Below are 129,073 nucleotides of genomic sequence, written 5' to 3' on the forward strand. Positions count from 1 at the left end.
CCAGAGGCTGACTGTTGTTGGAAACAGATGGATCTTGATATAGTCCAGCATTGTTGATTGTCTTTGAAATTCACCAACAATACTTGCATTCTTGACATAGCATTGTTCTTCCTCCATATTTTGTAGTTATATCAGAATACAAATGTCTCCTATGAAGTGACCCATAGCTAGGGCTGAATCTTAATCAGAGCTTACTGCCAGGCTGTTTACACGTCAGGGTTCTACCTGGAGTCTTTGAGGTAGTAATAGGATAAGAGGAATAAAAGGAATCCCATGAAGACATGCAGAGTGAACTTCCCTCAACCCTAGGAACTGCTTTACTGTTTTCACACATGATTAGAAAGAACAAAACTGTACACCATTGTACATGAAGAGGCATTCCTTTCAAAATTTTACTGATTCAAATAGAGGCTTCCTTGGACACTTATACAACCACCATCCTCATGTCAAGGACCACTGGCTCATGAACCTTCTCTCCCTACACCCTCCCTTACACATTTCCATGCACTGTCTTTCTTTGTTTATCGTACCATACTCTTGTCTTGCATTAGCTTCTGAAGCAAATGTATTAAGGGACCAAACTTCACACTGTGTTGATCCTGACTCCCTTAACTTTTAGGTAGTAAAAAACAACTGTGTGTGTGGTGGTGGGAAGGAGCTGAGTGGGCTTGAGACTATAGCATGGAGGGAGGGTTTGTTTTTTTTAGCACTTTTCCCCAGCCATAACCTTGATCCAGACTGGGCTCTCCCACAAATGCTATTTACTATACAAAAATTAAGCATGCCAGGGTCAATAATGCATTCAGTCTAGTTTGATTAGGGTGAGCATCAAGTATTATACTTATTGTAGTTATCTTAATGTTTTGTTTTTATCTCATCTTGAGTTTCTCGCCAGGATTGGAAAAGTGAGACACACTGTACATGTTTTAAAATAAAATAAACAAATATTGGGGGGCTGTAATGTCCATAGCGGGAGGAGGCCCCTTCTCTGGGGTTGCCACCGAATGCAAGGGGCTTACCCAATTGATGACCAGAGGTCGGTGGTGGATTAAGGGATGGGAGGCAGATATAGGTGCTCGACACAGGCTGTTTAATCACATCAGCTGTTTTACATTCATGTGGACTGTTACATCACATCCCACCGTACATCATGCTGACACATGCTGTCGTCGTCTGTTAGGCTCCGGACCAGACCCTGCCCATTCCTTGGCATTCTCAGCCCGATCTTTTCACCCAGCTTGCTGGGCCAGGGGTCAGGGTTCTTGAGGGCTGCAACCCTGTTGGTCGGGATCAGGCTAGCTGGCCTTAAGGGCCCCCCCATACCTCCATGTTTGTCCTTCAGGCAGCTGGCCATCACGTGGTATAGTTGGCTGTGAGCCCCTGTCCTGATAACCCCATCTCTCCAGAGGCTGCCCTCTGGGTCCCAGCTAGTCTGGGGTCAGGGAGCTCTCCCCCCCAAGTGAACCTCAGTCCTCTCCCTCTGGAGGCCTCTCCTTCTCTCCTCAGGCAGGGGTGGTTTTCCCCCTCTGGTTTCCCTCTCTCTGGAGAGGAACCTCCCCTCTCCAGGCTTCTTATGAGGCCATCCCCCCCTTGGGCCAGCCCCACCCCTTCTGACCATGCTTCTGCTTGTTGTTCCCAGCTGGTCCTTGCCCCTACTCCCAGGTAGGTGTTTGGCCAGGGACCCCAGTCCTGATGGCACTTGGGTCTTACCCTTGAGGAGGCCTCTACCCTAGAGAAGATCCCTGCTCCTAGAGAGTGTTTGGCCACCCGGGCTGGGCCCAGGTGACAGGGGCCTTTGGGCAACTGACCTGGGCTAAGTCCTCCATTGCTATCCTGCTTCCTGCACCCCATGGGGCCTCATTAATAGCCCAATCCTACCCAACTTTCAGTGCTGATGCAGCCATACCAACAGAGTGTGTGCTGCATCCTGCAATGGATGACTGCCCCAGTCACAGAGGCCTCCTCAAGGCTGCATTGTGACTACATGAGCACTGGAAAGTTGGACAGGATTAGGTCCTAAGTTTCCTGGGTGCAATGGGGTGAGAGAGGGGAACAATGGTTGTGCCATGCACACCTGCTAGTTCCCCTTCTCCTCCTTTCCCCATGATACCTGGCACCAGGCAAGCGAACTAACCAGTGGATGTTTCTCATTCAGAAGCACACCTGCTGCTGGCCAGCTTGTCAGGTACTATGGGGGGGGGGGGAAGCACAGGGTGACCAGCTGTCATAAGCACCAAAGAGGACAAGGCAGCCCAAAATGAAGAATATGCAAGAAAAATGTAGGCCAGGACAAAATAAAAGCTAAAAACACTTGTATATTGATGTCATGTGGTTAATTTAAACACTATATTACTAATATTATATTACATATAATTTATTAATTACAAGAAGGCTATGCACGCCTGCAGGGGTCTGCTTACATGGAAAAGGAGAACCTTTAAGTTATTTTCCAGGACATGAGGCTGAAAAGGGCATATTGAGAAAAAAGAGGATATCTGGTCACCCTGGGGGAGCAGGGCCTCACCAGTCAGGACATCTGAACAATCAAAATTTCTCCACATGCTACAGAGGAAGACTTGTGCTGCTGCTTTTGTCATCACTTGGTAAGCCTGCCTAAGATACCAGTGGGGGCTGGCTTTCTGTAGTGGTTGGGTGGCAGACAGCAAGTCCCTCTGCTTCTTCAGGAATGGTTAGAGTGGACAGATGTGGGCTCATGCCTAGCAACAACCCCACCTGTGTATTGCCCTTAGTAAACCGATGCTTTGTTTAGGATGTGGGACTAAATATAGTCAAAGACTTTGTCAGGGTGGGTTTTGAGCGGAGGTTTGTAGGAATATTGAGGGGGCACCATGGCTGTGTGCTTTAGAAGGAAATCCAAGGCATAAGAAGCAGCAAGAGAATAGGATTATAGCAAGATTTCTCTTGCTGCTCTGAGGTTCCAAGCTCATGGTATAAAAGGAATGTGAAAACACCACTTAGGGCTCCGTCCTTGGGACTGAAGCCAGGGAAAGAAGTACTTATATACAGTTCCTTGGTCTAATGGACCGATACCTTGTTCTATTCTGTTTATTAGGGTATTCTTTGTTCAGTTGTACAGTATATGTTTATTCTATGCTGTACCTCTTTACTCCATTTAATAAATTCCTAGTGTTAGCTGCTGCCTTGTGTCACCTTGTTTTGCTTGCCAACCAAATGCAGTCCATACACCAACCATTCAAGGGCATTGACCCAATATTTGGGCAACAATTGTGTTTGAGGTGACATAAAGTGATCTGAAAGCACTGTCTGTGGTGCTATGAGATCGCTGATGGCCGAGTCCCATTTGTCAGTCAACACTTGATGTAGTGTTGATCAAGGACTATGATGCATATGTATGAACCAAGGGCCAAATCCTATCCAACTTTCCAGCTCTGGTGTAGCTTTGCCAATGGGGAGTACACTGCAGCCTGTGGTGGGTGGGTGGTTACTAGTTATGGAGGCCTCCACATGGCAAAGAAACATTTGTTCCCTCACCTAGGGTCTGCATTGCAGCTGCACCAGTGCTGGAGATTTGGATAGGATTGGGTCCCAAATCCCTAGGCATAGGCAACTGCTACTACCCTATCGGACTTACTTGAGAGTCAGTTCCACTGAACACAATGCGATTTAGGGCACAATCTGTTATATAGTGGGTCCATGCGAATAAAGGAAGGTATAGTGATAACAGCTCAATACGTTTAATTCCATCTTCAGAACCGAACCTGGCAAAATACAAGGCAAACCCCTGGCTTTTTATAGCCTTAACTCTGCCCAGACTTCCCATGATTGGTGCAATTGGAACCTTAACTAGAGGGCCAATCAGTTATGCAGGATTTTGATCCTGCATAACACAATCCTAACCAACTTTCCAGCACTGGCATAGCTGTACAAATGGGGCATGTGCTGCATCCTGCAGTTGGGGGGGGCGGGGGCAGTCACAGAGGCCTCCTCAAGGTAAAACAGTTACCTAGGAGCTGCAATGCCCTTACCTCAGTACTGGAAAGCTGGTTAGGATTGCAGCCTTACAGCCCAATCCTATGCATGTTTACTCAGAAGTGAGTCACATTAGAGTCAATGGGGCTTACTCCCAGGTAAGTATGGATAGGATTGCAGCCTTACTTCTAAATAAAAATGTTTATAATTGTGTTAACTGCCTATGCCACCATCACCCCCACAAACGGTGACAGTGCCTGGAGCAAGGATTTCCAAGTAGAAAACAGTCCTCAAAATGCAGATTTTTGAGCAGGGCCTTTAAGGTAGCAGCTCCCATATTCTGGAGCAGCCTTCCGGCTGAAGTCAGGCACAAGGTGGCTCTTGCTCTCAGCTTTCTGAACAGCAGTGTTTCTCAAACTGTGGGTCAGGACCCACTAGGTGGGTTGCAAGCCCATTTCAGGTGGATCCCATTCATTTCTGTATTTTATTTTTAATAGATTAGACCTGATGCTACCAAGGTATGTGACTGCATTTGGGGAAATGTTATGGACCTGCACTTGAACAATGCAAGTCAATAGGACTTGCTCCTGGGTCAGTGTGGGTAGGAGTGCAGCCCAGGATGGTTAAAAACGGTCCTGCTTGATGATGTCACTTCCAGTCATGACATCACTTCCAGTGGGTCCTGACAGATTTTCATTCTAAAAAGTGGGTCCTGGTGCTTAACATGTGAACCACTGCTGGAAAGAATGGAAGCCTGTTTCAAAAGTGGAATGTGCCTGGAGTGGCTATTAATGTGACTAGCCCTACTGGGCTGAGGTTTTGAGGCCTGGGGATGGCCACCATGAAGAAGCTGGGAGTGCTTGGAAACTGAGTGGACATGCTGGTTTCCTGCGGATTTGGGGCCTGCTTCCAGGATGCCTTGAAATGCAGGGAAAACGAGCTGAGGGCACAGCCCGTGCACGTCTACGCAGAAGTAAGTCCTCTTGTGTTCAGTGGGGCTTACTCCCAGGAAGGGGTGGGCAGGAGTGCAGCCTTACAGCCCACTCCTATGCATGCCTCCTCAGAAATAAGTCCCATTAGAGTCAATGGGGCTTACTCCCAGGAAACCGTGGACAGGAGTGGGCTGTTGATGTCACCTGTGAAGAAGCAACCTTTATTTCAAACAGCGGTGAGGGGAAGTCACGCGCTTTCCGTCCCCCTGCAAACCCCACGGGGAAGGGGCGGGGGCGGGAGAGCGCGAGAGCGCGAGCGGAGCGCGCCCTCCCAACGGTCGCAGGTAACGGCTACTCGGCGGCCGCGCGCGGGAGGGGGAGGAGCTGCGCTTCCTTCTCCTCCTCCTCCCTCCCCCCTTCTTCCTGAGGCGAGGTTGAGGGGCGGGTGACGCGCGCTCCACGGCGGCGGATCCGGAAGAGGCGGGCTCGTCCGTTTTGTGGCTGGACGAGGCTACCGGGCCCGGATGACTGACTGAGGGGACGAGCGATGTGGGGGTGAGTGCGGCTCCGTGGGGAGGGCAGGCAGGCTCGGGCGGGCGGGCCCCGTTCGGGAAGGGGGGCTGAGAGGGAAGGTCACGAAGGGTCCCGCCGGAGAAAGGGACGGCGGGCGGGCCTGCTCGCGGGTTGTGGCGCAGCGAGGCCGAGCCGGGTCAAGCGGGGCTGCGAGGGGAGGGGGCTGCGAGCGCGGCCGCGAGCTGGGGAGCCGGCCTCGCTGCGGGCGGGGATGGCGGTGGAGGAGGGACGGCCCGGCCGCCGCCGCCTCTAATTGGAAGGCGGGCTTCCATTGTAGGCCCCTCACGCAGCAGACCTGCTGCAAAGGATGATGGTGGCGGCTGCGAGAGCCGGGCCTCTTCTCCTGCCTGCGCCTCCTCTTTCCTTCCCGCCCGGCCCTTGTCATCGCCTCCCCCGCCTGGCAGGCCCGCTCCGCTCTCTCCAGTTCGGATGGCGGTTCCACTTTGTCCCGCCCTTCCCCTCCTGGCCCCCAGCGGCGCGCCTTGACCTCCCTCTCCGGGGCTTCTGGCGCGGGTGATGCGCGTGTTGTTCTGGCAGCGTCTCACTTGACACCTCCGTGCTCCCATTCCAGGGCTGGCCCGTTGTTGTCGTGTGCAGGAACGCGAGGAGGCAGCCAGTTCACGCTGGCCTCGTGGCTCCAGGCGCTCTCAGGGTGCTTGAATAACAGCAGCAGTGCCTTCTTTAAGTTCCACGTGTGTTTGGGGTACAGAACCTGGAGGGGGGGTGAGGAAGGAGCAGAGGACAAGTACCTGGGATGAGACAGTGCACCAGTGTACCCATTGGAGTGCCTCCTTCCTCCTCTCCATCCTCCACCCTTGCAGTGATCTCTCCTTAACTTGTTATCCCTCTAACACCCCCTCTTTATGGTGCTGTCAGCCCCACTTGCGCCTTTAGTGCCCTTCAGGTGACCAACTCGCCTACTAGCCATCATGTGTGCTCTTCCATTCCTTCTGCTGCTGCCAGCCCCAGGAAGTCTTTTCCTTTGTTTTCTGAGTCTGGTTCTAAAATACATCTCGCTTGTGACAGACCAATTTTCTCAATAATATTATTTGTCTATTGCTTATCAACAAAAAAGTTCTCAAAGCTGTTTATGAAACAAAAGGATAAGAAAATGCTTCTCTGACCCAAATGGGTCACAGTCCAAAGAGAAACACAGCAGCAGCCACTGAGGGAGATAGCCTTGAGATGAATGGCTGCAGTTGCTGTCCCCCTGCTAGATATGAGTGGCATTTAGAAGGTGCCTCTTGCTCAGTTAACAGATGTATTTTAGCCAAAACAGGCCACTCCTAAAAATATTTCAAGGAGAGCTTCCCTTTGCTCTTATTAGTAGCCTGGTCTACACAGTGCCAGCACCCCTGCTGCGAGTCCTCTTGCTGTCTGTCCCCACTTGTAATGGCAACCTGGTCTGTGTGAGGGAAGGGAGGAGAGGAAAACACTTCTTCAGGAGAAGTTTTATCTCTATGTGAAGAAGTATATCTCAAACACCATTATGTTTGCTAATAATCCACTTCACTTAATCCCTGCCTTATTTTAATCCCTTAATATTATTTAATATTTTAATCCCTTATATTTTGAGAGATAATGTTTGATTTTGATGTTTGTTTATTCTCCCAGAAACTTTAATCAAGATTTCTAGTTGAGAGGCTGGTGAGGTGAGAGGTGTGCTGTGTTAGAATTATATATACTTTCCTAAAACAGTTTGTTCATTTTTATAGCTTCATGGCAGAACTGTCCTTTAAAGTTTTTGATACATGGAAGAACCTAAGTGCATTAGAATATTGCATGAAAATTAGCTAGTAAATATCTGAATCTAGCAGTGTAGATATACTGTAGTACAGTGGTTCTCACACATTTAGCACCGGGACCCACTTTTTAGAAAGAGAATCTGTCAGAACCCACTGGAAGTGATGTCATGACCAGAAGTGACATCATCAAGCAGGAAAATTTTTAACAGTTCTAGGCTGCAATCCTACCCACACTTACCCAGGAGTGAGTTCCATTTACTATCATTGTTAAAAGCATATACAGAATAGCCTGTTAAATTTGCAGATGTCACATTTCCCCAAATGCAGTCACATACCATAGTAACATCTTCTAATATATTAAAGTTAGAATATTGAAATGAATGGGGACCCACCTGAAATTGGCTCACAACCCACCTAGTTTGAGAAACACTGCTCTAGTAGATTAAAATTGTTTATAATCAGTGCTTTTGTTTCCGTGGTACGAAAAACCAAAGGTATATTATTTTCCTGCACTTTAAGGGCATTTCATTACTTTTGTGAAGGGATTTGCTTGAACTGCTGAAACGCATTTTCTTGTGTTTCATTATTCTCTATATCCTAGGGTGACTATATTTGTATATTGGTGTTATCGGAAATCATACAAATATAAGAACATTTAGATATAAATTTTTCAAAACAACATTCTGTGTTGTACTGAATTGGAGATGCAGCACTCACAGTGTGAAGGGAAGGCAAGATATAAAGTAAATATGATGTGAATTGTATAGAAGGTGATAGGAATACCATAGTGTGCATGAATAATTTTTATATACAAGATATAGTCAGTGGAACCCATTACAGTGTAGTATTTGCTGTTATGCATATGCTTAAAGTCTTGTCTACTAATTTTAAATTAGTATGGTTTAATACAGTAAAAGTTTCATTATGGTAACCCAAGCATTGTATAAATTTATGCCTTTTTGTGATTATAGGGATATTTTTAACTTGCACTTCTGCACTAAGGCATGTGGATCTGGGTGAACCCATTGACACTGTGTATCTGGTCTTTTAGAAGATGTTTGACAGTCCCTTGCCAAAGGCTCCTGTGAAAACACCAGTCAGGAAATAGGAAGACAGGTTCTCTTATGGTTTAGGAACTGGTTAAAGACCAAGGAACAGAATGTGGGTGTAAATGGGCAGTTTTCACAATGGAGAGTGGTGAAAAGCATTTTATCCCAAGGATTGGTTTTGGGACTGGTATTTTTTAAATTTATTTATAAATTATAAGCAGTGATATGGCCAAGTTTGTAGATGGAACTAAACTGTTTCAGGTGGTTAAACCTAGAATGGATTGTGAGAAGCTCTAGAAGAATCTGAGTACACTGGAGGAATTGGCAGCAAATTGGCTGATGCTCTTCAGTGTAAGTGTAAAGAGATGCACATTGGGGCAAGTAATCAAAATTTCACATATATGCTTATGGGTTCTGAGCTGTCTGTGATGGATCAGGAAAGAGATGATCTTGGGCTGATTGTGGGCAGCTGAATGAAAGTGTCAACCCAGTGTTGACACTTGTATTAATCAGTTGTGAAGAAAGCCAATTCCATACTTGGGTTATTCCCAAGTAAGCCAATTCCATAATTGGGTTAATTAAAAAAAGGGGTTGAGATATTGAGAAACGACCAATATTATTATGGCATTGTACAAATTGCTAGTAAGGCCACATATGGAGTGTTACATCCAGTTCTGGTGGCCACATCTTTAGAACTTGAAAAAGTGCAGAAGAGAGTTACCAAAATGATTAGAGGCATGGGGTACCTCCATCACAATAAAAGGCTTATCACAGACTTTTTAGAACCAGGACCCACTTTTTAAGATAAGATAAACACAGACAAAAAGATGACTGTGGCAGTTTAAAAAATCAAACAAAACTAGCTAATATCAGTAAAATCACAATTGATGGAGAACCCATTACAGAAATAGATAGTTTTATCTACTTAGGAAGCACAGTTATATCTGATACATCATGAAGTCTGTAGTTAATTAAAAGAATGAGCTGGCAACAGCTATATGTGCAAATTTAACAAAATCAGTGTGGTATAATAATTCACCTCTGAAGAAGCATGAAAATTTAAAATTTTTAAAACCACATCCCTACTTTACCAGAACTGCAAGTTATGGACTCTAAAGAAACATGGTCAACAGAAAATAGACAGCTTTGCTACTATTTTTTGACAGAAAATAAGACAGCTATTCTGCTACGTAGAATAATGAAAGTTAGGTGGTGCAGTGATGGAGGAATAAAGAGTTATGGTTCTAAGCAGATGAGAAGTGGCCTTCGGTGCTGGTTTTAAAACCTGCTTTGTGCTGATTTGGCCATATACTGCTCATGAATAATTCTTGTCTTGTCAAGCATATAATGTCAGAAATACTTGAAAAAGACCAAGAGGATCACCAAAGAAAAGATGGCTTAGTAACATCCTAGAGCAGTGGTTTCCAAAGTGTAGGTTTGGGACCCACCAGTGGATAGCGATCCAGTTTTGGGTGGTTTGTGAAACTGACAGGGCAGATTAGGCTATGTGCATCAAAGGTTAGACAAGCTGCTACTTGTAGGGGGGAGCACTGCTGCCCAATCACCATTATAGCTGCACCCCTTGGCATTTATAAACCATGCAGCCTCTAAGGCAGGGTGAGACCCATGTGAGGCTCTTATGGTGGTCCCCGGTACTGTTTCTTCTCCGTGTCTACTGCTACTGTTTACATCTCTGCTTCTGTGTCTCCCTGCCAGCTGGTGCAGTTTCCTCCTTCACCCTTCTCTCTCAGGAGGCTGAGGTGGGTCATATATTTTCCATTTGGTGCCTTTTCTTCAATCCCACAGAGGAGGGAGGAAAGTTGTGGGTATGCAGGTGCTGCCAGATAATCTATTTGCTTGCCTTTTCAACTCAGTTCCTCTTCTTTGCCTCAGTTTTTTCTCCTGAAGATCCTTTTGTTGTCCCTTATATACCTTTTCACTCTTTTCTCTCTGTTTTTTGCAGTCCCAATCTGTTTCTAAACCAGGGTTTCTCAAACTGTGTATTGTGACCCGCTTGGTGTGTCATGACCTGATTGTTGGTAGGGTCATGAAACTGAAACTGATAGTTGAGAAGGAAAGTTCATTGAGCCCTATGGAAAGTTAAATGGAGTCACACTGTGTTTGCTCATGAGTAGTTAATCATGCCGTAGTCCATTGCAAAGGGCAGGCTAAGAAGAATGCAACATCACCAGAATGATCCCAATCCAATACTGCAGGCCCCAAAAAATACTCGAGAAGTGTTCCCTCAAGGTGAAAAATGTATTGAGCACTATGGAAAATGACACTGAGTTGCATGTTCAGGTTTACTTGTGAGTAAGGAAATGTGCCTTGGCTCCTATTGAAGGCCAGGCAAAGGGGAAGGCAAGGCCACCAGGATGGTCCTGATCCGATGAACGTGGAGCTCAACAAACACTCCAGAAGGGAGTCCCCCCACACTACAGGAAAAAGGATAAAAACAGAGGCGTGAACTGCTAAGGTGAAACTTTTTTTTGTATTGTAAAGGTAGGTGGGTCCCAATAGTGTGTCATTTTAAAAAGTGGATCCTAGTGCTAAAACATTTGGGAACCACCTCTCTATCTATTTCTCTTGTTCTTGGCTATTAAAATTCTTTGAAGGTTGAGCCTGTTTATCTGGATTTTATATCCATGGATCTGTCTCAGTGTGGGCCCCCCAGTTGCCTGTGCTCCTGTTGCCTCTGGCGGTCTTTCTCCGCCCGTGGCCTCTGCAGGCTTCAGAAAGGGCCTTATGGGCAAAAAAATTCACTTCCAATTTCCTGCACGCACAGGATTGTGCTCTAAGCTGGGGAGGACAGAGCAGCTGCACTCAATTGCTTGCTTTTGCCGTGATCATGGGGGGAAACGTGAAGGAATTGTGGCAGTGAGAGGTTGAATGAGCGATGGGGGGATGCTGAGTGGGGGGTTTGAAAGCTGTAATCCTGTGCACACTTTCCTGGGAGCAAGCACAATGGGATTTACTTACATAAACTGACTGAAGTTCCTCCCCTTACTAGGGTGAACGGGATCATAAAGTGACATGAAGATCCGCCCCTTACTAGGGTGGATGGGATCATAAAGTGACATGAAGATCCGCCCCTTACTAGGGTGAAGGGGATCATAAAGTGACATGAAGATCCGCCCCTTACTAGGGTGAAGGGGATCATAAAGTGACATGAAGATCCGCCCCTTACTAGGGTGGATGGGATCATAAAGTGACATGAAGATCCACCCCTTACTTGGGTGGATGTTATCTTCAGTCAAATGGAGGCTCAACCCTCTAGACCAGACCTCCTGCCCAAATCCCTTGCAGATATTGAGGTGCCACCTATATTTCATTTCCCAAACACATAAACACTTTCATTTTGCCTTTTGATCCTACTTCTCCTTAGTTTGGGGAGAAGGGTTGTGGATTCCTTGTATGTCACAGGGAGACAGTGGGCAGAGGGAGGGAAGATCTCACTCCAAAATTCAAAGCAAATTTATCGAGCCCTGATATAGGAGCAGGGCTACTTGTGCACATCTCTTTCCCTTCCTTGTTGTTGAGAGTAGATACGTATTAGTGACTGAAGAACTGTGCTGAGGTAGTCACTTATAGATCTGCATAGTATGCATCATATTTTGGATATATACTAATAGTGAACTCAGATGTGTGCCTATCAGCTGTGCGCCTATCAGATTGCCAGCAGAAGAGGGACACTCCAAACAAAAGTAGTTTCTGCCTGTTTGGGGGTCTCCCTGTGTATGCAGAAGTACCATAGATACTTGCCTATAAAGTGAGAAATTTCCACTAATCAAGTGTAGGTTGATACCTTGTCTTATCTGTGGTTAACTTTGAGGGGGGGGGGTCATCACTGTTTTAGGCGCATCTTGGCAGCCAGGAGACGTCTGAAGGAACTTTAATAGTGCCTGCAGAGGGTCTGTGAAGCATCTGAGGAATATTTTGAGTGATTGCAGACAGCTTCCAAACATGTAGCTTTGTTTACATTTTTTTGGAACTCTGTTTTATTCTGTGCATGCCCCTTAACTCCAAACCCAGGAGTGCCTCTTAAAACAACAGTGAACAGTATAAAAAGTTGTCTGCAGCAATTGAAGCAGGGTGTTGTGCTGAGGTAAGCTGGTTTATGTTGCTTTATATTGGTGCTGCATTTGTTTTGCATGGTTTTTAAAACTGCAAATGCTTTTCTGCAGTTTCAAACCTGGATTTTTTTCCTTAGCAATTCTATGCAATGTTCAATTCTGTTTCTTTGGGGAGGGGGATGGCACATAGTACTGTATAAGAACCTTGTTAATGTCTTCAAAAACAGTGGTGTGGCTCAGGTTCTTTCCCCCCTTTCAATCAGACTCCAGGGCAAACTGCAACTCCTCCTCACAAGTACCATTCCCCAAGTTTTACCCTGAGTTATCTGAGGGTCATTGAACATTCCATGATTTTTGGCTGAAAACCTGCCTTATCTGTGAGACTGTCTTATAGGCGAGGATCTACGGTACATTTTGCTTTGGCATAGGAAAGGCGGGTTATAAATCTTTTAAATAAATCTTTTAAATAAATATGCTTGTAAATTAAGAGAAAAATAAAGATAAAAATCTCTCAACAACCTGATGCAATCTGAGCATGCTCATTGACATCAGAAACCATGGGGTATTGGTGTGACAATTTATGTAAGGGAAATGTCTTGGTTGACCCTTTAATAACTGGAGGTGAGTTAATGAGATGCAACATTTTGTTATAGCATCTATGTGCTTCATCTATACGCTAATAGCAAACTTAGGTGGTTTGATCAATAGTTCATATGCAAAACAGGGCCACTTACAAATAGGGTTGTGGTCCTTACATACTTTGGGGATTTTCTAGATATGCAGAAGAAGGTACATTTTTTAATTGAAAGGAAGGGGTAAAACTAAGCCGACTGGGTGAAATAAGGAAGAAACCAACCTCTCAGAGGTATCTTTCCCAAACACGGTGGTAGAATGTGGTATTTGTAGCAGGCAGAGGCAGCCTTCAGGACTGGGGAAGACAGCAGAAATGAAATGAGGTGAATAATAGTGATGCAAAGTTTTGTAGTTTTGTTCTTCCTTGTAACAACCCTGTAAGTTAAGTTGCTGAAATGAGTCTGAGAAGTAGTGGCTTGTATAGCTAAAGGGCTGAGGCAGAGAATTAGTGGCTATTAACTCAAGAACATCCAGTAAATTCATTCATGAACAGGGTTTTACTGAACCCTCTTCTCTTGAGTCCTAATACAGCATTCTGTCCTTTATACTACATTAGAACTCAAGTTTCTGTTTGCATGTGTCTTATTCTGCAGTAGTTGAAAATCTAAGCTTTATTTAAATAACATTTGAGAATTCAGTGTATTTTTAACTTTATTTTTAGAAAGGATAATGTTAACCATACCATTCTGTAAAAGGAATTTGATATCTGGGAGTTAAGGGGTGTGTGTCATGTTGGATGTCTTGGGGCCAGCTTGGTGGAGTGGCTAGCATGTCAGGCTTGGGCACAAAAAACCAAGATTCAGATCCCATTCAGCTGTGGGTGCTCAGAGGGTGGCAGTCTACAAGTTCCTATCCCTGTCTAGCTTATTTTTACAGGACTGTTGGGCAGCTAAAATGCTACTCTCAGGATCTTGAAGTAAGAATAAGATACAAATGAAATAACTTAAACTATGCTGCCTTTTGTGTGAGTGGACATTGTATCTTGCAAATGATTTGTATGTCCAAGGATAATAAAGGAATTCAGCATTTGAGCATCTAAGACCTTCAAATTACCAGTCAATAACCAACTTGCTAGCCTCTGTTCATAGGATGATGTGGTAGGGCTGCGGTTTTCAAACTCTCTTGGAGTTTAAAACCCGCAGTAAGTCTTTGCGGGGTCGGGGGGAAGGCAGCAATGCGATCCTCAGGATCAAAAGCGGAAGCGGAGCACGATTGCCCCACTCTCCCTTTCCCTGACCTGGGGAGCCCTGCAGGTGCTCGCGCAGGGCTCCCGGCATACAGGGATGGCTGCTGCAGGGACTGGTGAGTGCATCCCAGTCCCTGCAGCCCCGTCAGAAGGGAAAGCAGAGCGATTGTGCTCTGCTTCTGGTTTTGCGGAGCAGGGCGCGATCGCTCCGCTTTAGCTTTTCCTGACCTGGGGAGCCCTGCCGAAGGTTGCGCAGGGCTCCCCGTACCCCCGGGAGGCTGCAGGAGGCTTGGGCAAGTGCACCCAAGCCCCTGCAGCCCCAGGATCGTGCTGCTGCCTTTCTCCTGGCTGCCCCTGCCCCTTAAGCCTGCCCCACAGGCTGGACGCCCTAGTTTGAATACCGCTGTGTTAGGGTCTTGATTGACCTGTGCCTTGATTACCTGAGTTAGGAGGATTTGGGCTCACAAATGTGATTAGTATTTTGATATTTTAAAATCTCTATCTTTTCTACAGCCAAGTATAAAATCAGCAGGTTGCTCTACTATACTGGGTTTCAAACTGACTTTCTAAAATGTAGATGACAATATCAGAACCTCAGAGGAACATTTTTCTAATATGTATCTAGTAGAGGGACTGTTTTTATCAACATTGCCCTAATTTGGAGAATGTTTGTTGCTCATATCCCATTGATAGCGATAGAATTGGAGCACGACTAACATTCTCTGGATTGGTGTCACCGTCTTGAACCTGGTCCTGTGAGTTGTTGAGTTGAAGCTGTGATCTAAGTTCAGCTACATTAATTCCTCATTTAATTTCCAGTGCTATGTTAATAATATGCTTTAAATAGTTAGATCAGCGGTTTTCAACCTCTGTGCCGCGGAACACTGGTGTGCCACGGGGCCAAGGAGTTGGGCGGCGGCTGTGCATGCGGGAGAAGCGGCTGCTTGGAGCCTGGCACAGCAGCAGGAGAAAAAGGGGCAGCTGCGCAGGGGCTTGGACGCTCCTGCTGTTGCTGGTGCCTGCCCCACATGCTGATTGGGCAGGCAACCAGAGGAAGAGCTCCCGGCGGGCGGGAACATGGAGGGAGTGAGGGCGAGAGCGAACCTGAAGGTGGAAGCGGGGACGGAGCCAGAAGCAGCTGGCTGGAAAGGATCCTGGAGAGACCCTTTTCCTTGCCAGCAATGCCCCAAAGTGACCCTGCCTGTGTTGCCTCCCTGGCAAGGTTTTGGCAGGAAGGGTGCTGGGCCACAATCCGATCCACACTTACCTAGTAGTAAACCCCATTGACTATAATGGGGCTTACTTCTGAGTAGACATACAGAGGCTTGGTTGTGCTCTTTCTTCAATACATAAGCAGGCAAGTGATGCTTTTCTTCCCCCCTACCCTACCTCCTCCCCTCCTGCACACACATCCCCCCATCATAACTGCAGTTAACCCCTCTCTTTCTGCCCCTCCCCTCTCTTCCCCACCTTCCAAAGTTCAAAAGCAGTTGTTTCCCATTCTCTTTCTCTCTCCCCCCCCACCCCAGTGAATCCTGCACTTGTTTCAGCCACATCTCCATACTGCTCCTCACCCCCCCTCCCCCGTTTCTCCAGTATGCTCAGTCTCATCTCTCTTTGCCAGCACCTTCTGGCGTATCGGAGCACATCAGTTGATAACAGTTTGAATAGACCTGCTTCAAAACATTGTTCTTCCTTTCCAGAAACCACATACACCTCCCTCTCCAAGGTTCTTGGGAATTTCTTTCATTTTCATGTAATGATCTAAGGCTGCAATCCTAACCACACTTTCCTGTGAGTAAGCCCCATTGAACAAAATAGGACTTACTTCTGAGTAGACCTGGTTAGGCTTGTGCCCTTAGTTATATTGTAACATAATAATGTAATTAAAAACTAGTAGTGTGCCTTGACAACTTTAGTGCCGTGAACTGAAAAAGGTTGAAAATGGCTGAGTTAGATCTATATTTGAAATTACAAGTAAATATAAAAATTAATAGATCATGTTTTTTATTGTCAGACATTTAAAGAATCTTGCCTTTGGTAGAGATTGGGTTAAAACATTGTGGATACTTCAGAGGAGGAAGTTGTATGAGGGTAGGGCATGTTTGTCCTTTGGACTGTTGAAGCAGAATTTACGTTATCACCTTCAGCCACAGTTCCATGTGCAAAATGGGTGTTGTGAAAGCTTTAGACCAGAGTTAATAGATTTGAGGCTCTGGTTGTAGCTGTAATGACTTTCTGCAGATTTTAGTTTTGCATTCTGACCAAGGGAGAGGAATTTGTTTTTGTACGAATGCTGTAAGACAGAGGTTCTCAAACATTTTTTGCACTGGAACCCACTTATTAAAATAACATTCTGTTGGGACCCACCTAGCTTTACTAGATCAAAGGAAAAGAGTTGCCTAGCCTAGCTAGGCAATATTTGCATCTGTTGACATACACATGGGCGGAAGGGCTATACATGTGCAATGTAAATATCCCTGTTTTAGGAAAGGAAGGTATGCACTGGCAATAACAATTTTGTTTGGCTGGAGCAAGTGCCTCTGGCCCCTTGTGAGAGATCCTTCTGTGCCTGCTAGACATAAAAAAGATAAATGGATTGGGGGGGGCAAATCCAGCCATTTTACCTACGCTTCTGTTATCCTCGGAAGGCAAGATCCCACTTCTCCGTCTTTGTGGGCTTGCTACAGGTGTAGAGCAGCAGTCAACCATTGTGCCACGAATGGGCTTCAGGTATGTGGTGGGACCAGAGGAGATGGCAGCAGCTGCTGGGGAGTAGCAGCGTGCTTTGAAGAAGCATCTGGAAGCAGTTTCTTTGAAGCTTCTGTAGGAGGCGGCTGTTGCCTGCCCTGCACACTGATTGGGTAGCCAGAGAAGCTCAAATGAATTCTGGGTGGGAACTGCTCTGTGGTTGAGAGCAAACAAATGAGACAAAGTGGGTAGCCAGGTAATAAGCAAGCAAGCAGTGGGAGTGCGCAGGGCCACCGACTGAAGGACTGACTGACTGAAAAGGGTCCTTGAGAGTCCCTTTTCCTTGCCATGGCTTGTCTGACTGCAGTGCCCCAAAAGTAACCTTCCTTGTGTTGCCTTCGCTGACAAGGCACTTTTTGTCCCTTACGTTAAGGGCATTATTTGCACTCTTTTTCTCACATACACAAGCAGGTAATTGGCACATCTGTCTCCTCTTCTCCCCCACCCTATTCCCTCACACACAACTCATTCCTTCCCCCATCCTAATATTTTCAGTTAACACCTCTTCCCATCCTCCCCACTTTCCAAAGGTCTGGAGTCCTTTGCTTTGCATTCTCTCTCTCCTCCCCCCTCCCCCGCTCCCAGTTGGATCCCAAACCTTGTTGTGATTGTGCCACCTCATTGCCTCACTCCACATTTCACCAATACACCATGTGCTCAGTTGGACCTCTTTGCCAACATGTCCTGGCATTTCTGATAAAAAATTTAACCATCCTGTTTCTAAACATGTTTCATCCTTTCCAGAAAACCCATACACTTCCCTCTTCCCTGGCCAATTATAAAGTTCCTCAAGGTAACTATGAGAATGATCTACTCAAGTTCAGAGAAGTTTGATTTCAGCTTGTTCTGAATTTAATGTAATGTAATGATTCAATCATATTTAATAATTTAATTATTATTTTAATTACTTGTTAACTGTAATGTAGTAATTTAATGTAATTTTTTTAAAAAACTGGTGTGTCTCCACAATTTTAGTGACTTGTCAGTGTCACTTTTTCAGTGAGCTGGAAAAGGTTGAGGATTGTTGGTGTAGATGTAGGATCTTAGTTCCAGGGTGTTTTTAAAGACATTGAGACACTACTTATTTCTTGCCTTCTCTGCAGCAACTTGCAAGCTAGCTTTAATTTTCCTTCCCTTCTATATGTGTGAGTCCGGGAGAGACAAAAATCTTCTCTGGCTTGCAAGATGCTGCAAAATACCAGCCAGCACTCTCTCCCTCCCTTTTTTGTCATTCCTGCACATGAGGGAACACCCCACCCCTCTCAGTTTTACAGTACTTTCTGGAGAGGTGAAGTGAGAAGGATCTCTGTTGCACACAGCTTTGGAGAACACAGGGAGATGTGGGAAGGGCAACTGCCTGTTTATTGCTTACCTTCTGCAGTAACTTGCAAATGAGAGACTTTTCCTCTTTAGTGAGCACAGAAAACTGGTGGGAGAGGCAAAGTCTTTCTTCTCTTGCATGGTGCTGATGAGAAGGCAAGAGAGCTGGGCGCCCCCCCCATAGTTTTTTTGTTTGCTGAAGTTGCCTGTGAGTGAATGAAGACCCTGCCCCTCCTTTCAGTCCATAGAGAGCACTGAAGGCTTTTAAAGAAAATGATTTTTTTTTCTTCGAGACGAGGCATTTATCCAGCTTTTTAAATGCTTCCGGCTTGGGGGCAAGGAGTCTGAGGCATGTAACTTGTTCAGCATTTATGGGGAAGGTTAAAAATGAAAGAAGCAGATAGCTTTCCAGCTTTCTCTCCAACATGCATGGGATTTACCACAGAAACTCATCTATAAGTTGACCCCACAGATAAGTCGAGGGTAGGTTTTGAGCCAACAAGCATGGAATTTTCTATGACCCTCGAATGAGTTGAGGGTTAAACTTAGGGGGATGTCTGACTATAGTTTTGTCTGATTTTACCCGAGGCCAGATCCTGAAAAATAACCAACCACTAATTGTTACCTAAGAACTGTAGTCTCTAATTTATTAAAAACATAGTAAAAGATCATAAGATACATTTTTATTCTTTTTTAAATTCTGGTCTTCACCACCTTTTTGTAAACACTATCAGAGTAAGTGCACTGTAAACTACATACCAGTAAAACAGTGGTTCCCAACCTGGTATTCATGTACTCCCAGGGACACTCAACAGGACCTTTAGGGGTACTTGAAAAAGAATGGAATAATGGCAGAAAAGGCAGGTCGTGCTCCAGAATGCTTTGCAGGGCCAGCAAGGCAAGAAGGAAGGTAGCTAGTAACAAAGTAAAGTTGAACAAAGTAAAGTTTGACCTTGCGTTGCAGATTTCCAAACTGGGAGTGACTTTGTTGAATACTGAAGTGAGACTTATCAAAAACTTATTTATTAGTACTTTGTTTTAGTGCAAAAGCTGTGTTCACTTTTGTTAATTGGATTACCACTGAAAAGACAGGATATAGATATTTTAAATTGCTTACTTGTATAGGTTAGGCTGGTATTGATCTCTCAATTCAAATTGCCTCTGGTAAACCACTGGTAAGACAGTGGTTATTGCCAAGACATGTTGGGGAAACATTCTGTTTGTGTAATAAGAAATTATTTAGATGAACTTTACATGGAGTTCACATTTGAAAATGAAGGTGTTTGATCCATGTATAGCTCGGCTATGAAATGCTTATATAATAAATCACTATTTTGAGTTACAGAGCATATGCACTATTAAGTGCATTGTAACTGTTACGTGATCATAGGCCTCGTGCAGTGTATATGATAGTTATTGATCTGATTTCATAAAAGATAACATGCTTATTACTGTGTATTTATATGTGGCTTTTTTATTTTTTAAAGGAAAAACCCTCTAATTTTTGTTAAACATTCAGCTAACCTGGTTTAAGGTGTTCATACAGCCTGTCTTGCTTGTGGCTTCTGTTTTTCCTTTAACCATTTAACACTTTTTTTCATTAGCCTCTCTAGCATGCTAGCAGGAGTGTTAATTTGTAGACCTGATTATCTTAGCAAGATGGTTTTGACTACAAAGGGAATGAAGATGCCAATGTTATGCTCCTATATTTCCCTTTGAATCCACAGTATGGTAATAAACTAGGTCCTTCCTAAATGACGATTAACCACAATTGAGTGTTTAATTTTATTGTAGTGGCAGCAAAGTAATTCTTGAGAAGTGAGTTGGTATAATAGCAGAGTACTAAATGACTGTATCACCCTTCTCATTCAATTCAAGATATTTCATATTTTAAATGATTTAAATTGGGTCAGGGTTTAAATAGGTTGCCTACATTAGGAATAAATCAACCGTAGATGAACAAACTGGGAAGCATTTGTTCATTGGAAAAAGTTGGTTTCTTACATGCTATCCATGAACTGACATTTGGGTACAATGTGCAGTATGAATAAATAATAGTGGTATACCAACCTGAAAGTTCATTCTTCCTTGTTTTTCACCTATTTGTTGCTGTCCTTTCTCTTTTTGTTTTATCTTTAAATACTTGTGATGCAAGCGCACTATCACAGCGGTTCCCCAACTCTTACAGGGTTGTTGGAAACCAGGTAAGTGTTTGTGTGGGTAGGGAAGGGGTCTGCGAGAGTGCTGCAGAGATTGCAGTGCTGCCGCTGCCAAGGGGCTTTTTTTTACTTACCTGGAGGGCAGTGCTGGCCTCTTGGAGGCTCTCAGACCCCTCTGATCTCCTCTGTGGCTGCTGTATACAGCCCTTACTTCCAATCTAAAGATACTTCCTGTTTTTCCCGAAAACTGGAAGTAGCTTTAGATAGGAGATAAGGGCTTTGTAAACAAGCTGCACTGGAGATCAGAGCAGACTGTGAGCCTCCAGGGCCCTGCAGGAGACCAGCACTGCCTCCCAAATAAGTAAAAAAGCCCGTTGGCAGTGGTAACACTGCGATCCCTGCAGCACTGTCAATGAGATCAGAGCAGGTATGCTCCCCTAAAGGGGAATGCCCTGCTTTCAGTTCCCCTGATGGGTTGGGATGGGTTTGCTTGGGAACCACTGCACTATCATGTAATTCTTAAAGGTACCTACTACTAAAATGTAGGTCTGTTGTACATCTCATTATGTTAACTGAGAAGTTAGTGATGTGGTTAGTGTGACTGGTTCATACAATGCAATGAGATATGTCAGTATTGAAATAGGAAATTCCAATCCACAAACTTTCAAATCAGATGAACTAGGTTGAAATTTAGCTGCTCAGTTTTCCCTGGCTTGAGCTGATAATGTGATTTGCACAGTGAGAACAAAAATGTTTCCAGAGTGGTGGAAAGTATTCTAAATTTTGTAGACAGTCACATTTGCAAATGTTCCATGACACTTTTCCATCTGATGTTGAAGCAAATCTTATAGCTTTGTGATAGTTTGCTTTATTTATTGGTGAAATGATAATCTTCCCTTTTCCCCTCTCCCCCCTTTTAGGGTTTATTGTGAGAAAGTATCAACAACCTTCATGCAGAAAGTATATCTTCTCTGAGTGATTGTAACAGAATTTGGAATGTTGGTTTATTTCTGCCTCTAATGGAGAAATAACCAGATCTCTCACTGCTGCTCTGGAAGACATCACAGGGAATACAAAATGTCATCAAATCGGAGTCAAAACCCACATGGACTTAAGCAGATTGGTCTTGACCAGATATGGGATGATCTCAGAGCTGGAATTCAACAAGTTTATACAAGGCAAAGTATGGCAAAGTCCAGATATATGGAACTCTACACGTATCCTAATACATGCTTTTAAGTAATCAACTATTAAGGTTTCTTTTGCTTTGGACTTAAACACATATATTAAGGTGGTAATTTTGTTTACAGACGTATGTGCATAAACTCAGTGTATTTAAAGGGAGTTTAAAACCAGACCATAAAATACAGGCTTGCTACTCATGGTTTTTAAAGTTAGATATTGCACTTTGAAGGAAAATTGTTAATTAATTACGGCTTCTATTGGCTTTGATAGAAGTTACTGTTTTCTAACACATCTTTTGAGCAGGAAAGCATTGACCTGAATGCTGTTGACTGAATTGAATCAAAAGAAAAATCTGAGGTTGCAGTGTTCAGTTATCAATTGATTGAGGAGGTAGCAGATCTTTTTTATTTACAGATGTGAATTATTCTTGGTATGAGTACTTACAAATCCATGGTGGTGAGTTGCCTTCAAAGAGTTGCATTCCTCTGTCTCTTTCACATAGGAAGAGCTAATTTTTCTGAAGTGGGGTTTGCTGGGATGCATGCCTCATTTAAAAACAGAATGTGTTTTCTTCAGAGCTAATTATTTGTAAGCAAGTGTATAAGAAGAGTCTTACTGGATCAGACCTAAGATCGGCTAGGTCAATACTCTGTTTCTCACAGTGGCTAGTAGGATGTGTTTGGGAAGCCCAAAAATGGAATACGTAAGCAAATAGTCCCGCAATTGCTTCCCAGTAACTGATACTCAAATACATACTACCTCTGAACCTGGCATAGAATATAACAGCATTTCTCAAACTGTACATCATGACCTGAGTTTCGGTGGATAATGTAATGCACTCCCCTTCCCTAACAAAATGTCTGGGTTGCTGAACTTTAGCTTTTTTTACTTGTGTGGCAAGTACTGAGCTTCATCATGTCATGTTCTTGCTGTTGAAAACATGTTTGACAGTGAGAACACAATGAGATGAGGCTCAGAATGAACTGAAGACTACCATGCAAAGGCTCTGTAGGCGGGCTTTTCACTTTTTTTAAAAAAAGGTGAAAGCTCAGCAACCTGGAAGTTTGGTGACATGATGATTCATGTCACTGCCAGCACTTCTGAGTTGCTGAGCTCTGGACTGAAGGTGGATTGCAAGGTGGGAAAGTTTGAGAACCACTCTATATAGTCATCATGACTAGCAGCCATTGTCCTTTATTAATTTTCTAACAGATGTTTAAAGGCATCTGTTTATGACCTATGCCACTTCCTGTGGTAGTGAATTTCTTGCTGTGTGGAGAAATACTTCTTTTTCTCTGTAGTCCTGGGACTCACTTACCAGGAGACAGTGCTGGAGTTCTGGGGAGTCCTTCGCAGGGCTCCTACAAACATCTTTTATAAAGGGGGGACATTTCTAGTTTCGCAACAAAAACCAGAAGTGCCTGTACTTTCCTAGATGTTTGGAGGTGCAGGGAGCCTTGTGGAGGGCTTCCCAGACCCCCCAGGACTCTTGTGCTGGCTTCTGGTAAGTTAAAAAAAAAGAAAAAAACTCTCCCGTCCCTGACAGTGGTATGATCCTGGGGAACTCATTGTTTTGCCACACACACTTCTGGTCTCACATTCCCAAGGAGTTTGAGAACCAAGGGTATAAGTGCATTAGAGTTGGCACTTCTATTTTTTATTCTGTTCTAGCTGAATGTATGTTGTGTGTACAGATTTCACTAGTTAATTGTTTCAAACTCATTAATCAAGTGATATCCCTATAGGAGAGAATTTTCTTGGCATTTGCATATTAGCATAATTTGTTGCTCTGTAAGAATCTCAGTATCTTGCTGTCTTGTGGTACACTTGGTCTGTATTGCTTAGGTTGTTCTGTAGGAGTTGCTGAGTAGCTAGTTCTGCCTCCAGCAGGTGAACTTCAAGTCTTCCAGTGATATTTCTGTGAATTTTTTGGGAGAGGGTATGTACAATGTGTTTACGAAACCAAGAAAGAACTGTAGCTTTCAAAAGTATTCTGTAGTTTGGATACTTGAAACTTGTTCAAGAATTGTAAACAGATGAAGCAATGGCCTGCTTTAGGGTATTCTTAGAAACTTACCCGGTTATTTTTAATCAGACCTCAAATGCGTAGAGTCCAAGGTCTGTGTGTATACAGGCATCCAGCATAACAACCCTTGAGCTATCTTCAACCGCCGATTTGTTTACGGGCTCAAGTGATTGAGTCAGAGGCTTGTGAGATGGTCAGAAACCCCTAACAACATCAGAAATTCTGACTTGCCTTGCTTGTATTTTAATTGATGTGTCATAATATATAATAATGGATCTTGGGCATCTATGCAATCTCATGTGGTTTCCCAGCCTGGAAGTAAACTAATATGGATACTGGTGGGTATCGCAGTTAGTAATCCCATCATGATAACTTTGTGACTAAACAAGCAAAGGTTTTTCATGAGAAATAGTACATGCTGTTTTTGGGAATGGTACTTCACAGTAAGAACTACTGCTCTGAAAACGTGAGTGGACGCATGCTGATTTCATTACCAGTGACTATTTCTTCCATTAAATTATCTTACAGCAGTTCTAGACAGTTTTCAAAATATGTAACATTAAATATAATCAACACTGTTTACATTTCTTCTTCCAAGGAACTTAGGAAAATGTATGTGACTCCCCCTCCTCCTTTTATCCTCACAACAGTTCTCTGAAATAGGTGGTGACTGCCCCAGGGTATGCTTTATGACTGAGTGGGAGTTGAACCTAGGTCGTCCTGGTCCAGGTTAAACACTCTAACCCACTGGTTCTCAAAGTTAGCATCAAGATGCACTTTTTTCTTGCACTTGTGAATTTGAGAGGCAATGTTGGTAGGATTTTAACAGCCCTGTCCTGAGTTGCCTGGGGTGCCCGGGCTCGGCGGCACTGAGAAGGGCTGCTGCCAGACCCTGCGCGCCCTGGGCTACCGGAGGAAGCACCTCCGGAGAAAGGGACTTTCGCCCCTCCTCCCGGGTAAGGGAAGCAGCCCCGCAATGCATTTGGCGGTAAAGTAAAGGCACTTGTGTAAGGCACGGCGTGGAGTCGTGCCGCCAGGCACAGGATTGGGCTCTAAATTGTCACTTCATAGATGGCTTTAGGAAGGCTGACTAATGGTACAAAGAAAAGAGTGTGTTTTGTGGTCTAAATTTGTATACCCCCTTTCACCCCAAAAAGAATTTCAGGGTGTAACAATAAAAAGTGACTGCTTTATAATCAGGTGTTTTCAGGAAGATCAGTTTTGAAGTCTGAACTACTTATTCAAATTTATAGTTTGGGGAGCAGTAGACTGTATTTGTGTGTAGTGTAACTGTATATATGCAAAATTGGTAAAATCTATATAGGGTCTTGCAACCCATTCCTGTGAATATTTAGTTGAAAGCAAGTTCCACCTCACTCAGTGCTATGCCCTCCCAGTTAAGCCTTGTAGGATTGAAGCTATAGAGCAGCCATTTTCAACCACTGTGCCATGACACACTAGTGTGCCATGAGTGGTCCACAGGTGTGCCACAGGAATTTGGGGGAAGATCATTTATCATAGGGCCAATGGGGATGTGAGCCCCCCCACTGGCAGCATGGTCAATTGTCAAAAACCTGATGGTGTGCCTTGACAATTTTAGTGCCTTGTCAGTATGCCACAAGATGAAGAAGGTTGAAAATTGCTGCTGTAGAGGGTTGTCAAGTAGGTATTGTAGTCTCTAGGTTGTAATTGGACAGTGCTAAATTTAGGTTGATTGGCCTTTTGCATCAGTTACTAGTTTGTGTGCTGCTTTTTTTGGCACAGAGTGTTGCTTACTGTAAAGTAGTAGCTTTTATAGAACTCTCCATGTGTGTGTGTGTGTGTGTTTGCTTCAGTGTGCTTAGTTGGAACACTACAGAGGTTACACGTGCAACATTTTGAGTGTTTTGAATGGATCTTTGTGACTTTAGCTGAGATGGAAGACTAAATCTTGGATGTAATACGAGGGTCGCCCAGAAAGTAATGCACCACATTTTTTTTCTCAGCCTACAGTAATGGTACGAATGCGAAACTTTAGATATACATTATTTGAATTTTCAGGAGTGCGCACACAAATTTTTGGTTTCTTCAGACAGATAGCGTAGCTGCAGCAGTGTTTCGAAATGGCGTCTGTAAGTGATGTACGTTACAAGCAGCGTGTCGTCATTGAATTTCTCACTGCGGAGAAAGAAACTGTTGGGAACATTCACAAACGTTTGTGTACAGTTTATGGAGAATCTGCAGTCGACAGAAGTACGGTTAGTCGCTGGGCACAGAGGGTGAGGCCATTAGAAGGCGGTTCGGCAGAACTCCAAGATTTGCAGCGTTCGGGGCGGCCATCCATGGCTGTCACACCTGACAAGACGCAGCTTGCTGATGTGCTCATTCGCGAGGACCGACGCATAACGACTAGGCAGTTGGCGCTGAAGCTGTCAATCAGCAAAGGAAGTATGGATGCAATTATCCGTGCTCTTGATTACTCAAAAGTGTGTGCACGATGGGTTCCGCGCTGTCTTGCGGTGGACCACAAATCTCTCAGAAAAAACATTTCTTCTGAGTTGCTGAAACATTTTGAAGATGAGGGGGAAGCGTTCTTGTCCAGGATTGTGACAGGTGATGAAACCTGGGTTCACCATTTTGAGCCCGAAACAAAACGACAGTCGATGGAATGGCGTCATCCTCAATCTCCACAGAAGAAAAAATTCAAAGCAACTGCTTCCGCCGGCAAGGTCATGATCACTGTGTTTTGGGACTGTGAGGTCGTCATACTCATTGATGTGATGCCAAGAGGCAGCACCATTAATTCTGAAGCTTATGTGAAGACATTAACCAAACTCAAGAAGCGCTTCCAGCAACTTCGGCGCCATAACAACCCAGGTGAATGTTTGATTCAACATGATAACGCTCGGCCTCACACAAGTTTGAGGACTTCGGAACACATCACTAAACAGGGTTGGACTGTGTTACCCCATCCACCCTACAGCCCTGACCTAGCTCCCTCAGACTTCCACTTGTTTGGGCCATTAAAGGATGCCATTCGCGGGAGACATTTTGAGGATGACGAAGAGGTGATTCGCACAGTGCAGAAATGGCTTTGTGACCAGAACAAGGAGTGGTACCGACAGGGCATACATGTCCTTGTGTCTCGCTGGAGGAAGGCCATAGAACTGGACAGAGATTACGTGGAAAAATAGGGAGTGTAGAAGAAACATCATTCTTTCTTGTGTGTAGGTTTCATTGAGTTCAATAAATAATTGTTGAAGAAAAAAATGTGGTGCATTACTTTCTGGGCGACCCTCGTAGAAAGTTGGATTGGGTATTATGACATTTTTAAAAAGTTTATAGGAATAGTGCACTTATAGATCACATAGAAATAAATGTTACAATTTTAGACATTTTATTTGTTTATTTTGGTTGGAAGATTGGCAGTTTATCCTAGCTCATCTTAGGGCAAATTCTATTTATTCATTCAGATTTTTTAAAATCTCATCCTTTTTGCTCCTGACTTGAGGGGCCCTCAAGTCAACTTTCATAAAATTCAGGAATACAGACATACAATAATCAAGAAAATAATCAGTAAACTAGAATAATTTTAAAAAATAAGCCAAGAAAAGCGAACCACCTGAAAACAGACATTCAGCTTAACTAAAATGTATGTCTGAACAAAAAAGACTTGAACACATAGCATAAAACTGAACAAGGCAACCAAGTGGACCTTGAGGGGGGGCGAGAATTCCATAACCTATGTGCAGTGACTGAAAATACCCTGTTGTGTGTCTCATCCCCCCCCCCACTTTAAAAGGAGGGGAACAGAGCAGAGTTGCAGAGGGGGTAGGTAGATTCATATGTCTTAAACATGTTGGGCACTAGTTTGAAAAGTATTGAAGGTAATGTCTGAATTCAGCATCCTGTTAGGTAATTCTTAAGCACCATTGAAATCAACGAAATCGGTTAGTGCTGACTAACTTACGTTGCACTGATTTCAGTAGTGTTCGTGATAATTCCATATACGCCTTCACCAACATGAGTACAGTGGGTATCCTCTGATTTGGAACACATAAATTTGACTTACTGCAGGTTCTGTACCAGTGACTGGAGGACCCACTGAGGACTTCCCGAACCAGAACCTTGTTCTGGTTGCGTCTGAGGGCCTCAGAATGGTTTTGGTTGTGTCCAGAGGCCGTGTTGGACTGCAACCCACTGATTTAATTATCCACAGGTTTTGGTATCCACAGGGAGTGGGTCCTCTGTGAATACTGAGGTCCAACCTGAAAATTAAATTCAGATGCATTACCTTCTCATACATTTTCAGACTGCTTCCTCCTTGCATTTTTAGAAAATGTTTTCTAGAAAGATAGGTGATTGATGAAAGCCAAGCATGCTTACCAGTCAGCTTCATTTACATTTTCATCCATCCATCCATTTTCCCTTTTAACCATAAAGCACTACTAGATCTTTAATGTTAAATAGGAAAGGATGGTCCTGTGGAAACACAGTACTAATAACAATTTGCCTGTCTTCGCTCTTTTGGTGTTTTGAGTTGCAGGGCTAAAGAGCACAGTGGGAGAATTGTGGGGGAGATGGGATGATCAGGTGTTTTTTGAGTAGAGGAACTGAACTCCTGTTAAGTTTAACTCTGAAACTTTGTGAAGTACCTGTAAGGGGAAAAAATATTGCCAGTTAAGGCAAATATGTGCAAGTAAGTTCAAGTTTATTAGGATGATCAGCACATAAGCCATACACCTATTTATCTAAAATCTTAAAACCAGAGTTTAAAACCACATAGAAAGAGAATTTGGCTGCATCCACAACACACTCTTTGCAAAGACTACTTAACAATAATTTCAATCTTAAAGAGTCCAAAAACATAGAAAATTTATGTATCCATTTAAGAATCGATCTCTCCCTGCTGTGTATATTGGGTATCGGAAAAAGATATGCACCGGGGTATCTTAACTAGCAGCACAAGAACGCTGCTGGGTCAAATGGAATAACAACATCAATATGAAAATATGTGAGCTGGGGCTACAGTCACTAGAAAAATTTTGTGGAAGAAGCCATTCGCTGCTTGGTGAAAAGCTATTCAAGATTGGGATTTCCTTCTAATGGCGGCTAAGCATAAATGCTCCCCTTATTTCGGAATTATATTTCCCACTAAATTTTCTTTACCCATTTATTTTTATGTACTGACGGTTCCCAAGTTGAGGCGTGCTTATTTGATTGCACAATGTAATGCTTTACCAACTGCACAAATGAAGGGTTGTTGTCAAAGGATCCCTCCCGAGCAGTGTTATTGTCCCTTAACTGAATTAGATACCCCAATGCAAATATGTGTAACTGCTATAAAACGTTACATTACTTAAAATCACCAGTGAAATGAATTGGAAAAACCTCAAGGGCCCAGTCCTATCCATCTTTCCAGCACGGATGCAGCTGTGCCAATGGGGTGTGCAATGCATCCTTCTGTGGTACATCAATTGAAGGACCAAAGAATTGTCTTCCTTTAGAGCTGGTGTACTTGCTAAGAAACTGAAAAATATTGGGGAGTCCGTGTTTAACTCTTGTCTCTGCATGAACACTCTTGGTAGCATTTCATTATGCCTTTCCTCCCATCAGCAATATAAGGGCAGTAATACTGACTTGCCTGGTTGTAGAATTGCAGCATTTGGGGCACTAAGAAGTGCTGTATAAGTGTGAAGTATTAACTTCACATTTGTTACTTGATTTTGACATGTAATATATATTCCTTAATTATTCTACCAGTCATGTTTATAACTACTGTACTAGTGTACATCAATCTAATCAAGCACGAGGAGCTGGTGTACCTACTTCTAAGTCTAAAAAAGGTCAAACACCTGGAGGAGCCCAGTTTGTTGGCTTGGAACTGTACAAGCGACTTAAGGAATTTCTGAAGAATTACTTGACAAATCTCCTTAAGGTAAGACTGTAATTGTATCAACTGAAAAAGCTAAGTTGAGAGAATTTAAGGCTATACTGTATAACACCTAAAAAAAAAAAGAATCTGACTATTGTCAATTTTTAAAATAATATTGTTGTAAGGCAGAAATCTTAGCTTGGATTCAAATGTGTACTTGGGCGTGTCCAGTGACATCTTTGGCTTGCTCCTTTTGAGTGACAGATCCCTATGCCGTATATCCGTATATCAAACATTCCTCAAAGTTTGATACAGTATAGAGTTATGTCAGAGATTGCTCTGGATATACCCAAGCACATGTTTGAATCCAAACCAAGTTCTGGATTCACTCCCAATCTTTTGAGATGTAGGTATTTAAAAATAGTCAGGGCATTTTCCAATCTGCTAGAAAGAATTTTGTCCAAAATGTTGTTTAAACTGGATTATAGTACAGACAAAATGCTTGAGCTTTTAAAACCGTTGCTGTATTGAAAACCTTTTAAAAAATCCCAGTAATTCATTTAAGATTGCTTTCTGTTTAAAGTGCTTGACCATGATGTTAACTATGAACAAATTCCTTTGAAAGAATATCAAGTAACCAAATGAATATTGAACAACAAATGACTGAAGACTGAGGTCAGTAGAGAGGACATCTTTAAAATCTTAAAGGAAATGAAGGGAACAAATCAGGTTGCTATAATAAATGTGTCATCCCTGTTTCAGCCAAGTATGGCCAAGTTCTGATGAATCAATAAGCAATAGTTTATTTATATCATGAATGTATGAATGCAAGGAGGAAGCTTATGTGATATTCTGGTTTTTGGGATCAGTTAGTCCAGGGGTGTCACATATAAGGCCTGCACACCAGATACCACCTGTAGTAGCGCTTTGTCCAACCTGTATGATTGCGCTCTCCCAGCACTGCCATCAGCTGCTCTCAGCTACTGAGCTTTGAAATGATGCTTCAGCAAAAGCAGTGTTTCTGAAAGGGTGGTGCTGGGAGAATTTAATTATCATGTGGGCTGTCTTTTCAGCAGTGATGTCTTGGTAGAAGTGGCACTGCTGAAAGGGCAGCCCAGATGATAACTGGGCACCCCCAGCACCACCCTTTCAGAAGCACTGCTTTTGCCAAAGTGCCTGCTAAAAGGGCAGCCCACGTGATAATTAGGCTATCGCATATCCTGAAAATATTCTCAAGTTTTGTGTATTTTCTCTTTCGTTGGCAGCTAATGAGTTACTAGGTGAGAACAAAGCACTTATTTCTGAGCATCACTTGTTTAATTATATCACTTCCTTCATAGTGACATCACTTCTGGCCCTCAGCAGATGCAATGAATGCTGTTTGGCCGGCTGCATGAAATGAGTCTGACACCCCTGAATTAAACCATCATTTACTGGGTTGGATGTTTCAGAAAGCTGTTGCTTAAGAACTAACAAGCTTTCAGTTTAGCTGGATAATTGAGGGATGATTGGGTGCTTGGGATGATTGCTCCTTTCTTGCCATTCAACAGACTGGTTTGTTGGAGTGCTTGAATCCAGGCCTATGTAGTTTTGTAAAGGGTTATGAGTTTCAGAAGTCCTGTATTATAATATTATTTACTATACTAGTAGTAGCTTGACCACTGCACAGAACATCCCCCTAATTTCTGGCTTAATCTTCCCAAACCTTTTCCCTGTGAGCTGCTATACCATCTATTTGCACAGAATGTAGAGAGCTGAAAACTCAGGACTTTTCAGACTGGGGTGTCCTGCCCTCTGCCCACTTAAGGGGTGGGGGCAGCCAGGAAGCAGGGAGGAGCAGCGGCGCGATCCTGGGGATTGTGTTACATAAGAACATAAGAACAGCCCCACTGGATCAGGCCATAGGCCCATCTAGTCCAGCTTCTTGTATCTCACAGCGGCCCACCAAATGCCCCAGGGAGCACACCAGATAACAAGAGACCTCATCCTGGTGCTCTCCCCTACATCTGGCATTCTGACTTAACCCATTCCTAAAATCAGGAGGTTGCGCATACACATCATGGCTTGTACCCCATAATGGATTTTTCCTCCAGAAACTCGTCCAATCCCCTTTTAAAGGCGTCTAGGCTAGATGCCAGCACCACATCCTGTGGCAAGGAGTTCCACAGACCGACCACACGCTGAGTAAAGAAATATTTTCTTTTGTCTGTCCTAACCCGCCCAACACTCAATTTTAGTGGATGTCCCCTGGTTCTGGTATTATGTGAGAGTGTAAAGAGCATCTCCCTATCCACTCTGTCCATCCCCTGCATAATTTTGTATGTCTCAATCATGTCCCCCCTCAAGCGTCTCTTTTCTAGGCTGAAGAGGCCCAAACGCCGTAGCCTTGCCTCATAAGGAAGGTGCCCCAGCCCCGTAATCATCTTAGTCGCTCTCTTTTGCACCTTTTCCATTTCCACTATGTCTTTTTTGAGATGCGGCGACCAGAACTGGACACAATACTCCAGGTGTGGCCTTACCATCGATTTGTACAACGGCATTATAATACTAACCGTTTTGTTCTCAATACCCTTCCTAATGATCCCAAGCATAGAATTGGCCTTCTTCACTGCCGCCGCACATTGGGTCGACACTTTCATCGACCTGTCCACCACCACCCCAAGATCTCTCTCCTGATCTGTCACAGACAGCTCAGAACCCATCAGCCTATATCTAAAGTTTTGATTTTTTGCCCCAATGTGCATGACTTTACACTTACTGACATTGAAGCACATCTGCCATTTTGCTGCCCATTCTGCCAGTCTGGAGAGATCCTTCTGGAGCTCCTCACAATCACTTCTGGTCTTTACCACTCGGAAAAGTTTGGTGTCGTCTGCAAACTTAGCCACTTCACTGCTCAACCCTGTCTCCAGGTCATTTATGAAGAGGTTGAAAAGCACCGGTCCCAGGACAGATCCTTGGGGCACACCGCTCTTCACCTCTCTCCATTGTGAAAATTGCCCATTGACACCCACTCTCTGCTTCCTGGCCTCCAACCAGTTCTCAATCCATGAGAGGACCTGTCCTCTAATTCCCTGACTGTGGAGTTTTTTCAGTAGCCTTTGGTGAGGGACCGTGTCAAACGCCTTCTGAAAGTCCAGATATATAATGTCCACGGGTTCTCCCGCATCCACATGCCTGTTGACCTTTTCAAAGAATTTTATAAGGTTTGTGAGGCAAGACTTACCCTTACAGAAGCCATGCTGACTCTCCCTCAGCAAGGCCTGTTCTTCTATGTGTTTTGAGATCCTATCTTTGATGAGGCATTCCACCATCTTACCCGGTATGGATGTTAGGCTGACCGGCCTATAGTTTCCCGGGTCCCCCCTCTTTCCCTTTTTAAAAATAGGCGTGACATTTGCTATCCTCCAATCTTCTGGCACTGTGGCCGTTTTGAGGGACAAGTTGCATACCTTAGTCAAGAGATCTGCAACTTCATTCTTCAATTCCTTAATAACCCTTGGGTGGATGCCGTCAGGGCCCGGTGACTTATTGATCTTTAATTTATCAATGAGGTCTGAAACATCTTCTCTTTTAACCTCTATCTGACTTAACTCCTCGGTCAGGTGGGGCCGTTCGGGCAGCGGTATCTGCCCGAGGTCTTCTGCCGTGAAGACAGATGCAAAGAACTCATTTAATTTCTCTGCCATCTCTAAGTCTCCTTTTATCTCCCCTTTCCCTCCCTCACCATCCAGAGGGCCAACCGCTTCTCTGGCGGGTTTCCTGCTTCTAACATATTTGAAGAAGCTTTTATTATTCCCCTTAATGTTGCTGGCCATGCGTTCCTCATAGTCTCGCTTGGCCTCCCCTATCACCTTCTTACATTTCTTTTGCCACAGTTTATGTTCCTTTTTATTCTCTTCATTAGGGCAAGACTTCCATTTACGGAAGGAAGCTTCCTTGCCCTTCACAGCCTCTCTAACTTGGCTGGTTAGCCATGCGGGCACTCTCCTGGATTTAGTGGAACCCTTCTTTCTTTGCGGTATACACCTCTGCTGGGCCTCTATTACTGTTGTTTTAAGCAGCCTCCATGCACTCTGGAGAGACTGGACTCTTTTTACCCTCCCTTTCAACCTCCTTCTAACCAGCCTCCTCATTTGAGGGAAGTCCGCCCGTCGGAAGTCAAGGGTTTTTGTTAGAGATTTGCCCGGTATTCTTCCCCCAACGTGCACGTCAAAACAGATCGCAGCATGATCACTGTTCCCCAATGGCTCAGTAACGTTTACATCTCTAACCAGGTCCTGCGTACCGCACAAAATTAAATCCAGAGTCACCTGTCCTCTGGTGGGCTCCGTGACTAGCTGATCTAAGCCACAGTCATTTAGCACGTCAAGAAATCCGGTTTCCTTATCATGACCAGAACACAAATTGACCCAGTCAATATGAGGATAATTGAAGTCCCCCATGATTACAACCCTGTCCCTCCTTGTCACCTCCCTGATCTGTTTCCTCATTTCAAGGCCCCCATCAGATTTCTGGTCTGGAGGACGATAGCACGCCCCCAGTATTACATCGCTGCACAAGCCTGGTAATTTAACCCACAGAGATTCTACGGTGAAGTCGGACCCACCTTCAATCTCTACTTTGCTGGATTCTATCCCTTCCTTAACATAAAGGGCCACCCCACCTCCAACACGCCCCTGCCTGTCCCTCCTGTAGAGTTTATAGCCCGGGATTGCGGTATCCCACTGATTCTCCGCATTCCACCAGGTTTCCGTTATGCCCACTATGTCAATATTTTCCCTTGTCACCAGACATTCCAGTTCTCCCACCTTTGCTCGTAGACTTCGGGCATTCGCATAAAAGCATTTATACACGGAATGCCCCAGGATGGGCTGCTTATTCGCTCCCTTGTCCCCGCATCCTCTCATTGTGCCAAACCGTCTATCACATCCCATCACCCTACCTTTCCCAATTTCTTCTCCTACCCTGCCTTTGTCTTGTTGTTCTCTAACCTCCCCATCCTCATCCCATAGGGATGAGGAGTCCCGAACCGGATGCCCCTCGGCTCCTGTCGGCCTTCCCCCAGGGATCAGTTTAAAAGCTGCTCTGCCACCTTTTTAATGTTATGCGCCAGCAGTCTGGTTCCATTCTGGTTCAAATGGAGCCCGTCCCTCTTGTACAGGCCCCGCTTGTCCCAAAACGTTCCCCAGTGCCTAACGAATCTAAACCCCTCCTCCCTACACCACCGTCTCATTCACGCATTGAGACCCCTGATCTCCGCCTGCCTAGCTGGCCCTGCGCGTGGAACAGGTAGCACTTCAGAGAACGCTACCTTTGAGGTCCTTTGAGGTGTTGCTGCCTTCTCCCTTCCCCTGCGGCCTCCCCCTGCCCCCGCAAGAACTTAGAGAGCGGCTCATACTCTCCCTGAGAGGCATCAATTTACCCACTATGTGCTTTAGTTTGAACTCACGGGCAGTTCTGTTCCATCATGGAAGTATTAAGATATCTACTGTTGTCTTACATAAGATTGGTGGTACAGTACTGTACTTCTTCTGTCCATGACTGCATTTCTCATTGTTATTTTATTGATTGATTTTAAAATATTTATGTCCCACTTTTTCTACCATAAAATGGGACTTCCATGGTGACCAACAACAACATTTAAAGTAAAAACATTAAATAAAACAGTGACTAACAGCAGCAAGACAAGAAATAATCAAAAGCTGTAAAACAGCAGCATGGTAAGAACCATAAAACAGTGGTTAGAGTAAGGCAGTTGGTAACCTTAACGTTGAATAGCGCCAGCTGTCTTCCATCAGGTCTTTGGAATGAGAGCTGAGAACAAAGGAATTTTAAGTTGAGAAAGTGGCAGACACTCTAAACAAATGTAAATGGACAAGTTACAGAGATCTCCCCATTTGAGTAGATCAGGGGTGTCCAAAGCTTTTGGCAGGAGGGCCCACATCATCTCTCTGACACCGTGTTGGGGGCCAGGGAAAAAAGAATTAATTTACATTTAAAATTTGAATAAATTTACATAACTTTAATAATATATAATATAATATACAGTATTTATATACCGCCTTTCTTGGTCTTTATTCAAGACTTTATTCAAGGCGGTTTACACAGGCAGGCTTATTAAATCCACGCAGGGATTTTTACAAATTGAAAGAAGGTTCTCTCTTTCAAGAACCACCACATTCAAGATGTTACGCTCCGATCTGGTTTAACATTCTGGCCTCCATCCTCCCACGCTCCGAGCAGATGGAACAGCTCAGCTGCAGCTTGCCAGCTGCTTCAAGGTCGCACGGTGCCGGTGGCCTCGAACTGCCGACCTTGTGGATGTTAATCTTCAGGCAAATGGAGGCTCTACCCTCTAGACCAGACCTCCTGCCCATAACTTTACATAAATGAATATGTTAAAGATGAACTTATATGAATGAATGAAGGTCTTGCAATAGCTCAAGGCCTATAAAAGGCCTTGCACAAAGCAAGGCTGACCTTTCCTTTGCTGCCGCTATTGCATCACAGACATGAAACAGCAAGCAGTGGAGGGAGCCCGCATCCCACATCTCACGCAAGAGGTCAAACAGTCACCCTCACGCTGAGAGCAGTTGCGTCGGGCCAGAGGCTCATTGGAGATTGGGTCTCCCTGAGGGCCACATTGGGAGCCCTCGAGGGCCACAAGTGGCCCCAGGGCCAGGGTTTGGGCACCCCTGCAGTAGGTGAAGAATTTATATTTTAGCTATTGCTGCAAAAAGGTGTGAATTGAGGAAAATCTAAACAACTGTTGTTGCTTGGTAAAAAGCTAAAGATGGACAAGTCCTAAAGGTATTGTAAGATTTGACTCCTTGGTTTACCACTTTAGGAAGCAAGTGAGATGGGCAGGGCTCTGTTTGGCAGGCTAAACCACTGCCAGAAGCAACCAAGGTACACTTAGCGTCTGATCCTATTCAACTTTCCAGTGCTGATGCAGCCATGCCAACGGGGCATGGCATGCATCCTGCAGTGGAGGGGCACTCCCGAAGACCACCTCCAGGTGAGGGAATATTTGTTCCCTTTCCTCAGGGCTGCATTGAGATGCTGGAAAGTTGGATAGGATTGGGCCATTAGCTCCAGCTGTGTGGCTCCCACAGGGTACAGTATATACAGAGAAACAACGCCAAGTTCTGCTTGCGTCCTGGCACTATGTTGGTGGATTATGTCTTGCAGGATGGTGAAGACTTGATGGATGAGAGTGTCTTGAAATTCTACACTCAGCAGTGGGAGGATTATAGATTTTCAAGCAAAGTGCTGAATGGAATCTGTGCCTACCTCAATCGACACTGGGTTCGCCGTGAGTGTGACGAAGGCCGCAAAGGAATATATGAAATTTATTCAGTAAGTGTTCATAGAAAAGTGTGTGTGTGTATTTATATATGTATATGAAGGATTTTTCTGTGCAGGGGACCCCTCCTTCTTTACGATGGTAATCCATTGTAAAGTGATTGTCTACTGTATTTTTACTGTTCATTGTAAATTCCTTCCGGAAACATACTGGAGATGGTTCAGAAAAGTTTTCATTAGTAGTATTGTCATCATAAAATATAGTATGCACTGTTGATTTAGGAAGGGTGCTTGTTTTCCTTGTTTTATGGGCCTCCCAATGCATTTCTTCACTGCCCAAATTTTTAATTTATGTTGGAAAATATAATTTATTGTGAAGCAGATATAGTTAGTACATGCTGACCAGAAAATGATACAATGAAAGAATGGTTCAAACCCCATTTCTTTACCGTAAAGATAATGTACTATGTGCACTGGGGCCTGCAGATCAGTGGCTGATTATACAGAGATCTTGCTCACTATGGAAGCTATCTGTGTAGGAGAGAGTTGTTCCTTGATTATGCTATTTTAGTGTTTGCTTTGGTGACTCTGCAGCCTTGAGCCTAAGTAGTGCACATGCTGTATATTTTGGATTGTGGGCAAATTCCTACTTTCTACCGTTGAACACAGATAGCATCCATACACCTTGATTTCATTTGCTGAAACCAGAGTATCACCATCATGTTGTTCCTTTTCAGAATATTGGTAAAAGAGTATTCATTCTTGGATATCGCACAAATTTGGTATTTTTGCCTACCCTGTTGTCACAGTATTGGTGTGTTTATAGGGTAACACATCTGTTTGTTGATTGTGGTGTTATGGAGTTGGAAGCTTTCAGATCATTATGATACTTCCATTGTATTGCAGTTGTTTTGCAATGACTTGTACTTTTGGGGTGGGGGAGTTACTTGAAAAATACGAAAACTAAAGGATAAAGATGGCAGTTGGTGTGGAGGGCACAATGGAGTATTCTTTGTTCCTGGTGCCATGGGATTAAGAGAGGTTTGTGCTGTATGCAAGGAATGGGCACTACTAGTGTGAGGCATTGCGCATTGATGACCCTCTGAAGGATTGGTGTCAGATTAACATACTTGGGGCTGAGTTGATCCAGGGAGTACTTTATAAGCAGAATGTGAAGAAGTTCCTACAAAAAAGATTCTCCTGGGAGTCAGAATTCAGCTGTGCAAGGCAAAATGTCTGAAGTTATAGCAGCAAATGTATTTAAGCAAACATACAATTGCCTGTTAAAAGGCAGCATGTGTGTGCATGCATACCTAATTTTATTGATGCATACAATACATTTATTTACTAAATTTTAACCCTGCTTTATCTCCCCAGAGGGTATTCAAAGCACCTAATTGTGTGCTAGGTTAGGCTTGAGAGATTGTGGCTGGCCCAAGGTAACCCAGTGAGGTTCATGGCTATGTGGGTGTTTGAACCTGAATGTTTCAGGTCCAGGTCTGATGCTGTCCATTACATCACACTCGTTTTCCTTCTGTCCTACATACTAATTTTCCCTTTTCCTATTCAACTTGGTTTTGGGGGGGGGGGGGGGTCATTGTATTGCACTAAGCCAGAGGTTCTCAAAATTTGAGAGGGAGTGTTGGGTATGCTCTAGGCTGGGGGATAGCGACCGATGGGTCGAATGCAGCCCACCACCCAAGGTGGTGGCCTGCGTGGAGCTTGATTTGGGAAGCTAAGCCTCCTGTCCAATTTGCTGATCCAGGCAGGGAATAGCAGAGCTGTTTGCCTAGGTTTGTGGAGTTCCTGTGCCACTGTGCAGGTGGCTCTGCTATTCCCTGTCTGACGCACAGCAAATTGGACAGGAGGCTCCACATCCCAAACCAAGCTGTGTGCTCCTGCTTCCAAGAGTTGGTAACCCGGACATTCGGTGATGACATGATGTCATTGCCAGTCATCTAGCCCCTTTGCTGAAAAAGTTATCTACCCCTGCCCTAGGGATATTCTCAGTTCACATGAGGCAGTATTGAAGCCCAAAAGATCTAGCTACAGCCAACACAACACAAATAGCATCTTTGCCACAGAATACCCTCTAGGTGTTTCCTCAGAAGATGGATTGAGTGTTTCCAGACGAAAATGCTTTGTGTTTGTGAAACCTGCAATATTGCATGTATTGAAGACAGTGGTTTTAAAAAAAACAAACAACCAGACCACTTTTTTTGGTGTTTATTTTCCTTTCGTTTGTTAAATCCTAGCTTGCACTGGTGACCTGGAGGGACTGCTTGTTCAGGCCATTAAATAAGCAGGTATGTATTTGCATTGATTTCTATAATGCTCTGAGTTTGTATTTGTATACAGATATAAAAATCACGAATATGGTATTTAAAAAACTTAATGAAAAATATATTTTCTTTACATACGTATCATAACTAAGGTTTAACTTTCCAAGTAACTACATAGTCAACATCTGCCTACAGAAGATATATGAAATATTAGTTTATTGCATTGTTGCCCTTCTGAGCTCTGTACATTAACGTTAGATCCTCATTTTAAATGAAATTTGTGGATTTGGTTAGCTGGGTAATGTGATAAAATGTAGTTCACCCTGATATATATATATAGAGAGAGAGCTGACTGCTTTCTAAAAAGTAGTTGATTGCACTTGGTTGTGCATGATCTTGCATGTTTTATCGGACATTTATGTAAATTGTTGATTAATCTGAGGCTAGAATGTCAAACACTCATGAAATCAGACACACACCAGTAGCTTCTGATATTAGCATCTCTTGTAAATGCATTTTTGGTAGATACTGTTACTTTCCAGGCCTTATAAATCAGAGGAAATAATAGAGTAGAAATGGATCAAAAGTAATTTTGCTTAAGGCAGGTCCATATACCCAACAACCCCACTTTGTCCATCAATCTACACAACAATTCTTCCCTGTAGTTTCTGAGAATCTAGTGAGAACTACTGTGGTACCCAGAGGTCAGATTGTTATTATTAGATTATTCCAGATTATTCCAGAGAGCAAGCATGCTAAACCATCCTCCCCACTCCCATTAACCTGCCTATACACAGTGCTTGTCATTTGGGGCTCTTCTCTGTGTTCCACTGTTTAAGAAAGCACTCTTGATGCGGAATGTGGGACAGAGGCTTTTTGGTAGTGACTCCCCATTTGCAGAACTCTCCTCTGAGGTCTACATGGCTCCTATGCTGCCCATTTTTAAATGGGCAGTGAAATGTTTTTGTTCAATTTGACCTTTCCTTAAGTTGTATTCTTGTTTCAACCTCTTCTCCATTTAATGATAGGTAGTTGGTTGATATTTGGATTTTATTTTTTTAAACTTAAAAGACAATGAGCTGCCTTGATGACCTTTTACTGTGTTTCCCCAAAAATAAGACCTACCCTGAAAATAAGGCCTAGTGTGTTTTTTGAGAATTGCTGAAATATAAGACCTACCCCGAAAATAAGACCTAGTTGTGATCAGGGCCGGGACGGGGGGGCGGGCGGGCGGAAGGGGTTCTCGGGCGTGGACGGGTTGACAACGTGACTGGGAACGCTGCACCCGCGTGCGCCACCTAAAAAGCGCCTGCTGTGCTGCCTTGGGCAGAGGATGCTGAGGAGGAGCTGAGGCGGAGCTGAGGGAAGCAGCAAGCGTGGCAACCCTGCCTACCAGGCTCTGAGGCTCTCCACACCTTCCAGAGAGTAAGTTCCATTAACTATAAAGGGACTGACTTCTGAGTAGGCAGGCAGGCATCCTCCTGGGTGCTGAGGGGGCAACCTCTCCACATGCTCCAGGGATTAAGTCCCATTAGCTACTGTGTTTCCCCGAGCATAAGACCTACCCCAAAAAATAAGACCTACCAGTTTTTTTTGAGCCAAAAAAAATATAAGACAGTGTCTTATTTTCGGGGAAACATGGTAAATGATGTTACAAAGTTACATGGGCAACTAAGTTACAAAGGCAACTTAGGAATATTTTTGTATAAATGCTCCAGGAGAAGGGAAAAACTTCTCATCCTGGATCACCAGCCAAATTGATTTGGGGAGAAATTGCTTCCTGACTCTAAACTTGACAGTTGATCAAGATTTGAATCTGAGCAGCTTTCATCTGTTGAACCATCTGAAGAGTAACCTTTATTTGGCCCAGCTGCATGTTGCCCCAGGAGCAATTGGATAGGGGAGCAGGTAGATTCATAATAGTGTGGGGAAGGGTTTCTGTGGAGTCAAATTGATCCATCTTCATTGTTATAACATATTGATTCTGAACTAGTGGAGCTATGTGCATTTGTTTGGAGATCTACATTCAGGCCACATACATGTTAAAGTTATTATTATTTGGAAACTAGAGACAAATTTTTATGTTTGGCTGTTCCTGTACAATATCACTTACTTGAAGGTTGATGCTGCAATTATACACACCGCAGACACCTGCCTATAAATTGACTCCACAGATAAGTGAAGGGCAGGTCTTGAACCAACAATCATGGAATTTTCTATGACCCTCAGATAAGTCGGGGGTTAAACTTAGGGGGGTGTCTGACTATAGTTTTGTCTGATTTTACCCGAGGCCAGATCCTGAAAAATAACCTACCACTAATTGTTACCTAAGAACTGTAGTCTCTAATTTATCAAAAACTTAGTAAAAGATCATGATACATTTTTATTCTTTTTTAAATTCTGGTCTTCACCACCTTTTTGTAAACACTATCAGAGTAAGTGCACTGTAAACTACATACCAGTAAAACAGTGGTTCCCAACCTGGTATTCACGTACTCCCAGGGACACTCAACAGGACCTTTAGGGGTAATTGAAAAAGAATGAAATAGTGGCAGAAAAAGGCAGGTCATGCTCCAGAATGCCTTGCAAGGCAGGAAGGGAGGTAGCTGGTTGGCTGTGAAAGCCCCACCAATAGCTAGTTTTTGGTCATCGATTCATCTATCAACCAATGATTGAAAACCATCACAGTAAAAAAACTGAAACATAATATGCAAAGTGATCAATCACCCAGAATTTCTCAGCACACTTCTAGGGGCAAAACAGTGCAAAGACAGAGTCTTCTGTTCTTCAAACAGATGAAAAGAGAAAATATGTGATGAATACCTGAAGTCTGGGCTTTCATATGGAGGAGATGAAGGCTTGTATTATTAATTACTAACATTTTGCTAATATGAAGGGTACAATTTATGGAAGTGGGCTGCCAAAGGATATGCAAGTGAAAAAGGTTGGGAACCACTGCAGGAGATCCATGAATCAAATCCACCTTTAAGGTGGACATGAGGAGAACCATGAATCAAAGACACCTTTAAGGTGTCTGAAGTGTTAAGCCAGAAGCTCTACATACAACATACAACCCATAACACATAACTGAGAGTGTGCAATTCAATTCACAGCAGAGAGATGAGATATTTGCAACCCTTTCTACTCAGAAACAGACCCACTGCTTTCCATGGGTGTTATTCTGAAGTAATGGTGCATTAAATTATAGCCTGGGAAGGAGGGTCCCATCCTGGTGTTTCAAAAAACAGACCTGCTTTGCAAGCATTTGCCAAGCAGAATCAGGCTGCATCAGAAGGAAGGAGAATAAAAGGTTAACTTTGGCTGGAATGTCCCTGGAAAGTAACTATAGCAACTAAGGAGGTGCCTGCCTGAGCTGAGCAGCAGCTCAGCTGAGAAAGGAAACTGTTCAGAGTTGAAAGGCTCTACCCTCTGATTGACCAGAAGATAAGGCCAAGTGAGAATTGGAGCTTGATTACTTGGCAAAAATTTCAGGTGCTATACCTATCTGTGGTATATTCATTTGGAAGTAATCCCAAGAATAAAATAAAACTTCTAAATAAATATGTATAGGATTGTGCTGTAAGTATTCAGGAGCTTCCATAAACTAAGCCTGGCAGTTGAGCAAAACCGTATTTTCAAAGAGATGAAAATTCAGTATCCATGTTTCACTAGCAGGAAGATATAAATATTTATAATTTGAGAACTGAATGTATTGTGGAGCTCACATAGTGGAGGCCATAAAATAGGAATACATTATTGTTCTTATGGCTTCCATGAATGATTGTTGGGATAATACATAACTGTTGTAAGTTGCCTTGGAGATCATTTGATCAAAATAGAGGTGTATATGTCAATTTTAATACATAGGATTACTTCTTTGAAATTATTTATTAACAATATTTATATACCACTTTTCAACAAAAGTTCACAAAGCAGTTTACAGAGAAAAATCAAATACCTAATGGCTCCCTGTCCCTAAAGGACTTACAATCTAGAAGATGCAAAACACCAGCAGACAGCCATTAGAAAAGATACTGCTGGGGTGAGGAGGGCCAGTTACTCTCCCCTTGCTAAATAATAGGAGCACCCACTTGAAAAAGTGCCTCATACCCAATTAGCAAGGGTTATCCTTGCACCTATGATGACTGCCTAGTCCCTGTGAAGCCCACAGTAAATAAATGCAACTAACTGTGTAGTCCTACATGTATGTGTCTGCTTGGATGTGAGCTTTTGAGTTTAATAGGACTTACTCTCAGGTAAATGTGTATAGGATTGCAGCCTAAATCTCAGAAGTCAATGAGTGGGTGTCAATGGGCAATTTTCACAATGGAGAGAGGTAAAAAGCGGTGTGCCCCAAGGATCTGTCCTGGGACCGGTGCTTTTCAACCTCTTCATAAATGACCTGGAGACAGGGTTGAGCAGTGAAGTGGCTAAGTTTGCAGACGACACCAAACTTTTCCGAGTGGTAAAGACCAGAAGTGATTGTGAGGAGCTCCAGAAGGATCTCTCCAGACTGGCAGAATGGGCAGCAAAATGGCAGATGTGCTTCAATGTCAGTAAGTGTAAAGTCATGCACATTGGGGCAAAAAATCAAAACTTTAGATATAGGCTGATGGGTTCTGAGCTGTCTGTGACAGATCAGGAGAGAGATCTTGGGGTGGTGGTGGACAGGTCGATGAAAGTGTCGACCCAATGTGCGGCGGCAGTGAAGAAGGCCAATTCTATGCTTGGGATCATTAGGAAGGGTATTGAGAACAAAATGGCTAGTATTATAATGCCGTTGTACAAATCGATGGTAAGGCCACTCCTGGAGTATTGTGTCCAGTTCTGGTCGCCGCATCTCAAAAAAGACATAGTGGAAATGGAAAAGGTGCAAAAGAGAGCGACTAAGATGATTACGGGGCTGGGGCACCTTCCTTATGAGGAAAGGCTATGGCGTTTGGGCCTCTTCAGCCTAGAAAAGAGACGCTTGAGGGGGGACATGATTGAGACATACAAAATTATGCAGGGGATGGACAGAGTGGATAGGGAGATGCTCTTTACACTCTCACATAATACCAGAACCAGGGGACATCCACTAAAATTGAGTGTTGGGCGGGTTAGGACAGACAAAAGAAAATATTTCTTTACTCAGCGCGTGGTCGGTCTGTGGAACTCCTTGCCACAGGATGTGGTGCTGGCGTCTAGCCTAGACGCCTTTAAAAGGGGATTGGACGAGTTTCTGGAGGAAAAATCCATTATGGGGTACAAGCCATGATGAGTATGCGCAACCTCCTGATTTTAGGAATGGGTTAAGTCAGAATGCCAGATGTAGGGGAGGGCACCAGGATGAGGTCTCTTGTTATCTGGTGTGCTCCGTGGGGCATTTGGTGGGCCGCTGTGAGATACAGGAAGCTGGACTAGATGGGCCTATGGCCTGATCCAGTGGGGCTGTTCTTATGTTCTTATGTTCTTAAGTCAAATGTTCTTATGCATAGAAAGGCAGCTGTTTGATCATTGGTTAATGATGTGGTTTTAGGAGATTAATACAAACATGTTAAAATGTACACTTAAAAATAAGACACAATACCAGCAGTAATATAAATTTTTAAAGCTCATATGTGATATAAATTCAAAATATTTCAAGGACAAGAAATCTTTATTGGCATGTTTAAAATACAAAGAGTGTAAAACCAAAGATTGGATGGAAGAATACATGAATCAAACAGTTCACCTCCAACCATGACCAACCGGGCCTTGCTGCAACGAATCAACCATTTGTGACCATCATAGAAATACATCTCTCAATTATCATATCTATATATTTGGCCACCACCCCAGAAAGCTCTTCATTGACCCCCCCAAAAAATACTTTTTAAAATAGGTTTTTTTAACCCTAGTGAAATGCAGTTTTTAATTATTAACCTTTTAGTTAGTATTTTAAGGAGTTTTGGGTAGCCCTAGGCTTACCAGTGCTGTATGTAATTTGACTGTAACTAGTTCATGTCTTCATTTCTTAATCTGTTTTCAAAGGTAACAAATGCCGTGCTGAAGCTGATTGAAAAGGAAAGAAATGGTGAAACAATCAATACAAGACTGATTAGTGGAGTTGTGCAGTCTTATGGTAAAATTCATTTTCATTGTGAATTTCTGTAAAACAGGCATGCGTGACTTAAAATATTTGGACTGATTTATGATTCTTAACTATTTGAGGCCTCCTGGGAAAATTCCAAGGACTCCTTGTGTCTACAGCCCTTTCCACCCTTTATGGGAGTATCTAAAGTCTGCCAAAACCCTTCAAAAGAAGGGACTTTGGGGATGACTGTGTCTACATCGTACAGTGTACTTTGCTCTTCCTCTTTGCTGAATTCAGAAGTGTATTGTAAACAGTTTTTTAACCTGTTACAACCAGCCTGCCATGCTGCATGACTCTATTTCTAAGACTTCTTCCATGTATGAATTGCTGGGAGAATGAGAGTCTTGTTTGCTTTTGACATTGAACTTGGGGTAGAGAGGGAAGAGAACAGAGAATCAAAAAGAGACTGAAGGAGGAACTAGGGAATACAGGTGAGAGGATTCTGCTGATAGAAATTTTTCACTGTGATTTAAAAACCGCATGCTGTCTCTCCAAGACTTGAGCTCACTAATGACAGTTTCAGTGGCCTGCCTCTAATATGATACTTTGATTTGTTCAGTGAATGTCTATACCTAGGAATGTGGCAATGATTAGTCTTTTTTCTTCTTAAAACAAGTATATCTTGCTTAATAAACAATAGAGGCTTGTGATTTGAAGAAAACATTAGAAATGACACTGCTACCACAAATGAGAGCTATTGAGTCCAAATTTTTGCTTTAATGAAGGCTGCAGCCCTGAGCACATCTTCCTGCAAGTTGGTTCTATTGAACTTCGTTAACATTTGCATCTGAGTAAACATGCATAGGATCAAGATGCTCTTAGTGAAATAACAACTTCTATTTTGTGTTTGGAGGCATTAAGATATGGTATAATGCAGTGTTTCTCAAACTGTGGGTCGGGACCCACTAGGTGGGTTGCGAGCCAATTTCAGGTGGGTCCCCATTTATTTCAATATTTTATTTTAATATATTAGACTTGATGCTACCATGGCATGTGACTGCATCTGGGGAAATGTTACAGCTCTGTACTTTTAACAGGCTACTATGTATGTGCTTTTAACAATGATAGTAAATGGGACTTACTCCTAGATAGGTGTGGGCAGGATTGCAGCCTAGGATTGTTAAAAATTTTCCTGCTTGATAATGTCACTTCTGGTCATAAGATCACTTCTGGTTGGTCCTGACAGATTCTCATTCTAAAAAAGTGGATCCCGATGCTAAACATCTGAGATGGTAATAACGGTTTGCTGTTCTGGTGGCTTAACCAGTTATGAGGTAGAAAAAAGTTCTGAGAAAATAGAAAACAAAAATAAATTTTGTGAGAGTTTACATGTATTGCAACTTGATGTTGCATGAAGCAACCTTTGAGTTAAACCACAGAAGAGTGCTTAACACAAATGAATGTGATTCAAGCATACCCCCTCCCCAAAATTATTTGTTTAGAGTAAAAAGTATGTGCATTGGAAATTGAAATGTAATATATAATAAAATATAATTTTTTTAAGGCAGCAGTTATATTCCCTTACAATGTAGGTCACACACAAAGAGAAACACCATAATTTTACATGAACAATATAACTTCTTGCATAACATATGGTCTTCTTTAAGTCCTGTTTCAGTATCTAATGAACACTTGCCAGTTGCAAAAACAGTTTATATTCGGATATCTGCCTTCCCATTTCTACATAGGAAGTGTAGTTACAGTGTCTGTTTGCTCAAGTTTGCCTTGCATATTTTCCACTTTGAATGCAGCATTGCCAGCAGCTGCAGTATTTTCCAGCCAGCAAATTCAGTTTACCTTGTAGATGCCCCAGTTAATATCACTACCAGATTCATTTGTATTTCATGGTGCAGTTATATCTTAAATATACAGCCCCCCCCCATTTTCCCAGGTTTGCTTTTGTAGATACATTTTACTGAATCTTTGTAAATAGGTTCCTAAAAAATTTGCAGTTTATTTACACAGTTGTAACTGGAAAGCTTAAACAAGCATATGAAACCTATACTATACAGCAGAATGAATAATTTCCCACCTTTGTGCTTTTAGTGGAGCTGGGACTGAATGAAGATGATACTTTTGCTAAAGGACCTACACTGACAGTCTATAAAGAGTCCTTTGAATCTCAGTTTCTTGCTGACACAGAGAGATTCTATACAAGAGAGAGCACTGAATTTTTGCAACAGAACCCAGTTACAGAATACATGAAAAAGGTATGTGAGCATTATATTGCCTATTTTCTAAATCAAGAAATTGCTTATGAATGGCTTAATTCTTAATGTAGCATCTTGAGAAATCTTTCTTGCTGTTTTATCTTCTAATGAAAATGTTATATTATGTGTTCTCATTACAATTTTTTGAAATAGTTGCAAATTCCATAGTTTGTGAACAAGATCTGAGTGATTGTGAGGGGGACAGGCTATAGAAAGAGTAGAATTATTAACAACATACCAAATAACATTATTGAAAATGATAGCATTATTTGAAGGATAACAAATATGTATCCATATTAAATTACAGCACCTTGCCCCAGTATTGAATGAAAGAGAGAATTGAAGGTTTCACTCCTCTTTCTGCAGTAAATTTTGGTGTACTGTCTTAACACAATTGAAGTACTATAAATAAGTGCCACCAATCCACTCACCAGATGAAAGTGCCTCTGGTGAGAACATCTTGAATCCATTCTTCTGAGCTCTCCCTTGCCCTGCAGATTGGAGAAGGTAAGAAATAGAAATGTACTCCTCTGCTGTTTCTTACCTTCTTCATACTACGTGCAGTTGAGAGAAATCCTTGCTTCTTCTAATCATGATAGATGATGTGACAAAGGAGAATGTGGTTTATGGTGAGCATAAATAGAAAGCAGCTGTTAAGTCATGCTAATACCTGTAGACACCTGTTGATTCACATACAAACAAGGACATGAAAGGAAAAGGCACACAGTTCAGTGATGGGACATATTTTGTGAAATCCTATTGTTGCAAGTTCAATATTCAGCATCCAGTTAAATCTCATATAGCAAGGCAGGGAAAAGTCTCAAGACCTCTAGAAGCTGCTGCCAGACTATTTTAAGCTAGATTGTTCAGAGTCCCAAGTGCAAAGTGGTATGCACTGGAATAATTTTCAGACGTTCTCTCAGGATGGCCTCCAGCGCTCAACCATCATATTTCATCTGCATAGATTAAACAAATGTTGCAGTAAAACCATTCAAGTTATTGCAGTTTATAAGTTAAAAGCAACAAATAAAATACCTATAAATATTTGCTTTTTTGCAGGCCGAAGCTCGTCTTCTGGAAGAACAACGTAGGGTTCAGGTGTATCTGCATGAAAGCACACAAGATGAACTAGCACGAAAATGTGAACAAGTACTTATTGAAAAACATTTAGAGATCTTTCACACAGAATTTCAGAATCTATTAGATGCAGACAAAAATGAAGGTAAGCAGTCTCAAATTAAGCTTGTAAACAGTTGCTAGTGATATGATGTAGTCAACATAACCTGCTCTGGCTGGAAGAGAGACACATTATTGATTGCAGAGAGTGTTATGACCCAATCCTATCCAGTTTTCCAGTGCTGGTACAGTTGTGCCAATGGGGCATACGCTGCATCCTGTGGAGGGGAAGCAGTCACAGAAGCCTCCTTTGGAACATTTGTCCCCTTACCTTGAGACTGCGTTGCGGCTGCACCAGGCTGGAAGGTTGGATAGATTCTCATTGCTGACAAACATTAGGTGGAGGTGAAAATGAATGAAAGTGAACAAATAACTGTGTATGTTTTGTGCAGAAGAGAAAATTAGCTACTGTGTCTTTATGTAGTTTGCTTAATCTGAGGCTGCTTTAATGGTTTCAAATACAAGTGACTTTTAAATAGCCTTAGTTTGAAGTGTTCTTCCATAGCCTTCAGACCCACAGTGAATTTGGGTGCACAGCCATTTCTTGGAACTTGTTAGCCCTCTCGTACTGTGAAACCTACCTTAGAAACCTGATTCTTGTAATATTGTGTCATTCCAAGGAGTATTTTCGCTCTCTGAATTGGAACATTAGTTTCTAGTTCATACAGGCCTTGTGATGCCATATCTTAGATGAGTGGTTCCCAAACTGGGTCAGGACCCACCAGTGAGTCGCAACATGATCTTTTTTTTTGGTGGGTTACAAATAGCTGACAAAGAAAATTTATTGAGTGCTATGGAAACTCAGGGACATGCAGTCAGGGGAGTCAGTACCCAGCAAGTTAAAAAAAAAAGTACCTTGCCTTTTCACGCTGCTCTTTTCTTCTCCAGCTCAGTCAGCGAGTTAAGCAATGTACATGCACACATTACAATAAAAAGGGAGGCAGCTAGCAGCTGATTTACTGTAGTCATGGCTGGCTTCCACTAAACAGGCAGGGCAGCTGCATCAGCAATTGCAACAGAGGCAGCAGGCAAAGTTGCCTCAGAGCCCAATCCTGAGCTCCGCACACTAGCTTACCGCTGGTGTGCACAAGACACGTTTGCAAGCCCAGCACTAGAGCTATTGCTGGTGGGAAACTGGTGCTCCATTGCTCAGCCGTCGCCCAGACCACCGGGTGGTGGAGAGGTGAGTGGGGGTAGGCAGGGAGGAGGCATTCTGGGGTGGAGGAGGAAGTCGGGAGGGAGGGGAGGGGACAAGCAGAGCTCAGCCCTCCCAGATCCAGAGTCCTGTGTCGGGCTGTGAGGCCTGACACGGAGGCTGTTGATTCTGCGCAAGCCCAAGGGCTGCCACAGAATCAAGTAGCCCCATTGCAGTGCTACTTTCCTTACTGGGGGGAAGGGGGCAAATGAAGGCGAGAGTCAGCAGCAGCTGCCCAGTGCGCTTAGGATACTGTGACAGCCATTGTGATGACGTGGCAGTCCTTGCACTTGTGGCAGCTTAGGATTGGGCTGTCAACTGAGTTCAAAGAAAGCCAGGAAAACAATAGGGAGTCTGCGCAAAGGGACTAGCTCTCTAAAGCATCAGGGTAGGCAGCAATTAAGCTGCCTCAAGGGGTCTGTCACTGAGTTCTCTTTTGCTCTGAGTGGCTGGGCCGATGCAAGGCTCTGAGGTGGGGGGGGGAGGTGGAAGGGAGGCGTTGCAGGGTATGGGGAGGGCGGGCAGTGCGTGGCCCTGGGGACGGGCAGGTGGAGAGTGGAAGGCAGGGCTGGGATCCAGCAGTTATGCCATGGAGACTGGAGTGGCTTAACGTGGCTCTGCTCTCTTCAGACTTGCGCCACCTCAAGAGGTGGCGCAAGTTTGAGGAGGTGCATAGGGGCTAGGACGACTTGCCCAGAGATAAGGGGAAAAGTTTCCCCTTGCCTCTGGCTGAGCTGCTTTTGGACCCTATCCTGTGCTGGATACACTCCTAGCTTGCCTGTTCCAGCACAGGATAGGATTGCGCCCTATGACATTTCTGTGATTTGTAAAAGTCAAACAAGATGGTATGTTTTACTCAGTATCTCAGGGAAATACTTTTATAGATCATAGAATGCAGGAAAAACTGTTTTAAAGTCATGTACACCGGACTTGTGACAATGCCATCTCAGAATATCATATTATATTATTTGTGCCACTGTATCGTGTTACACCTTCATGTGTCATTTTCCAGAGAAACTAAGGGAGAAAATAGGCCCTGATGTACTGACTTTGTAAAACTGAAAGCTTTTGCAAAAATTTTCTTGATTGTTGGATTAAGCAGAAAAGCTTTCTTTGAAGTTATTAACAATTATCAGCAAGATTAGATGCCTTTTAATTAAGGAGCATTACTGCTCCACCCAATAACAATAAAGTAAATGACCAAGAGAACCATCCAATGTCAGGCGGTTCTAAACATGCAATGGGCATGCATAATTAAAAGCCTCAGAGCCACAATATTACGTTGATTGCATTTTATTAATCAGTGTTATAAGAGTATTTCATTCTTCCAAACTTCAAAGTCTTTGTGTTTCAGACCAAAACTCTTCTGTGTGCAGGCATGGTTGTGAGCCTGCCCATTTTTTTTTACTCAAATCAGATTAATATTACAAGGCATGCAGTTGTGAAAATATGTTAACCCCAGTAGAGCAGTTATCGTACATCACTCCTTAAGTGATGTCATCAAATTAAAATTCCTTACCATAGAAACTGCTGAATACTTTCTATTTAAAACATGATTTTTATATCTTTGGATTGTAAATTGTAGTTTAATATTTAAGCAAAGGCTTTTTCATTGTACTTTGTCCTCTGGTGCAAAGGAGGTTGGGCCCACTCCTCTGGAGTTACAGTTGTTTGTCTTGTGCTTGTGTGGCTTATCTTCCGCACTAGTTCTCAGGGGAAGAATCAGAATGATGAGTGTGGAAATTAAATTGATAAAATCAAAGCATCTGTTTCCTTTTCTTCTAGATCTGGGACGCATGTATAATCTTGTGTCTCGAATCCAGGATGGCCTTGGGGAGCTGAAAAAACTTTTGGAAACACATATTCATAATCAAGGTTTAGCTGCCATTGAAAAATGTGGAGAAGCTGCTTTAAATGCAAGTATCTTTTCAAAAGTATTTTTTTGTAGAATACTTTACCCATTTTTGCCCAGTCCACAGATGCACACATTTGGTCCCTATTACATATATGCAGTGTTGGGCAGAAATGGCTTAATATTATCACTGTGCTTACTGTATATGTACCTCATTCCACATTCATAATGGTTTGATTAAATGCGGTTGAGAGAGCTGCCATTAAGTTTGCAAAAGGGTAGAATACTACAGTATAATAACTAGACATGTCTTTCACAGCATGAATGTCAGAGTTATTTAAGAGATTTCACAGTTCTGTCCCGAATTGGGAGTCCCAGCACACACCCAGGTGGAGAGTTAGAATGGGTTTGCAGTCATTTTTGTTTTGTTTTGTTAGGGCCCTTGTTTAAAAGAACATTTAAAGTAACCCTGTTAAATGACAACTATGATTGTCATGCTTCAGGGAATCACTTTATGAAAATCCCACTATGGAGCATTCAGAAGCATTTATTTTCAAGGGATCTTTGAAGGGGCTGTTTGAAAAGGGGATGACAAAATAACTGCATTCCAAAGTTCATAGTAACTTTACATACTCATTTAAAACTAGTTTTTGTAATGTATGCAGCTCAATTATTCGTGCTAACTTAAGCCTGAGCAATTAATGCAATGGGAAGAATAATGCATGGACACTTTTTTACTGCAAAGAGAAGGGACAGGTATCAATCTTACCCATAGCTGTTGAAAATGTCCCACAATTGTAAGATCATAAAATTGGAAGCCAAGTATTACATAATATTGATGGGACCAGTGGAGATGGAGTTGTGCGAGAACTGCTCCTTGTCCTGTTTGGCAATATAAATTTTTTTAGTGATGTTGGATATTTTTGGAAATTGTTATCCTTAATGGTAGCTGCCAGATTATTTTGCAGGGATGAAAAAAGCAAATAGAACATTGTTGATTACACAGGTCTACAAAATTGAGGGTCATAAAAGTTTTCCCCAAACTTTATGGTGGTTTGATATGAATTTGGGGTGCTGATTCCAAAAATGGCATCCGTTTTGCTTATCACGTCTAGTTTTGGAGATAAAGTATAGCCTGATTGGTGAATGGTTCAAGCAACTTCCTCATGAGGAAGCCACTAATGAGGCTATACTACAAAACTAGACGTGATAGGGCAAAATGGATGCTATTTTTGGAATCAGCATCCCAAACATACCTAGGAATTGGTGTAATGTTTAAGGAAGCAAAATGTATGCTGGCCTGTGTTATCTAATTAAGATTAGGTTTCTATGATTAAAATGATAGATTTTGTACATACCAAATGGAAATTTGTTTTTGTGGAAATGAGCCTCATGTGGTGATATTCAAAATTCAATTTGATTTTCCTTCATTAATCTTATGTAGTAATTAGTTGTTTAAAAGGAAGGGTTGCTAAAGTATCATTTGTTTGCAATTATTAAATTGCAAGAGACAATAATAAAAGGCTATTGAATATTCAACTATGATGGAATGCACTCCTCTTTGTTTTTGTAGGGGTTGAGGGTATTGTATTTTCCCTTCGTAAGGACATGTTACAATGCGGATGAAGTAATGAAATGATTTTCTGTTAAAAGAAATGCAATGACTCTGTTTTTAAAATAACAAGGTTTGAACTCGTACATTTGAATTACAGACACAATCCACTTTTTTAACTATCACTTGAACTTCTAGGATCCAAAAATGTATGTACAAACAGTGTTGGACGTTCATAAGAAATACAATGCATTGGTCATGTCTGCTTTCAACAATGATGCTGGCTTTGTGGCTGCACTAGACAAGGTAAATAGATTTAAACTCTGTAATCACCATTAACATTATTAATTTTGGAACCTTTGAAAGTTTCACAATTTTGTTTGTTTTGCAGGCTTGTGGTCGATTTATAAATAACAATGCAGTGACAAAAATGGCACAGTCATCCAGTAAATCTCCAGAACTGTTGGCACGGTATTGTGACTCTTTGCTAAAGAAAAGGTGTGTGTCCCTGGGGATGCTGTGGTCTCCAATAAACTAGTTTTCTAGAATGTTTGTTTCAAATTTTATTATGAAATAAAGCTCTATTTCAGCTTTTGATCAAAGAGTTTTTGAACACACTTCTAATAGCTGAAAAAAAGTCATCTGTGCCTAGTAGGTACAGATGAAAAAAGTCAATGTACCTAGTAGGTACATTCAAATCAGTATCATGTATGACAAAATACAGTGGTGTTGCCCAGTGGTGTCACTTATAATCACTGTGAGCTAGAGAAGAGCTATTATGAAAATATGAGACTTTTTTTTCTTGGCTGCCTTCTTGGGTTTTGGTCTATCCAAGGAATGTTGTGAGTGTGTCCTTTAAATTAAATAGGCCAATTCAGGAAGACTCCATATCCACGGATACTTCATCTGCAGATTCAGTTATCCATGGAATGGGTCCATGCCTCTCCGGATGGGTGGGCCTCCCAATGACTTATAAGGCATTAAAAAGTCACTTCCTGTTTCACGGAAAAACTGGAAGTAACTTTTTTCACCTCTAGGGCTCAGTCTAGCCCATGAGGCCGCAGTGGTACCCCTGCAGAAGCAGGGGTACGCCTGTGTATAGAGAGGCTTTTTTCTTAAATTGGTAGGGATATAAGATACCAAAACAGAAGGACCTCAGCCTTCATTAATAATAATAATAATAATAATAATAATAATAATAATATACAGTATTTATATACTGCCTTTCTTGGTCTTTATTCAAGGCGGTTTACATAGGCAGGCTTATTAAATCCATGCAGGGATTTTTACAAATTGAAAGAAGGTTCTTTCTTTCAAGAACCACTACATTCAAGATGTTACACTCCGATCTGGTTTAACATTCTGGCCTCCGTCCTCCCACGCTCCGAGCAGATGGAACAGCTCAGCTTGCCAGCTGCTTCAAGGTCGCACGGTGCCGGTGGCCTCGAACTGGCGACCTTGTGGATGTTAATCTTCAGGCAGATGGAGGCTCTACCCTCTAGACCAGACCTCCTGCCCAAGGAAGGAAGGAAGGATTAACAAGGAAGGATAACTTTATAAACCAACGTTTCTTTAACCGTGTATCCATGTCAGGAAGAGTTTCTTGTATAAGAATTCTTGCAGTCTCGATTTAGTTGGCAACAAGAGATGTTTTTACATAGTGATCCAATTGATTCAAAAGAGATAATTGTGGTTTTGTATGAATTTCAAACTGCAGCATGCTTCTAAGTATGTGCCTTATGTCCTGCAAAAACCTCTACGCTTAAGACATTTCGACAATATATGCTGAAGAGTGCCTTGAGTAGTTGGATACCTCAGCATTTATGCCAGGTTATATATCGGTCAACCGAACCAGAGTGTAATCCAATTTGTAAAGCATGTTGCAACAAGCAATCCTAACAGGATATTCACCTAATGGGAAGGATCCATTTACCACCCTGAGCTGCTTGGAAGAAGGAAGTGGGGGGGGGGGTAGAAATCTTTTAAATACTTTACTACATAACTTTTTCGAGTCTGTTGGACTAGGAGTTTTCCCCAGGATGTGTGAGTGAAATTGGCTGAGTGAGCTTGGTCATTTGCTTCTCACAGCAGTGAGGGGATATAACAGCCAGACATCTGTGCCCAGTCTCTGGAGAGACTTGACTGACTCCAAGAGTATTTACATTAACATGATGCTGCTAAAGTATTATAAACTGCCCTGTCTTTTAGGATAGAGTTGGTTGACTGACACATTGAACTAAAGGTAGTGTTTACTGCTCAAACAATGCTCAGATATATTCCACATTTGTTGTACTGAAATGCAAAGGATTATGAGTTGCAAATAGCATGTACATCTATTGAATTATAACCTACGCAATGCACTTTTGATTGCAGCTCAAAGAATCCCGAAGAAGCTGAGCTTGAAGACACACTCAATCAAGTGGTAAGGTCTTTGAATACAAAGTTGTCTTCTGTATTCAAGTAATTTAGTTTTTGGAGGCTGCTTTAAAGTAAAAATTGAAGGTTGTGGATGGAAGAAAAATCCTAAATGTTAAGTCTTAACAATTAGGCCCAAGCTAATTTCCCCCCCTTGGATACATGAAAGTGAGCTGCACTGGTTTATAGATGTTCTTGATTACTTAAATCTAGACTGCCATGCATTCTGAATTATGCTGAAAACGGGATATCCCCTTCTTAAAAAGTTCTGTGGAATTAAATACCTGCCTATTTTATTGGAGGAAAAGTTGTGATTTCCTGTGAGTGCAAGCTGCTTTAGAATACCGCTTGGTTTAAACAAACTCAAATATTACAAATGCATGTTTTTTTGTAGATGGTTGTCTTCAAGTATATTGAAGACAAAGATGTATTTCAAAAATTCTATGCCAAAATGTTGGCCAAGCGACTTGTACACCAGAACAGTGCTAGTGATGATGCAGAGGCAAGCATGATCTCCAAATTGAAGGTAAGTTGTCTTCAATCTGTTCTTAATTTCAGCTACCATGCTGTTACATAATGGTGCTAAAATGCATAAACTTTTAGTGTGTTGATTGAAAACATCTGCCTGAAAGAATGAACTTCTTTGAGGTACCAAGATTTTTACACCATGTCTTGTGAGAATGGGATAACTGTAAACTATTTCTCTGCTCACTATCAGCCTCCAAACTCAAGCAAACGAAACGACTCCCTAATGTCCCTCAGTGAAATGAATGTATGTGTGTGCAGGTGTGAATGACCAAAGCTAATACCTAAATTTAACTTGGTCTCTCCAGACAGAAACACTTGACTACCCTATTCTGCAAACTTCATCACACAGCAATATCACACCGTACCATTCATCTGCAGCAGTGCCCGCACAGAACTGGAAACCTTTGCACACCCTTGCCAAGATTCATAGCAATTTGCACAGCTGCCTAATTCTGCTCATGATAGTTGCTGTACCCAAACAAGTTGCCAGTGGCTATGTGGTGGCATTTAAAAACCACAATAGGGCAGTACATTTATTAGAACAAGCTAAAATATCAAACAATAGTTAGCAAGCTTTCAGGTTCCTGAACTGTCCTCTCTTCAGGAAGGTTCTACATTTTTTGCTGCTGTGAGGGCTGCCACATTGTTTTTTACTTCTGGTCCCTCCTTGAAAGGGACCTTTGTGTTCTGAAAGGGATCTGTGTGCTGAGAAACAGATCAGAGTTCCTGTTAAAAATTTATATTTTCAAAGAAAATTAGAGACAAGCATGTTTTGTTGTCGTCCTAATAGCCCTTGGTGCAAGATATTTATCGTGAACCTTGCAGAGGCTAATCAAATTAAGTCCGTATAAAACCTTCTGCAGTTTATCTTAAGACTGCTTTCATATACAGCCTTAATTTGGGGCTTCCCTTCATGCCCAAGTGTTCCTTCCTTTTCTTCTCTTCCCGCAAGGTTTCTTAACATCCAGCCTGACAGTCTTCTAAAAACTCAGAAACTTGCTACTTCTTAGTTGGGCCTGATAAAGGTATTACTTGGACTTTGGAGATTTTATTTTCCCCTAAGGGACCCACTTGGCTACCTATGATTTTTTTAAAGCGACTGCTGAACCAGGAGATTAATTTTAGTTAGTCCTCTGCTTTGTTGCATGTAGTCTGATTTGGGATTATTCAGAGAAGTTAATCAGTTTTACAAATATAATCATATGAAGCTGCCATATACAGCATCAGGCCATTAGCCCCTCTAGCTCAGCAGTGTCTTAACTGGCCAAGGCTCTCAATTTTTTCAGCAGAGATTTTTCCTAGTTCTGCAACTTACAATCCTTTTAGCTGGACATGTCAAGGACTGAATGTAGGACCTTCTGCTTGCAAGCACATGTTTTTTCACCCTCATAAAGGATCCCCCTGAAATTTTTTAACTGACCTCCTGTTGGCAACCTTCAGTCTCGGAAGACTATGGTATCGCGCTCTGTATGGTGGTTCTGGCACAGCGTCTAGTGTGGCTGAAAAGGCCGATTCGGGAGTGACAATCCCTTCCACACTGGGAGCAAGTGTAGTGTGTCCCTGGTCTGTCTCCCTGGCTATGGGCCTTCCTTCTTTGCCTCTGCCTCAGACTGTTGGCCAAGTGTCTCTTCAAACTGGGAAAGGCCATGCTGCACAGCCTGCCTCCAAGCGGGCCGCTCAGAGGCCAGGGTTTCCCACCTGTTGAGGTCCACTCCTAAGGCCTTCAGATCCCTCTTGCAGATGTCCTTGTATTGCAGCTGTGGTCTACCTGTAGGGCGCTTTCCTTGCACGGTCAGGTGCTAACTGACCTATTTGCCCATAAAAGAAGAAACATACAGCACTGTTATCCATTTTATAAACGTTTATCCTGTTGGAGACCATTTTATGCACTGCAGGTGACCTGGCTAGTAATAATTAAAAGAAAAACTGAGTTTGTTGGATTGATGGTGCTTCTGTTGTGCAAGTTCTATGGGCAGAACTCGCAGAATATCATTTGGTCAGCATGTCTGAGAGCATTGGACCGTATCTATCTGCCTTTTGAGGGGACTGTTGTAGAATTTTGACTGAGGTGGCACACTTTTTGGAGTGGCATATGGCAGTCTGTATTTTGGTCCAATTATGACAGGAGAGCGGTGTTATAAGAAGCTGCTTGTCTTCAAATACATATTTAAAGACCTTCAGAGCCCTAACCCTTATTCTACTGGTCACTGAGCTGGTTTTTAAAGAGTGTGTACATAGCTTTTGTTTCCAAAGAGTCTGGAAGCTGTCTTGCAGTGGATTATCTGCTCCTTGACCTTCTCTCAAAATGCACATCTTCACAATTTTGTTCTATGATTAATTACAGCAAGCCTGTGGCTTTGAGTACACTTCAAAGCTGCAGAGGATGTTTCAAGATATTGGTGTAAGCAAGGACTTGAATGAACAATTTAAAAAGCACTTGTCCAACTCTGAGCCCTTAGATTGTAAGTAAAGTTAATGCAACTGTTTGTTTAAAATCTGACTTATTGCTGTTTGCCCCATTCTTATGTTTGTTTGTTATTTAAATCATTCATATTCCACCTTTCTGTGATGAAAACCAGCAGTTGATGAATCTGTGAAACAAGTGTTTTGTATTATGTATTTGAAAATCTGTTCTAGTGAAGTATCATTTAAGAGCCCAGGTAGTATGTAGTACCTTGCTTGGTCCGTCTGCCTGCCTGCCTGCCTGCATAATGGCAGAGGAACTGTTGTAAGTCAAGGAACTCATGTAGTTAATCCATACAAGACATATGGTACATAGGTGCACTAGCTGTACAGTGGGGAAAGTTCCAATTGCTAGTTGCTTTGATAGAGCAAGATCCTCCAGTTCTAAATGTGATCCATTAAACTTGAAACTTTATGAAATGCCCCATTTTTTAGCACTGAAAACAGAGTCCCCTTTCTTTTTTGCATTGATTCTGAAGTCATGTTCATATGGAGACTAAAATACTGAAATGATATCTTTAGCTAGCTAACTTTTTTTCTCTCCTAGTGGATTTCAGCATACAAGTGCTAAGCTCTGGATCCTGGCCCTTCCAAATGTCATGTGCATTTGCTCTCCCCTCAGAGGTGAGGCCCACCTTTTATCTTCACTTTCATTTTTGTTTCACTTTACAGGAAAATTGTACCCTTTTCATAGGGACCGGTGGCAAAAATTAAGTCAAGCTTATGATTGGCAAAGTTTTAAAAGGATGTTTTGGTTTCTGGGCTGCTTTGTACAAGATGTATAGAAAGCTTATTTTCCTCCCTTTTATCTACATGTACAGTTGAATGACCACTACTTAACAGTGTTTTCCTAGTCTGTTGAGTTAGATTATGCTGATGAAAAATAGTTTATAAATTAAATGCTTGAAAAGGTGAACTTGGCACATGACATGAAATAATACAATATGAAAGCGGAAGTTACACATTTTTGACTAGATGTAATTTGTTCACACATTTACAAATTTATTAACTTCCAGTCACTTTCCAGTGTTTTCAGATCATCAGTTTTCTAAGTGCAATAAGGTCTTCGGTATTAAGCAAGACTCGAATCCTTATAGTAGGGAAAAAAAAACATAGAGAAAAGGAAGCTTGCTTTTAGTCTGCCTTATTCTGCAAAATAAAAAAAATCAAACTTTTTTTTTACACTCTCACTGTCTGCTTTGGACATAGCAGGGGAGCTATACTGAATTCAAAAGCAGAAGCTTTTAAACCCCCTTTCCCCCCAGCATGTGAAGAAAAAAGAGAGGAGCTCATTGGAAGGACAGGCTCATTCACAATAATCTAAACCATGGTTTAGGTTATCTTCTGAACTGACTGAATGATTGTGCTGTTGTTGCACAGCTCCCATGAATTGTAGTTGTGACTAAGGGTGCAGTCCTAACCAACTTTCCAGCACTGGCATAGCTGTGCCAGTGGGGCATGTGCTGCAATCCACAGTTGGGGCATTGCCCTTATGTCAGTGCTGGAAAGTTGGTTAGGATTGCGACTTAACAGAACTTCCCTATTGAGTGTGTTTCCTCTTTTTCCTGGATATTCTCTTATGAGTGCACATCTTGATGCAGGATGGTTTATTTTATCAAAACTAGGTTGGTAGCTTGCACTTAAGGCCAGAACTGTGAATAACACTTTTTTATCTATAAAACATACAGCTAGAGCGAAGTTATCAGAGATTTACTGCCTTCTATGCTAGCCGCCATAGTGGAAGAAAATTGACCTGGTTGTACCAGCTATCCAAAGGAGAACTGGTTACCAATTGCTTCAAAAACAGATACACGTTACAGGTGAGGTTGCATTTGTTGACAAAAAGGTTTTACAAATAAAAGGTTAAGAAATATGCAATCTGCTGCTGCCGTTGGAGCTATATTTTGCATATGGGAAGGTAAGCAAGCTTCTTTCCCTCTCATAACAAATGTGGGGAGGCTGAAGTCTGTTTATCAAAGCTTTCAATGATAGCTTATCCCCTTCTCTCCATGCATTACTCTCCTTTAATGCACTTGGTAGGCCTAGATTATGAGCCATGTAGTAATGAGGATCCCTGAACATGCACATTAAATACAAATACTTATTGTAGACCATTAGGTAACCTTAATACAAGGGTGTTCATAAATCAAAATATTAACATATTAACTTCCCAATAGTATGTTTTGAAGGCTTTAAGAGGGCACAGAAAGGTTTTTACAAAATTAATTTGACAGTTAAAATGATCTTTCTTCCTTGGATCTTTTGAGAAAGTAGATGCTTTTAACATTATGTGTATGAAACACCAAGTAGGAAGGAGATACCTTGAATCTAGATCAGGGGTGTCCAAAGTTTTTGGCAGGAGGGCCACATCATCTCTCTGACACTGTGTTGGGGGCCGGAGGAAAAAAAGAATTCATTTACATTTAAAATTTGAATAAATTTACATGTGTGTTGGCATCCTTCGGTCGCGGAAGACTGGTGTCACGCTCTGAATGGTGGTTCTGGAACAGAGTGTCCTCTCCAGTGCGCGAAGCCTGGGTAAAGTAGGTATGGAGGATAGGCTGTTACCCATGCAGCAAATCCCCCCTCTCCACGTCGCTGAAATGGTCCAATGGAAAGGCAGAGGCCAATACGGTTGGTTTCAGCGGCATCGCAGGAGTTGCCAGAACGTGACTGTGTTCAGCCATGAACTGCCTCAGGGACTCCGGCTCCGGATTTTGCCTCGAGGTTGACTCCTGAAGCCTTTTCCATAACTGGATGTAGCCACAAGGCAGTGGAGGTTTGGCATCAGAGTTTTCCTTCTGTCAGATGAGCTGCCTTCCCAGGCTGACGAGTCCCATCTACCCGGTGGCTGTTTAGTCGCCTCTTATGACAAGTACAGCCAAACTGAGGGCCTATTCTTATCCCCAGCCCCCAGGGGAAATTTGAATAAATTTACATAAGTTTACATAAATGAATACATTAAAGATGAACTTATTTGAATGAATGAAGGTCTTGCAGTAGCTCAAGGACTATAAAAGGCCTTGCACAAAGCAAGGACAGCCTTTCCTTTGCTGCCACTGCTGCATCACAGACATGAAACAACAAGCAGTGGAGGGAGCCCTCATCCCACAGCTCATGCGAGAGGTCAAACAGTCATCCTCACACTGAGAGGAGATGGATCGGGCCAGTGTGGGCTCCAACAAATCTCTGGAGGGCCAGAGGCTAATTGGAGACTGGGGGCTCCCTGAGGGCCGCATTGAGAGGCCTCGAGGGCCGCAAGTGGCCCCAGGGCCGGGGTTTGGGCACCCCTGATCTAGATGGTGGGGTTTTGACATGGTTTCATTTGTGTTGCGTGTGAAAGCAATAAATTGCTTCTAACTTGTTTGAATTTGGGTTTTCATTCAAACACAATTATTTCCTTTCTTGAAGGCCTCTACATTCCAGATGGCAATTCTACTGCAGTACAATACAGAAGATGCCTACACTGTACAGCAGCTGACAGACAGCACTCAGATAAAAATGGTAAACTCTTGTCATCTGAAAAGCATGGTTTACACAATGTAATTATAAAATACAAATTACAAGGCCACAATGTTTAAAATGCTGCAGTTGGCTGAGATGCTACCAAATGCTTTCATTCACATTGCTGATTGGGTTATTTGTCACCTACGAGGTCTTGTTGGTGGCTATCATTGAGCCCATTGTAAAGCAGAGATCCACTGTATATGCAAATTTGCATAACATCTGTACATGCCACACTTTCGATTTTCTTGATGCTGATTTTGGGTTGTCAGTGCAGAATTTTTGTTTTTAAGATCTAACACCGGCAGACTTAGTAAACACAAATAATTAAATTTAATGCACTGCTGAAGCTTCCTGCTTGCTTCTCCATCTACTTATATTTTTTGAGATTGAAGAGTCATAACTGTATAACAGATAAGGACCATTTTTTTTTTTAATCTTTGGCTTTCAGGATATTTTGGCACAAGTTCTACAGATTTTGCTGAAGTCTAAGTTACTGGTAAGTCCTGTTGGGAAGGGGTTTTGTGTCTGTATGTGTGCACGCATACATTTTTTTTAAACATTGCCACTATTTTGCTTTTTGGTTTAACAGGTTTTGGAAGATGAAAACGCAAATGTTGATGAAGTGGAATTGAAACCTGATACCCTAATAAAACTCTATCTTGGTTATAAAAAGTAAGAAGCACCAACTAGTTCAAACTGCTAGCACATAATTGTAGCAGATTTCCGAATGTTCTTAGAAGCTGAGTAGAGGTGTAGAGATTATCTGAAAGGGACTTTGTCTATGCAATAGTTAATTATTATTTGTATTGGAGGGTTCCTGGAATACCCATTAAAACACAAACACTGTGCCTGTATATCACTAGCATGGCAAGCAAAACAACATTTAAATCTGTTTGGTGTAGGTGTATCTGCTAGTGCCACCATGGGGTGCAGTAGTGAATTGCTCCATTATTATTTGCCTATGCAATGTCTGTTTTTACTGCTAGATTGAAGATATGCAACAATTAAGTTTATTGTGTGTGCATTGCAAGTGAGCAATATGCGAGAATGAAGTAGAGAAGCTACCTTGTCAGCAGTTGAAAGTTTGAGTTCACAATGAAAGCTAGCAACATTGATTCAGAAGCAGAAACATTAAAGCAGGAATTGGTTTGAGAATGCCTTTTGCACACTACGCTTCCCTAAATAAATACAGTCTGTGAATATCTATAGCTTTCATTTGTGCTGCGAAGCTGACATTTCCTTAACTTTCTCCTGTCAGCAAAAAACTGAGGGTGAACATAAATGTGCCAATGAAGACTGAACAGAAACAGGAACAGGAAACGACACACAAGAATATAGAGGAAGACCGGAAACTACTGATCCAGGTGATTTTAGAATAAGTGGCTCATCTTATGAACATTTCTCAACAGTTCTTCCCCATGGCTGGCAGGATATCACATTTGCGCTGAAAGCCTTGGAATTTTTCAGCAGTAGTTACATTTTAGCAAAACATTAATGTTGGTAGTTAGCTGGAGGGGGGAAATAATTTGTTAAATTTCACAAGCCTCTGTGGGAAGAACCAGTAATAGCTAACACTATCTGCTGTGCCCTGGCAGTGACTTTTTCCAAAAGTGGACATGGCAACTTTCATAGACATAGAAGCTGAAATGAAAATGCCAAAGTTGGACCTTGGATAGCCCACTGTGGTCTACTCAGACCGGTTTTTGAAGGCCGAAGGCAAGAGTCTTTTGCTGCCAGCTGAGACTAAAAATACCTGGGATTGAACCTGGGACCTTCTATATGCCAAGAATGTGTGCTTCCAGTGAGCTGTGACTCTTCCTTTAAACGGATTGCCCACTTGAAGCAGATTGCACCTCTGTAAGGGAAGCTACAAGTAAGGTTTCCTGGTACATTCTCAATGCAGTTCTTCTGTAATCTAAGCCTAGTCTCTGTGCAGCAGCTATAGATGGGATCTCTCAGTCTGTTTATAGCTGCAAGATAAATTGTTCGTTGCTGTTGCAGGATTTCTAGCTGGAGCACTAAGCGTACAGAGCTGGCTTTCAGATTTGTATGCAATCATGACATTGAACTTGCTGTAAAAGATACAGCTATGTATTTCAAATACTAAGCTGAATTAGTTAAAATTGCATTTGGTTACTTATGGCATACTTTTTTGTTGAAAATTTTCTTTAGACAATCTATTAGTCCACTGTTACAGACATTTCTGGGTTATGCTCTCATTCTCCATTAAAGCAAGCAATCTGTATAATTCCAAGTGCTTGGCTGAAAATCCCTGGCAATCAGAGGCTGATTTGGGAAGATAGGGTATTGTATTCCTAAAGCTGTGGCTTTCTTTTGTATGTTAGGCTGCTATTGTAAGGATTATGAAGATGAGAAAAGTCCTAAAACACCAGCAATTGCTTGGAGAAGTACTCACACAGCTGTCATCAAGATTCAAACCACGAGTTCCAGTAATAAAGGTTTGTCTAAAGATAATTCCATCTATAGTTGGAAATGGAAGTTTTTTTCTCAGCTCTGCAAGTACAATAATATCTCGCATAATATGTCTTGGGGGCCTCTTCAGAGATAGAAAGGATATAAATACCTGGACAGATTATGGTACTTCCTTTAGCATTCATGCATTAGTCATCTGACAGCAATTCTAGCCCATGGAAAGAGTGCATTTTGGCAAGCATGGGGCCAATCAACATCAGTTTCCTATCTCGTTCATTGTTGAACTCCAATAGTGCTGTTTTACACAGTGCTTAGGTTCCCTGCATTGAGAGAGATTGCTGTACTATTGTGCATTGGAAGGAAGGCTGCTTAGCAATGAAGCTTCACTTTCATACAAGGAAATAGTTTAGCATAACTATATCCAAAACCAGGCTATATATTTTCAAACAGTCAAGTGCAGTTTTGTGTATACTATTCAGCACATCTCCCAAAATCAATGTTCATTTTTGAACCATAATCCCATTGGTAAAATCTCATTGGTAAAATCAAAATATTTGAATATCTCATAATCCCATTGGTAAAATCTGATCATGTAATATCTCTATTTTTTGCCTAACACTCAGATTCAGTCCTCCTCTGAGCACCCTTTCTGTGCTGCTCAGGAGCTGGAAGTATACTGGAGAAATGGAGCATTGCCTACCCATATTCCATCTCTGATCAATTTTATGCAGACTTTTGCTGGCCTAGCATGCCTCCTTTAACTTACATATTTGGGGCTTTTTAACGATGTAAGCTTGCATGAGTCACTGAGGAGCTGAGTTGTATAGAATATCAAGTCTTCCATGCTTTCCATTTTCAGAAATGTATTGACATTCTAATAGAGAAGGAATACTTGGAGCGTGTGGATGGTGAGAAGGACACCTACAGTTACTTGGCTTAACAGTTTTTAGCAGCTGTCTGACTGTGTGACATTCAGCAAATAGTTATGTGATTGAAAGAATGAGAACTGAACTTCATAGCAGCCAGCCTGTTGCCATTTGGACCTCCATTTTTATAATTGAGACCACAATTCCCATCAGCCAGTCTCGGAACTACATCAGACCTGCTCAGGATTGTTACGTTTCAAGTATGTAAATATGGATACCAACGCCATTTAACCTAATTTAAGAACAGAAAGGAATCCAAAACCTTCACTGGAGGGTTGCATGCTACTGCATTTAAATCAATATTGGCTATACAACAAATAGCTGTTGCCCCAAAGGCAGCACTTATACATGTTGGCAGCACTTTGAGAGTCTGATTTGGGCCCATGTGTAATCTGCTATGAAAAATCATTTGTATAGTGTGTTTCATTTTTTAATGTGTGATAAATAAAGAATTTAAAAAATTTCTGTACAAGTTGCATTTGGTTTTATTAAGTTCCATGAGTTACTTTTGTTAATGTAAATAAAAGGTATGATGATTATGAAAAGCCAATCACAGTACTGTTTTGCTTTCATATTGTTTGGGGTAATTTCAGGCAAAACACAAAAGGGTTCAAAAGTAGCATCTTGTGCAACTTTGGTATTCTGTATATTAGGAGAAAATGTTTTAACATATACTTTGAAGAACAGACTTAACTAAGGAACAAGTGAAATCCCATGCATTTTACCATTAGTCAAAGTTTCTTGAGCAGTTTCTTCGGCTCAGGCATTCACCTAAAAGGTAGCTATGTCAGAGGGCTAAGTTTGAGGAATGGTGTTTCCCTCTTCCCATCTCCTTCACAGCAACCCTGTTAGGTATAGACATAGGGAATGGCAACCCAGGGTATTTAAACCCATGATGCTTGGAAACTGCTGAAAAAAGTTAATTTCTTACAAGAAAAAGCTCAATGTTGTCATGTTTAGTAAATGCAGCAGCTAATCTTGTCAACCCCATTTTTTAAAATCAGACTTTACCTCTTTCAAACTTTTCACCCATCATATTAAAGATGGAAAACTCAAAGTTCAAGTATCCTTTATTCAAGGTTGAAAAAGTGTACCACACTGCATTATTGCAAAAGTTCAATGGTACAAAACATGTTGCAGCTGGTGAAAAGGCAATAAAAAGTTGATTTTAAAATTACTATAAATTAGATACAGTACTTTGCAAATTCTGCATTCCAAATTGCATCAATTCAGTCTTCAAAAAATTGCCCACAGTACTAGAAACTCCTGAAGATAAGGCAGCTGTTTTATAGAAGAGGTAGCTGTTATCAAGGGATTTCCATTTCTCTTTCAATGCCTACATACTTGAGGGCATCAGCCTGGCTGTATCTGGAATAAAACAGGAAAGTTTGTTTTCTGACGATTAGAAATACTTCACCTAGAACAGGGGTGCTCACACTTTTTTGGCTTGAGAGCTGCTTTGAAACCCAGCAGGGCCCGGAGATCTACCAGAGTTTTTTTTACAATGTTCGCGCCATCATAACATAACATTTATGTGTACAATGTATGTTGGTGTACCTTGAGCCCCACTGAGTATAACAGGACTTACTCCTGAGTAGACATGCCTAGGATTAGGCTGTGAGGCTGCAATCCTAGCCACACTTACCTGGGAGTAAGCCCCATTGAGTACAATGGGCCTTACTCCCTGCGTTTCCTCCCAGAGGCACCTGAAGGGGGGGGTCGGCACTCCACGATCTACTCATTTTGCCTCACGATCTACCGGTAGATCACAATCCACCTATTGAGCACCCCTGACCTAGAAGAATGAGTTCATTCCTCTTCCACTGAAACCAACTCCAGCAGAGTGACAGACACTAAACTGAGACACCAGCCTAGCTTTGACATGGATACAGGACAGGTATAGCCTAACCCCCTCCCCACCCCCAATTTAGGAAGCATCTGTGCTTGACAATAGGATTCAAAAGTAGAAGCATTTCCACAACCTAATAGTGAAATAGGAAGTGGACCACTGATTCTTTATTATACCTACCTATAGTCAAAAAACAGCTCTTCACCAGTCTGAATGGCTCTTTTTGCAAATATACCAATTCTATGATCTCCATTAACCATCATGACTGTAAAACAAAGTGAAGTCTGTATAAGGTTTAGGAATTTTTTTTAACATGAATGCCACTAGTAATTAGCTACTACTATAAAATGCGTGAAACATTCACCTTTTGCATAGCAGTTTGGATTGACTGAATGGTTTGCAAATCTTATCTTGTTACCCTTCCGTGTTGCATCAACCACAAAATCTAAATAAAAACAAAACAGACTGAAAAATATGAACATAAGTCATAACATGCTAAAGTAGCCTGTGTAAGCAGAAAAGTGTCTTTTATAGCCAAGATGCTCTATTGCTACTTTGATGCTCTTTTGAATACTAATGCCATCCAAAACTTTAGCCTCCTATTATATACCCTTAATGCTAGTGAAGTTACTTGTACCCATAAACCAATATTTTTAAATGTTTTGATACAATCTTCCAGTCCCCACACAACTTAACATTTATTCTATTCTTTTAATGTGCCATTCTTGTGGATCATCACACTCCATACTCAGGTGTGGGTATGCTAGAATTTTATTTAAAGCTTTAGTGTTTATTAAAATTTGACCATGTGTTGGACTACTTGTTACAATTCCCCATGAAGGCAGATAAGTTTTTTTCTTTGACTAAAAACAAGACTTCTGATTTAGTAATGCTACTCTTTAGGTGAGGTCTTGAGGTGTATTTGACTAGAAACAGCTACATTAGCATTATACCACATTCTGAGAAAAGGCAAGAAAGCAAATGGGTTGATATACTGCAGAAATAAGGACAATATACATACATACCATTATTCAAATTGAACAGAAAGCTGCACATATATTTGTCATATACTTTTCCTCTTCTGTCTGCTTCATCCTGAGAAATAATCTGAAAATAATTTTGTGACTGTTATAACACAGTAACTCAAGCAGCACTTTGATTTTGTCTCCTTCAGTCTACTACCTGTTAGCAAAACAAGCCAATACCAGTTTAGTGGTAAACTGCTGAAGTGTTCTACCTAAACCATCTACAGAAAGTCTAGGATGGTTTAAAGCAGGATCGAATTGGTAGTTTGTTGATGGATCCAATTTTCCTCTGCTTTTTCAGAGGGAACTTTTTACCTTTGATTAATCTGCCTTTGCAGAGAAGAATCAGGACATGCAATTTTCCAGCAGGCACATGGGTAAATGGGCATAATATCTTGTTTAGTGCACTGCTTCATAGTGATATTAACAATGTCACCCATGCCAGTTTTAGGATAGTTTTTATTGTACATGCCAGTAGTTCCCAAAACTTTTTAACTGGCAGCTCCCTTGATCTATTGGGCCATTGGGTGCAGTTTCCCAAATGGGGGTACAATTCTATACTATACAGGCTATATGCATTGTATAGGGCAGCTGGTTTTTAGCAAGGATACCACTGCTCCCTGTGGCTCACAGTTAGGTTATGCCAGTGGTTCCCAATCTTGCATGTCTCATTTGGTTAGAACATGGGATATTGCAAACAAACTGTCTTCATACCATTCCCCCCCCCCCCCAGCCCGGCCCAACTGTTTTATTAAGGTACTGTTTGAACATTGTAGCCATGGGTTCAAGCATAAACAGGAAGATTACTCATTCATCATGTGGAAGGACATCTGTTCTAGAAAACCAAAATAAAATATAGAGCACTATGTATGAAAATATAAATTTATTTAAAAGTTTGGTTTCTTACCTCACCACAATATTCGGAGATGAATTCATTTTTCTGCACTGGATCCTTAATGAAAATCCCCCAGCCTGCCACATCAGAAGGTGCTAGTAGCAAATGCTAGAAGAATGAAAAGTGCTTTAAATGAATGAGAACTACACATTTTTAACCCCAACCAACTATGTAAAGGTTAAAGAAGGACTTCAGAGAGTAAACCAACAGCCATTTGCTCTCACAACTGCTCCTGTGAGTTGGTTATTCATGTGAGCAGTGAGAATACTGAAGTGGAATCATGGAAGGGAAATACAATTTTTAAACAAGCTGAGCTGCTTTGAATTGCCATTAAAACAATAATAGGGAAAACAAAGCATTTTGAATTAGAATTTTTTTTATATACAAGCCTTCACAGTTAACACATCATGGCAGGTCAGAGAGATTTCATTAAAAAAAATCCACTTTTACAATGTTACCCTCATAAAATTTTCCATCTCTGGGGCAGTTGTATGTACAAGTAATGATGTCAATATACAAACTCTAACTGCTCAGTTTCTTTCATACATTGTAGTAATCACTTGATGTTGCAGGTTACTTAAAAATACCATACATTTTGTGGTCAAAGTGATTATGCATTCCTAGCCCACAGAAGGCAGAACCATTGGGCATTGATTGACAGGAAGAAAGAATGGTGCATGTAAAAGACAATGAACTACCTTTTTGGATCCTCGCTGAATGCTGCAGTTCTTGCAAGAGACATTTTTGCTGTCCCAGTGATCAGCTGCTCCACATGTCAAGCAGAGATCTGGATCACACTCGCGTACAGCCAAGTAGCAAGGGCACTGCTTAGTGTTGCACTGTGCTTTGCAGCGGCATCCTGGAAACCTGTTTTGGCCTTTAAAAAGAAAGCCAAAAGTTGTACATTTTGCACGCAATAGGCCTGCTCACTACCTAACATCCTCTGGGCTGAACCATTCATAGCAGCAGCAGTTAAAGAGTCCCTAGCCTGGTGTCTACATAAGACTATTGCTTCAAATACAAAAGCCATCTCTGCTGAACCCATGCCATCGAATTGAAGCATACAGCTAGTTACAAATTCAGTTCTACAGCCGATAGCATTGCAACTACTTTACAAACTCAACAAAAGAGACAACCAAGGAGTTTTAGTCATTTCATCACAAAAAGGGAGATCTCAGTAACTTGTTTCAGTGGATGTACTGTCTTTAAAAAAAATCGAATCTTAAATAGGTCTTTAAATGAAGCTATGCAGGCACCAGAGCAAGTGGGAGTAGTTTTAAAAAAATGCCAGTATTACCTACCATCCCATAAATAGGGGTATTAATTTTTTTTTTATAAGATACATTTCTGCTTTAGGTATAAAGAACTACTGCAAGGATAATTCAAAGGAAGTGCTACCTCTGAATGGTATAACCTCTGCATGCTCAGGTGGCATCAGCAGATACCATATTAGGGACACAAAGCAGTTATACCAGTCTATAATACACTCATTCTCTCTTTAAACACACACCCCCCATGTGGATTGGATTCCTTTCTTGACAGCACAGATGCATAGCATCTAGTTTTATTTTCCTCAACATACCACCAGCAAAGATTTTGAGAAATATGTGAAACTTCCTCAGTAAGTTTCCTCCAATCCTCCGCAAACCTTTTTCTCACTGACTGGTTGGCTGAGGAACGTCTTTCTGTTACAGAGGATTTGATGATATGTCCCTAGGACATCAGCCAGATCAGTTATGCTTATGCAAGGCCCTGTGTGTTCTGAGCACCTTAGAATACACCCAATATTTCTTTAGGGAAACGAATTGGTGAAGAAACCAAGAGCTTATCCACCATTCATAATCTTTTTTTTTTCCTTCTCCTGAGGAATCCAATAAGCATCCTGGGATTTTTAGGCAGACAGTTTGAGAGACAAATGGAAAAAAAATACCTAGAAAGTGAATAAGTTCATGGGGCTGTTACCCCAACCTGCCCCATCAACTTCTGCATATTTTGAAGGGTTTTTTTTTTTTAATACAGCCAGCAAAAATTTATACAGGACTTCAAATGTGACAAATTGCATCCTTTCCACAGTGTTGGTGGCACTTGCTTCTCCTTTAAAACTCTTCTCCAAATGCTACATGAAATCTTCCAGGGCTCTTAAATTCCACAGAGTCATATCAGACATAAAAGAACTCAATTTTTCAATTACTTACATTCTGAACTGCACTGACAAAACTTTTCACAGAAATTCTGAGCAATGACACAGGGACATGAACTGTCACAAGGCTGTCGTGGGTGATCACATGGCTGGTAGTTGTAAACATGATTGGATGACCCATCTAAACAAAAATAATATTCAAGACGTTAGGAAGATGGAAGTTCAAATAACTTTTGAATAACTTATAGTAGAACCCCCATTTCCCCTAACTTATAGTAGAACCCCCATTTCCCCACTAAATAAAATGCCTTATTAGTATTTTCATATATAATCATTTCCAAAAAAAGTGTGAACACATTTAGCTCAGAACTAAGTTCTTCTACTCATACCTCCAATGGAAAGAGGCATACGCAAACACAAAGAAAATGATGAACAAGTTCAGAGGCCAGTCGTTTTTGTAGCACCTACATCCTCAAAATTCTACAGCTATGGGCAGTTGAAGAACTGAGGGGGATGGTGCTCATGTGAGCATGCCCAATTCCTGCAGAATGGCAGCGTTTGTGAGTCTTGAAGCTGAAGTTCTAGGAAGTTCCAAAGCAAGTTCTGCACAGCTGCCAATCCCATGCATGCAACTGCACAAAGAACTTCAAGAATTTTAAATAATACTACTAAGGTTGAACAGCCCATTACCTAAAACAGTTTTAACTTGAACCAACCATTGGACATACTTTGTGCTTTAAGTGTGATCATCTGCCTTGGCCTTGTTATTTTCGAATGTGTTCTAGGACTAAAATTACGGCCCATTACAAATGGGAAAATGTCTTATGCAGAAAAAGGCATGTGGATTCTCATCTACATAAGTGATCACACATTTCTCTGCACACATAACAAGAGGTGCGGCACAATCATCAGTCCTGTTGATCTAGTCTTCATGCTTGGTAATTTTTTTTATATCAGACTAGTTCTCATTTAATTCAGTTTAGCAACTATGCATCATTAACTTTAGAACTAGTTCATCAGCTTTCAATAAATGCCCATGCAATGCATTGGCCTTGTGTACAATAATGGTTTTGTTGTCCAAGTCTCCAACTGGTTAACTACTCAATTATGGCATGAGCTTAGATTAGCCTTGTATATGGACATTTCCTACCTTAGGTGGTTTTTCAAAAACTCAAAATAAAATTAAATGTTTACACTAAAGCAATAAAACCACCCAAGACAAGCAAAGAATTCACTGTTTTTGTCTTGTTCAACATTTGCATAATTGCATTATTGATAACATTACTTTAAACAATTATAGCCCCCTGTATTAATAAGTGAAGAAGCCCTGGATGGCAGATACTGAGAGCCCCCTACCCACAAAGATTCACTGGATCAGAGGATTTGTAATTCCAGTTCCCCATGTACTTTAAACACTTTTCTTTGTTTGAGAAACAAAAACAAAATCACAGAATTTCTAAACGAATTGGAAGCTCAGAAGGCATACCCAGATGCCGGATATGACAACCATGCTGTGAAGGATTCTACAAGCTGTCCATAAAACAATTATTATAAAAATGCCTTTGTACTCTACTATGCAGTTTTGTAAACCGCCTTGAACATTTGCTTCGGTGTGGGAAAGGCAGGATATAAATTTATCAAAAAAATAAAAAATGTAAAAGTGCTAACCCTTTTTTAGCTGTATCTTTCGGCAGTGAGCAGCCCACAACCTGTAAAAACACAACACCACAATTAAGTCTATAGGTTATACAGTCTATTGGTCAGGAACATTCAGTCACCTTATCCTGCAGCTTCTATAAGTTTAGGCAGTTATTCTGAATTAGAAAGTAGCCTGTACCATTTATTTAAGCAAACACCCAAAAAATTAACAGAAGGAAATCATATTGTCTTCTACATACAGGAGAGAATGGATTAGAAATACCCTATAAAGATAATAATTAGTAAAGCCTAATCTATAAGAAATGTTCCCTGAAATAGTCTTGAACAGTTCCTTCCACTAGTCAAGCTATACTATTTATGCCATAGAATTAAATCTTACTATAATCAAAGTTAGAGAACAAGATTTCCAAATTTAAATTTGCAAGGGATTACTTAGACAAATATTTAATACTTTAATTTGCTCATCTGGTATGTATGTATTTGTGTATACAGTATATATAAACTTTTAAAGGGTTTCATTTTAAAATACTTCTGCTTTATACCCCAAAAGGCTCTTAAAGCAACCTACAAAAGACTGTCAAAACAAATACTAGGGCAGCTCAATCCTATGCCCTGGGGAAACCACAATGAACAATGGAACTGATATGGCTGCTGCTATAACCTGCAAGATCAGGGCAAGCCACTGGAGTCTCCTCAGGATAAGGGAACAAACATTCCCTTATCCCATGTCAAGCTCCGTGGCTGGCAATGGGTCTCCTTGGATCCACCCCTGCTATTTAGTGGGCACAGAACCAAGGAGGCCCAAGTTGGGCTTTCTGGCTTAGAAGGGGGAACAGGATGTGGCAGCAGAGTCTCCCACCATCCCCACGCCCCTCCCAGAACCGATCCTCCCTCTGCCCTGCTCTCTTCCCACTCAGTTCTGCCTCCTCCCCTCCTAAGGAATTCTTAACAGCTGCTTAGAGTAGCAAATCCACACCTATCCATTTAAAGAGCAGAAGAGAGGAAACATGTATGAGACAGATTGCAGCAGGGTGGTCAGAACATTAAGCAGATAGCCTCTTATTTCTCCATTCATTCCTTCATCATTATGATAAGTCTAGCTGAATTTATCTTGACAAACCAGTGAATCAGTCAGCTGGAGAAACTAGAAAAATGTTATACACATGGTTGAAGAATATTGTTTTATTTATTTTGTGATAAAGAGATAGATTTATTAGCAAAATGAAACTCAACTTAAGGCAGGATTTCTTATCTTTCCAATATATACATAACAGAAATTTTACTAAGGTCTACCTACAATGCTCTGTAAACCCAAATTTGTAACCTATTCATCTAAGTTACAGGCGTAGAAAGGTGGTCTGTGTGGAAGTGTTTTATTTTTTACAAAAGTATATTTACAATGTGAGAGTTAAAATAGTTTCTTTTCTCCCCTAGCTTTTCGGCTGCACAAAAAGCCTTCATTCTTGGCTTGCCAATGGACATTCTCCATGCTGAAAACAAATGGTTTACCTGTGTTTCCTCTTCTTCTTTCTTGGAGGAGTATCAACATCTTCAGCAGGTGCAGGAGCAATAATACTGGATTCCTTTACTCTAAACTCATACACCTAGAAAGAAAGATTAACATACACGTGAATAGTTCCTGAAAGGCAAAATTTTCCATTACATCAGCATGGGTGAGATTGAAAGTATACATAAGTAACATTTTCTCCTCTTTTATATAAAACTATATATTTACATTCCTGATCTGGCCTTGAGTATGAAAAAGGTGTAATATTTAGTGAAAATCTGAGGATTTTATTAACCATAATTTATGCTCTATGAACATGAAAAATATGACAGTCTCAGAAGAAGATTAGTATTGCTACTGCACTGCTGCCTTTGAAAATAGTGCATTTAGCAGCCATTTCACTCTTACCTGCCGACATGTTTTGGTCCCAATTAACCTGGCAATTGCACAGAAATTGTCATAGTAGGTACCAATGAGAACTCTGAACATTGAAGCTTCTGCACCACTCCATTCAACATTCTCAGGAGGCTCAATATTTGGCTTCATTTTGATTGGTGTTTGACACCTAGAATTTGCTTCTGCAATATCAAGAACACACAATGAATTTTTCAAGTCTCTTGGAAAAAACATTTATGCACAAAAAACTCCAGAGACCCAACGAAACTGATGCCACTTGTCAAGAGAATGTGAGTTAGAGAAAGAATAACATCTTAAGAAGGGTTGGGATTAATATCTGAAGGAGGTTGTGGACACAACCCCTAACTTCATTTTGGCCAGTGCATGTTCACAACTACTCGTGAGCTGGCGATATCAGTGCATGGATTTTTTCTGGCCTGCTGGTGGTGGATCCAGCCTCAGACGCAGTACGTTTGCATCAGCCTGGGTAGACCAGTACCTGGTGGGAGAGGGTTATGGGAGGACTTATGGGGGCATTTTTGGTGGGGTTGGGTGGACTGTGATGCAGATGAGGGGATGCAACTGGCTGCAGCAGCGTATGCTGTATCTTAACTCCCATACCTGCCTGATCAGCCTTGCAGGAGCTTGGATTTACTTCAGAAATTTCACTAAGTTACCCCATGGGGGTCGCTGGGGTATTACTTGGGGTAAGGAGAAAAATATCCCCTTACCCTGAGTTGCCCTCCAGCCACCTCCTAAACCACACTGGATACATTGCAGGCCTCTCTGCCTGTCTGTTACAGCACAGATTAGGAGTGGGCTGTGTGTTATGTAGGTTTAGAGGTTTCCTGGTCATCTGGCAAGAATTCCAAGGTGTGGCCCTTCAGTGGAAGAACTCCACTAGAGTCTTCCACTGAAGTCTAGAACAGGGAGTAAAAAAATTTAGAGGACTGTTAGTGTCAAGCTAGATGCCTAAATATATAAAGCTAGGAAGTTGGAAGCTTGAAGAATCAGATGTGCTTTATATTCCTGAAGATACTCTCTTGCTGCCAGGAAGGCAATTTGAGAAGAAAGGGAAGAGTCTGTGTACAGGAGGACGTGGAGATGTAACTTTTTTCTACAAGATCATGAGACCTCCAATTTTTTATAACAGATCACAAGATAGGTCCTATTTTTTCTAACTGGATACCTAGACTGCCTACATGCATGAGGGCAAGGATTACATAATCCCATTTTTTTCTATCAAAGGAGTGTTCTAAAAAGGGGGAGATAGAATAGCCATCTTGTCTTTTGCCATCTTCTGCTTTCTTAGAGAAGATGCTGTGGGTCAGTTTTTAATAAAAGGGTGAGCAGGGCTTCCTATCTGCTGCTAAACTTACAGACTAATGGACCATGTCAAGGAACCAACTCAAAGTTTTCAGAGTTAGCCAGTACTTATCTTCTCAAATATGCCTTTTAAATCTTTTTTGAGGGCTTTCACTCTACCTTTATTAAGAAGAACAAACCCTTTTAAATGTATTTGCACATGAATTGTTTGCTTTGGATGATGGAGCACGCAACTAGCTAAAATCATGCCTAAATCATTCTGACACAGTACCAATGGTGGATTTCAGTGAGATGAGCGTCTCAGGTGTTTTCTCTGGGCTGAGGAAAGGGGGCCTAGACAAAGAAGTGATGGTGGCTAATGGATATGCATAAGAATAAGTTCAGTGGAAAGAGGAGAGGTTAAGGGTAAATTTCTGAGTGCTGCCTCCAGGAAGAGAGAACATGGGTTGTTGCTCAATTTGTGTTTGAAGGCATACCCAAACCAAAGCTAAAGCCTGAAAAAAAATGGAATTCTTCAGACTACAGTGGAACCTTGGTATCCGTGATGGTTCCATTCTGGAACCCCATGAAGTTACTGAAAACCGCAAATACTAGGGTCCCAGTGTAAATAAAAATAAAGCACCAAAACTGGCTTTCCTACCTTGGCATAGCAAAACCACACTATTTTCAAACTCTCAGGGCTAAAAGCAGCTCTAAAGACCCACTTCCAGTAGCGCAAAGGTTCCTCTCTACTCACAGCATCACTATACTGCATGCAGCCACTAGATGGTGCTGAATGTAACAGAATAATTTCATTCCATTACATTCAGCCCCATCTAATGGCTGAATTAGATAGCCACCGGGTAGATGGGACTCGTCAGCCTGGGAAGGCAGCTCATCTGAGAGAAGGAAAACTCTGATCCCAAACCTCCACTGCCTTGTGGCTACATCCAGTTATGGAAAAGGCTTCAGGAGTCAACCTCGAGGCAAAATCCGGAGCCGGAGTCCCTGAGGCAGTTCATGGCTGAACACAGACATGTTCTGGCAACTCCTGCGACGCCGCTGGAACCAACCGTATTGGCCTCTGCCTTTCCATTGGACCATTTCAGCGACGTGGAGAGGGGGGATTTGCTGCATGGGTAACAGCCTATCCTCCATACCTACTTTACCCAGGCTTCGCGCACTGGAGAGGACACTCTGTTCCAGAACCACCATTCAGAGCGTGACACCATAGTCTTCCGAGACTGAAGGATGCCCACTTCAATGGCTGAATACAGTACTAGCAATGTTGGGAGGAGAGACGAACCTCTGTACAACTAAAGTGGGTCTTTTGAGCTATTTTTAGCCCGGAGAGCCTCGAAAACAGCATAGTTTTGCCACATCAAGGAATGCCAGTTCTGCCACTTAAAAAAAACAAACACATTTACACTGGCACCATAGTATCCTCTGACACCTGCAGTAAGTCAAATCTGCGGATACCAGGGTTCCACGATACTGAAATTGCATGCCCTGCATTAGACGTACATGTTGAGACCAATTATTTGCGTGGGCTCCGTTCTAAGCACTCACGTGGATTAAAAAAACAACACACACACACTATAGCAAATCCATTTAAAAAACAAAGTTTCTTTGCTCCAGTGATTGAAATACAGCCTTGCTGACCTTTTGACTCTAAGATAAGAGTCATTAAGAAGACATCCATAAGCACTTCACTCAGCCCCTCCCTTCACCAATGCTAAATGATCACCTTTCTTTCACATGCTGGGGGAAGGGAGGGGTCCAAAGGAGAGAGAAGGATTGATGGACTGTTAGCCTGCTGCCCTCTCTCTCTCTCTCATTAAGGAGGCTGTTGTTAAAGGACTGTTCAGTTTTTAAAACTGATTTTAAAGGGATGCATTTTTCCCCTTCTCCAGGGTTCAGCACATTCTCATTTGCAGGGGCCATTTGTGCTGAGTCAAATCCGTGTATTAAAAATCCGTTTATAAATAGGCTGGACCTGTACTTGGATTTCTAAAGGAGCTCTTGACTGTGTTTCATCACCATTTTTGTATTAGCTCAGCATTTCCCAAATATCTGAAGCACACATCTTTTTTAGAGTTATATTACAGGTGAATCCAGTTGAAAGAACATCTAGGGAAGTTACACATGCAAAGATGCAGTTGATGACTTCTTTGTAGGGCAGGCAATTTTCCTGCACCAAAAGCAACTGAATGGGCCAATCACTCCTGGTACATGAGGATGACAAAGGCAATCAGACAGACCTCAAAGGAGCCCCATTGGAAGGAGACAAATGGTCTCACAGAACCCATTACATATCCTGTCATGTTTATTTCTTGAGGCATACTAGCAGCTCTCTAAAGTCACTAAAACCTCAACCACAATGAAACTTGCATTCTGGAGTGTCTCCAAGTAACAACTCAGCCCTCAAGCTCTTTCTTTACAGAATCTAAAGTGAAATAATGTAAGCAATTAAAATGATAAAAAACTAACATTGAAGCTTCATAGGTTTACTCTGTAACCAAACTACAGAAAAACCATGTAGTAAAAAAAAATTTAAATAATTATATAACCTGTATTGGATGAAATAAGGCCATAAACTAAATTTTAGTAAAACAGCAACTTTCCACATTTGTCTCACCAGAGGAACTGGAAGTCTCATCTTTCTTCTCTTCTTCTTCTTTATCATTATTTTCACCTCCAGTTTCAGTTCCAGCTTCTCTGTCACTGTCCGTGTCCTTAGATTCCAGCACATTTATAGTTGGAGTGCTGGGCCTGCTGGTGTTATTTGGGAGCCTACCCCTTCGGCGTCCCCCAGGGCGCTTTGGTGGTGTTTTTATTCGCTCAGCAGTTAAAGCAGCTGCAAACTCTTTGGCTCCTTCCTAAGTATGAACAGGACAAATATTTTAAAGAAGAGAAAAGATGGTTGAAACATACTGTAGAGACACGCCTATAAGTCAATCTCACAGATAAGTTGAGGATGGGTTTTTCCATAATCATGGAATTTTCTATGACCCTCAGATAAGTTGTGGAAGGGGCGGTTGAACTTAGGGGGGTGTCTGACTGTAGTTTTGTCTGAGTTTACCCAAGGCCAGATCCTGAAAAATAACAGACCAGTAACTGTCACCTAAGAACTATAGTCTTTAATTTATTAAAAATATAGTAAACGATCATAAGATACATTTTTATTCATTAACTTTTAAAATTCTGGTCTTCACCTTTTTGTAAACACTATCGGAGTAAGTGCACTGTAAACAACATACCAGCAGAACAGTGGTTCCCAACCTAGGGAATACATATCCCCAGGGGCACTTGACAGGACCTTTAGGGGTACTTGAAAAAGAATTTAATAATGGCAGATCAAGGTAGGCAGTGCTCCAGAATGCCTTGCAGGACCAGCAAGACAGGAAGGGAAGTAACTAGTTGGCTGTGAAAGCCCCACCAATAGATAGTTTTTGGTCATGAATTCATGTATGACTCAGTGATTGAAAACTAGCACAGTAAAAAATATGGAAAGTGATCAGCCACCAAGAATGTCTCAGGAAACTTCTTGTGTAAAACAGTGCAAAGGCATAGTCTTCAATTCTTCAAACAGATAAAGAGAAAATACTGTGATAAATACAATTATGGGTTTTCATATAGAGGAGATGAGGGCTTATATTATTAATAACAAACAATTAGCTAGTATGGGGAGTACAATTTATGGAAATGCGTTGCCAAAGGGTATGCAAGTGAAAAAAGGTTGGGAACCACTGCAGGAGAACCATTAATCAAATCCTTCTTTAAGGTGCCTGGTGTGTTAAACCAGAGGCTCTACACATAACATACAACACAACACATAACTGGGAGTGTACAATTCAATTCACAGCAGCAAGACAAGCAACAACGAATGACTATGAACAAATGCAGATGCACATAGTTGCAACCCTATTTACTCAGAAGTAGACCCACTGCTTTCCATGGGTGGTGTTATTAAGAAATGGTTCACTGTATTGTAGCCTGAGACTTTGTTTCAAATGGAAAAGATTACATCCTGGTGTATAAAAAAAAACAGATTTCCGCAGAATACAAGCATTTGCAAAATGGAACAAAGCTTGCCTGAGTACAATAGAAGCATTTAATCCTTTTCTCAGGAGGAGGAGAAGAGGTTTACTTTGGCTGGAGTTTGCAAGGGAGATTAACAGCCCTCTAATTATCTCTGCATTGCTTCTTTGGTGCTCGGACTTACTTGAAAAGCCCTGACCCCTGAGCAACCTTGAAGATGATGGTCTAAGCTTGATTGATTGGCAGAAATTTCTCACCCTATAGGCGAGGAGTATCTACAGTAGCTGGATCCAAAGAGCTACACTGGGCAGTCTCAAGGGCTAGGAGTTTGGGCCTCTTTCTTTAAACAGCAGATCCCACTCACCATGCCAAATCACAAACTGTTTTGGGAACTTTTCTTAGCTTCAGAAAAGGCTTTCTTTTATAATAAAAACAGTTAATACTTATATAGAGCTTTTAACTGTGCAAAGCACTTCACATAATGTGCTTCACATTATTCTTGGTGCCGTCCTTACAACAACCCTGAGAGGTGAGTAACTTATCCTCACATTGCAGCTAGGGAGCCAAGGCTATGGTTTGCTTCTATCATAGTGAGAATTCACAGCAGAGACAAGATTTGAAATAGGGAAATTCTGATTCCCAGCTTAGAGCCCAATCCCATCCAATTTTCCAGTGCTGCTGTGCCAATGGGATATGCACTGCTTCCTGTGTTGGGGGTGCAGGCACAGAGGCCTCCTCAAGATATGGAAACATTTGTTCCCTTACTTTGGGGCTGCATTGTGGCTGCACCAGTGCTGGAAAGTTGGATAGGACTGGACCCTCAGTCTCTGAGCCAATACACTACATCAGCAATCTGCTTTTATGACAGAGAGGCCTGCAAGAAATAAAAAAGTATCCTTCCTTCAGTATGCAACATTAGTCACACTGAGTTCTATTCAAAAGAGTGGATTCTTGAGTAGACATCATTGAAATTAGACTAATTTAAGTCACATTCATTTCACTGGTGCTTTGTCTAGATTTACTTCCTTTCCCATAATTCTTTGGATCCTATCTTACTATTGTTGTTCTTTAGACAGTAGGAGTTAAACAATTTTGGCATCTAAATGGTTAACCAAATGTAACCTCAGGATGGTTTTCATGTACACGAACTACACTGTCCACCCATTTCTGTATTTAGTTCATTTAGCTTACATTTTAGTACGGTGGTTTTCAAACTGGGGTGTCGCGATGCCCCAGCCTGAAGGCCCTGGCCGCCCCTTAAGGGGTGGGGGCAGTGAGGAGGCAGGGACGCAATCCCCAGGATCGTATCTCCAAGGGGGGCTTGCAGGGACTGGGATGTACTCACCAGTCCCTGCAGCTGCCATCCTGGGGTGCGGGGAGCCCTGCGCAAGCGATTGCAGGGCTCCCCAGCTTGCAGAAAGTGGAAGTGGAGCGATCACACTCCACTTCCGGTTTTGCAGAGACAGAGCGCGATCGCTCCACTTTCACTTTCTGCAGGCTAGGGAGCCCTGCAGACACTTGCGCAGGGCTCCCCGCACCCCAGGATGGCAGCTGCTGCAGGAACTAGTGAGTGCATCCCAGTCCCTGCAGCCCCCCTTAGCGATGTGATCCTGGGGATCACGTCACTGCCTTCCCCCTGCCCCCCACTACCTTGCTCCCCTCCCCTGCAAGAACTTACTGCGGTTTTCAAACACCTGGAAAGTTTGAAAACCGCAGTTTTAGTAGATCAATTCCATTGTCTTTTTAGTTAAACTGAACAAAATAAAAGTTCAGCAGATGAGCTATTCACATAAGGGAACCATTAACTTTATGTATGTGTTCAAATGATAGCTGCACTCAAGTCTCATCTCTCTGCATCAGGGGTGCCCAAACCCTGGTCCGGGGGCCAGATGCAGCTCTCAGTGAGTCCCAATTCGGCCTGCGGTGAGCTTTCTGGCCCCCCAGACACTTGGACTCCCCCTCACTGGCACAGCACGAGTGCTACTGGCATGAGTTAATGTTTGAGTGTTCCATTACTGTTCTAAAAAAAAAACATGGAAGTGCCTGGTGTGTCCCATTGAGTCCCCGGTGATGCTCATTTCATCCCTTAGAAATATCTGCTTTTGTTTTGCTCTCTCAAAAGTGGAGGAGTGCGGGTTTGGGCAGCATGGCTTCATTCTGAGTCTCCCTTTTTGGTTTGGAAAATATTAGAAAACCCTGGTGTTTCCCATTTCATCTATCTGCTTTGACTGTTTTTTTTAATTTTGTTGTCTCTGGTGGGGTGGGCAGCATGGCTTCATTCTGGGCCTTTTTCTATTCGGAAAAATATTAGAAGTTCTTGTGTATTTATTTAAATAAATTTTAATTTTAAATTTAAATTTTTAAATTTATTTTTCCAGCCCTTGACACTGTCCCAGATATATGATGTGGCCCTTGTGCCAAAAAGTGTAGACACCCCTGCTCTACATAAATGAAATTCTTCAAGAGCAGCCCAGTCCATTCATACTACCCAGTGGCTATCATCTGGTCATGCCAAGGAAGGAGGAAAAGCAATGCCCTGCAAAAAAGTCAGGTGTAATAGCAGTGAAATGTTGAATAGTGCTCTGCCCTCCAAAACAGATAAAATGGTCCAGCATCCATGAACACAAAATCAAGGAGTTGCATTCAGAAGAGAAAAGCATGGCAAAAGATTTAAAACTTAACAGCTCTAGGCAAAATTGGAATCATGAGGCAGACTATTGTACCCTGTAGAAAAGCGATAATCACACTGAATCAACAAGGAAATTAAACTTGCTGAGCAAATTAAAGCAGAAAGACAGTATCTGCTGGCCAATCCCACTGATTGGTCATATGTGTCCAGCATTGCAGAAAGATATTTCGGTCTTTCCTATCTACATAATCTTTAGTGCTGGGAACAAAATGCATGGGATGAGCAGAGTCACAGAAAACATTCAAACAGTGACATGAGAGTGCAGTTTGGAGTGTCTAATCACTCCAGAAATCACATATTATTTGATTTTGTTTTTCCCCTAGTACAACTAAACACACTCAACTTTATCAGGGGCAGTACCTTTCCCTCCATCGCAAGAGGAATGTTCAGTCAAAACATTTAGACCAAAAAAACAAATTGTCTTACCAGATGTTGGTAACAGTGCTGCCCACAAGGTTTATTATCTATTGCAGTTTCTGTATTTTTCCGTTTATATGTATTAGGAGTTGCATGGAATGCTACAGAAAAGTTAAAAAAATGGAATGAGCCAGATTTTAAGAAATACCTCCCAACGATCATTCTGCTAAAATTTTACTTGGTGACAATGCTGCTGGAAGTGTAATGATGAGTTTGCATTGAAACAAAAAGTTCTCTCTTTACAAGCAGCATGAAATTACCTTAAAAACAAGATGGTAATCTACAGATACCTAAGCTCTGACTACCTGGCAATGCTAAAATAATGAAATGTGAATCACTGCAATCTTCAGTAATCAAAAGCTATTTTAAGAATCTCCATTATTTAATGGTGCTTGATCCAGAACTCCATAGACACTGGTGTACATAAGTACACAAATGGTATATATTGCGCCCCCTAAGCACAAGCTTTCTTACTCATTTCATGAAGGGGTGACATAGTTAGTACATCCTATTGTGAGCAGTTTCATCCGCCATTAACAGATAACACTTCAGATAAAGTGGGGGTTGGATGTGATGCTTATTGAATTAATTCTCTTGTGCTACCACATAGCTGCTGAAAGATATTTTGCCAATAAGGTAACAATAAAATGTCAAGCCATTAAGTTTTCATAATAATTGTGATATAGTGGTCTCCAGAAGCCAAATCTAAATTGCATGGGGAAAAAACACAGTGAGTATCTTTTTCCTTTTATCAAAAGGAAAACAAAATTTGAAGTTTAAGGGGAGATCATACAACAGTATATAACTAGAAACAATAAGCAAAATGTGGTCATGGACACTGTAGATCTAAGGAAAGAATATTCTCTAACACTTAGCTACAGCCTTATCCCATTCAATGGGACACATTCATACATTGCAAAAGCAGTTGATCCACTAAACAAGAAAATTTGTGTATTGCCCTCTAGCAGATTATCCAACTCATCTAGGTACTTCATAATTGACTTTGCTTCAAAAGAGAAGGAAGTACCTCAATCATACGTCCATGTTGTTACAGAGCATTACAGGACATCCCAACATACCAGAATACATTTATTTATTAACTTTATTTATACTCCACCTTTCTGCCCAAAGGGACTCAAGGTGGCTTACAACAATAATTAAAAACACAACTAAAAACAAAATAAAAACACATTTACAATAGACATCTTAAAAACAGCAATCAGACAAAAAGAGTAAAAGAGCAAGCAGCAGCAGTTTATTAAAGGCCCCAAGCCTGTAAACAGATGTTAAAAGGTGTTAAAAAATGATGTTATAAAGACCAAGAACTCAGAAGGCCTTGTCTAAAAAGAAAAGTCTTCAGGCCTCACTGGAAAGACATACAACATACAGATCTTTAACCAAAAAAAGCATGCTTGCACTTACGATGTAAGAAGCAATCATATTTGAAACACCGTCTACAGAAAAGTGTATGAAAGGAGTGAAGACTTTGCTCCCTCTGAACAGATTTGGCATTTGGTCCATCTATGTTTGGTGTGCACTCGGGAGGAAGTGCTCCTGGGAGCTGTTGTTCTGTGAGTTCTTTGTATCTACAGAAAAAAGTAACTGTTTATTAACTGTCACAATTTTATATTATAGTCCAGTTTTGTTATCTTTTTTGGTACGCTAACTCATCTTAAGGAAAGAATGTACACTCAATTTCAATGACAAAACAAAAATAATTTAAATCCTCATTCTTAAAACTGTCTTTATCTACAAAACATGAAGCAAATAGCTACACATTCACTAGTTTTCATTCCATGCCAAGTATCCTTTTACAAACTATGTTAAAAAATAGTAATAATGGAGAAAGTTATCTACATTTAAAAGTAACTGAGATACACCAGTATTGGCTATGAGTGCTGTTACTCAAAATTCCAACCATCTCAAGACAAGAGGAACACAAATATGCTCAACTTTCTCGCTCAACTTAGCCGAACATTCAACTCACAGACCACCAACCCAAATGCAACACACTGCTATGCAGTGTGACCAGCCTGATGCTTGACAATCTGTTTAAAAACAGGGAGTTTTACTGACTCTCTGGTGATTGTTTGGTTAGGTGGGTCACAACTGACAAGGGTGTTACAACATTTTTTTTTCTAGAAACTGAGATTCTACCTTATTGCAATATAAGAACTTACTTTTCTTTCAGTTCCTCAGCTGTACCCTTATCTGGAAACATTGAGGAAATGGCTTCAAATATCTTGTCAGAAGGAAATTTCCGAGGAGGATGGCTCTCTTTGTCTTTGTATAAATACAAACACAAGTAATGAAAATACGTTTTCTGAATAGTTCCTTAATCAAGCAGCATGGTCAGTCAAGTACAATGGGCATGTTGACTTTTTGTTCTTCCCAGATCAGAAAAAATATGCAATCAACTTCTGATGACTACCACTATTAAAGGTTAGTCAGGACCTGTATCTCACCCAAACCAGAGGGGTCACAAAAAGTTACCATTTTATATCTACCTATTAGGGGCCCAATCCTAACATGCTCCCAAGCACAGGAAGGGTTACACCAAACAGTTCCTATTGTATCCTGGGCTGAGTAGATCTGAGTAGGATGGAGGTCTCCTTGGAGTAAAAGGACATTTGTTTCCTTACCACATGTAAAGTCCCAGCTGCTCAATGTGGCTTCTCAGAACTGCACCAGCTATTTAGCTGGCTCAGACCCAAGAAGCCCCAAGTTGGGCTATTGAGCCTGGGAAGGGAGACAAGATTTGGTGGAGGAGGCCTAGGCTGTTCCCAACACTTCCCGGGACAGTCCTACCCCCCCATTCCACTGCCCCCCTGTGCCCTACCACTCTCCCATACTGCCCTGCACTTAGCTATCTCTGCTGACTGCCAAGGCTCTTCCTGCAGTGTCAACGGGATGGCACAGGCCTCCCCACCAGTGCCACTTACTCCCTGGGTGGTGCAAATGTGCCATATGGCACGTTTGCAACACACAGTTCCAGGGCAGCAATGGATCGGGTTGCCCAAATAGCTATACAAGACACTCAACTCCCACAAATGAACAAGGGGCCATTGGGAGCTGCCTTTGTCCTGGATTACTATAACCATGGGCAAGCATCTAACAGTTAGCCCTCATCCAGTTGATCACCAACTAGGACAGTGCTTCAACATCACTACTGTTTCTTTGATTAAATATGGAAATGAGAGATAGACCAAAAGATAGAGCTGAGTATCCTCCACATACCAATGACACCCAACTCCAAATTCCTAGATGATTTATCCAAGAGCTTTCATGTAGATGTTAAAAGACAGAGGAGACAAGACAGAACCCTCACCACAAGGCCATGGCATCAGGAGTACTCAAGCATCACCTTCTAGCACCTATATGCCAGGAAGAAGCAGAGCTATACTCTCAAACACTTTGTCTAAAAATGTTATACTAAAAACCAGGCAACAGTTGTCAAATATATGGGGGTTTACAAAGAGTTTCTTCAGGAGGGGTCAGACAACTGCTACCTTCAAGGAGGCTGGACTTGACCCCTAAACTCTTAACTATCTTTTCTCAGGCATTCGGCCAGTCCGCCTCTGGCTGCTTTCACAAATCAGGGTGGGAAAGGGTCCAGAGTAGATGTGAACAACCAAATGCTTGCCAGGATCCTGCCCACATCCTCAGGCTGAACAAGCCAAAAATAATCTCTAACAGATGAAGATGTTGCAGTAGTATCAGCACTAGGATAAGACATCTAGGTTGGCATCTAGGTTTTGACAAATGCGAGCAATTTCATCTGCAAAATAGTTACTGTTGGACACTAAGGAGTCCCGCTCAGCTCTGAGTACCCACAGCTAACAAGCCATAGACTACCTGCAAATGCAATGGTGGCTGACAAGTAAGCCTTCTTCCTGGTCATCATTACCACAGAGTAGCTCTTAAAAAGAGTCTAGTCTGTGTTCAGATTCCTCACAAGTCTTCTCCCATTGCTGCGCTAGATAAGTGCCCTGATGTTTCGTTACCTTTAGCTCCCTGAAACACCAGAGGGCCAGTTTGGCTCCATGGGAAAGAAGAACAACATTCAAGAGCAATTGAATTGATGACCAGGACATTTCTTCATTCCCAAAGGCAACCAGGATCTCCACAGAGTTGCTAACGGAAGTGGCAGGAAAACCAGAGCCATCAAGAAATCATCCAGATCCATAAGCCTCCAGGGATGGCCCTTTTTAATAGGTTTCCAAATCCTGCAGAGGTCTGCAACTAAGAGTAAGCTGAACCGTAGCAGGCAGTGATCTGCCCGTGACAATGAGGCAATGGTAATCTCTTCCACTCTTCACCAATCATCTGCCCAAGGGAATAATCAAGTCCATAGTATGCACTGCTTGATGCATGGGAATAGTTATTGAGGCCGAACTGTGGCTATTATGGAAACCATGAATTCTTGAGCCATACCATTTCCAGGGGTCTTGGTAAGCATGTTGAAATCCTTCACAACAAAGTTCTGGAAATTCCAATATCACCACTGAGGTAACCCAAGTAAGCATAAAGGTGAGACTTATGGGCAGTAGGGTGGATGGTACATCAACAGAATCCCTATCCCATTTGCTTCCCCCTCCTTCAAATATAAGCTTTTAAAACTCATCTGCTGCTGGGCAGAGCCCCTAAATAGGGAGATGGAGTCACAACAGCAGTTCTCCCATTTCTCCAAGAAGCTCAAGTGCAACAAATGTAGAACTTAACCTATTTTATCATCACCACCACCACCACCCAAGGTATATTAAGCAGAAAAATAGTGATTGACCTAATCATCAAGACTGAGTTTCCCCATGATTAAGTTCAACATTTTTCTAATGAAGCAGTAGTATACCTTGAAGCAGTTTTAAATCAATAATAATGTCTGATTTAGAACTGCTGCTTCATACACAGATGCCATAACACAATGCTGCAGTAAACAGTGGCTAACACACATGGAAACTGATCTCCAGGAAATTACTGACAAAGTTGTTATTACTCTGGGAATACCTACGTGGTGCATCAGATTGCAAGTATTTAGTTAAGTTAGTATGACAAAAGTCTTTGAATTTCATTAACCTACCTATTCTGTTAGATTCTCTACTTTTCTGCTTTTCATCTCTTCCATCAAGATTGTCATCATCATCGTCATCATCGTCGTCGTCATCATCTTCATCATCATCATCACTATACTGACCAAGAGCATTGACCAGTTCGACAAATATCTCATCATTGATAAACCCACATTCTGCAATTAAAGATATTCAGAAATTGAAGAGGCATGTATTTGCCAAGAGGTTGTGTAAACCTCAACTAATAAGTCTACAGAGATGGAAAAAGGACAGGTTGCTTACCTGTACCTACAGCTCTTTGAGTGGTCTTCTGTGCAGTGCTATTCAGAGCATCTGCAGAGTTGACACTGAAATTTTATACGTAGTTTTGTTGAACATTCCGATCCTGTGCATGGTTGTGTACCTTCAGCACAGGAAGAATTCCCAATCCCTCAGTTCCTTGAGGACCAACCCCTGGCTCCTATTCTTTATTTAAAAGACAGCTCTGACTACTCCAGCAAGTCCTAACACCTGAAGCCGGAAGGGTCATGTGTCTGTACAGAAGACCATTCAAAGAACTAGTTATAAGTAAATATGCCCACCTTGTGGTCTCTGTGCAGTCACATATAACAGACACTAATTAACTTTTCTCCTTACCTGAAAGTGGGTGCAGGTGGTCACGAAAAGATACGCAGCACTTCTGCAGCACAATGAACCCAAATGAGGCACCCTGTCTCAATCTCATGCCCAGGGTGTAGAGTCTGATGAAGATCAATGGTACTGACCACCTTGCTGCTTTGCAGCACTCCAGAAGTGGGACACCTCTCAGGTTAGTGGCAGAGGATGAGACTGCTCCAGTGGATTGCACTCTTAAGGAGACTGGTGGCTCCTTTGTAGCCAGCTGGTAAGTCAGGGAGACGGTCTTGGTTACCAGATGCAGGGTGGAAACATGTTTTGGTTAGTTGCAAACATGTTTGCCTTTGCAGGGTAGCATATAATGAGTCTGTCTGCATCTGTCTAAAGCAGGGGTGTCCAAAGTTTTTGGCAGGAGGGCCACATCATCTCTCTGCCACAGTGTTGGGGGCCGGGGAAAAAAAGAATTAATTTACATTTAAAATTTGAATAAATTTACATAGGTTTACATAAATGAATATACTAAAGATGAACTTATATGAATGAATGAAGGTCTTGCAATAGCTCAAGGCCTATAAAAGGCCTTGCACAAAGCAAGGCCAGCCTTTCCTTTGCTGCCGCTGCTGCATCACAGACGTGAAACAACAAGCAGTGGAGGGAGCCCTCACCCTACAGCTCACACGAGAGGTCAAACAGTCGCCCTCACGCTGAGAGCAGTTGCAACGGGCCAGTGTGGACTCCAACAAATCTCCAGAGGGCCAGAGGCTCATTGGAGACTAAGGGCTCCCTGAGGGCCACACTGAGAGGCCTCGAGGGCCACAAGTGGCCCCAGGGCCAGGGTTTGGGCACCCCTGGTCTAAAGCAATGCAGTTCTGTGAAAACAGAAGGAAAGAGCTCACCTACTTGCAGAGCTCTTTCCTCCTCTGAAATGGAACTTTGAAAATAAAGAGAAAAAACAAGGTAGTGTCATGACCTGATTGATATGGAATGTGAAGAACACCTTAGCCAAAAAGGAAACATTTGGTCTCAGCACCACTTCGTTCAGGTGAACGGAGGACCAGATTATAGAGCATGCAGTTCAGTGGTCCACTATGCCAGAGTAAAGGCTATCAGAAAGACTGTTTTGAAGGTGAGCAGGAATAAGCTCACCATAGTTATTGGCTTAATAGGGTTTATCCATGAGTTGGGAAAACACCAGTGACAAACTCCAAGATGGGACTGGCAGTTTGAAAGACTCTTAAAGAACTTCTAATCAGTAGGTGAGAAAAAAATGGGCCATTTATTGCCAGATGGAGGGCAAGGAGAACAGTAAAATTAACCCCTCAGGAAGAGGTTGCCAGGCCTGTCGACCCAGGATGAATGCCATATTATAGGATGCCTTGGTTAGGGGCAACCTTTGGTTGCAAGTTGTTAGATGCTACGCAGGCACAGAAACACTTCCATTTCACTGCACAACTAAGATATCCTTTAGCTCAGTGTCAGCTAGGGCAAGATCTTCCATGCCATCAGCTTCAAGAACTCAAGGTTGTGGTGAAGTATTTGACCTTGGTTCTGGGACAAAAAGTTCAGTTAGTGAGGTAGATGGAAGCATTTGCGCCTTGCCATCATGATCAGGGGTGCAAACCAGATATGCATTGGCTACCACTGCATGAGTAGGTTGCAGTTGTTGTTGAACTTGTGTATCCTATCAATTACTTTGAGTGAGAAGCATAAAAAAGGCCCCTACTCCCCATTAAATAGGAACAAGTCCTCTATGCAGCAGGAATCATGTCTAACTCTACTGCGAAACCTCTGGCATTTGGCATTATAAACTGGCAGTAAATAGGCTCACAACAGGGGATCCCCAATGGTGAATTCTAGAAGAGAAGATTTTGGTTTTGAGGCACCATTCATAGAAAAATGTCTTGCCTCTTAGTCCACTAAGGACATCTGTCAAGTTGTTTGATTACCTGGCAAAGCAGACAGTCATTAGGCTGATACCATGCTGCATATATCAATCCCAAGTCAAGTCGCAAAGAGTTCTCGCTGCTGTGCCATCTTGTCTGTTGATGTATACATAACTATACAGAGTGTTTTCTGTTGCAATATGTACTACATAGTTCTTCAAAGAACTAGCAGTTCCAAAAACCTTTCCTGTGATGATCAAGTCCCATTGACATTAAGGGCACCACAGTACATTCCCCATCGACATATCAAATTGTCGGCCTTGGCTAGTGGAATAAAAAGGCATACCCTCAAGGAGGCTGGTTGGAGAAGTCCACTATCTTATGGGATGGACTTCACTTGGAATTAATAGCTATTTGCATTGGGAATGTTTCTGAAGTTTGAATACTAAAGAGAAACTATTTCTGCCAGAGCCTCATGGGTAAACAATGCCACAACCTAGGCACTGTTGAATCTGATGTGCAGATTGAGATGGTGATGCCTAACATTCCTTGATGAGGGATATTTTAGTCTGACACCTCAAATTCAGGAGATGCATGTGACAATGTGTAGAAATCAGAAGTATATTATAAACTGGATCTGAGACTTCTCCATGTATTGGTCCCACTAATGTCTGCAGATAAGTTTTAGGAGTTGTTACTTGGGTTGTGTCATTATGAGCCAACAGACTAGACAAGGAAGAACTATTGTCCCACAAAGCCGAAAAATGTGGTGATCGTAGCCACTTAATTTATGAAGATCTTCAGTGCAGTGGAGATGAGCACTCTACACAGAAAGCGTGATACCAACTGTGAACCACAGATATTTTCGATTCTGACTGTGCTGCACTACGAAAGTAGGCATCATGGAATTTCATTATCTGTGTAAAGACATAGATGTTCCTTAGATCTACTATGGGGCACAAACCCCCATTTCTTTCTACTACCATGAAGTACCATGAAAAGAATCCCCGATTATTTTGGCCATTATTTTGAAACTTATTCAATGGCACTTCATTAAAGAACAGCATCCATTTCATCAAGTAGAGGCTGAGATGTGTGGGTGACCTGAACCTCAGTGTGAGACTTCTTGTCTGCAAGCAATGAAGCCAACTGAAGCCATGCATGTCTCCTCAGTGCTATGGAACATGTCATTATTTTAGATGACAACTAAATGCTTCACTAATTTAGGTTGCAATCCTACACACAATTACCTGGGAGAAAGTTCAGGGGGACTTACTTCTGAGTAGACATGCTTAGCATTGACACTGTAGCATTTGCTCCCAGAGCATGGAGCAATATCTAGCTATGCATGATAGAAACCTTGCAATTTTGAAGTTAATGGCAAAACTGGCATAGGATTTTCTAGTCATGTTGTTCAACTTTCTACCCTTCACATCTGCTGTAGTCAAATATATCTTTTTACTACTGGCCAATGCATGTACCACAATCAGGGAGTTTGGCTTCAGGTGATTAAAACAAGAATGAGCATCGTGTACTTCTACACCAATCTTCAAACTGTAGATGGCACAGATAACAGTTTGTTCCAAGGTCCCCCTGAAGCTTTCAAGAAAATTGGCGACACTGATAAAATAACAGACATACAGGTGTCCATCTGAACAAAAAGGTACACAAGGCTGAATATATGTTCCACTTGGTGCTGGTATTTGAAATCCAGGGCATTCTGACAATGCTCTCAATATACAAGTTCAGTTCATCTATGGGAGAAGCTGCCTTTGCTATTTTGGTCAACATTTCTGCCTTCCGGTTTTGCTTTCTGGTCAATTTCAGAGCCAGTATTGCTGTGAGGGCCAAAGGCATAGTTGACATCATCTATATCAGGGGTGCTCAATAGGTGGATCGCGATCTACCGGTAGATCGCGAGGCAAAATGAGTAGATCGCGGAATGCCGACCCCCCCTTCAGGTGCCTCTGGGAGGAAACGCCGGGAGTAAGGCCCATTGTACTCAATGGGGCTTACTCCCAGGTAAGTGTGGCTAGGATTGCAGCCTCACAGCCTAATCCTAGGCATGTCTACTCAGGAGTAAGTCCTGTTATACTCAGTGGGGCTCAAGGTACACCAACATACATTGTACACATAAATGTTATATGTTATGATGGCGCGAACATTGTAAAAAAAACTCTGGTAGATCTCCGGGCCTTGCTGGGTTTCAAAGCAGCTCTCGAGCCAAAAAAGTGTGAGCACCCCTGATCTATATCAACAGAATCACCAACACAGGCATTGATGTAGTTACTGCTGATCCAACAACTGCAAAATATAGAATTATCAGTGTTGCTAACAGGATAGAGCCTTAGTCAAGGTGGTAACATCACGAGACTTTACAACTGTTTCTAAAGGCAAAATTGGCATGTTGGCCAGCAGCAGCATCCTTTGATGCTGCTTTGCCAGGAGTATGCATTGACTAAAGGACCAGCAACAGGAAGGTCCCTTTTCTCTTATTGAACAGGGATGCCCCACATTAAGAGTGATATAGATACATGGAGTGCATACACTGAGAACCTCAAACTTATCCCCCAGTTATATGCTCTTGAACTATGTTCTATGGTGGCATTCATGGCTATATCTGTCTATCACTTGCAACAGTGCCAAAAGAGATCAGGGCCTGATAGGGATGATGATGGTCTCAACATCCCTACATCATTCACTCTGAGACGCTGGGCGACAGCTGGACAGCCAAGTTTGGGGGCAAACTCACTGACTAAAGCAAAGGAATTGCCTCCTTTGGCTTGGTCACCCATACCTACCTTCCTTAGTCCAAAGGAAATATCAACAACAATGGTCTCATTATCAAAATAACTTGAAAGGACATCTCCAAATACTTTGCTTTTTCCTTAAGACAATGTCCAATTTTGGTTACCTGCCTGGAATGGGACTTATGGCAACTGCTGCCCTTATAATCGCCCCCTTGGCCATGACAATTCTCTAAAGACAATTTAGGAAACATCTGCCCCACCTGTTTTGCGCAAACTGCTTATAGTTGTGGAGGCACAGGCATGATGGCAGATAGTGCTGATGTGACCTCAGGGCATGAGGGTCATCTCTCTCAGAATAGGCTTGATACAGTTTTTCTGGTTCTCTCTCATCTGCCTGGAAAACTTTTTTACAGCAGGCAGAGGAGTCCAGGAGATGACTCTTTCCCCGGCAGAGAAGACAGCTGTTATGGCAAGCAGTAGAGGAGTTCAGCCCTACAGAGACAAAATTTTTAAAGGGATCCTATTTGCCAAATGAAAAAGGCAGAACTAACCTATTCTAATTGAAATTTTATATATCACTAAAGGTACTCTAGAGAATAAAGACCATGTTGTTTTGGAGGGACAAAGGAAAGCATTCCTACCTGATGCTATTTCAGCTATGGTCAAAAAGGAGTTAAGGAAATGGGTGTTCTGCAGCTGCAGTACACAATAAAGTCACACCACACAAACACAGAGGCAGAACACTTGACAAGGTTCTGAAAATTTCTGAAATTGACTCTGCGCATGCACAGAACTCTACTGTGTCCCAGCACAGACCCCATAAAGAAGAATTAGGAGCTATTAAGTGAATTAACCAAGAAAACACAAAATAGCAGCCATTCGGTATATTAGAAGTGTTATAGCTATAATGTTATAGAAGATCAACAGTCTTCTATTCCATATTTAGTCTCTCTGCAAAATGACCTACTGTAATATAGAACTTCATTAGAATAGATTTTATTGTAATTACAACAAGAACAATCACAAGGTATTTTCCTGTATTGTGCAAGTGGAGCTAACTGCACTCTGTGGCTAAGGAGTCAGCCCTAATATAGTCATTTTGTGTCATGTGAATGGGAAGTAATCAGTTCATACAATAATTACACACTCAGAAATTATATCACTTCACATTTTATACATAAACACAAGTTGGTCTACACCAAACCACATTGCCTACTAGTGGAAATTAACTTACAAATATACACAGTATAATACTCACCCCTGTCTCCATGCACCTTTCCATCATAATTCTTGATTAGCTCTTCAATAAATGTTCCATCCTGGTCAAGCACTTCATCTCCCATATAAGGAATGTTGTGCAAAACTGTCTCATCTTCAACCTAAGAACATGGTAGCAAAATGTAACCCAACAAAAGGTTTCTTTACCACACTCAAAAGGTAAGAACTCAATTTTATGACCTAAATTTCTTGACTTACACACAAGTATATATATATATTATGTATTTTGATAATTCTTCCCTGATTTGGTAACTTCAAAGCTACACACAAGAGTAACCAATAACTCACACATCAAGAGCGATAATACCCACTGATATGTCAATAAAAAGGAACTGAAATGCTGGCATCAGCCCTAGTAAACAAATCACCCAATTAGAAATGGCACCTTATTTTGAAAGACAACATACTCATCTCAAGCTGCCCATTTTTGTATCATAAAGAGTGCTGTGATGCACTCAAGGAGCTTTCCCACATGCATTGAGTTGCTCCATTGCTCCAACAGAATGAGCAAATCCACCTGCATATTTCTTTGCGTGTACAATGTACTCCCTTCCATAGAAATAAGCAGAGCAGCCAAATCTTGCAAGAGACAATGACCTAGAAGCCCAGTAACTCCTTTCCTTAAGATTAACAAATGGTAGCTCTTATTAGTAATTACACTGAGTTGCTTTATGTTATGAACTATGGTCCAGATCACATTTGGCAGCTCCTACCTAAGCGACAGGAGAACAGGAGAACCATTGGGAAGGCTGCAGCCAAACACTACTTTTGTAGAAATGGACAATTTCTGTTTTGTAGTAGAAATGTTTCAAGCGGCATCAATCCAAATTTACAGTGGCTGTGTACACAGCCTTTCTGGAGAGGCAACAGCTCACATACACTGTGCGACAATATGAATGTGACCACCTCTGAGCAATTTTCATGTGGGCTGCTGGCACGTGTAAACTCTCTCTGTGTTCATCATTTGTACATATTAACCAACTCTTGTACTTGTATTTTTCTTAAGGAACACAACAAGTAACAGGTACCAATCATGATATAAGATTAAGACTGACAAACCATTTGGCAGAGTTGCAACACACCAGGAATATAGGCTCAAGCAGCATCAAAATATTACTATCTTGCAGAACACATTAATTTGTTGGCTTTCATTTCAGTTGATTTAGTGTACGCATTTTCCTTACCATAAAGTTTTGCTGAAGGGGAGACCAAGAATACATTATGGGTACGGAGGCAACAGCGTTCAGAGTCTTGAGAGGGATGACTTGTTTGGGAAAATCTAAGTCACTAGTGACAGAGCACTGAAAAGAGAGATAAAATTACATTACTAGTAGTAAACTGTTTTTAAACTAGAGGGGATAACAGCAAAAGCCTCTCTGTCAAACAAAACTCAAGATTTTCAAATAGCTTTTAGATTTTAAAATTAATTCAGTAACAAATGTGAATGGTTTTAAGAGTGTTATAGTAAGAATTGTTTGGTCATGGTCTATGAAGATTTTCTTTTCCTAACATTTCGCCCAGAACTATTGTGAGCATTTTCACACAATCACAATCAACCTTTATTAGGCATAGAACTTAACAGTTGCCTGAGCAGTTTACGCAAAAAGTTACATTCAAGCAGGTCATCAAAAATAAATGTAGATTAAATAAGATTTCCCTCCATTTTACGTTTGGTTAAAATCTCATATAAAAAATCCGCCATTGGTTTTACCATTTTTTCATTTGTAAGTAATATCTGTAGTTTCAATTCAACATGACAGTTGGAATAATTGGCAAAAAAACAGGTCCAAATGCATAGATCTAGACTTCTTGTAAAGCGGCAATGGAGCACTGTGTGGGTCAGAGACTCCCTGTATCCCAACTCACAGGGACATGACAATTGCTGTTGCGCGGTTTTATTAAATTTCAGATCCAGTTCCGGAGAAGGGAACACATTACATCTGGCAAGCGTGAAAGCACGACAAAGTAAAGTATTATCTAAACTATATAAAAATCTAGAACACTGGCCAGGAGGGGGGGAAATCTGAAAAAACAAAGGTGAGTGGGTTTTGTTTGCTTCAGCAAGGAGTCCCTGGTATTCAATATCTCTCAATCTAGAAATAATGATCTTTCTAATCCGCATCAAGGAATCATTACCCACCAGGTCCACCAGTACACCAATCGATGGTAGCTTACTAAAAAGGCGAATATAGCCCAAGTAAGTCCAAGAATCAGAAAGCAAGTCCTGAATCAGTGAGTTATTCCCCCTGTTAAAACAGATACTTAACCAAAAACTAAAATCTGCCCAAGGTTATACATTCAAGTCTTTGTAGTCCTGCTTCTAAGCGCCACAATGGGATAAACCAAATATCTTATAAAGAAAAATTGAAAGTACTCTTTTCATTTCCTTGTTGAAAGCGGCAATCCAGATTGGTATTCCACAAAATAATTGGGCCACGACTTTGGCTTTGAAGATATGCAGGGCTGTAGGAATATAGACATTTCCCCTTGCGTAGAAAAAACGTAAGATACCCTGTAGGGATAATCTAGCAGATTTGAGAGTGGCTATGCACTGTGGAACCCAGGATAGACTATGATGGAAGGTCAAGCCCAAATATTTAAAGATTTTGACCTGTTGAATAGCCTTGCCGTTGAAGACCCAAGAGCGCTGTTTCCATCGCTTTTCAAATACTAAGATTTTAGATTTCGAGTAGTTTAGCTGTAGAGCATTGTCTGAGAAATATTGGATATACCTAGAGATCAAACGCCATAGCCCAACTCGTGTATGTGAGAGTAACGCCATATCATCAGGGTAAAGTAAAAGGAAAATGGAGCATTGATTGAGTCTTGGACAGTGGGAGTCTGTCTCTGACAAAAAAGGGGCAAGGTCATTAATGAATAGATTAAATAAAGAGGGGGCAAGGACACAGCCTTGTTTAACCCCCTTGTTAGCTGGAAAAGGATCTGTTAGATCACCCTCAGAGTTCACTCTGACCTGGCATGAGGTATCTGAATAAAGCTTCCTAAGTAAGACAAGTAACCAGGGGTCAATGTTTAATTTATAAAGTTTGGACCACCCCAAGTCTCTTTTAATAGAATCGAAAGCCGCCTTAGGTCTAAGAAGGCTACATACAATTTAGAAAATGCTTTATCCAGATATTTTTCAGTTAAGTGGGCTAGGACTAAACAACGGTCTAACCCATATTTGCTGACTCGAAAGCCTGCTTGCATGTTAGCATTTTCAAAGAACTAAAGGTGAGAACCACAGACCGTTAGTCTCACAGCAGAGCAACTGACAATAACTGTCCACTGATCTTGTTCACCGTGTGTTCCTTAAAGGACTATGCACTTCCTTTCCACAACCCAGTTCTTTTCCAAATTCCTGGATCCTAGCATTTCTAAGGGCTGGTGGTGCTGATGATCAAAGTCTCCTCCTTTCTGTTCATGCTGTTACCGTTGTTTTTTTTAATCTCTATTGCTTCCCTGTAAATTCAAGTGTGGTATTGGGTAGTTGTAGACAATACAGTACTTGTGCATGTTGGAAATTCATCCTATGGCCTATCTTTGTCACATGTTCAGCCACAGCTGATCTATCTACCTGTAGCAACCAACAGTGTCTCTCATGTTCTTTTACCCTGGTGTTCACACTCATGTACATAGGCACCATGAAAAGGGAGCAACTTATGCTCTTCTCCCCCATTAAAGAAAACATGGAAATTTCCATCTGCCTCATAAAAATTTTCAGTTTTTGTCTAGCAAAGTGACAGCAACTGGTGATCACACATAAAAAGAGCTCCTTCTTTTCACGTCATTTTAAATAAACAAGTCTTTCAGGTCCCAAAAAAGGAAGGACACTTCCAACATGGACTGTTCTACTAAAATAAAATAAAAAAGAACACCACACGTTAACCATTTTACAGGAACCAACTTTTCTCCTGAAAGACAAAGATAACTGTGTAGCTGGATTTCTACAACACATCATATTAACCAACCTCCCTGGTCCCACGCAATGAGCTCACAGAAGTCATGATGTGTACAGGTTGTATCCGGCGTTGTTTCCATTCTTGATTTAAGATCTCTGTTCTTTCTTGTATCTTCTGACGATTAGAATTAAACATACTCTAGAAATAAAATAATTTTAAAACATAATTGAGATTAAACACAATTAAAAAATTTTAAGCTATTTGGATATCCAAGAACAATGTCACTGTGGAAAACTACACTGCATACAAACAGAACTACTACATTTATATATATTCATAGATTTTTGAAGATACTGGTATTTTGCCATCTGTATCACTTGAACTGTGGTCCACAGTAGGTTTTCAGTAGTCTGACACCACAACAGAAAAAAGAGGAAAACGTTGCAGACCTCCTACAACACAAATAGTAACAAAAAACTGAACTTTAATAAATGGTGTCATCCAGTGTACTGCACATATAGAGGAAAGGAAATGCAAAATGCTGCTCTCTTTCTTCATTCCACAGATTCCCATGGTCAACAAAACAAAAATGCTTAAAAACATCTGAGCAACTGACCATTTTCAAATACTTTGTCTCAAAAACAGCTGGCCAAACACAGAAACTTTTCATTGTGTTTGATATAATAAGACAAACTGATCTAAGAACAATACTGCCATATACATACTTACTCAAAAGGCTTGTTAATGAGCACATAAACATTTAGGATGATTAACATACGTGCATGCAGGATTTTATACTACATTGTGTCAATGTTATAGGCAGCAAATGTCAATACGAAGCAGCACAGCAATAGTGAATTATGTGGAACAGAGCTTAGGTACGAGCTACAAGCCAGGAATCTCAGCTCAGTCACTTGCCTAGCAATTGTAGAGAAGCCTCTCTCTCTCAGTCTCATTTGCAATGTGAGGTTAACATTACTGGCCTACTTCAGAGTTGTTGTGGTAATACCTCCTATAAAGCTGTTTTATTATACCACACTCAACCTGAGTGCAACACTGAAGCACAATTTTTTAAATAAATAAGTAAAACAATAAATAAATGGAGGGTTTCCCTAGACCTCAGAATGCTTTATAAGGCATAAAAACGGAAACTAGTAACAAACCCGCCAGAAACCAGAAGCAGCTTTTTTTAGACTTTTTTGCCTTTCGGACATGCCTTCGGACATGCGCAGCCTCTGTGGGCTTCAGAAAGCCCTCCGGAGGAAAACAAAGCACAGCTCCAGTCACCTTCAGAGGGTTCAAAGGGGCTGGAATAGCGGATTTCGTTATCTAAAATAGTAAGCAGCGAAGGAAGCTCTCGGCCCACAGCTCGCACGAGAGGCTGAACAGTTGGTCCTCATTCTGAGAGCAGCTGCATCAGACCAGCATGGACTCTAACAAGTCTCTGGTGGGCCAGAGGCTCACTGGAGCCTGGGGGCTCCCCACAGACTGGATTGGGGGTCCCTGAGGGCTGCAAATAGCCCCCAGGCTGAGATTTGGGCACCCCTGCTGTAATTAAAAATGGATTCTTGTGGTGGAACACCACGGAGACTGCCAGTAATCCCTTATATACAATCCAAATTATCATGTGAATTCACAGATGTATCAATTTGACTAGATTTGATTTGGATCTGGACAGATTGGCTGTTACTCAAAGAATTGCATAACTAGTTCATGCACCTAAGAAGCCTTTTAAACTAGTATTTCTTCAACAGTAGCCCCACACAACACATAGCAATCCACTTTTGAAACCAAGGGGATTTTCAAGAGCATTTTGCAATATGGGATAGAGTGTACTGTTCAAAGGACAACAATCCCACTTGCTTTTTCTATCCCCACTATTCTGCTACAAATTATTTCCCAAATCATATACCGAGAATGTGAAAAATATGCAATTTGTGTATATGTGCAGCATTTATTCTGATAAGAAAATCTGAGCTTTTCTAAAAGAGAAGACAATATTGGATGAGAAATAATTAAAGAGATCACAGCATTAACAACTGTTGTAACTGAAGTAGAGACAATCTTATCTTATTGCTAAAAGCTGCCATGATGACTTCTCCTCAGAACCAAGGTATGGGGTATCAGTCAAACACAAAGCTATACAATTAACTACAAAACCATAGTATTAAAACAAATTCATACTAAATAAGAGTTGTTTTAATACCTTATTATTGGGATTAGGTGTCTTAGTTACCTTTACTTCATCTGCCCGTCTGAATCTCTTGAGCTGCCTAAGTCGCATATATTCTGATTTTACACGCTTCCTCCAACAAATTGGTCCCTTCTCGGATTTCTTTCCGGTCTGACCCATGATTCTCCCTGAAGGGAACAGAAACTGGATATAAAAATTAAAAACAAAGTCAGTCCTAGCTCTAAGCACTTCTACCAACATTGCCCAAGTCCCGTATATACCATATATTCACATATGCAAAGAAATCCATCTAATCAGGCAGTATGTGGCTACAATCTACCTGATGCTATCAGCAGCAATTTCCATTATTAGAGGACCATTGTTCTGACTGAAATTTCAAACAAGACCCTCCAGAAAAATATACCGCCTGCTCATGTTCCTCCAACAGCAGAATCATAGGAATCTACTTTTGAGACAAGCTGCTGAGCTTTCGTTGCCATACTATGCCAAAAGTGTGGTTACAAGGAGCCACAGAAATATCACATCACTCTTGATCATCAGACTATCAGCTTGTGATCGCTGCTGGTTCCCCCACTGCTAGCTTTCTCCATGCTTCCAGTGAATGGGTCATTTGTTTTCTTGGACCAGCGGATACTATGAGATTTACTTCTGTAAATCTTACAAGAGTGGGTTGAAAAATTGTTAGAAGAAATTGTAACTTTTGCTCATGGCAAATAACTCAAATAACTGGTTAGCCACAAGAATAGGCTGGCTACAGATGGGGTGGGGAACATAGCAATGCTGAATTTAAAGACTTTTTTTGAGTTGCCTTCAAGGCAATTAAATAAAGCCATGTACTCTTTAACTTTAATAATATATTAAATAGGAGTTTAATAATTATGAAGTGTTCACACTTCATAGGAAGACTGTGTTTAACATATTTGTTAGAGTACAGAGTAATCGCTTTGTTGTTTATGACAACATGGAACTCCAGGGAAAGATGCTAATTTACACTGTCTTGCAAAAGAATGTTTAATCTGATTACTGTATAAGCAACAGTTTAAATAGCAAAAGTTTAAGATCAAGTTGAAGAACAAAAACAGTAATCATATCCAACCAAAATGAAGTTGTCTCACAGTCCAATCCTACTTAACTCCCAGCACGGCAACACAGTTGCACCAAGCTGGTGTCCGCTGAATCCTGCAGGGGATTTTCGGCCTCCAGAAGACTCCTCAGGGTTAGAAAACATTTGTTACCTTGCCCCAGGGTAAGCCCACACTGGGCCTTTGTGTCTATTTGGACCTGCACCAGCTCTATAGGTGGTGCAAGTCCACATGGACTGTGGTCAGGGGATTGAACCTGGCAAGGGGTTGGGATATCAGCATGAACTGCTGCCACAGACACTGCCTCTGATCCACACTCTGCCCCATCCCCACACCATTCGTCCCCCTGCACCAACTTGTAACCTTTTACGGCAGCTTCAATTTCAACTAACAAAGTACAATCTCTTTGTTGTTCAAGTACCTTAAGCAACGCCTTGATTTGTACATACTGGTGTGTCCCTTATCCACAGGGGTTCCATTTTGGAACCCACCCCCACCCCCCGCAGATAGCTGAAACAGGTGATACAGTCAAATTCCCTCTGGAGGCAAGGGGAGCTTTTCATGGAGAAACTTGAAGGCACTTTTGTTTTGCTTCAGAGCTCAGCAGGGGACGGGCGTCCTCAGCCTCTGCTAAGCTCAGAGACCCCTCTGGAGGAGAGGGGAGCAGAGCTCTCCTCACCTCCAGAGGGGGTGAGCATGCTGGGGGGGTCCTGGACCCGATCTGCAGATAAGTGAATCCATGGATATAGGATCTGTGAATATGCCCTCCCCATTGTTGGTATACAGCAATGGATCCTTAACACAGTTATGGAGACCCAGGCCAAGAAAGAAAGCAATTGTTTAAACCTCCACATGTCAAAGTACACTCCATTACAATCCTAGATCAGTGCGAAAGGTGGAATTTTTTTTTTAATGTAAAAAACCTGCCACCAGAGACTCTGTACAGTGAGTGGTCTTTAGCCCATTCCAGGTCTTGCCTTGTGTTTTTGCTAGCAAGCATGTTTTCTTCAGCAAAACCAAACACAAAGAGGTTGGAGTGGGCCAAAGACAGTTGCACATGTTAAAAAACCGAAAGTTCAGCAACCCAGAAGTTTTGGCAGGGCAGTATTATGCAATTCATCAAAAATTGAGTTGTGACCCACAGTTTGAGAAATGCTGAATTAAACTATATAACTAGAGGAGTTTGTTTTTGTTAAAAATACATTAAAAAAACACCCACAGAACAGTGCATTTAATCACTTTGTGCAATTTAACAGCACATATGTCCAAGTGGAGTAAGATAAGGTAAATCCACTGCAATTTTATCTGAAATATGAGATGCAAGCTCATTTGGCTATTTAAATAGCAATTAGGACACAAGAACATCAGCTAGTAACTTACAGCTGCAGAAAAGCAAGAGGACCACCACAATGACATGTAAACAGGCTAAAATCACCCATTATGACAGAAACAAGGGCCTTTCATTTTGTTACTTAAACAGTAAATCCCAGTCTCATTTATTTGAGTAGATTACCCCAAACAGATGGGTAATCATATAGCAGGATAAACCGAGTTATTTCATTACAACTTCCAGAGGAGTAGCCATGTTGGTTTGCAGCAGCAAAGTCTCATAATACGTATTTATAAGTCTCATAACTAAGACCAAGGCTGCAATCCTAACCACACTTTCCTGAGAGTAAGCCCCATTGAACAAAACAGGACTTACTTCTGCGTAGACCTGGTTAGGCTTGTGCCCCAAGTCTCATAACAGGTATTTTTGGTAACAACTGGCAATGCTGGTTAACCAAAGGATTCAGGTCATTCAGGTACTTTTCTACCCCATTTTATTGCCAAAAATCATATTCCTTTTTTCATAAATTTAGTTATGAACCACACTTGTACCTTACAATTATCTATATAGCCTAGGCAGCACAGTATAAAGGGCAATCTTGAAGACTGAGTTGGCTGTGTATATTTGAAAAGTATCTCAACCTAGCTTCCAAAGAGAAAGCAAAGACATTGCATTAAATTTGAATACTTACGCATCTATGACAAACCTGCACACATGCAGACTTGAAACCTATTACACATCATGACTGGAGAAACAAATTTGTGTAAAAATATCAGTTGAGGCTGCGCTGCTCCTTTCAAATGCCCACCGTTACTCTCACAATAGAAGCAACACTATGGCCCACTCTTGTTTTGCTTGAAAAAAGTGAAGAGCTTGTCCATGAATCTCTATTGAGCTTTAATAAGAACTTACTTTAAAGTTTGTTGCAGATCATTACAATTCATGGAACATAACTACTGGAGTTGTTTCAAAGCATCTCAGCTCTTTGCCTATCCTTTTATTTGTAACATAACATAGAAGCAGAACTTTCACTGGGCAACCACTTGTACTGTCTGAGAAACAAAAACTGAGAAGGGAGGGGAAGAACAGCACTAACGCAGACCAAAGAAAGAGGAGAAGCCCCAGTATGTTAAAAAATTAGTATGAGATGCTTCAATGAAAATACGCATGCTTGACAAGTTTTGAGCAGACATATTTTTTTTTAGAAACCCACAAATTCACAAAGGGAGGTAGGGAATTCTATCATTTCTGATAGCCTGAAGCAGGGTCAGCCCTGTTTAGTACTTGGATGGGAGACCACCTGGGAATACCGGGTGCTGTAGGCTTATACCATAGACTTTTGAGACTGAAGGTTGCCAACCATTATCACCCACTCCATTTCCAGTTAACGTACTGCTCACCTTATAAGAGTGGGGCTCTGTTTATTTTACATGGGAAACCAGAACATTTAGAGGAAGGAAGCATACCCTTCTATCCACTCTATAGCCAGCTCTCAAAGACAAGAAGCATCCAGGCATGTTATTCTGAGAAATGAATTGAACTTAGAAGCCATTTTCTTTAATTAAGAAGCAAGATCACCCAGTATGATCTGCACCAAAACCAGGTAGTAAGATTATTGCTAAGCTTTCTTTTTGAACCTTTGTTTGTTCATGTTTAAATTTGCCTGTAAAATATATGATTTTCCTTTAGCAAGAAAGTAAAATATTTGTTAATCAGACTGTGCTTGAAGATTGGTTTCAGTTTCCCTATTTCCCCCTATTGGGCTTGTGCTACTAAAGGTTTGGGAGCTGCCCTGAGTCAAAAGTAATACCTTTCAAATGTCTGGAGACATTCAGACATTTTGCCCGATTGGACTGGCCTGTGTGCCCGTTGGGCAAAAAGGCGGGGTATAAATTAATAAAATAATAGTAATAATAATTCCAGGTACCTGAGAAAACTCATGAAGGATTTATTCTTTTAAAAAAAGGTGCAGATCCCCTAAATCAGTAGTTGTCAAACTGTGGGTCCTGACCCAATATTTGGTAGTTCGTGAAACTGACAGAGCAGATTAGGCTATGCGCATCAAGGGTCAAACAAGCTGCTATGTGGGGGGTAGCACTGCTGTCCAATCACCATTATGGCCACACCCCTTTGCACTTACAGATCAGGCAGCAGCCTCTAGGGCAGGGATGTCAAATTTGTTTCATACAGAGGGTCAAAGTTAGCATTCATGGCATCTGATGAGGGCCAGAAGTGATGTTATTAAGCAGAAAATGACATCATTAAGCAGATGATGGCCACAAACAAGCACTTTGTGGCCTACAGAAACAAACACAGAAACTCATTAGCAAGAAATGACAAAAGAGAAAATGTGCAAATCTTGCTAATATTTTCAAGATTTGAGACAGCCCAATTAGCAAGCTGTGAGAGCCCAATTACAATGGGGGCCAGATAAACTGCTTCCAGGGAACACATTCTGTTTGACACCCCTGCTCTAGGACCTCTAAAACGTTTGAGAACCACTGCCCTAAATTATCAGGCAGAGGCAGCTGATTACTTTGGGGGAGCTTAGGGGTGACAGAACTCTCTCATGATTTGCCTTCTGCACAATACTGTTTTCTGAAGATCTGCATTCATAGCTAGAATCACCATTACATTAGTAGCATTCTGCAATTCTCTGTAAGGTGTTTTGCTAATAAAGTAACTTACATTTACTTCAACTACACTATTGTGAAAGCAGTACAAGATGTGTTCAGTCTCAATGCCACTGCTTGAATAATCTGCAGTTACTACAGTTCACTTAGAATCCTTTGCTGCAAAATGTATTCGTTCAACCTTTGCTCATCGCAGCCAATTACATCTCTCAAAAAGAGTCATCAACTGTTTCTTGGCTGAAGCAACAATTCCAGCCACAGTCACAGAAGCAGTCACTCCACTTGTTCACCCAAGTATGCAAATTTTGTTAGTGTTGGGCAGCCCGTTCCTAAACTGCCCCAGCACTGTGCAGAAAAGCAGTGCCGAAATGGCAGCTGCTGCATCCTGCGGGGCTGCAGTGCTGTGGAGTGGGCAGGGTGGAGTTTTGGGTGGGGGAAGGGACAGGCCTGGAAGGAGGGTGGGAATGTCGGAGGCCTCTTCCACCAAATCCTATCCCTTGTGTTGGGTTTGGAAGCCCAACATGGGACTTTTCAGATCTGCGCCAGCAATTTAGCTGGCGCAGATTCGAGAAGCCCCACTAAGCAGGCTGGGGTTTTGTTTGAGGCAAGGGGACAAATGTCCCCTTCCTCCAAGGAGACCTCCAGCCAGCCTGTATTCAGCACAAGATACAGGAGTGGGTGTTTAGTGCCACTGTTCCTGTTCTAGATTGGACTGGCCCTAAGAAAAATACACTGTATGGAACAGCATACACTAAGGAAGCATATACTTTCTTTAAAATTGTAGGTAGAAATTATTTGTATAAATTATAGAATAGGTTCAACAAAGTACAACAGCTTACAAAAAGGCAATTCTAGCCAACCATTTGTTACTGAAGTTACAAATATAATGATGTTCTCTGAATATTTTTTGAAAATGAAGGACTTCATGATATTTTGAGTACTGAACACAAATATGAAGTTATTCAGCTAAGTAGTTAAAATCTTTCACATTATACCCTGAAAGACAGTTTTTCCCCAAGTCCACTTTATCTACATATACCAAAATGAGATGCCACAAGTTTCATAGTAGAAAATGCAACTATATGATGCCGTTTGTAAATTGAACAACTCTTAATATGTATTACATTTTTAGCTGTGAATAATTTCCAAGGACATTTAGGTTGCCTGATTTATGAAAATCAATTACTTAGCTATCATCCAATCTCCTTTACAGTTTGATCCTAATCTCTTTTACGGACACATAAAGTAAGTTCATTTCCTAGTAAAGTTATAGCATGAGTCCATGGTGCTTTATACAGAACACATCTAGTGCATAGTTTCACATAACTATGCATCGGAATGAAAGTAAAGTGGATTTAGGATTACAACTTCACAGTCCATATTTAGTTGTAATAGCATCTAAAGAAATTTGATTAGGATTGGAGCCTGCATGAGTGTAAATTACTCATTCTGGATCAAAAAATCCACTGACTAAACATTTCACAACCATAAGGATATTTTTAAGTTCAGTATTAAATTCTTGGCATTTGAGATGTTACAGGGGAGATTTTCTGAATCAAGTTCCCTCTCAAATACTTTTACCTGTTAGGTGCAAGCATGATCCAATATCCTTTTGGGTCCTCAAGTGAAAGAAATGCTAATCTACTTCTTAATTAAACAAAAATCCTGTCATCCCTGCAGGGCTAAAAAACTGTTGCAGTGCTCAAAATGCAAATGAAAAACCCAGAAGCAGAGCTCAAGCATGCATGCTCTCGCTTTCTGCTTCTGCTTTAGCGAAATGGCGCCAAGCCTGTCTTTAAATGCCAAGCAAGCACACACAGCAAGCGCACTTAGCTGCTCTGAATTTAAAGATACAGAACATAAAGGTGCCCATGCAAAAATATACTGTGAACAGCCAACAGAGCATAATCAGAACTCCCTTGGAGACCAGAAATATTAAAGTTAAGGGAACTCTATCATCTTATACTTTATATTGAGCAGAATTAGTCCCACATAATCTTCTTTTTAAAAGCATCATTAAACAAATGACACATGTGCCTGAAATAACGCTAGCAAGATGCAGACTAGAACTATGGAGGGAGTACTAAAAATTATTTTGAAAGTTATTGCCTACATGTTTAAAATTATAGCCTCAGAATTCAAAAAGATCATTTCAGTTTTACAAACAATTTGATAAATGAACAGCCTCCTCCTTTTGAATTTTTTATCCCTTGACCATCAAGTTCCTGCCTCTTTCAGCGAAAGAGCTGAATTCATGTCCTTACCACCTTATTACATCAACTTGTGGCTTATTAGTTGCAACTGCTTGCTTCACACAGAGAAGCAGATGCTGCTATTCATCTACTGAATGTGACAAAGAATTGACATCCAACTCCAGATGCTCCCACCAAGCACATAATCTTTGAATATTATAGAAAAGAAATAGGGTATGGCTTCTGGGTCCTTTGATTTTCTCTCCACTTGTATACTACAGACCCCTTGTACATTTGTTTTCAGTAACTACAAAAAATGCCTTCTTATAATTTAGAAAAAAAGAGAACTATGGTCAACAACATATTAAGTACTTTTTCTTTAAGCAATATGGTTTTTGTTTTGTTATTGTATTTCATTGGAATTGTGTGTTTTAACCACTGTTAAATATTATGCATGGATATATTTTTTGGACATTTCTTAGACATTTATGCATAGATTACTTAATAAATAAATCTAATCAATGCAAGATTCGCAAGAAGAACGCTGTGGGTACTATGAGGCTAACATTTAAAGATGCTGTCATGCTGTTTCCCTTCCAACTCAACAAAAGAGAATAGCAGAATTGCTTCCCTGAGACAAAAAAGGACTATGCAAGGATGCTGTAGCTACTGCTCTTTGCTTCACATAGGTATGGACAAGTTGTGAGCTACCAAGCCAAATATGGCCTATTAGCCACATTTGCCTACTCAAAAGGGGTTTGATAAAACTTTTGATTTTGCTGTCTGGGATGGAGGGGTGAAGCTTCAAACATGTGGTACGCCACAAAACAAAGCTGGTGGGCTAGATTCAGTGAGGAAGGTCACAAGTTGTGTATGCCTGTTTTACAAAGCCGGTAGAAAGGACTAACTGAAAAAACTACCGTATGTTGCAATAGTCCAGCTAAAGGAAAGCTGAGACTACAGTGATTCATCACCATTTGCAGTCTCGGAATCTGCAAATTTGACTATCCACAACTTCTGGGTCATGCCAGATGCTTCTAAAAAGTATTCCCTTTAAGAACGTTTTTAAAAAGTTTTAAAAACCTTACCTGAGTGCTACAAACCACACCACCTGCATGGCAGTCTAGCACTCATTTCTGGGTCACACCAATCCCTGCGACCCCCCCTCCCTTGGCGTGCCTCAGAACGCATCACAGAAGCGTTTCGGAAACACTTCTGTTACTCATTCTGAGGCGCACAAGGGCCAAGGGAGGAGGTTGAGGGCCTTTGTGCGACTTGGAAGTGGCTTCTTGGGAGTGCCAAAGACTGCCCTGCATGGTTTGCGATGCTCAGGTAAGGAATGCTTCTTAAAAAACTTTTTAAAACATTCTTAAAGCTGAACCCAGTGTGGGGGAAGGGGGGGTCCAAGGACCACTGTACAAGAACATAGCTGTGATGAAGTGCAGATGCAGAAAACCTAATCCTGATAACTTTTTGCAGATCTGCAATTACTGTTTAGCTAGATAACAGTACAAGAAGCACCAGTACATGAAACACCATTTTCTTTACAACAGTTACATTAAATGTGGACATTTGTCCTATACAGCAAACACATGTTCTATGGAACAAAAACAATTTAAGATTCTGACCTACAGTATTTTTGCACTCTCTCCTCTCATAATTGAATTTTCCTTATCCATGTGTGGGTCATTTTCAAAATAAAAAGGATTAGAAGGATTGGCAAAGTGTACATCCACAGAACTAGCGCTAAAGAACACTCACAATAAAAAGGCTGGTACCTGTATTTAGGAAGCCATTTAGGTGGAACATTAGTATCCACTGATTTGGTATTCACTGATTTGACTTACCACTGACACCAAGGTCACCTTTAAATGCCTGTAACAAGGGAAAAAAGCACCAAAAACAATTTCCTACCTTCACACTGTTAAATAATTATAATTTTATTCCATTAGATTCCATTATTCACCCCATCTAGTGGCTGAATGTGTTATGCTGTCTATACCAATGCATTCTGGGGCAATAACAGCAGAGCAAGAAACCTGGAAGTGGGTATTTAAAGCTAGTTTCCACTGATTTGGAATGCACTGAATTTTTTAATCCACTAGGGGTTCCGGAACAGAACCCCAGTGGATAACAAGGCATGACCTGAACACTAGAATAAGGCTTTAGATACTAAATGCCAAGACATAGGTTAGGGGCACCATCCTAAGGCCTGGTTGGGTAAGCACATGTCCAGAGGTGTCACAAAAGTGTGGTAAGGAGGAGGCAGGCCCATGCACAGTATCCAGTGCACCAGCATCCAGTAAATTTGCACCAGCTTGCCTTGGCCAGCACAGGAGTCTGGGGAGGGTAGGCAGTGGACAGGACCATGGGCAGACAAGGCCCAGGAGGGGGTGGAGCCAGGAACCGGCACTCAGGCCAGTTCCTAACCCTAGTGCCGGGCCGCTGTCGCATTTCCTGGGGTAAGGGGAATCATAGCCAGCCCCAACCCTGTGCTGGATTACAGCACAGGCCAGTCAGCCAGCCTGTTCCAGCACAGGACAGGACCGGTTGTAAACCACACAAAGAACTGATTAGGCATACCATATCAATGTGTGCAAGACTATACTTTTCCTCTATGAACAACAGTAGTACCAGTAGTGGTACCAACCACCAGGCAGTTATTAAATAGGTTTTTTTTCAATATTAGTGTTGCTTTATGAGAAAAGCGACATCTTCCTACACAATGTGGCTTTTTAGAAAGTCAACATGAAAAGCCAGTTAAGCATACTATTTCCTTTTAAGTTTCCTGCTCACATTTTGCACACATCAGAAACCTGCTCATTTTAACTCAACCACCCTGCTATGATTACCAAAAAATGTACTGGGAGGGAAAAATAATTGTTTTTCCCCAGAGCATGCTTTGTAAGTGATATATCACAATGAGCAAAGATCTGATGGTAACTTAATAAAACCAGAAGTGCTAAATTTTTTCTTGAATTTGTTATATCAACCAAAAATATTTTGATCAATTAAAATCACCACAATTAGATGAGTAGCCGATAGTGCAGATCTCTTTATTTGAAGCATTCACACTGGATAAGTTTCTTAGATAATTTTTTCCCTATCAGTTTAAATCTGTATACATTCCCATGTGAGTAATCAGTTAATGAAATATTAACAAACACACTGTGCAGATTTTAAACAGGTAACCCTCATAACATTTAAAATAGGGAAAAAGTACTGTATACAGGCTAAGACAATAGCCCTAAAGGCAGACTTATTGGACTACTATAAGATTATACAGCATGAAAATCACTGGGACAACTGCTTCCACTGAAATAAATTATAGTGGAAATCACTTAAAAGAGTAGTACTACAAGTAACAGTAGTTTGGCTATAAATCTACAACAGTCTGCCAGATTTAGAGCTGGCCACAAAACTTAAGCAGCATTTGGATTTGTCAATTTAGAGCCACCACTTATATCAACAGGACTAGATCTGCTTAAAACTATGCTTCGAGTTAATAAAATTGTGATTAGGCTGAAAGACTTGAATTTTAATTATGTTTCCCACTATTGCCCGAGACTCACTCTGTGCTGTTTAAAGCCATTTCTGAAATAGCCTCCATAAAAGATCTGAAAACCCAAATCTGCCCATTAATAAGCATGTGGTGGGAGAGAAGTTGTCACACCAGCTTCTAGAAAACTAGACCAGGGCATATGATTGTTTGGACCTGATATGTTTAAGCGATTTCAGTCTCCCCGGGGAGGGTTCCTTTCCTTTGTTCCTAAACAAATGAGATTTCTACTTTGCCGTCCAATTACATTATTCCGAGCTGGCGGGTCATTTGTAAGGTGCTCTCACTTTCAAACAATCCTTGCCGCTTGAAAGAGAATCCAGTAAAGGTTCTGCTCGAATGGAGCAGGGAAAGGCAGGAATCTCTGAAAACATAACCTGGTCTTTCCTCCTGCAGCTGCGCTTCCAAATCCAAGCCAGCTCAGTCATTCCATTGTGTCTGCAAGAGCTCTGTGTGCTTCTTCGGGCAGAACCTACTTTGCCGAGCTGGACAGTACCAATGTCCACAAAAGACACTTCCTGACCCCTGCCTTCCTGCAGCTATCACTGCATCCCAGAGACACCCCCTCCCTCTGCAGCCCTTCAAGGCACACTCACAGATCCCAAGGGTCACCGACACCCCCCCTTCAAACACCCCCCACCGCAAACCCTCAGCACCAAACTTCACTGCTGGGCGCCTCTCCCCCCCCAGCCACACACCAGGACCCCCAGGCACCGCTCGCGAAGTGCGACACTTTGCCAGGGGCTGCACAGGGACCGAACACGCTGCCTCTGCATATGGTTCCACCACCCGTCCCTTAATCCCCCTCCTTGTGGGAGATCCTCCCCTTCCCTCTGGCATGCCCCCTTCCCAGAGATCCTCCCCCCAAGCCCCTTCCCTGCCCTCCCCATCACAAGGCAGTTGCCCCCTTCTAAGAGCCACCCCCAGCTTTGCTTCATCGCGCTCTCCTCTGACCTGCCCCCAAACTATTAACCCTTTCCAGGGAGCCCACAGAGCAGTGGTGACCCCGCCTCCGCGCTGCCCTTCACGGGAGGCCACGCCCCCTCGCCCTATGGGCAGCCCCCCACCCCACGCGCCCGAGCCCGCGCCCCACCCCAGCCCCCAGGCACGACAAAGAGACCTGGGCGGGCGGGCGTGCCTGCCTCTCCCTGCTCTTCCCACCGCGGGCTCACCTTCCTCCTGGCAGGGCAGGGCAGGGCAGCGCCGCGGCCGGCGGGTGGTCGCGCCCCTTCTCCGGCCGGTCGCCCGCCCGCCGCCGGGCTCACTCCAGCCGCCCCGCTCCTTTTCACGTCCTCACAGCCCCGGACAACAGAGCGCCAAACCCGGCGGCGGCCCAATGGCCACCGCGCTCATTGGAGAGAACCTGCCGTCGCCGGGATTGGACGGGCGGCTCCCCCTCTCCGCTCCTCGCCAATCGGCTGCGCCGGGAGGCGGCGCAGGGCTCCGCGGAGGGGCGGGGAGTCCGCCTCGTCCCCCACGTGCGGGGCGGGAGGGCCGGGGCGAGGGGGAAGTTCTTTGTTCTCGCGCTGGGGAGCGGCGGGGGGCTTCTGTCCCCTCAGTGCCCCCGCCTCCCCCTCGGCTTTCCTCTGCGGGGGGAGCCGAGGCCCTTCCCTTGATTTCCGCTGGCGGGAGGCTGAGGGCGGCTGGGCAGCCCGTCCCGGCAGCGCGCGCCTCAGGCGTTTCAAAGCGGGCGGCCGTTCAACGGTTCTTAACAGCTGCGGGCTGCCTCTCTGCGCGCGCGCGCGCGCTCGCGCCCCGAGCCAGGCTTGGCGTCCGCCCGGCTCCCGCCGCCTGTTGCTCGCGCCAGCCCCGAGCAGGCGCCGCCCACCCCCCCTCTTCCCCGCTGCCTGAGTGCGGGGCTTCCTCGTGAGGTTCTCCTGCGTGCCTGCTCCCGAGGAGGCGCGCCTCAGGCGTCCCTGGGTGACAGCAAGAGCCTGTGCAGGTCTACTCTGAAGTAAGTCCCGTTATAGTCAATGCGGCTTGCTCCCAGGAAAGCCTGCCTGGGATGGGGCTGCGAGCTTGCAGTCTCCACACTCTGGGCAGTTTCAGTCCTAGCCACGCTTACCAGGGAGTAAGACCCATTGACCAGAATGGGACCAAGGATGTGTGGTGGGTGGGGAGGCGGGTGAAGCACAGGCTCCCCACGGGAGTCCTTTGAAAAGCGCCGCCACCATGTGAAGGCACCCAAGCATCCACAACCCATGCGCTCTGCCTGCCTGCTCCTCTGCCCTCCCTGCTCTGCGCATGGGCTGTGGGTGCCTCACACAGCGGTGGTGCTTTTCGAAGGACTCCAGTGGGGAGGCTCTGTCTCACCTGCCTCCCCACCCACCGCACATCCCTGAATGAGACTTACTTGTGAACAGGCATGCATAGGATTGGGCTGTTATGTCACAATCCTGTCGAGCACAGTGTTTTTAGCAGAGAAGCCATTCAGAAGGATGATACATAAACAGTGGAGGCAGCGCTATCTAGAAGGGGGAAAACCTCCAAGAAGCCTACCTACCATGGGCACAATCCAGCTAATGTTAAGGTCTCCCATTGATAGAGGTGTTTGTTTCCAGTGAGAAAGATGGGCTTACAGCCTAATTCTTACTGAAGACAATGGGCTTACTTCTGAGCAAGGCAACACCATTTTCAAACACCTCTACTCATTGGTTTTGTTAGGAGAGGCTAATAACCTTGGCTGATCCATGGGTTTGCTCAGAAGTAAGCCTACTGACCTCAGCTAGGTTTGGACATAAATGTGAACAAGACCGCAACTTTTTAAAGTTATACTTAACTTTCCCATTGCTATGGATAAGACTAGAGTTTTAACTGATTTATTAACAGTGCAAGCCTATGCATTTTTACTCAGAAGTAAGTCCTATTCTGTTCAGTTGGGCTTACTCCCAGGTAAGTATGTGTACAATTGTGTATCTACACATAAGTGTAGGATTGCATGGTGGCAGGCTCAGCTGATCCTGTAGTAGTTAATAACAGATATGGAGTTATTTGTCATCATATGAACTGACCCATAGCAAAAAAGGTAATGTAAAATAAAATTATAAAACTTTCTTCAAAGCAAAAAATCTCTGAAGCTAACAGCATTAGCAAGTAGTAAGAGACAATGGGTGGAAAGAGTAAGTTTGCATTGTACTATATTGGGATGCTCTAGTACAGGGGTCTCCAAACCCCGGCCTGGGGGCCAGATGTGGCCCACAGCAAGCCTCTTTCTGGCCTGCAGCTAACCTCTTGTCCCCTGAAAGCCTCTGGCCCACTCAACTGAACATGACCAGAACTGTGCTCTGATTGTGCCTGGAGGGTGTTCTGAGAACCAGAGAGGTTGAATGAATGAGCCCATTCATTCATTTATTCACTCATCTAAGTTCCATCTCTTATTTATTATTATTATTATTATTAACAGTATTTATATACCGCTTTTCAACTAAAAGTTCACAAAGCGGTTTACAGAGAAAAATCAAATAACTAAATGGCTCCCTGTCCCAAAAGGGCTCACACTCTAAAAAGATGCAAATGAATACCAGCAGACAGCCACTAGTTCAGACAGTGCTGGGGTGAGGTGGGCCAGTTACTCTCCCCCTGCTAAAAAAAGGAGCACCCACTTGAAAAAGTGCCTCTTACCCAATTAGCAAGGGTTATTTATTTAAATTTTATATTTAAATTTTTTTCCAGCCCTTCACACCACGCCAGATATTTGATGCGGCCCTCTGGCCCAAAAGGTTTGGAGATCTAGTACTAACCAGATCTTTAGCCTTATTGGCCCCCTGAATTCGCTACTGCTAGTCTCTTAATATGCTTGTGATTGTTCCCTATTCTTTTTTTAATCAAGTGTTTATCCTTGCAGAAGTTCAAAATATTTGCATGTCCTGTTTTTAAGCCTTGAAGTTACTTCAGAGATGTTTGCTTTGAAGGAAGTTTTGTAATTTTATTTTACATTCTCTTTTTCATAACTCATATGTGGAAAAATAGCTTCAAATCTCACCTGTTATTAACTGTAGGATCAGCTGAGCCTAGGATCATGCATAAGAAATAATGTGTTCCTTGAGAGTATGCAAAATTTGCCTGATTTACAACTGTTGAAGGTGGAAATCAGAAAAATGACACATGTATCTGTAGAGCCAAAACCTCCCCAGTGTTGCAGTTTAAGCATTCCCAAATACCTTTAGGAAATAATGCAAGACTTAAATTTGTCTGAGCATTTAGCACTTGGATAAACAGCTCATTATTTTAATCTCATGTTTTACTTTAAATATATAGTTTTCTTCTGTAATTAGTATGTGGAAAGTTATTTAATGAACAAAAAAACAGAAGGAATTAGGGAGGAAAAGGAATTAGGTCACCAAATGAGTGCATGTTTACTCAGAAGTCCTGAGTTCAGTGAGATTGACTCTACTTACAAAGAGTAAGTGTAAACAGAATTGCAGACTTGCATCTTGTTCTTTTGTTTGCATTTTTTAATTCTTACACAGGGTAACTGCTGAGGCTTCAGTCTGATATAGAAGACCATCTGACCTTGGTACCCTGGCTGTTCCCAGCCAGATAAAAAACAGCTGATGGAGGGAAAAATTTGAACAGAAAGTGCCACCTTGCAACCTCAGTGGATGCACAGTGTTTTGAGTGTGTCTGTGAACTTTTTTGTTGAAAAGCAGTATATAAATAATAATAATTCATATATTTACATTTAAGTGAAAAATAATAAAAAAACAATGTGTTCGGGTCACAGGGTCTCTATAGTTGTTACCGCCGATTTAAACATGGCCCTCAGGTAGAAGGCTCTGCATAAGGTTTCTGTATGTCAACAGCAATATGTTAGAACTGTAAAATATTCAAGCTGCTGACCATAAATTGCATAGAGAAGGCCCATGGAAGGACAACCCATTTACTTATACGTATATAGTATGGCAATATGATGCTTGCTCTCTTGGCAAATAAACTGATTTGCCAAGAGAGCATGCAACATATTGCCATGTGGTGTTTACATTGCCCCAACTCTTTGAGGACTAACCTTTAAAATTATTTTTTGATTCACCAACCACTAACTGTAATTAATTGCTATTATCTTGACTTCAACTGCTATCTTGATTATAAAGTCACAAAATGTCTACAGCTCACTATTAGATTCCAGCTTACCTCTGGGAAACACTACCAAAATTTGAATTAACAGCTTATCTGATCAATAATAATTTATTATTATAACAAGCAAATATTTAACAGAGATACAGTATAATAAAAACAAATTTGGGAGAATATTACAATGGTCATTTGGAAAGATGGCACTATAGTTCTTAATTCTTTCTTGTCTATTTTTTTTATTTTTGAGAAGAGATGGCAGATGGATATTATTGAAGCCAGTTTGACAGATAACTGTCTTGTGTTTCATCCTGGTAGGACTTTTTGACTTTTGTACAAAATCTGTTCTTGGATCCCATTAGGATACTGGATGACACATACAGGAAATGGAAATTGCTGTGGTGCACCTGGAGAGCAACAGGTGGTCCTGTAGTCTGTCTGTAGCAGGGGTGCCCAAACCCGGGCCTGGAGGCCACTTGTGGCCCTCAGGGACTTCCATTCTGGCCCTCAGGGAGCCCCTAGTCTCCAATGAGCTTCTGGCCCTCTGGAGAGTTGCTGGAGCCCGTGCTGTCCCAACACAACTGCTTTCAGCATGAGGGCAACTGTTCTACCTCTTGCGTGAGCTGTGGGATGAGGGCTCCCTCCACTGCTTGCTGTTTCACGTCTATGATGCAGCAGCAAAGGAAAGGCCAGCCTTGCTTTGTGCATGGCCTTTTGTAGGCCCTGAACTATTGCAAGACCTTCATTCAGTCATACAAGTTCCATCTCTAATATATTCATTTATGTAAATTTATTCAAATTTGAATTGTGAATTAATTCTTCCCTCCCCCTGCCCTGACACAGTGTCAGAGAGATGATGTGGCCCTCCTGCCAAAATGTTTGGACACCTCTGGTCTATGGCATTAAATCAGATCTCCATTCATGCTCCCCTCCCCCCATAGATTGCTTCTCAGCACAGTAGACTAGAACAAAATAATCTCAAGGGGAAGATCATAATCTACACTAGAGTGGCACCATGACATACTGCAGTCTAGAATTGTAACACACTGGTTAAAGTTGGTCACCACTGGTTACATGGCGGGCTGAAAAGGCTATCAACAAATATAGCATTATGAGTTGCAATGGACTCTCTTCCCACCTTGTGTATTTGGCTTCCTCTGCATTTGCAGTGCAATTTACAGATTACTTACCAGTGAGTCAAACACTTAGTCATCAGTTGTCCTCCTTCCACCCATGCTTTAGGTGGGCTTGCTGCATTTTAATTCTTTTTAGAGCAGAACGTACAGTATATTAATTCATTTTTAACTTTTAAAAATCCCTGATTATGTATATGGTTTTTTAAGTTACAAAACTGCTCTGGGGATTGGGTGGGTGACGGATTTGTGATTATGAACATTGGCCAATCAACATTGTCCATAGCTATATCTGCTGCAAACTTGTATAACTGGTTTTCTGTGAGCTTGATGCTGGAAAAAAAAAGTGAATCATTTGCACAGATCATAGTAAGTGTGTTTCCAACATCAACCCACTGCTGAAGAAATTGTTTGTTCTCAGCCTTAAGTGCAAATGTAGCAGATAAGTAAGTACTCCTGCTGATTACGCTAATATGTTTTTGCAGAACATGGATCCTGATCTACACTGGAAAGAACACAGGAAAGAACCTGTCTCCCTAATTATGCATAGGCAACAAAATTCTGTTCTGAGTCACCATGGTGAGCCTTTAAAATACTGGGAGAGGAGGTTGTTGATCTCTCATCATAAGTCTCCTGCTAGAAGCTAGAACTCACCCATGTGCTGTGTGTGTCAGACACTGCCTACACACCACTTAAGTCCCACTTAATTAAAAAAATAGCTCCATGATATTTCAGTTATTTATTTTTCATAGCTCAGTGTTTGAAAACAAGGGCTTACTCCTGACTCTTTGCACTTTTGTAACTCTATTGATTTGTCTGGCATTACTCCCAGTTTCTCTTGAGAGCTCAGAATCAAGCCCAGCAAGTACAGATGACTAATTCAATGGAATGAATGAATCGGGGGCTAATTATGTAAATAAGCTACTGTGCTATTATGTGTTTCTGTGATCATTTCTATGCATGAGTGAATGACTGTGTAGCTTATTCAACATGCAATACACTTGTGTGGTCCCTCCATCAGTTCCAGAGATTGCATGCGGGACAAATTTATCCATCATATTTGTATCCAGCCCTTCCTCTGAGGAGCTCAGGGCAGCATATGGTGGTTTTCACATTTTATCCTCACAACCATCCGCAAGGTACATTATACTGTACTGAATCTGAAAGAGAATGACTGGCAGAAGACCACCTAACAAACTTCATGGGCAAACAGGGATTTCAACTCAGATTTCCTCAGCCCAAGCCCTACATTTGAGCAATTCTGCTACTAACCAAGTATTTAAACTACTGAAAAATAGTATGCAAAATTGTGGCCAATACTGCAATTCTATGTATATTTACTTAGAGATTAGACCCAGATGAATCAATGTGAGACTTCTCAGGGTAAAATCACACATGCATAAAATGTGTGCTTTTCATTTAGATTGGGGGGGAACAGCACTAATTGCTGCAAAACTGGGGTGGAGCTACATTGGGGTATGAGCATTTAGCCCTTGTTGCATTTTCTAGCTGGTTTATGCACCCGCAACTCACTTACTTATTGGTTTTAAAGGGCTTCTACTGAAAGCCAAAAAAAATTGTGCACCCCCTAGTGTTATTTGAGAAAAAATATATTAAAAAATCTTAAATTCAGCAGTTAGCACACTTTTGCATGCATTTCTAACTAAGCCCAAAGGCTGCAATCCAAGCTTATGCTCACATGAGTGTCTTGTGTTGACCCAGAGGGACTTTTTTTTCTTTGAAGAGATGATCCCCATGCCCTTTAAAACCATTTCAAAAGCAAAACTGCTTTTGAAATGCGCCTCTTGCAAAAACTGTCACATAGCATCATGGGCAGCTGCTTTCCAAGAAAATAAAATCTAGACCACCTCCACCACCTCCTCTTAGGTACATGGAACAAATTCCATGGCTTTTTCAGATCCTGGCCCTATTCATACTTATACAAATTGTCTCCCAAATAAGCACTGTTTACTGGAATGGAATGGATAATATGCAACTGAAATCAATTTTTCCTACACATTTTAAATCAAAAGGGCTTAAAAAAAATTACCTATGGCTGGATCATTCCCTTTGTATCATCTCTGCCCTTCTTAAACAGAAAAACTGGTGAACAAGGGCATTATTTATATGTTTGTTTATATAGTGCAATCCATAGACATGGCCCTTTTTATATTACTTGAAGCAGGCAGGTTCAATGAGAATGATTAATGTAGCCATTTTCAACCACTGCCATGGCACATTGGTGTGCTGTGAATGGTCCACAGATGTGCCGCAGAAGTTTGGGGGAGGTTATGTATTAGTAGGGCCATTGGGGGATATGAGCCCCCCACCAGTAGTGCAGTGTGACTTGTCAATTGTAAAAAAAAAACTGATGGTGTGCCTTGACAATTTTAGCCACCTTGTCAGTGTGTTATGAGATAAAAAAAGGTTGAAAATTGCTGGATTAATGGTACTTTTAGGATTATTTATCTCATAGGCAGTCCAATCCTAACCAAACTGTCTATCTCGCAGTACACCTGCGCTGAAATGGCTGCCACTGTATCCCACAGGGCCAGGGAGGCAGCCAGAGGTCTCAGGGTAAGCACCATTGGTTCCTTTACCCCGTGTCAGGCCCTGGCAGCCCCTATGGGTCTACTCAGATCTGTACCAGCAAAATTGCTGGTGCAGAACTGAGGAGACCCATGTAGGCCTTCTAGGTTTGGGAGGAGAGATAGGATGTGGCAGCAGCTTCTGCTGCTGCCCCGCCCCCTCCTGGGCCTAAATTGCTATCCTTTCCCCACCCCAATTTCGCCCGTGCTGCCTGGCGGTTCACTTACCCCAGTCAGCAGGTGCATCTCCAGAGCCAGTGGAGGCCTGCCAGCAGAGGCCTCTGCACCAATAACACTGGCCTCCACACAGCTGCAACATGCTTTACAGCGCATTTGCGACTGCATGCTCCCGTTTAGCCATTGGGAGCTGGGTTGGGATTGAGCCATAAGGTAGCAATCCTATACATCAGCAGTTTTCAAACTTACTGGGCATCTCAGCTCCCTTCTTCCAATGTGTCCTCTTTGCAGGAGCCACCATCTTGGATCGCGCAACATCTCGCACTATTGCAAGAATAGTGCATGATCTTACATAAACCAAGATGATGGCATCAGGGACATCCCTTGACTTCCCTGTCTGTACCCTGCAGCTCCCTTTGAAGCTGCGCTGCACAGTTTGGTAACCACTGCTTATACACATTTACCAGGAAGTAAGTTCCATTGAATTAAATGGGACTTCTGAATAGGCATGCATAAGGTTGTACTGTAAGCCTCCTTTTGAGGCTGGGGAAGATATTTGCAGGAGTTGATAATTCACATTCATATACCACATGAACATGATTCATTCTTTTTCTAAACCAGCTTTCTGTGATCACTACTAAAAGTTGTTTCTGTTTTATAAAAAAAACATCAAAATATGATGGCATATCTGGAGGTTATGTCTAAATACTGGATCAGACTGAAAAGTAGGAGTTAAAATATACCCATATTTGCTCTTAGAAGCCTTCTGTTTGGAAAGAGAAATTGATTAACATAGATCCCTGATAACAAAAAGGCTTTATGCCATGTGAGTTACACAACACTGAAAGTAAATGCAAACCTGCAGGTAAATATTAGGGATTTTTAAATTAGCAGGTTCTCTGCATATACTATAAAATATCATAAGTGACTTTGAGACATTTCTATTTTAAATATGAAAGGAATCCAGTTCCTATAAGTCAGGGCTTTTCAAACGGGCATCCTGACGCCCCAGCCTGCGGGCCCTGGCCTCTGCCCCCTTAAGGGGGTGGGGGCAGCCTGAAGGCAGGGAGGAGGTAGTGGTGTGATCCCCAGGATGGTGCCGCTCAGGGGGCTGCAGGGACTTGGGTGCACTTACCCAAGTCTCCTGCATCCTCCTGGGGGTGTGGGGAACCTGGTGTGATCTTCAACAGGGCTCCCCGCAGCAGTGAAAGTAAAAGCGGAGCGATCGCGCCCCGCCTCTGCTAAAGCGGAAGTGGAGCGCTTTCCTGGGGATCACACCGCTGCCCGCACCGCCGCCTCCCCCCCACCCCCGCTAGCACTTACAGTAGCTCAAACTCTCCATGAGAGTTTTTTAAACCACTGCTATAAGTATTTACCTCATGAAAAATAAGGCCAAAGGAAAAATGTGAATCATTTATGTGATGTACACACTATTCTGTCTGATGTTAGATTTCATCATATATGTGTGTGAATTTTGTTGCAAAAATTAAAGACATGAACCTCTCTGCTCTAGCATACCACACATGCACACACTCTAGCAACCTTAATCCTAACAAAACCCCCAGTGACATAGTTAGGACTGACATAACCTAGTTCCAGAGATTGAACAACTCAGCTGCTATGCAACAACTAGTGATATTGTATGAGGTGGTGTATGCTATTGCAACAGCTGTAGACCAGGAGTGGCAGATCTGTGGCTGGGAGTTAATCATGATTTGATTCCCAATCAAATCCCAAGTAGCATAGGTGGTTGCAACATAGCCACTGGGCCCAGCAATCTCTCCCTCCAGTTTTAACAGGTTGAAGGCTCTAGTGGTTGTGGGGTTTCCTGTAGTATAACAACTTTGGTTAAATATCTGCAGTTGTTTATACCAAATATTATACAGTAAGTCAAATCAAGTTCGATTGGTATACCACATTTCTGTCTCAATATTCACAGCAAAAACAAAAGAAAGCAAGAACCCAATAAATGAGTAAACACAGTAAGCACTGGAAAATAATTCATGAAACAATTAACAGGTAGTAATTCAAAAGTCATACTAAGGAAGAAAATTTAAATTGCCATCAAATCAATAATCCAACAATATCCAATGCTAATAATTACTAGCACTAGGTTGTATCTAAAGAAAATCGTGACTAAGCACTACTGAAGTCAATGGAGAAAAGTTAGTCTTAAGTACCATTAAAGTCAATGGTAGTCAGCATTCACTTTCTTTGGATACAACCTATTACAACATAGAGAGCAACACACTGATCCTACTTCTGCAGGAGGAAGGAAGTTCTAGGAGTGGCCTCTTTGCTAGATCTGTTTCTTTGTAATGAGTGCTGGAGATTTGTGTCTTGTTTGCAGCTATATAGGGTTAGCATATTGGAAACAAGCAGACTCAGAAAGCAGACAGAATTGCTTGCAACAAATCCTCCCAAACATGGATCTCTCTGTACCCCATTCTGATGTTCCTAGTTTCAGTTTGCTAACTCTAGCTAAAACCTCCAGCCTGTCTTCCAAACTGAAAACTGCTTCAAGCTATGTTCTTTCCCAAACTCTGACAAATATGGCATTCCAAACACTGGAAAGAGATTTCCAGTTATTAGAGACCATTGTTGCTGTTTTTTTGTCTACCATCAGGTGCCAGGTTATGCAAATCCATAGGCCAGACCATAGTATGGTCGCAATCCGCAAGAATCAAACCTGCAACTTCTTTCCTTTTCACGTTCCTCTGGCATGTTATACCTTGTTCAGCACTTGTACAGTTTGAATTTTTTCATCCAACCTTTTTGGCGGGGGAGAGAGAACACTTACAGTGCTATTCTTCTATGTATGTCTACTCATAAGTAAGTTCCACTGTGTTCAGTGGGGCTTATTCCCAGGAAATTGTAGATAAAATTGCAGCCTTAGTTTTTGTATTAATTTATTCATTTGTTTATAAATTTAGTCATCCCCCCCCCAAAAAAAGCTCAAGGTTACATCTGTTTTCAAAAGTTCAAAACCAGAAAAGAGTAAAAATACAAAATGGCAGTGGCACACAAGTTTACCTGCAGTAAAACAATCTGAATAGACCACAGTTTTTGAGACTAAAAAGGGTTAAGTTTTGAAGCTCTTGTCTGTATGGAATTGGAAGACCTTTCCTATCGTTTTATTAATTTGGTTCTTAATGTGATACATTGGCAAATCAGTGATATAACTACAAATGAGGTCAATGATGATAAGAAAGAAGTGTTGCCATCCAGCAGCTGTTCAGTGTCTTGCATATCAGCCCGGTTTCAAGATACATAACCATAAAGCTGCGGTAAAATGAGAGGTCCCTTTTGCTCTTACAATTAATTATGAAGCAGCAAGTTGCAATAATAATAATAATAGTTTGTATTCATGTAGAGCTTTAGCATGCTCAAAGTCAGTTAAGCACAATAATTCAGAAATCCTTACAACCGCACTGTAAGGTAGGCTGGTATTATCCTCATACAGCAGATGGGTGTATGAGTGGGTGTACCAGCACACATAATTCCCACTCCTGAAAATTGTCCATGATACTTTGGATGTTATATCACTTTATCTAAACTAAAAGCTCTAGAATGCCTGGATGATTCAAATTAAGAGGTGGGGGACAGAGATGCACACAAGTGCCTGCATACATCAATCATTAGATTATCATGGGTATGCTGATACAACAGTGTTCACATTTTCTGAACCACAGGAGCCAATTATAGCAGGGATTTGTGCATATAGCACAGACTCTAGAATTAGTGCAATTTTAGTGAATGGTACAGTTGCCAGAAAGCAATCTTAGACACTAACATCACATGCACACGCCTTCATTTTCAGTGCTCTGTATTGCTTTCCTGAGCTGCACTATGAAACAATGTTTGAATATACATGAAAGTATGAATGGTACAACTCATTTCATTGTGCGACTGGAGTTTCCACTTTTTACAGGCACCACCCATCTGAACTGCAAATGCAGGCAGAAACATATATCATCCCTGTAGATCATAAGTATGGTCCAAAAACACAAACCTAAGAAAAGCAAATGTTATGAAGTCATTTCCATCTACAAGTCATTTCCATCCATCTCGTAACAGGGACCCCTAGAGTAAGTTTATCCTGGAACTTGAAGCACATCATTAACTGAAAGTGTGTGAAGTAAGAGAGAAACTGTAATACTGTACATGTTGAGTCTCATTATTTGCAAGGGTTCAATTCCCAGAACTCATGGATGGCAAAAACTGCATTAAAGCAAATCCATTTAAAAAACAATGTCCCTTTGCTGGGTGATTTAAAAACAGCTTACCTTAGTGATGTAAGACAGAGACATTAGGCAGACAATCCATCAATCAGTCACTCTCCAGGCACTTAGAAAGGCTTCACTCCAAGCCAGCGACCCTCCCTTCCCCCAGAGCAAAGTGATTATCTTTCTTTCATGTGCTCAGGGGGAAGAGAGGGGTTGCTGGCTGGAATGAAGTCATTCTAAGTGCTTGGAGAGAGAATGATTGATGGATTGTCAGTCAACTGCCCTCCTGCATTAACGAGGCTATTGTTAAACAAATTTTTTTCCTTTAATTTGAAGGGCCCTTCTCATTGTGTTGAGATAGAAAAATCCATAGATTTTTCCACAGATGAAAAATCCATGGATAATTAGGTTATACCTGTAATCGCTTGCATGACTGTCTCTCTACACAGTAAGAAAAGCAGTTTTTTAAAAGGATGCATTTTCCCCCTTTTCCAGGGATCAGAACGTTCCTTCTCATTTGCAGTGGCCATTTGTGTTGAGTCAAATCTGTGTATAAAAAATTTGTGTATAACAAGGTTGGACCTGTATTTCAAATTCATACATACCATAGATACTTGCCTATAAGGCAAGAAATTTCTGCCAATAAATCAAGTAAATCACCACCTTGCCTTATCTGTAAGGTCACTCAGTGGTCAGGGGTATTTCAGGCACATACCTCTGCAGAGATAATGACAGGGTAATCAATCTCCATGGCAACCAGGCTTCAAGGCAGCTGCATCCACAGTTAACCTTTTATTCTCCTCCTGAGAAAAAAGGAAGCTAGGGCTTAAGGCTTCCATTTAAATCAAGCAAGCCTAGTTCTCTTTAGCAGACCCTTCTGCACTCTCATTCCATTTTGCAATGTTTGGAAAAGGTCTGGTTTTCAAAACACCAGGATGTAATCCACATTTACATCTGAAGTATAGTGCCAGGCTTCAAATCAGTGCACCATTACTTAAGAATAACACCCGTGGAAAGCAATGGGTCTACTTCTGAGTAAATCAGGTTGCAACTGTGTGTAGCTGCATTTACTCACAGTCATTCCTTGTTGCTTGTCTCTCCACTGTGCACACGCCCAATTATGTGTTATATGTTGTATGCTATATGTAGAGCCTCTGGCTTAATACACCAGGCACCTTCAAAAAGAATTTGATTAATGGTTCTACTGGTATGTTATTTACAGTGCATTTACTCTAATAATGTTTACAAAAAGGTTGCGAAGACCAGAATTTTAAAAGTTAATGAATAAAAATGTATCTTATGATCGTTTACTAAGTTTTTGATAAATTAGAAACTGTACAGTTCATATGTAACAATAACTGGTAGGTTATTTTTCAGGATCTGGCCTCAGGTAAAATCAGACAGAACTATCATCAGACACCCCCTTAAGTTTAAATCCCCTTCCCCCCCCCCCCGACTTATCCAAGGGTCTTAGAAAATGTCATGATTTTTGGTTCAAGGCTTGTCCTCGGCTTATCTATGGGATCGACTTATAGGTGGGTGTCTGCAGAGTGTGGAGACACTGTATCAAATAGTAGGTGACAGCATTGCTCTTCACTCACTGCATCTGTATACCAGTGTACTTGTGTACCAGTTTTGGAAGCTCACATTCTAAAAGGTAACCACATTTGATCATTGGCCACAGATCATCTGAAGCTGCCACTCTTACTCATGCTGTGTCCTCTTCTTCCTCATCCTGTGCCACAGCTACTGCCACCATTATCACCTAACTCAGCAGTGCTGCTGTATTTGAAAAGGAAGAGGGAGTAGAAGACAGTGGTGGCGGCGGCAGCAGCAGGATGGAAGCAGTTGAGGCCACTGCTTTAGCTTCCTCCCTCCCACTACTGCTTCAACTCTTTCTCCATACCACTGCAAATGAAAAAGAAAAGGAGGGATTGCCTGTTATCAAGGGGATAACAGAGACCTACAAAATTGAGGGTCAGAAAAGTTTTTCCCAAACTTTATGATAGTTTGATATGAATTTGGGGTGCCGATTCCAAAAATGGCATCCGTTTTGCCCAATCACGTCTAGTTTTGGAGATATAGTATAGCCTCATTAGTGAATGGTTCAAGCAGCTTCCTCATGAGGAAGCCATGGTGCAGGCAAAGTATGGAAGAAGTCTATTTTGTTCTGAACTTAAATTAAACTTATCTAGGGATTGTACAGAAGGCCTAGGTATTCCCATAGAATGCCTACCTCCTTTTTTTGGCAAAGTATACTAGACAACAGGGGGGGACACTTTATTAATGAATTGAAACCTAAAATTTTATTAATGAACTGGTATTAACAATCTGGTATCTAAACTTAAACTATATAAAAATATTCTGAATGACAATAACTTGAATGACATTTCGAATTGCATAGTTGTTCCCAAACTGGTGGGTCACAACCCACTAGCCAGGGAAGCAGTCCTCTCTGGCCCCTTAAAGGGCGGGATGGTGCAGGGGGATGGCAGCGATGCGATCCCCAGTATTGTGCCGCTGCTGGGACAGAAGGGTTTTTTTTTTTTACTTACCTGCAGCTAGCACCAGCCTGTGTGGGGGGGGGGCGGGTACGGGAAGCCCCGTGGATGCCTCTGCATGGCTCCCCAAGCCTCTGATTAACTAAAAATAGAGATCGGAAACCACTTTTGAGTTTTGAATCATGAAACAGGAAGTGGTTTCCGATCTCTGTTTTGAATTGTAGGCTTGGGAGTCCTGTGGAGGTGTCTGCAGGGCTCCCTGCACCCCCCCAGAGGCCAGTGCTAGCTGCAGGTAAGTAAAACCCACTTCCTGGGAATTGCATCGCTGCCATAGCCCCACCCCTGCAAAGACTTAAGTGATTCCCAGCTCCTACAGAGGACTTTGGGATCTACTTGCGTAGAATATTTTTCTTAACATTTTTTAGTTTGAAACTTTGTCTTACACATGCACATATTAAATCCTTGCCCAATTCCTGTGGACTGTTGAGTTGCAGCTGCTCTTTGTATTGGCAACCTTCAGTCTCGAAAGACTATGGTATCGCGCTCTGAAAGGTGGTTCTGGCACAGCGTCTAGTGTGGCTGAAAAGGCCAATCCGGGAGTGACAATCCCTTCCACACCGGGAGCAAGTGCAGTCTGTCCCTGGTCTGTCTCCCTGGCTATGGGCCTTCCTTCTTTGCCTCTTAGCCTCAGACTGTTGGCAAAGTGTCTCTTCAAACTGGGAAAGGCCATGCTGCACAGCCTGCCTCCAAGCAGGCCGCTCAGAGGCCAGGGTTTCCCACTTGTTGAGGTCCACTCCTAAGGCCTTCAGATCCCTCTTGCAGATGTCCTTGTATCGCAGCTGTGGTCTACCTGTAGGGCGCTTTCCTTGCACGAGTTCTCCATAGAGGAGATCCTTTGGGATCCGGCCATCATCCATTCTCATGACATGACCAAGCCAACGCAGGCCTAAGTGATGCTTATTGCACACTTTGCCAAAAAAGAAAAGAAAAGAAAAGAAAAAGGTAGGCATTCGATACAATCCCTAGGAAAAGTATGAAAGGTCAGAATGAAATTAGCTTCCTTCACATTTCAGACATTCTATAGAATGCCAGAGTTCACACACTGTAATAACTCTACTTTTTACAATCACGGGCATTAACTAGGTTTCATCTGTGGAACTGAGAATGGGGGGGGTGTCTCCTGAGTTCTTGAATTTTCTGCTCTTGGAAATTAGGTAGGCTTCATGGTTCAACAAACTGACTCAAAGCCAAGTGCTTTGTTTATGGGTCAGTAGAGTAGAAGGTGTGAAACCAGTGAAGGTCCTGGCGACTGTGCCGCCCTGGGGCAAGCCTGGAAGTGCTGCCCCCAGCCTTCTGAGGCCTCTGGAAGGCCTTAAAACATCACTTCTGGTTATTAAAGAAAAACCAGAATTGACATTTTAAGGCCCTCTGGAGACTTTAGAAGGCCTTCTGAGGATCAGGGAGGCTGGACATGGCCTGTCCCACCCAGGGCCTAGGAAAGGGGGGTGATTTGCACCCAGCCCCAGGGTCAGAAAGGTGGCCCAGGAGCCAAAGGAGGGGGTCCAGAAAGTT

General features: G+C 42.1%; 2 protein-coding genes across 3 annotated transcripts; one reads left to right on the forward strand and one right to left on the reverse strand.

Moving 5' to 3' along the window:
• The first annotated feature begins 5,350 nt into the window (after positions 1-5,350).
• On the forward strand, positions 5,351-65,864 carry CUL1 (cullin 1). Its single transcript, XM_066628043.1, has 22 exons — positions 5,351-5,438; positions 21,293-21,589; positions 29,326-29,500; positions 36,632-36,799; positions 39,001-39,051; positions 45,040-45,130; positions 47,189-47,352; positions 48,412-48,574; positions 51,509-51,639; positions 53,326-53,433; positions 53,519-53,625; positions 55,501-55,549; positions 55,937-56,068; positions 58,415-58,532; positions 59,081-59,157; positions 60,222-60,353; positions 61,945-62,037; positions 62,489-62,536; positions 62,630-62,712; positions 63,299-63,404; positions 64,386-64,499; positions 65,333-65,864. The coding sequence occupies exons 2-22, from the start codon at positions 21,450-21,452 to the stop codon at positions 65,411-65,413; spliced, it is 2,331 nt and encodes a 776-aa protein (XP_066484140.1). The 5' UTR covers positions 5,351-5,438; positions 21,293-21,449; the 3' UTR covers positions 65,414-65,864.
• A 678-nt stretch (positions 65,865-66,542) lies between these two features.
• On the reverse strand, positions 66,543-113,126 carry EZH2 (enhancer of zeste 2 polycomb repressive complex 2 subunit). Of its 2 annotated transcripts, none has more exons than XM_066627077.1 (20): positions 112,979-113,126; positions 101,053-101,193; positions 98,886-99,014; positions 96,099-96,215; positions 94,895-95,015; positions 88,400-88,564; positions 85,503-85,605; positions 84,745-84,908; positions 83,332-83,423; positions 78,814-79,054; positions 74,883-75,052; positions 74,477-74,571; positions 72,977-73,017; positions 71,364-71,489; positions 69,867-70,045; positions 69,181-69,276; positions 68,274-68,355; positions 67,613-67,693; positions 67,429-67,513; positions 66,543-66,767 (listed from the first exon to the last, which is right to left on the reverse strand). In XM_066627077.1, the coding sequence occupies exons 2-20, from the start codon at positions 101,167-101,169 to the stop codon at positions 66,707-66,709; spliced, it is 2,265 nt and encodes a 754-aa protein (XP_066483174.1). In that variant the 5' UTR covers positions 101,170-101,193; positions 112,979-113,126; the 3' UTR covers positions 66,543-66,706. The 2 variants fall into 2 exon arrangements, with proteins under 2 accessions (XP_066483174.1, XP_066483173.1); XM_066627076.1 differs by having other exon boundaries at positions 98,913-99,014; positions 112,979-113,059.
• Positions 113,127-129,073: the final 15,947 nt, after the last annotated feature.

Source organism: Tiliqua scincoides, chromosome 5 (assembly GCF_035046505.1).
Source record: "Tiliqua scincoides isolate rTilSci1 chromosome 5, rTilSci1.hap2, whole genome shotgun sequence".
In the NCBI taxonomy this organism is placed as follows: domain Eukaryota; kingdom Metazoa; phylum Chordata; class Lepidosauria; order Squamata; family Scincidae; genus Tiliqua; species Tiliqua scincoides.

What these genes read in the sequence shown, in the direction of transcription:
- CUL1 (XM_066628043.1), top strand. Translation starts at nt 21,450, where the DNA reads ATGTCATCAAATCGGAGTCAAAACCCACATGGACTTAAGCAGATTGGT. An exon ending in ACTTGACAAATCTCCTTAAG is followed by an intron (nt 29,501 to 36,631) that starts GTAAGACTGTAA and finishes TATGTCTTGCAG; the next exon opens with GATGGTGAAGACTTGATGGA. An exon ending in CATTTGCTCTCCCCTCAGAG is followed by an intron (nt 59,158 to 60,221) that starts GTGAGGCCCACC and finishes TAAAACATACAG; the next exon opens with CTAGAGCGAAGTTATCAGAG.
- EZH2 (XM_066627077.1), bottom strand. Translation starts at nt 101,169, where the DNA reads ATGGGTCAGACCGGAAAGAAATCCGAGAAGGGACCAATTTGTTGGAGG. An exon ending in CCCTTCAGCAAAACTTTATG is followed by an intron (nt 95,016 to 96,098) that starts GTAAGGAAAATG and finishes CCATGTTCTTAG; the next exon opens with GTTGAAGATGAGACAGTTTT. An exon ending in GCTGAGGAACTGAAAGAAAA is followed by an intron (nt 84,909 to 85,502) that starts GTAAGTTCTTAT and finishes TTTTTTCTGTAG; the next exon opens with ATACAAAGAACTCACAGAAC.